Here is a 142,624-nt window from a genome sequence, read left to right on the forward strand (position 1 = left end):
GGGCATGGTGTACAATCCTTTTATATGTTGCTGAGTTCAATTTACTAGCATTTTGTTGAGGCTTTTGTATCCATATTCACACGAGATAATGGTCTGTAGTTTTCTTTCCTATGATGTCTTCATTTGGTTTTAGTATCATGATAATACTGGCCTCATAGAATGAGCTGGGAAGTGTTCCCCTTTCTTCTACTTTTTGGAAGAGTTTGTAGTCCTAATAATACAATTTATTTGCTTGTTATATGTGTATTCAGATTTATATTTCTTCTTGGGTCAGTTGTGGTAGTTTGTGTCTTTGTAGAAAATTTTTCCATTTCATCTGAATTATTTAATTTGTGGACATGCAGTTGTTCACAATATTCTCCTATAGTCTTATTTATTTCTGTAAAGTCAATAGAAATATCCCCTATTTCATTCTTAATTTTAGTAATTTGAGTTTTTCTTTTTTTGTTTGTTCAGTTTAACTAAACATTTGTCAACTTTATTATTCTTTTCAAAGAATCAACTTTTGATTTTCTTGATGTTTTTCATTATTTTCTTATTCTCCATTTCTTCAGTTTCTACTCTAATCCTTATGTTTTCCTTCCTTCTGCTTGCTTGTGGCTTCGTTTACTCTTTTTTTTCTAGTTCCATAAGGAAGTAGGTTAGGTTATTGACTTGAGATATTTATTATTTTTAACATAGGCATTTACAGCTATAAAATTTTCTCTAAGCACTGCTTTGGCTGCATTCTGTAAGTTTTGTTATGTTGTGTTTTTATTTATATTTATCTCAGAATATCTTCTAATTTCATTTGTGGCTTTCTTCTTTGACCCATTGGTTGTTTAGTATTGTGTTGTTTAATTTCTCTATATTTGGAAATTTTCTTAATTTTTTTGTTATCAATTTCTAATTTCACTCCAGCATGGTTGACAAAGATACTTTACATGATTTTGATTCTTTTAAATTTATTATGACTTGTTTTATGACTTAGCATATAGTCTATTCTGGAAAATGTCCCATGTGCACTTGAGAAGAGCTGTATTCTGCTGTTGTTGGGAGGACTATTCTATAAATACCCACTAGATCTAGTTGGTTTATAGTGTTATTCAAGTCCTGTATTTACTCATCTTCTGTCTGATACGGTGGTCCCCCTTTATCTATGATTTCCCTTCCTGCAATTTCAATACCCGAGGCCAACCATAGTCTGAAAATATTAAATGGAAAATTTCAGAAATAAACAATTTCTCAGTTTTAAATTGTATGCTGTTCTAAGTAGTATGACAAAGTTTTGTGCTGTCTGGCTCTGTCCTGCTTGGAATGTGACTTATCCCTTTGTCTATACACTACCTGCCTGTTAGTGACTTAGCAGCAGTCTTGGGTATCAGACCCATTGTTGTTGTATGGCCATGCTGGTGTTCAAGTAATCCTTATTTTACTTAATAATGGCCCCAAAGTACAACAGCGGTGATGCTGGTCATTTGGATATGCCAAAGAGAAGCTATGAAGTACTTCCTTTCAGTGAAGAGGTAAAAGCTCTCAATTTAATATGGAAATTTAAAAAATCATATGTTGAATTTGCTAATATCTATGGTAAAAACAAATCTTGTATCTGAGAAATTGTGAAGGAGGAAAAAGAAGTTTGTGCTAGTTTTGTTGTTGTACCTCAAGATACAAAAATTGAGGCCATAGTGTGTGATAAGTGCTTAGATAAGATGGAAAAGACATTAAATTTGTGGGTACAAGACATCAACAGAAAACGTGTTCTGATTGTTACAATTGTTTTATTTGATTATTAGTCGTTGTTAATCTCCTACTATGCCTGATTTATAAATTAAACTTTATCATATGTATGTATGTATAGAAAAAAATATGGTGTATATGGGGTTCAGTACTATCCATGGTTTCAGGCATCTACTGGGGGTCCTGGAACATATCCTCCATAGATAAGGGGTAGGCGGACTATAGTGGTGAAGTCTGCAACTATTCCTGTACTGTCTATTTCTCCATTCAAAGATCATTTTGCCTATATTACTGTAGCCATTCCAGCTTTTTTTGGTTGCTGTGTGTATGATATATCTTTTTCTATCTTTTTATTTTTAACCTATTTGTATCTTTGAACCTAAAGTCCATCTCCTATAGACAGCATATAGTTGGATATTGTTTTTTAACCAGCTTGACAATCTCTGCCTATTGATTTGATCATTTAAATCCATTCACATTGAATATTACTATGGATATAATTGGATGTGTGTCTGACATTTTACTTTTGACTTTCTCTTTTCCTTTAAGCTGTCTACCTTATTTGGGTATCACACTAAGCTGTAAGCCTTCACCAATTTCTGGCTGATTATTCTATTGTTTCAAGAATGTCTGGGGCATAATTTGCTGCACAGTCTACCGAATTAAATTCAAGCAGGAGTAATTTTTGAGGCCAGTCCTTGAGGTTTGTTCTGACACCAGAAGTGCCCTTCTTAGTTTCCTTTATCCCTGGTTCTCTCTGTTAAACTAGCTGGCCTATGATTTAGCTTATTACTCTTATAGAGCTACCACCAGCCTCCTTTTAATTATTTACCATCAGAATGCCCATTGTTTTTAAGAGCACCCTTATGCTTGAACTTCTCTACACCCTATTTACAATAAAGTCATTTCTTCTGGGGAGAACTTCGGAGCCCTCTGTTTTTTGTGGATTGCTTCTTCCCCTTAAAATTTCTGAGCTTTGGGTGCTGGGTAGAGGGTGGTATCCTCTTATCTTCTTGTCTTGCTTCCTCTGGTATAGAACCTCTGCCCTGTGAGCAATCTGGGGGGATGATAATTGGCTCCCTAGTATTCCTGGTCTGACATCTCTGGTATACAGCCTCTGCCCTATAAGTGGGGGCTGGGTAGAGGAAGGGAGCTCCCAACCTCTTGGCCACACTTACCAGGAATTTAGCCTTTCCAACCTGGACTTGGAGAGGATGAGAAACACTAGTATCCTGCCACTCCCAGTGAGATACTATATCCCTTAACAAGGGGCGTGGAGGGGAGGGAGCCTCACATTTTGGCCAGACCCACACAGAGTGGAGCCTCCCTAGAGTTGAGTTGAATTAGAGAGGGAGCTGGTGGGTCATGGCTTAAGTGCCCCAGCCGCACTGTTCTTACCAAGATTTAGCAGATTTTCTTGCATGGATGTTTCTTTATTTTCTGTTTATCCTTGGGACAATTTCTAGAAACTTTTTTTTTTTAATGGTCTTCATTAGTTATGATTGTTTCACCAGAGAATGGGTCCTCAGGGCTTCTTACGTTGCTGGAAGTGGAACATATAGCTACTTCTTTGCAATCTAAAAATGCTCTTAATTAGAATGCAATCTAAAAATGCCTTTCAATGTGAAAAAAACATTTTAGATTTTAGCTGTGTTTTGGAAAATTGAGACATACATAAAATTTTGACGTTGAAGGAAAAGATGTGTGTGGTGATTAAGGTCCCAATAGGAAAGAGAAAGTCCACTCAAAAGGTCAACTATAGAGGATATTTTAAAAAATATGTGGAAAGAGAAAGTCCACTCAAAAGGTCAACTAAAGAGGATACTTTAAAAAATATGTGGGAAGGTTTTAGGCAACCACCAAGGAATGGTGACAGGAACAGGCACCAGCAGGAAGCGGCACCACTCTCTGCATGGTCTGAAGGGGGGCAGGGAGTGGTTACCAGAAGCTTGTGCAAGCTGGAGCTCTCGGGAGAGAGAGATTCCATCAGATAGGAGCAGTGGCCTTGTGCCAGGATTACAGGCACTGTACAACTGAGCCAGGGAGGGAGGGAGGAGGAGACTGGAGTGGGGGGGAAATTTACTTCCAGAAGTGCTCTCTCCTCTCACCCTCTGATCTCTTGCCAATGCCTTGCATTGGAAAAACCTAATGAGAAGCAGAGCGCAAGTGATCTGGAGTGATGTGGTCCACAGAGTGCAGCCTGCCAGGGAACAGAATAGGGCAAAGTGGAGAGGAGATGTACAATACAAATGGGGAACACCCAGCCCCATGGGCTTCCCTGCATGGCATGGGCAATGCTATGACCTTCAATGCTTTGAAGATTGGATGCTGTCAGAGAAAAGTGGAAAGAAGGGATGGATTGAATGACATTGACCTGCTTATAGTCTCGTATCTCCCAACATATGTCTGCATCAGAGTCCACAATGCTTACCCTCAAGTTCTTCAGCAATCATATCAATACTGCATTAAAAAAGTCCAAAGCAGCTTTCAATGCCATTTGAAGCCAAGGAAGTGGATGCAAAGATATTAGCAAGGTGTATAGTGCTTTGGGAAACTAGTAGGGAAGATGCTTTCTGTTTAAGGTATAGAATGAACAGAGGAAATCTGCCTTTGTTTTGTGGATTGTATCAGCCATCAAATATATAGTCTAACAACTGCATGCACTTAGAAGGCAGAGAAAAGATAAAGTTTGCAAATGATCTCATTATACTTAGTGACAGTGGAATAATATTCTGCAGTAAATCACTCAATACCTCACCACTGGTGATACTCAAGTGCTTGAGTAACAGCTCATAAAATAAGCTAACTCATGCTGATGTTGTATGTGTGTAAATTGGTGATTAGGTAGGTTAGTGCCTTCAGGTTCCCTTTTCTATGAGCTTGGAGGGCAACCGCTGGGCTTCAGGGAAGGTTGAGAAATGACAGTACCTCCTGGTTAGCTTGATTCTGTGAGGGATTTGCTAGAGTTTCGCCAGAAATAACCCTGAGGCTTAGTGTTCCCATTTCCCCTCCTTACACTGTGTCTAGCTTATTTTCCCTTTAACTATTTCTTTTCTCTTTACTCTCTCTCAAGCTTCTATTCTGTGCATCCAAAGCCTCAACAAGGATGCTGTTGGCCCCTTTCTCTTCCCAGTGACCCATAAAACCTTATCCTGGTGTCCGGTGATACTTCCCTGGCAACCATTCATTCACCAGCATCACCTTTCCCCTGGTTCAGGAAGGCCCCTCTTGGCAGAAGAAACCCCCTCTTACCCTTTTATGGCTCAAAGTGGAGCTGCTTCCCCTTGCTGCAGAATGCCTCCAGCCCTACTCCTCTGGAATGTTTTCACGCTAACAGCAGTTTTAAGTAAGGCACAGAAAGGCCTTTTGCTCAGAAAGGCAGGGATGGGGTTGTGGTAGGGGATGTGTTAAGTGCAATTGCAATAAGGGCTTTGGAGCCTTTGGGCTCCAGGCAGCAGATCATATTTTAATACCCATGCCTGAAACTGAACTATAAAACTTGGAGAGGATTGTAAATACTTTGTTTTACAACACACAAATAACAGAGCCTGGGTATTGTTTAAAGCAAAATGTTCTGACACTTGTTAAAACAGTAAGAAAGACTTTGCTCAGGACAATTGCGATAGGTGTCAAGACTATTGCAATAGGAGAGAGACATCAGGTTCAACTCTGAATATCGCAAAGCAGCTGGGGATTCACAGTCAATGAATGGAATCAGGGGTCAGTGAGTGGGAAATTACTAAGAAGAGACTTCAAGAGTAGGGAGATTCCTGCTAAAAAGGCTAACAGGATTCTTGCTGAAGACAGGCCAGGGTGATCAGATATTAAGAGTGGAGGATTCTTGCTAAAATTGGGCTAGCGAGGCCAAAGACATGGCCCAAGGGTGAGGCCTAGTTGAAAACAGGGCACAAAGGAGCTTGTCTAAAGTTTGGTTAAAGAAAGAGTCCTTGTTGTTATCCATTATGGTGTTAACTTGCTCAGGTTGACTTGGGCTTTGCAGCCCTGTCCTTATGTCACTGTCTAAGTTGACCCCATACACAAGAACACACAGGCATCATTAGCAGAAAACAAACAATGGAAAAAACAAAACAAAACAAACAAACCCACCTCCTGTTGATTAAGCAAGCTGACTTATAGGAACTTCTAGTTTTAACCATCTCTCCTACCTCCTTCTCCTCGTTGCTTTGCTGAAAGTAAGTATGCTATTGCACTATAAGCTGCGGGATTCTGAGGCATGTACTGTTCTATGTCAAAATAATATTTGTTCTAGGGTTCTAAGTAGAATCCTTGGAGATGTGTGCTAGGCGACACAGAAAGAAGACCAGAGATTTTCTTGCAACCATAAACTCAGTGGTATAGTGTGACTTAGGTTTCCCATGCATGGTTTGGAGTGAAGCCAAACCACGATTGACGCTTTCACTCTGAACTCATCTGCTGCTCAGTCAATACCCAAACAGCAATCTCCACTAATCAGACGTCTTGGTTTCAACAGGAAGAAATGAGCATGTACATGTCTGTATATAAGCTGGTTTCCCCTCAGTCGCCTTTCTGAAGCCATAATGCACATAAAGAAAATAATTTAAATGGTAAATGCAATATAATTCATATGACAAAACAATTTTCATGGGAGTATTTGACTTTTTGGGTAAGTAGATATATTTATAGAAAAAGAAAGAAAGAAAGAAGGAAAAGGAAAGAAACTTTTGGGGGCTCAGAACATGATATCCCAAAATATGGCACCTTGGCCATTGAGAAAAATGCAGAAGCAAGAAGGTCGTTCTGAGCCTCTCCCACCTTTCTCTCCTAAAACACGGTCATAAAGGAATTCTCTGAACCACCTGGCCTGAACGTAGGTCATAAGACCCTCGTTCCAGAGGGTCCTACACTATACCTGGAGGCCAAGAAGAATCGGAACAAGCAGGCCTCACTAAGTTCCCCCAGTTTCTTACCCATTAGGTTGTAATTCCTTTTTGTCCAATCATACATATACATGACTATCCATTTTTCACTGACTATTAAAATCTTGAATCCTGTAAAACTCTGGTTAAATAAATTGGTTATGATTTTCTCTAGTTAATCTATCTTTTGTTGTAGTGGTATCAACCATGAACTTGGTGGTGCGGGAGGAAAAGATATTACTTTGTCTTTTTCCCATACAAAACACATTCATTTCAACAAACCTGGTTTAATATTTTAGCAAAAAAAAAAAAAAAAAAAAAGACCCAATTCTATTATAATTATGTTGGTATGATGAAAATATTTATCCTGAATGATTAAAAAAATTGATTTTAAGAGACTCTACCCAGAGCTTTTGAAGAAGTACTCTAGACTTTTATAGATTCAGAAATCATCAGAGTTAGAAGGCACCTTATATGTCATCTTGTGCACCTCTCATTTTTCAAGCGAACAAATTGAAAGTCAAGAAAAAAATTCTGGGCCGGGCGCAGTGGCCCACGCCTGTAATCTTAGCACTCTGGGAGGCCGAGGTGGGCGGATAGTTTGAGCTCAGGAGTTTGAGACCAGCCTGAGCAAGAGCGAGACCTCGTCTCTACTAAAAATAGAAAGAAATGATCTGGACAGCTAAAAATATCTAGAAAAAATTAGCTGGACATAGTGGTGCATGCCTGTAGTCCCAGCTACTCGGGAGGCTGAGGCAGGAGGATTGCTTGAGCCCAGGAGTTTGAGGTTGCTGTGAGCTAGACTGATGCCACAGCACTCTAACCCGGGCAACAGAGTGAGACTCTGTCTCAAAAAAAAAAAAAAAAAAAAAAAGAAAGAAAGAAAGAAAAAAATTCTGAATGGGCTTGCTCAATAAGAACTATCAGCCATATAGGTATTTTTTTCATGCTCTGAAAATTCTGATGCCAATATTGATAATGTAACATCGTATTTTACTGTAGTAATTCTTACTAGCATCACTGAAAAGAGGTTTCATCTAGGACAAAATGCCTAGATTTTGGTGCAAAAAGACCAGAAAAGTAGTATAGCAAAGGATGGATGCAAGACACTTGAGGTTAGGGTTCCCATAAGGAATTTCACCAAGAACCATCTGATATCTATGAATATTTGAATTTATTTATTTATTTATTTTTGTTTGCGTTTGGATATTTAATGAAACTGGAAATGTTCATAATATATTGTTGTTTTGTTTGTGTTTAGATATTTAATGAAACTGGAAATGTTCATAATATATTGTTGTTTTGTTTGTGTTTGAATATTTAATGAAACTGGAAATATTCCTAATATATTGTTTTTTTATTTCAGCATATTACTGGGCTACAAATGTTTAGGGTACATATGTTGTGTTTGCCCCACCTGTGTCAGAGCTACAAGCGTGTCCATCCCCCAGACAGTGCGCACCACACCCATTAGGTGTGAATATACCCATCTCCTCCTCCCCTCCAACGTTTGAATTTAATTATAAAAAGAGCTCTTATAAGCATAAGAAAAGGAGATACTCATCCATCCCATTTTACCTCAGATTGGTCCCAGGTCACATTAACAAGTGATCATTTCTCTTTGGAGATGAGCGGAGTATGGGATATGGTAAAAATGACAGGAGTTGGTGATTGCTTGTGGAAATGTGACATTTTGCTTATAATTTTTTTATTTTAATGAATGGTTTATGATATTCTTTTGGGACTTCTGTGCCCTGTGGGTGAGCATAAGCCCCAAACTCGAGTTTGTATACAACCAGGGGAGAGTCTCTTTAGCATAGATCTCTGTGAACAGGTGGAGGGAGAGACTTATCCAGGAATTGCTATAGATTGTGAGAAAAAAGAAAAGTGCTGTGGTCTCACTCCTAATTCTTCTGCTTTGTTCTTTAGTGAATGTAAACTTAACCCGAGGCAGTGGAGCAGCAGACGTGATAAAGCACCAAAGAAAACAGGAAGTCTTGAGAGGCTGGGAGCTGATTAGCACATATTTGTCTTTCAGGAGAGTTTGGGGTAAATAGAAGCCCTGGGCTTCCCACACATCACCTCCTCCTGTGCTCAGAGTAGAGTTGCTGGTGGGTGGGGGGTGGGCAGCACAGTGCTGAGAGTTTTTTCTTGCTGCATCTTGGACTTTTGTGCTCAGAAGAGACCCTGGAGTCAGCTAGGCTTCAGGTCAGGACTCAGGAACCCTCTGGGGTTATCTGGCTCTGCTCTGGGAACTTCTTGCGGAGTCTGCAATGCAGTTAATCTGACAGTGAGGCAGGCAGCAAAATTCCATTCACAGGGGTTCAGTGACTCACTGGCATGGGGGGAAGGCAAGGGATGAGTAGAGCAGGACGGACTGCGTGGGTCTGACACCACCTCTCTCTAGCTAATGGGGGCAAGTTGCTCAATCTCGTTCAACATCAGCTTTCTCCTCTGTAATAAACATGCTATTACCTTAGAGGGTTGTTGTGAGGATTAACCGAGCTCGTGCATGACAAGTGCTGGGGACTTTGACAGCCAATGCTGATCACCCAGACACAGTCTCTTTGTTCTGAGCTGCACAGTGGTCAGACCACCTGCCCTCATCTAGGAGATGACTCGTAGTCACTTACTCATTCAATACCCTTGAGGAGCACGTCTCCTCCGGTTCAAAGCTCCCTGCTGGCATATAAAATTTCAGATGGCTTAGAAGAAAATCAGTAGAAAACAAGTCCCTCATGGCTCCTGTTGGCATGTGGGCTAGTATTAAGTAGAGTCATCTCTATGAAAAGTTAAATGACTCCTTTCTGACACTAAGGACACACAATTAATTGGTTATAGAGCAAATGTTTCAAATCCATGGCAAGATCATTATTTGGAAGACAACTGAATGTCTCACTGTGGTTTTGTGTCTCATAATCAAAACAACAAACAAACAAAAAACCTAAAAACAAAAGAACAAAATCTAGCTCAGCCATCTTGAGGAGACAGCTCTGCTCTTAGGTTTCATGCCCTGCAAAAGTATTCTTTAAATCCATCTGCTGCAGGAAGTTAGGCAAAGCCATAGCTGTGGAAATTCAAAACAGCATGTTTTAACTAAGCAACATTCTTCATGGAAATGTGTGTATTTAAGCTGCTTCAGCAGAGCTGTCTCTGACCCCAGGGCAGCCCAGGAAAGCTCTGAGGAGTTGGGAAATGCACTTTGCTGCCCCTCATTTGGAGAGGGCGATTCTCACAGGTATGAAGTCCAACTTGTACTTTCAAATACCAGGCTAGGGCAGAGTCACCCTAGAGCAGGGACAGTGAGCATGTCTGAGCTCCCAACTGTTCTTTTGCTCATTTTGTTTTTTTTTTTTTTTTGGAGGTTGCATACATAGTGGAAACACCCTATATCCTTTACAGCTGGACAGATATGAGCTTAAATCCTGGCACTGATGCTTTCTGAGTGACCTAGGGAAGTTTCTTTCATCTAGAAAAGATGGTGATGCCTACCTTATGAGAGTTCTGTGAAGATGAGATGAGACAACATATGCACAGCACCATACACAGAATAGGTGCCCAGTCCCATGCTTTGGGAGATAGACTGCACACAAAAGCCTGTGCGTTGCATACTGTAAGGAAGCCATGCAGCGTCATTCGTCTTAGTGTGGGGAGCGAATGCCCAGGCATGATGCAGTCAGGGCTCCCTGGTTCTGGTTTAGCATAGACTGGGGACTGTATTTTTGGTATACAGTTCAGTTTGAGGAATACAGAGAGCTCAGGGCAACTGCGAGAACTCTCTTAATCATTGCAGATGTGTATTCTAATAATTTCTTGAGTTTTGAGAACTTTCATGGATCTCAGATTAAGGCTGTAACACTCTTTTGCTACAAAGAGAAGTTTGATGTAGGGATTCCAGAAGGTGCCTCAAGGAAGGTGAAGATATTCAGCTGACTACCAGTCTCTGATGGCGTTTGGACTCAAGATCCATGACCCCCCGTAAGCCACAGGCAAAGTGTCTGAAGAGCACTTTGGAGACCTGCAAAGATTTAAATTCCTTGGAACATTAAGATTAAGGAGCTTCCATTTCTTATTCCAGGAAACCACCTCTGACCTTATCAGAAACTTGAGCCGAGAAGCCAGGGTGAGGTTGGGTCAGTGGAGAGGCCTGCTACGTGGGCTCTATGTTATTGGGTGGATTTACTTCTTTGACAGCCTTCTGGAAACTCCTAGTTTCAGACTCTGTAGAAGCAAAGCTTGGTAAAACCACATTCTTGCCCTCAGTAGGATTGCATTCTTTACCTTATCCCCATGGCACCGCCTTAAATACAGACACATATTTCTCCTGATCTCAATCCTAGGTGAACCTCTTTTTCTTCTTCTGCTTCTTGAAAATATTTGATAATAACTTCCATGGGGGAAAAAGGATGGTGTGGGCGTATTGGAAACGGGAAAAGATCTGGTTCCAGGGCTTGGCTTTTCACTAAATCACATCTGTCTGACCTAAATTTCTTTCACTGGTGAACCCAATGTGTTGTTAGGGGTTCTCAACTCCAGTGTCACTTGGCAGTGATTTTTAAACACCTAAGTTTGGATTCCCGGCATCCAGACCTATTAATCTGACTCTCGGAGAGTAAGCCTCTCCTTCTGCAAGGGGTGCTGATGTACCTCTGGGTAGAGAGCCACAGGGCTTGTAAGCTTCAAGTCCAGAATTCATTAGAGATCTCAACACTAGAGTAGGAGAAAGAAAAAGCTCCTTTATAACACAAAAAAGTCTCATTTTAGTGTGGGAGGATGGCTTTGAGGACATTTTACGCTTCTCCAGAAGCCTTCAGGTAGCTGAGAAGAAACCATAAGAGCAGAGTGTCTCAACATGAAATACTACGAGCAAGACCCTCTAAGAACAGGAGGGGCAGCCTGTCACCTGAGTAGGCAAATTCCAGCCTTGCCTTTGTGCTACTTTCCCATTCTCTTCCACCCCAGCCCTGAAGGAGGAGACACACAAAGGGAAGGGATGCGTGTGCTCCAAGTACCTGAGGCGTGTTAGAAGGGGATGCACCAGTAGCCTAAGCCAGTGGCTGTTCAACTGGCCCGTGGGCATCAGATGTGCTGTGTGTCTGCCCCGTGGCCAGCACGTGGGTGGCCCCTACATTTGCACTACTCCTCATATCAACCCAGACTTCAGTGGTTCCCTAGCCCGAGAAAGCTTTCAGCTGTTGATTCAGGATGGACAGGTCAAGATCTTGGCTTTGCTCATTTATTCAACATATTTATTAAATGAATGACTTTGCCATGGCCATTGATAGAGCAGTTACCATTGGAAAACCCTAACAGAGCGACGATAGAAGCAAGTAACACACCCATATAGAAAAGAAAAAAAAAGCCACCTAGAATTGACATCTTAAAAATAGCAAAATTAATTTAATTCTAAATGGGCACTAAAAGGATCCTGATGGATGCATTATTTATGCAAATCTATGCAAATTCCGGTACCAATCACACAGAAGAGGATTGGGTGGCATTTCTAAAGACCAGCCATGCTCTGAGCTGTCACCTGCCAGCTTGCTTCTCTGTGGGGTCAGATTAAGACTAGATAGCAGGAATTAGAAAGGAAGAAACTTCCTTCCTTGAACCTTCACCTTAGAGTCTAATTTAAGCACCAGAGCTTTGCAGTGGTGAGCTTGCTTTGGGGAGCATTCGAGGGCCCTTTTCGGGATCGCAGCAGGACACTGGTTCAGGAAACAATAATACCTGACCATGCAGACTTTGTGAGCCTCTTGTATGGCCTGCTGAGGTAATGTCTGTAAGACGCTCTGACCTTCTCAGAGTAAGACAGCTTTATGGATTGCTAGAAAAACAGTGAAACAGAATACCTCGCAAAATAAGAGATTCCATTTCTTCTAAAAGGCTATAGTACAAATTGTACACCTCCCCCATGCCCCAAACCGACAGTCACCATCTTACAATGCAGCTAGTATAATTTCTCTATGGAAGCCCAGTTCTGCCCCGTTCAGGGCTAACAGCTGATCACTTGCACAATGTTGACTGCAGCTCTTTCCTCCATAAGAGTGTTCCCTCTAGACTACTGAGTCAGCTTCATTGTCCAAATAAACATCTGCTATATTTTGTCATTAGTAATGATAATGACTAGCTGGGGTGGCTAAGGATGGGCTTAACGCGTACCATCCAAATGGAAAATTTGAGAAAATTGGAAGCTGTAGAGAAGCTGCAATTGTGTTTTCCTATTTACTTTCAAAAACAAGACTCTGACTTTCTGTTTTGTTAAAACACTCAGGGCACCAGCCCGAGGATTTTGAGTCCAGCATACTACAAAGTGCTGTTGGATATGAGAGGAGGGTTAGAAGCCTGAACCATGGTCTTCTGAGGACCTTGCAGGGCCTGCAAGGAGTTGGAGGAATGCAAGGTCCAGCTGATAACCTTAGCACTGATAAAGGGTGGAGTGGCACCTTCTGGCAATCTGGGGAATAAGGTTTCCCCAAGAAAGCAATGCAGGAGGTCTGCGTGCTGGAAGGGAGGAGTCCAGATGCTCTGGGCTGTGTCTCACCATGGACCTGGCACAACCCAAAAGCTGTCCCTCACTAAGTCAATATTGGAAACTCCCCCACAGGAGGATCCTGTGGTGTGAGGTCTGAGCACACCGCTGAAATGTCCCTGGGGATGATGAATCCCATTATCTGATGGGAAGCAGAAGGTTCTCTGAAAACAATTCCTGCATTTTCTATTGCTGTGACCAGCAAGCTCAAAGCACTCCATATGTCTCCCAGGCAGATATTGGAGCTGTAAAAACTCTAGAGCAACTTTGGAAATACATCCTTTCTGGCTTAGTGTCTACTTCTGTGCACTGAATCTGCATAACCGTTCTCTGAAAGATGAGCTAATTTACTTGCCTGAACTCTTCTGAACAGTGAACATATGTAAAAGGCAATGTGCTCAGCCCCACCCATTAAATAGATGCTACAGTAAACTTAGGTTGGTGAGCTCAGAAAACAACCCTTGGAGTGGAGCGTGTGTGTGTCTCTATTTCTGTTTCCTAGTCTAGATAGCAAAGCAGGGAGGTGTCCTGCAGTAGGAAGAAGCAGCTACCCATTGCCTTTGGGCTTTTCTCAAGTTTCCGTTTGGAGGAGTACTTGACTTTTCTTCTGTCATCTGAAATTCCTGATGCCTTTCCAGATTTATTTTCTAAGGTCATGATTTCTTGGAAGAGACAAATGTCTCCATTTTCTACACTGCTAGGGGTTAACACTGAATTGGAATGCGTGTTAATCACCCATTGCAGTTGTGGAACGGAAGACCAGGAATGCTTTGTAGTCATTAACTGCTCCACCAGTTTTTAAGGATAATGCATTTTTCATGTCAGTTTTGTACACAAAATTTACGCCAATTAGTTACAAATATGCATCACTCTGAAATTCTCTGAGGCTTAGCCAGAACTGATGAGAACATAGAAATTATAATGAAAGACCAGAACACCTTCCTATAGGTTTTTTAATTCTATGTTTCCATGCTTCCTTCAGGTCCAGATCTGTTAATGCCATTCTGAATCTACACTACCTATCTCTGGAGGTGGTGTTTCAGTTAGAAATGCTTTTGCCTGTAAGTAACAAAAGAATCTAAAAAATGGCTTAAGCAAATAGGAATTAATTTTTCTTTTATCATCAAAAGTGAGGAGGTGGCACTGTTCTGATGGGTTTACTAGCTCAATATTGCCAGGACTGGTGTCTCTGTCATTCTTTTGGCTTTTCCCTGATGGTTGCAAAATGGCTGCTGCAGCTCCAGCCATCAGGTCCCCTACTTAAAAGAAAATGTTGATGATTATGTTGGTTTTAACACATGGCCTCAAATTCCTTGACACATCTCCCATCAAGAAGTGGGGTCTATTCCCTTTCCCTTTGACTCTGAGTGGGTTTGCGACTGTTTCAACCCATAGAGTATAGGTGAAATAATACTTAGAGATTTCTGAAGCTAGACCAAAAAATGCCGTGTCACTTCTCGCTGGTTCTCTTGGAACACTTACTCTCTGGACACTCCTCTGGGGATTCTCCCTCTCAAAGCCCAGATCAGACATCCACAGGAAGGATAGTGAGTGAGCCTGTTAGAAGAGTGTTACAAAATGGAAGACATTTGTAAAGTTTAGGAACACGAGTAAGCAACTGTGGATAATAGCTTTATATTAAAAGAGCAGCAGTACTCTGCTCACCACAAAGTACACACAGCAAGACATTCTTGAGCTTTGTGTTTACTCTCCAACTGTACATGTTTTTTTTTTTTTTTTTAATCAGTCTGCAAGGCTCAGCTCTGCTCCAAAGGCAGGCATTCTGCTTCCCAGAGAACAGCTGGACTTTCTCAGAGAGCATGCAGACAAGGCAGACACCCTTTTTCTTTGCCCTCAGCCATGTAAGAATGCATTGGCAGACTTGTTTCTTCTCACTGCGAAGGGTCTATTTTATAACTCCCTGCCTTCGAGAATGTCTTTCCTTGGGCTGTGTGTATGTGTGTGTGTTGGGAGCGCCCTTCTGTTCTAATCACCTTTGAAAGATGTTTCTTTCTCCCTCGAGCATATCTCTAGTCCTTTCTCTGGCAGCTACTATTCATTATTTAATGTCTTCCTGTATTTTTTCTTCTTTTCTCTTACAACTTTGTGAAAAATTTAGGGGGCGATCTTGCTGTGGACACTAAGCATGTTATGTCTTGTTTGCCCTTCATCTCCTGGTGCCAGCACGGTGTTGTACATAGGGGAGGCACTTGAAAATTGGATTCAGTGTGAGTGAGTGAATGAATGAATGAATGAAAGGATGATGAAATGTTTAGTGCATCACAGCAATTAAATGAGCGACTTCATACAACAGGTGAGCCTCACTTAAGAGGCTTTACTGCTCTTCCGTTGTGATAAATTGTATATTTGCACATTCGTTCATTTGCTTCACAACATGTACTGAGTGTCCACTTTGTTCCGGTCTCTATGCAGTCTACCACCATGTAATGAACACTGTGACAGAGCAGCCAGGTGGCATTGGGAGGACAGAGACGTACACAGACTTTGGGTGGATGAGGTTTTGCTCTCATCTTGCCTAGATCAGCTTAATGTCAGGGTATTCCAGAGGTAGTATAGCCAATGATTATGTTTTTAATGTGGATACTCATTTTTTTCTCTTCTTCCCTCCTAATTCTCTCCCCACTCCTCTGACCCTTAGAAATGAAAGTTTTTCCTTCCCATCCTGGGAGGGGAGATAGGGCACTGTGTTTCTGAACATTAAACCCTCCCTATATTGTAGGTTGCCAGTGTTTTGGCTCTAGACTAATGGGATCCTAAATTCTTTCCATTGAAGCATCTCATCAAAGGTTCAGTCTTAAGGGATAAAGAACGTATGGGAAGAGACCCTAGAACCAGCAGGAAAGGCTCTGGATCAGAAGTGTTTGTTGCCCAAACAATGAAGCCCGATTCTAGAGCATTGTCCAAGAAATGGGTCTGCTGCCATGTTGATGCTCCAGTCTTGGAGAAAACCTGCTGTGGTGGACACTGTTCGAGCACCCAAGAAACTGAGGGTTCCCCAGTTGCCTGTCTGGTCTTCATGTGTGTGGAAACTTTGCATGCCTGCACCGGAGCTCTTGCACACTGACCACACAGTTAATGGCTGAGCGGTCACAATACCAGCCCTGCCTCAAGCCACATCTTCTGGGACCCTTGGAGGATACTCCTCTGCAACGCTCAGAATGCTTGCAAACCTAAGACCAGTCCTGGATGCCCCTGGGTAGGAGCTTCCATATAGATATTTTGGGGCCAAATGGAACAATCCAAGTGACTCCTATCTGAGATAGTGGGAAAGGGACACTTCCATTACAATGAAAATATATTGTGAAATCCCAAAGCTTGCATTTCATCTTGTCTTCACCATTTCCTAGCTGTGTAACCTTAACCTTGGGCAAGTAACTTAACCTCTTTGGATCTTAATTCTTTCACCTGTAAGATGAGGTCCTAGTATCTATTACACTTAGTGGTTAGGAGGAATCAATAAACGTTCACATGGGAAGCAATTGTCACAGTGCCTGACACATAGTATGTGCTCAATACATGTGTTGTTATTATATTTTTGTTGTTGTTTTTATTATGACAATGATTAAGAAGGACTCAAACGATATTTTGGGAATATCAAGACTTTTCCTGAATCTGAAGAAAAGATTTGGATTCTGCTCATTTGCCCATTCCCAGCCCTTATTTGGGGGCCTAACTCTTCTCTGGGTCCCACTATAGGATTGGTCTGGAATCATGAAATGATGGAAAAGGGAAAATTTGTTTATTTTATTTTTTATCCAATGGGACCCTAAATTCTAGAGTATATTTTAGGTGAAAACAAAAGGTCTATGTATTCCCCAGTTTTGCCATGCCCATTTTGGCCCAGTCTTCTACAACTCGTGACATTATTGCCCCTTCTTGGCCATTCTGTTTATCCGTGCCCCGTACCCAGCTCCAGTGAGGGCAGGGGCTTCAGGCATCCTCAGGGTGGGATCAGGACCTTCCTTCTGCTTAAAGACTTTTGAAGTCACGATAACAGGAAGGGGAGTGTTATTTTATGTTCAGTCAGGTTCTTACTTAGAAATGGTTATTTCTTAGTTTTTCAACTCAATTTCTCATATTGTTGTTTTTAACCTTCTTATTGTTATGCCAGATTCAATAAACACTATTGATGGTTTACTCAGGGCCAAATGCTGTGCTTTCATGTACAATTACACTCTTTCCCTTCTCTACTTCCCTAGGCTATAATTCTCTTCTTTTTATTACTTGGGAAAATGCCCCAGATCACTAGTTATTCAATTAACAGAGCAAAAAGGAGACATCATATAGATGTCACTGACAGACTGAAGAAAGAAATTATTGAGAAATGATTTTACATTTTTTATTTTGCCCCAGAAAATTTTCTTGTTCCAATTCCAGAAGTCACTTATTTTAATCCAACATGCCTCAAGTTTTGATTTTTGAAAACGATACTGCTCTAAAATGATGGACAGTGACTGAAAAATCAAAAAGAGTTTCAGCCTTAGTGAATTGGTTGGCAATATGTGTTCACTAAAGTGTCCCTGGGCATCTTTTTTTCTAAGACAGCGACAGTATCCTGGGTGTGTTTTGCAGCCAGGAACATTTCTACTTCATTTTCATCTCTAATTGATCATGTGTGAGGACTTGGATATCTGAAAAGCTGCAATAACTTCAACATGGAATCATCTGGTAAATTACCAAAATGTATTGTTCTTCCAAAAACAGCTGCATAGCTTTCTTTCTAAGGGAACTATGAACCCGGAACCAAGGCCAGAAAAGTAAAGACTTGGATAAAAGTAAATTTTATATTGAGCACAGATAGCTTCAGAGCCACCAACTACTTCATTTGGATAAAATGAAAACTTTAAAAGCAAAGAGACACAAAAACGAGACATATTTGGACAGCATTAAGCTTGATGGAAATAAATTTTGGTTTGTGACTTAGAAGTCCTTTCAAGTCTGTTACGGTTTGAGTCTGTAAAAACAGCTGGGAAAAAACAGCATTTTCTAATTGAAGAGAGAAAATAATTGTACGTCTTCATGAAGGAATTCTGAACTAGAAATTGGCTTGTATGTAAAGAAGCAAATAATTTCATTCTTATAGTGAAATAAAGGGCAAAGGATTTGGGATCCCCAAGAGCCTGAATTTTAATGGAGTAAGATATCACAGTACCTGAAAGCTGGAAAGGGTGAGGAAGGAACTAAGCAGGGGTCAGTCAGTCAGGGCAGCAATGGGGAGGAGATGATTAGTGATGCAGATTTTACCAGCTTAGGTCCTGGTGAGCACATTGCTTACAAATCCTTGTCATTCTTACCTGTTTTCCAAAGTCAACTTTGTCCTGTCATGCTATTAAAGGGGAGGTCTTTCTCCCCCACCCCACCCCCACCCACCATTATGGCATCTTTCTCTTTCCACCTGGAATTCCAGCTCCCCACTCCTAGCCCTTGTCTTTCTCCTGGTCTTTCAGAGCCATTGAGCACCATCCAAGTCTCACTCTCCAAAGAGCATGTCAGCATCTTTTACTGTGTACAGAAGACAGAAGACAATAACTCCTGTTATTAGAAAATACTCCCTACGCCTTTTCCTTTTTTGTAATCTGACGTGCTGGGACTTCTGGGCCACTTCTCTGTATCGCTGGCATCGTTTCCTGCACAGACCAGGGGTCTCCCTGTATTTTGCTTCTCTCTTTTCTGCACCAACCCTCTCTTTGCAGTACAAAAAGTTAGGTTTTGACACCTTGAAGACACCAAGAGTCTTCTTCTTGCTACTCTGTATGTCCTTGGTTTAGCTGAAGGTTGCTAGGATTGGCAAGCACTGTGCTAGATAAGACAGCTTCTGTACCCCAGAAGGGGCTCTCCAGCTCCCAGCATACCCACGTGGACCCTGATACATAGAGCAATTCTCAGGGTCTACTGGGCACCTCTGCCTGAGGCATGGAATGTAGGGAACACAAACAGTGGCCTTGATCATGTTGTTCAGGTCCAGTGTGCTTGCTGTGAAAGAAAGAAAGGTCGTAGGATTTGGTGGTGGTGGTTGGTGGTCAAATGGGCCTGGTACCACTATGGAAAATTTCTCAGAGCATGTGGGACTTGAGCTGAGCAGCACCAAAGAGGCAGCAGCAATGAGGAATGAACTTCCCACGGGAGCAACCAAAACACTTTGGGAATAAATGTTGCTCATTTGAGGGCAGCGAGAAGAAAGTCTGACTGGAGCAGAAGGGGCAAGCCAGAAACTGGGGCAGTGTCTGTCTGCCCTTTGGCTTCCATTGTAACTGTTTTTCTGTCTTGCCCAATTTGAAGAAAAAACTAATGCTTGCACATGATAAGAAATCAAATAACATATGATGGTAAAGGGTGAAAGGTCTCTTTCCCACCTTAATTTTCCATTTGCCTTCTCAAAAGGCAATCATTGTTTCTAGTGTATCCTTCTAGAGACATTATGTCTAGGCATCTATATCTGTATGCTCCTATGTTTCTATATATCTACCTGCCTATGTGTCTGTCCATCCATCTCTTGATCTCTAGTCCCCTTCATTTTACACAAAATGAAGCAGTAGACATTACATACTGGTCTGTATCTTGCTTTTGTTCCCCCTAACCTAACCAAATATTCTGCAAATTGTTCATATTGTGACCACAGTTTGTTCCGTTGAAGTTGGGATGTGGGGTGTAGTATTCTTTCTGATTTGTAGATTCATTTTTATAAAAAGACCTGTAAAAGTACAATGGTTGTTTTGCATTTAATTAAGCATTAAACTGAATGTGTTTATGGTCTTATTAGCATAGTGTCCGGAAGATTAGCCTGGCAGGGGTGTACGTGTAGGAGAGGTGGCAGGCTGGCAAGTCTGGAAGCAGGAGATCTATCAAACGGCTACTTCAGTGACCCAGGTGTGGTGGCGGGGGGGGTGGGGTGGGGATGGAACGTAGCCACACACAGTCAAAGCTGGCTTGAGCCCTGTCCGCAACCATCAGGTCTTAAAAAGGCTGCCGCTTCATTAGATGTTATCAACTGTAGCTGGATGATATTTGGAGGAATTACAAAACTCTCATTACTATTGGTTTTTCATTATGCCACAGCTTCTCCAGCAGACTTTAGCAAATGTTGCTGGAGCTCACATCTCCTTGGCGCTGGCTGTCTCAGTGCAAGTGAATGGGAGCATCCCACTGCAAGCACTGGGACCCTGTTTTCGGGCTTTCTCTTGGCCTGCAGATGGGCAGGTAGGAATTGCCAGGGAGTCAGTGTACCTGGTGTAGCCATAATCAATGATGAAAGGGAGTTGGAGGATAAATACCCTTATTTTTTCATCCTTCGGGAGGATAATGCTGAGATTCTGAGATGCGATCCAGGCTGCATCCTACATGTACCCAGAGAGACTGAGCCTTAGATACCCACAGCATCCGTACTACATCCTCTGTTCTCTGTACTGGCTTCTCCCGTTGCTTATTTTCCCACTTTCCTCCTAGTACTTCCCAGGATTTTCTTTTACTTAAGTACTTGCATTCAGATCATTGTCTTAGGATCTTTTTCTGGGTACAACCCATCTTCCTAGGGATCCTCCCTGCCCCATTCTTACCCGACTCTAAAAAAGAGAATGTCATCGTATTTTTGGTAATGAATCATTTATTGCTCATGATGAATTCCATTTTGAAAGATGGAGCCTCATCTTATTGACTGTTTCAGAGTCAACTGGCTCTGTTTCCTCCTCTCCCCAACCCGCACCTGGCCATAGTCCTATTCTCATTTCCAGGGAGGGAACAATGGAAAGGGGAGCTGGCTGTGGCCTGTGCACTGTTTTCCATCTGAGCAGACCCCCGGGAGAGTTGGCTCACGCAGTTGACAGAAAGCAGCACCTTGCTGGGCCCATGTGAGGAAGCAAGAGTGATACGTCCAGCGCTGTATCCTGGCAATACTCACTCCGTGTACATCCTGTGGTCTCCCAGCCAAGGTCTCTGCCCTTGTGTCGTCATTTTATAGCTTTCTTGATTGCAGACATTTTGCCTTGTATTTGAGGGGCTTTTGAAAGTGTAAATTGGTAAGGAAGTCTGAAAATGCTGGCAGAATTTTGGATATAGAAATTAACTCCATCTTGGGGATCTCGAAGAGTTCTCTTTGTAGCCAAACAGAAAGCATGGTTTTGTGAGTCCTACAGGGTGGAAGAGGGGACTCAGCAAAACAAATCAAAGTGACTTGACTAGAGCTTTTCAATGCTTCTTTGGCCGTTCTTAGGGAAATTTATATCCCTGTGGTGCATATTACATATTCATGGACAGATTTCTACTAATAAACAAAAGGATGGAGGCATAATTGAGATTGAGGCGTTTACTATGTGCTGAGTCTCAATTCGTTCACATACCCATATGCTGTGACTTCTCTGTAAAGGCTGTTTCTCCTAGTAAATGTCTGGAATACTTCACAAAGCTCCCTTTCTGTTAGAAGGAAACGTAGCTGTTGGTCACAATCTAATTGTCACCAGTTACTCCGTGTGGCCTGGCTGTTGAGACCTGGCTTGGAAGCCTGTAACCTAGAAGAAAGATTGGATTTGTGCCCGAGGACTACGAGAGTTTTCACATATGCATAATTCTGCTCTGCTCGAAAAGAGAGGTGGGAGGGGCCAGAAAATAGCTTATTCCAAAGACATTGCCTTTAGCCAGAGAACTGTCATTTGGTGCTGATTAGGAGAATTGTAGAATTTACTGCCTCAAATGAATGTCTTAAGTCATCTTTTCCATTTTGAAGATGAGGAATTGGAACTTAAAAAGTTGAAGGGGCCTTGCTCAAGGTCATTCAGCTTAGAACTACAGCCCTAGACACTGTCTCCTTGGTCTTTGGACAAGTGGTTCTCAACCCTGTCTGAGAATAAGGGCCCCTCTTTAACACAAAAGGCAAGATTTGAACCTCTGAAGGACAGTAGTTGTGGTTTTTAATAGTCGCTGCTTGAGGAAACACACACATGCCCCAGGTTATGTGGATCCTTTGTGGTGACTCAGCTCCACCGTCCATCACAGTCCCCTGTAGAAGGCCAGGGTCAGTGGCTCTTTCCTGCCCTGTTCAGTGGCTACCTCAATAGCTCATTGTTTGCATCGGGGCGAAGAGAGGCAAGAAAGGAACAGAAAAATCACTTTGGACTCTGCCCCCTCCTTTCACACCTACCTTCGGCCAGTCACCAAGTGTCACTGATCCTCCCTTTGAACAGGGCAGGACTTATTCTCCTTTCATGTCACCTTCACTGCCTGCATCCCCTTCCCGCTGTCTTCTCTGCAAGGTGGAATTACTGAAACCACCTTCATGGCATCTCAGACTCTATTTCCTTCCTCCTTTAATTTGTCCTGAGCACCCTTGTTGAATTTATCTTCCTAAAACATCAGTTTCATGTCAGTCTCCTCCTGAGAACTCTCCAGTACTCAGAAATCTCTGCTGTCTCTAATATATATATATATGTATATATGTATCTCCCCCACAAAAACCAAAAAGCAAAACCCATGTTAGCTTTTAAAGTTCTACACAATTGATTTCAACTCTTCACTCTTATTCTGTGTGCATTTGTGTTTGTATGTACACTTTTCTTTTTCACTGGATCCCATGAGAAGTTCCTTAGTGTGAATAGCATGGGCTATGGACAAAATCTCCAATTTTTTGTAATTGGACAGACTTGGATTCATATCCCAACTTTGGTATATACTGGTTATGAGATCTTGGGTAAGTTTCTTAAGCTCCGCATATCTCAGTTTCCTGGTGTGTAAAATGATCACAGCAATGCCTATCTTTCAGAGTTATTACAAGAATTACAGAAAACATCTAATGCAGTACTTTCAGTCTTTATAATTTCATGCTGCCATTCATTTCCCAACATGAACTCTTCTCTCTAGTAAGACTGTTCTCTTCACTGACTTCTAAATGTGCCATGCTCATTCTGGACTCTAAATTTTGGTACATTCGTGTCTTCTTTCATAAGAAATCTTTTATTCTTTTTTTTCTGGGCCTATCCAAATTTTATTCTTATGTGAAGCTCCAGCCCAGAATTCAGTTTAAATTCAATCGTTTCTGGAAGTTCTCGAACATTCCACCGTGTCTCTGTCCTCTGAAGTTCCACATGAATAAAACAGACAATAAGCTATTGATCACTTAACCCAGGGTTTCTCTGAGTGTGATTGGTGATTGGTGATGCCCATCGAAAGAGGTTCACAGTCGAGTAGCACAAGTACTACATCTTGCATTCATGTCTTACAATGTGCAACTCACATTAGCCCAGTCAAGGTTATGAGAGAGCTTACAAGAAAGAAAACTATTTAACTTTGTTCAACCTTGCAGTTCTCAAATATATTTAGCAGTGGGAAATTTTTTTTTTCCATATAAAAGCTATTGAATCAAGGAGTGTGTGTTTCTACAAGGACACTATGGAAAAATTATAGTTTTGTGATTTTTCTCCCTATGGGATGTTTACTGGAAGTTGATGGCTGCCTCTTATATTTTTATTTTTCTATCACCATTTAGCCTTTTGATATGCATCTTCTCAGTGCTCCACAAATATTTGTTAAGAGAAATGAAGTTTGGAGTGTGGAGAGGCAAAGGAGTTTTAACATGGTACTCTTGTCATTAGGGACTCCAGTCCAAGCAAGGTAGCAATGTTTATGTAAACTGATGCCTGAAATGAGGTTTGGGAGCCTGTGGCTTTCAATTAAGTATGCCATCCTTTTGTTCCATTTGCTTAGAGGTGAGAGATTTTCGTTAAATTATACCTATATATTCTCATTTGTTTTCCTCTTTAAATGGACTTGAAATAAGCTTTTTAAATAGTTTCAAAAGGTTGTGAGGATGGAAGCACAGCTACGGGAATACACTTAGGTACATATCTTTTAGATAGGCACACGGTGTCTATTTATATAGCCCACACACATATTTTAAGCTGCATTTCTTTTAAAAGGAACTTATATATTATTTTGATTTAAAAATCAGATTTGGGGGGAAAGTCTAGATATAATAAGACCAAAATGATATAATGCCATGAAGTCACAACCTTCCAGTGGTGTTTTCCCTGGGTGTGCTAAATAAAATTTGATTTATTGAAATGACTTCTTAACCATCCTCTTAATTCACTGCACATTTGGGCCATAAGATTTGCATGATTCTTATGCTTGAGATAGAGCCCAAATGCCATATGTGTAGGCTTGCATGTATATGTTATTTTCTAGGGACAGGGCTTCCATTTAAAACTCCGAGAAGGTAAAGAGAAGAAGATAATCTTTGAAAGAAAAAAAAAAAAACAAAAAAACTGGGAGACATAATGTTACCTACCACATGCCAGAATTTCTAAGGGAGGTTGGATCTGTTGAAAGAAGCCTCTGTGTTCTTAAGATGGGTTGGCTGAGGCAATGAAGGTTTTTGATTTTGTGTTCCTTGGTCTTGCCTTTTAATAATGCAGCTCCTGTGAAGCAAAGGCCTGACATTGGCAGGGTTGAAGTTCATGACTTGTTCAGCCTGTAGACCCTGGGATGACCTTGTATTAGTCATGTCTCTCTGGGCCAGCACATTGTCTCATGCCCCGTGGGAGGGTGGTGCCCTCTCTGAGGTTCATGTTTGGATGAGTTACCAACCGCAATGAAGCACCCTCCTTAATCAGCCCTCTGGGTAGTGGAGCAAAATAAGAAAAGTATCCTTCATTCACATGTTTTTCCATTGGTCTTGCTGGCCTGGGTGTGGTGCTTTCATTTCCTCGGATGAGGAGCAAAGGATCTATCACTCTTGTTCAATATTTCAAAATAGAAGGCATTGAGGGGGTAAGCCCTCAAGCATAGAAACACTTAAAGAGCATTGCCATTCCTGTGTTTGATGTATAGTTAGCAGTGCACCAGTCTCTCAAGCCACCTGTCATTTTCATAATCATTTTGCATGATGGAGTTTGTAACTTACTCGTTGAACTGTGAGTATATTTTTTCATGTATTGGGCTGAACCACACAAAACTGCTGATGCTTGACCACTTTAGACTTACAAAAATATTTAATAGCAATTTCATATGGTTCCATCTAGGTAAGTGAAGAGCAAAATCTGCCCCAGTTTTCTTTCCATTTTCTTTCTTTCTTTTTTTTTTTTTTGAGATAGAGTCTTGCTCTGTTGCCCAGGCTGGAGTGCAGTGACATGATCATAGCTCACTGTAGCTTTGACCTTCTGGGCTTAAGTGATCTTGCTGCCTCAGCCTCCTGAGTAGCTAGGACTACAGGTGCACAGCACCATACCCAACTAATATTTCTTTTATTTTTTGTAGAGATGGGGTCTTGAGATGCTGTCCAGACTGTTTGCAAATTCCTGGCCCTGGCTTCTTTCTTTTAAATGTACCTTCATTATCCTGCTGGTACAGATTGCCTGAACCTCCAACTATAAATCAGGAGGAAGAACTCAGCCTTGGAGTTGTTGACTGGGTTGTCATAGCTGGCCTCAGCTCTGGAGTGAGGACAGTCAGTGTTGGGCACAATTAATTCATCCCTAAAAGGAAGATGACATTAAGCAAAATATCTCCATGAAGTAATGGATTTAGATGGTGTCAGGAACATCTAAACAGCACAGCAATTGCTTCTACATCAAACGTGACATTTGGCATTGAGGGTAAGTTTCCAGAGCTAAAGCTAAACTCAAGTCAGGATCTGACACTGTGTTAAACCATTTTGACACGTGGCTTATGTTTTTTGATGAGTCCAGCTGCACTTGAGAGTGAAAATATAAGAGAAATACAGATCCTTATGAAAAAAGATGCAAGTAGATTATCCTTACTGAGTGGGAAGATGGAGATGAAGGTCAGGGTCTGGGAGTAGGAAAGAAAGTTAAAAGATTAAAGTAACAGAAGAATGAGTATGGTTGCCAAGGAATTTAGCACTATAAAAGGTCAGTGTGTTCTTGGACGATGCTAGTGGCTGTAGCAAGAGGTAAGAATGATGAGAGGATCTCATGTCCTTTATGCAGAACTCCTCCAAGTTCAGTGAAGACTCTAATCAAACACCTGGCCTACCAGAAGAAATTGCGTGACATTAGGTAGCAAAATGACAAATTGCCCCACCTCTAAATCCAATTCATAGCCGATTTACAATCTTATACAAAAACCAACCTAACAAAGCATCTATCTACATATGTCTCCATTTCCTTTAATCGGGACTTAGTTTTTCTTAATCCTCAATCTATTTTCAATGTTGACTATAAACAAGACATTTTGCTAAATGGCCAGGGTGGTAACTAAGAAAAAAGTAGATAGTGCCCCGTTTCTTGTTGGTACTTTTCTTCAACTTATATTATTTTATAAACCCAGTATTAACTGTTGTGAATGTTCTATTTCTGCCAAAGAGACCTCATGGAGGAATATCGCTACTAGAGAGAAACTGACACATACTGGTTATGGAATGGAGGAGGGAGTGTTATGGTTAACTATGTTCCCTGTAAAAGTCAAGATAAGATATGCTCAGCAAGCTTGTGGATCCTGAATGCTGGGAATCCTTGGATTCCTGCAGAGTCATTGTGAGGTTTGCTTTATCGGCCTCTGTCTCCCATGCAATGGACAACTGTATAAACTCCATCTCCCTGCACCCACTTCCACCCCTATGTTGCCTTAATCCTCAGGCTGTTTCCTGCCTGCCCCACTGGGGAATGCTGGTCAGAGTTTCTCAGGATAGAATTTCCAGGGTCTTTATCTGTCTCTTTTCCCAGGCTGACCTTAAAACTTTCCTTTTGGATATGTCTCATTTGTAAGGCAAGTCCACCAGAGCGTAACATACAAGTCCTATACTTGCATAGACAACGCTGGATGATGAAGTGTTCAAGACTGATGCCAGTGTACTGGTTTTTTAAATCCTAGACACAAAACCTCAATCCAAAGGGGGCAAAATCTAAAGGTAGAAAGACTCTTTTTGGTCAGGAGTCTAAATCAGATTCCTTAAATCTCACCATACAGGCAAGTTTCCATTTTTGCTTAGGGCTGTAGAATAAATTTTACTGTGCCAGTGTGGAAAACAAATCAAAGTGTTAAAGGGGAGGGACGTGGCTTAAGTGTCTCACCTGCTCTGCTCCTTTTGTTTCTTCTGCTTTCCTGGGAAACATTGAACGATTTCACAGAGCCCCTGGGGTTGTACAATGCCCTGGGTGAAACACAATGTCTGGACCAAGATTCTCAAATGTAGTAACTCCAATGATTCCTTAAGATTTAAGACCTACATGATAATGTAGGTTGGCAGAGAGATTAGATAATAAGATAAGATAAATAAGGTGAGATGCATGGGATAACAGTCCTATTCGATGCACCCCTGGGGGAACAGAAAAGCTTTCTGACCCTCTAAAAGATGTTGAACATATACAAATGGTTTGTAAATGTAGGCTTTATAAAAAGAGAGATTGAGTAAATGAGAAGAAACAGTAACAAATTTGGGTCATTTCATCTCTAAAGGAAGAGGATGTTTGTTCACTCACTGGAGAAAGGACTAATGAACTGCAATTTTCAGCTCAAACCGTCTTGGAGATGGCTGGTCGCCTTTGTATCAGCCACAGAGTTCATTCTCCTCCAAAAACTCGCCATTGGTCTGGGAGACGAACCACGGACAGATGAAACGGCTGACTGGCGATACAGGGCAGTCCGTGGTAACACTGACGGGAGTGGCAGAGATGCTCGCTGTTGGAGGGTTACTTGGTGTTGAAATGGTCAAAGCAGCTTTTCTGATGAAAAAGTCCTATGAAAAGACACTGTTAGAAAGGGTCCATGTGCTAACTGTGTTCTCTTTGTTAAGAATAGGCCTTGGTTAGAGGACAAAGATGAAAATAAGGGAACCTAGCCATGCAGAGAGGCCTCTTATGTGCAGGAGAAGTGGAACAAGTAGGCTTTGTGGGTAGACCCAAAACCCCGGGCCAGCCAAGTCTTGTGGGGATCAGGAAGCTCACAGGACGGCTGTCTGTGGCCCTGCTGGCAGCAGTGGTTCATGAATGGTTATTCCAGGGCTCATCACAAATGTGACTCAGCCTTGTTGTGTTTGCACTTCTGGCTGATTGCCAGTTTCTGTCTGCACCTCACGTTTGTTTTAGAGGTTGGCTGGTCTTGACGAGGGGCGCATTCTGGCCCCGTCGGTTGTGGTCAGATAGGCAGATTCACAGAGTATAGGCATAGAAATTTGCCTGTCAGCAACTCTAAGGGCTACTTCCTTCCTCAGGGGACAGTGGCAGGGACCCCTTCAACAGGGCTGAGGTCGTGGCACCGGCTCCCCAGTCAGGCAATGTCTGTCATGTGGGATGTTTTGTACCCTAAATATCTACCTCATGCCGTACACATTTGGATCAGGAAGCACCAACTAATTAATTCTGTTTTACTTCTCATATTTGTCTTTTAGGATCTTCTTCCTGGAAATGCATATGCAAATAAACATACATATCAACACCATTTTTTAAATGATTGTCATGATTTATTATAAAAAGAGGATTGATTTTATTGGTATTCTAATATAATAAATCTGCCTGTCTTGCAAAATCTAAAAGTAGCACAAAAGAGGAAGCCTACCGTTTCTTCCCCAAATGATGGATCATTATTAAATTAATGTGAAATATTCTCTGAAGGTGTCAGAAAGACCTTGGAGACACATGAACATACTAATGCTACCAGGAGAATTGTAAGTTCTTAAAAATGGTCATGACCCCTTAAAGTCATCCTGCCCCAAACTAGGGAGGGGCTATAAAAATCATCAACTGCCACTTTGAAGCTTGATAAGGAGGTTGAGACTGATCAAAATCTCTTGGACAAAAATTTATGAGATGAATCTGAGCTTTTATTGGGAAGAGAGAGAGTGAGAAGAGAATTTTACTGATGAGAATCTCATGGTGGAAGATGCCTTATGGAATGTGGTAGCTAAGGAGAGATTACTTTACTATATGATAGTGACCAGGAGAGTAAAAGGAGGTGGTGGATAGAAGTCTGTGCTTTTGACCCGTCGGTATTAGCTACTCTGAATCTTGTTCCCTTAAGATCTTCTTTTCTTTTTATTTATTTATATATATTTTTATTTTTTTAGAGATGGTACCTTGCTATGTGGTCCAGGCTGGCCTTGAACTCCTAGGCTCAACTGATCCTCCTGCCTCAGCCTCCCTAGTAGCTGGGACTACAGGTGTGTGCCAACACACCTGACCCTCTTAGGATCTTAATTTCTTGTCAGAACTAGCTTTCTTATTCTGTGCAATATAGGCAGGCTGAAAATTTTCCAAATCTTTATGTTCTGGTTCCTTTTTGTTAATGATTCCATCTTCAATTTATCCTGCTCTTCTCACATTTTACTATAAGCAGTTGGGAGGAACCAAGCTGTTCTTTCAACACTTGGTTAGAAATCTCCTCAGCTAAATATCCAATTTTATCACTTAAAAGTTCTGCCTTCCACAAAACACTAAAAATTCAGCCAGATTCCTTGCCATTTTATCACAAGGAGGGTCTTTTCTCCGTTGCCCAATAATATATTTCTTCTTTCTTTTTTTTTTTGCTGATCATATGATCTTCTATCTAGAAATGTATTTCTTATTTCTGTCTGGGACCTCACCAGAATGGCCTTTACCATCCATATGTCTATCAATATTCTGTTCATGACTACTTATGTATTCTCCAGGAAGATGGAAGCTTTCTCCATAGCTCTCATCTTTTCTTTCTGCCCTCTCATCAGAATTGCCTTTAATAGCCCCTTCAGAGCAATCTTGGTTTTATTTTATAGCATATATCTCAAAACTCTTCCAGCCTCCTTTACTCATTACTCAGTTCCAAATATCTACATTTTTAGATATTTGTTACAGCAGCACCCTACTTCTTGGTACCAAATCTGTATTAGTCTGGGTTCTCCAGAGAGACAAAATGAATAAGGAAGATATCTATTTATATATAAATATATACCTATATAAAATATCTATTAATCTATATCTATATATCTTCTCTATTGGGTCTGTCTTATGTGTGCATATACATTTTATATATATATATAAAGAAGTGGGTCATGTGATTATGAGCCTGAGAATGCCAAGATCTGCAGTTGGCAAGCTGAAGACCCAAAATTGCTTGTGGTATAGTTGCAGTCTGAGTCTGAGTCTAAAGGCAGGAGAAGACCTATGTCCCAGCTCAAAGATAGGCAGAGAGACACTCTGGGACCCAGTCAAGTTGGCACATAGAATTAACCATCACACGCTAGTTCGATCAGTAGCGGGAGCGGAGAGCGGACCCCAGAGAGCCCTGTGCAGCCCTGACACCGCCGGCCTAGTTCCCATCACACATCAGGAGGAGCCGCAGCTGCCGCAGCAGCTCCAGTCACCATCACCGCAGCCAGGAGCCGCGAGGCCGACACCCAGCAGCCGCCCGCCGTCCCAGCCCTCAGCGCTGCCGACACCAAGTCCGGCATCACAAAAAATGATGGAGCCTGGATAAAAAACTCAAAGCCTGTGATATAACTACTGTGCTTTACTGCCTTTCCATGTAGGTCCTATTTATGGGGTACTTACTCTGTGCCAGGCAATTATAGATGCATTCTTTTGTAGGTTATCTAACAGCTCTATGAGGATTTAAAGACACACAACTTATTAGCTGTGTGATTGCCTAGTTAATGCCTGAGCCATGCTTACCTCATCTGTAATACAAGTATAATGTTTGTTCCACCTCTGTCCAACAGTTATTGTGACAATTTCATGAGACAATGCATATGAAAACAATTTTTAAACCATAAAGCATGATGTAATGTATGCATCACGAGTGTGGAAACTTTATTTACTTCATTAATGAGACAATTTTCCAAATGAGAAATCCTTGGAAGAAAGAGGAGGACGCAGATTCAGCCAGTGTTTGTCAAGCATCTACTGTGTGCCAGAGACCGTCTTCAGCATTTGCTAGAGTGATCTGCTCAAGGTCTCTGGGTTCATCAGGGGCAGCTGGAATTATAATTGGTGTGTTGGCTCCAGATGAATAAAAAAGTACTTTGCAAGACATTCCCTACCCCAGAGGTGAGAACTGAGCTGGAGACTAGCCAGAGTTGCTGCGGAATTCACTGATGGAATTTATTTCTTGCTGGCTTTCCTTCCTGGATTTTCGCACGATTCTCGTTGCCTTTTGTTGAGCTTTGTTATAGTCCTGTATTATAATATGCTTTTCCAGTATGATAGATGATATCCAGATTTCTTTAGTTCCTTTAGAAAATTCCTGCTATAGAGTGCTGGACCTGAAGCTTTTTAATGTTCATGTGTTGATTTACTTTTTAAGCAAATGGAGATAGAAGCAAGATGTTTGGTTTGAAATCATTCATGGTTAGACTGATGCTCATTCTGCGGGTGCCCAAATGCCACATATGTCTTCTTGGGGACACAGCCTCAACCCAAGCCAGGCTCAGGCCACCAGTTTTTAATCTGCTGACATGTACTCTATAGGAAGGAGGAAAGTCCCTTTCCTTCTCTCCCAGATAATGAGACAGGATGCCCCAAGGCATCAGTCAGGGACAAGGAGACACTGGATTATCTTCCCTGTTCTACCCCTGGCTCTTACTGTGTCCTCAGCTGGGGAAGGTTCGTTACATTTCATCAGACTGAATGAAGTTTGAAAGACTGCAGGCTGCAGTTTCTAAGTAAGAATGTATTCGAGATAATGAGGACCAGATTTCTACCAGAGAAATGAGGCTATTCGTAGCTGGCCTCTGCGGCTCTTGCCAAGCAAACTCAAGGCTGAGCTGATCACAGCCAATTTTTAAAATGGATATTCAGGTAACAATTTAAGAGAAAAGAAAGATTATTTTAGCAAAAAAAGCAATGTTTAGAATAGAGGTAAATGATTTCATGGGTTAATGCAAAGCTATTAACCAATAACATGAATGCTAATTCCTATTACAGAGTTATATTGCCAAGTTACAGAAAATTCATGGCTTTCCTAGAGGGAAAATTAGCACTTATTTTATTTATATTAAAAATAATCATATTTAAGATTCCCTTGCAGGTTGTGTGTATGTGTATGTGTGTAATATGGTTTAATTTATTCATTCATCCCAAATTACAGAAAAGTCTATAGCTAAGGTGGAATATGGTTTCAATCAGTCTTGATCTGTTTTTCAGATATTTTATTCTTTTGAGTGGATAAGAGGAGATGGCAATAATAATAATAAGAATAATGGAAATGATAATAATAATATTCATATAGGGCTCTGTAAAGTTCACTCAAAAAACTTACCTCCTTTGACCTCTAAAACCCTTAAGAGGGGGTTTTTGACCTGTGAGTCAGGATAAGCATTATTATTGCTATTTCTTAGGACAAATGAGCTATGTACTACTATAAGATATTAAGGGAAATTAAATATTTTTCTTATCATAGCCATATTCAAAACTCAGAGTGAAATACTGTTAAATTAATAAAGTGAGTAGGATTTTATTTCTAGAACATAACAAGTCTCTGGAAAAACACTGCTCTAGTCAGCAACATTTATTGTGTGAGAAAGTTATTTAACACTCAAAGCTATATAAAAAGCCTAGCACATGGTTGATGCTCAATGCACATCTATTTTCCTCCTTACTTGGACCTGGCTGTGTCATTAGTGCTGAGCACTGTGCCGAGTCATCTTGAGGACACAAGTGTGTTTGGGACATGCTACGTGCCCTCACGTTGTATATGGTCTACAGGAAAGGCAGAGGGAGCACGGCCATCCATCCCTGAGTCCGTCACTGTGGCCAGTACACCTGGGTCATGGCGACGTGTGTGGGGGGTAAGCCCAACCTAACCACATACACTGAGAGAGGGAGGAGGTACTTCCCCGAATAAAGTCAAAGTCTCATTTCCAGATGAAGAGTGATGCATGCTGGGCAACAGGGGTCCACCTCAGGTGCTTCCTCTGACATCCATTGAATGAAGAAGTCCCAGGCACCCCTGTCATCCAAAGCCCTCCCTCTTACCCTTAACTCTCTTCTCTCCCAGGCAATCCTCACATCTCTAGCTGCAAAATGGAATGCATTTCCCCGTATAAACAGAATTGTAAATGCTGGTTAAGCATAGTTAATATGGTACCATTTGTAGTATATATTCCAAATATATTAAATTTAAAGAGCCTTTGGAGGGCAGTTTTGAGGATTTAACCATAATTTCTGATACAGTGTCTATGGGAAAATGTGTGCTGAGAACTCAGACACTCAAACCAACAGACAAACTCTTGAAACATGAACTGGGGTTGTATGAGCACGATTGACTGCTAAATTGGGCAGTAGAATTTGGAAGGGCTGGGACTATTCAGAGAAAGGAGTCCCACAGGCACTCTCTGAGTCTGAGGAGCAGGCATGATACGATCAGTCATCAATCTCCTGATGGTATCAAAGTCAGACTTGTGCTCCCCAGATATTATCTTACAAATTGAGGGTGACCTGGGTCTTATGTCTCAGGGCGACTGGTCTAGGGCTGACTAGATAGTGCCTTTGTCTTTCCTCACTACTCCAAGTATGTCCCTCTAGAAACTTCATTCTTGCTTGAAAACAAGAGGAAGAATATACACATATTTCAATCAACCGTCCCATAACTAATGGGACCTGTAGGGTGCGATGCCACGCAGTGTACCCAGCACGAGATACGACCAGCTACCTTGGCAGAAATCGTCAACACCATCCCCAGGTGAGTCAGAGGCTCCTCTTAAGAATATCATGTCCAGACACCGTGTTGAGAAAGAGGAGAAGGAAGCCTGCTTGTAAAGGTAAAATTAGCTCCACCGGGGTGTTTGAACTTTGAATGGGTTGCTAATTTATCTGCTTTAAGCTGGAAGAGACTATAGCTTTAAAAAATTCTTAAAAAAAAATTTTATTAACAAGTTCGTACCTCTGAATCATCAGAACTAGGAGCTTGAGAACAATAGACCACTATAGAAATTAAAGAAAGCTGCTCTTTCTCCACCCTCCGCCCCCAGCACTACCCCTCAAATTTGTGTTGTAATGACTCTATTATATAGCTTATTTTGTTTTGTTTTGTTTTGTTTTATTTTATTTTAGAAAACAGAGTCTCACTGTGTCGCCCTGGGTAGAGTGCAGTGGCATTATCATAGCTCACAGCAACCTGAGACTTCTGAGCTCAAGTGATCCTCCTGCCTCAGCCTCCCGAGTAGCTGGGACTACAGGCATGAGCCACCACACCTGGCTAATTTTTTCTATTTTTAGTAGAGACAGGGGTCTCACTTTTGCTTGGGCTGGTCTTGAACTCCTGAGCTTGAGCAATCCTCCCACCTCAGCCTCCCAGAGTGCTAGGATTACAGGCATGAGCCACCACGCCTGACCTATATAGTTTATTTTAATCTCCCCTTACATTTCTCCTGGAATTTCCTTTTCTGGTTCAGAAGTGTTTTTTCATATTGACAGGCCCACATTTTTCCTTCCAGTTGTCAGATTGTATGTCAGGTGGGCTGGAACAGAATCAGGTAGTTTCCAGCAAAGCACATAGAGTATATTCCAGTGATTCATCAGTTTCCATGGGTGTTGGCCCAGCTTGCATTTGGGGCCCCTGGTCCAGTGCATGGTTACCTTGGGATTCTCTGTGGCTTACAAGATTCATTTAATCACTTACTGCTTCCATTAGGTGTTGGGAAGGAAATGATGGATAAGAGATAAGACCCTGGTTGAGGGATTTTTTTTTAAAAGCTTTTTTTTCCTAGTTGGGTTTTGAATTTAGTAGGAAGAAAAAATAAATAAATAACTTTAACAGAATTTTTAAATTGCTATAATAAGGTAGTATTAGTAAGAAATATAAGTCATGGGTTTAGTTGTGTTGTGCATTCTTAAGCCTCCTTCTGGCTCAGATCAGATGTCTTGAAAATGCCTGATGCTGATGACAAGTATAAATGAGATGGTCATAGACTGAACAAAAATAAACAAAATGGGCTGGTGTTGATCAGGGCAAATTGGGAAAATGATCCCAGTGTTGCCAGATTTTCTAATTTTTCAAGAGAAGCTAGAAATCTGTTATTTTTAAGAAGGCAAATGGTGCCAATATTTAAATGTTGGCAGAAAAACATTAATACAAAGTCATTAGCAGGACAAATCACACCTAGTAACAGGACATATCTGGCCGACTGTTCCCTGTTTGCAACTGTCGATATAAATGCAGTGGTTCATTGCAAATCCACACGTGTGAACAACAACAACACCTCACTGGTTTACATTTGAAATCTGTCTCTGAGGCTTCCTGAGCAGGGCTTCTCTTTTATATTTTATGACTGGGAACCTTGTCACTTGCTGATGATTACTGATTAATATTCTTTCAACAAGTCCCTTACTTGCCGCTCTCTGTGCTTTCCTGACTTCCCTCTCTGCGGACTGGCTTCCCCTCCTCACTTCCACCTGCTCCATGAAGATTAAGCACCGCCCCATCTGTTCCTGTTGTGTTTATTACTGTTTCCCACACCCTGCTTGGTACTGTGGTTCATATTTCTCTCCCTTCTCTTTGCAGCATTCAATGTAACTTACCCTCTGTAAACATTTCTTAAATTAAATGAGAGTCTGAATCTTGTACGGGGTTCACCTCTCCCGTTATCCTCTTTCCATTCCCCTTAATTAAACCTGAGGGGTTGTATTCTCGAGAATTTGCGGTACTCTGCCCTGATTTCTTCTCTGGGCATTTCCTTTCTATACTTATATATGTATCCTTAAAAAAAAAAAAAAAAAAAAAAAACCTAGTCACATGTATCCTGCCAATAATAACTAGGAAATTCATCTTTTTGTAGTTTTAATTAGCTTTTTTGGCTTTTTAAACCATAGGTCTACTTGTCAGTGGCAGATTGGATTGTTACCTTTATTATGACTAAATTGTTTAGCTAAAACTCATCTTTTTATTATGCGAATTATAAGATATGCATCTAGAATTCTCATAAATTATTTTGCTTCTCGTTAATGTTGGACTTTTCCCCCATGTCTATATTGTGCTTAAATTTACCAATTTTCTTTCCATTTGAAGGAAAGAATTCATAATAAATGTTTAAAAATTGAAACTAGTTCAGAACTGCACCAAACACATCTACTGTGATAGTTTTTTTCTTACCTTTTCAGGAGCTTCTGAGAGTTTCCCACGGATTTTTATAAGGCAGCTCTGAAAATTAGGGTAAAATGATGAAATCTAAAAGCACAGAAGGTAGTCCAGAAATATGAAAGCCCCATAGACCTGTCTGAGCCAATGGTCCCACCCTGTGTCTGCTGAGGACAGACTTGCTCTTCTTCCATTTTTTCTGGGCTCATCTGAGTGTGGCCTCTGGGGATCTTTTGAGTGATTACGTGGCTAACAGGAGGTAGACTTGGCCAGCAGACCACGTGGGTGGGCCAACTCACTGTCTGAGAGGTACTGTTCATTGTACAAAACTCTAAACTGTTTCCTTTCACTTAGATCAACTGGAACAAATAATTTCGGATGAAACTGGCTGTGACCATCAAAGTTATGTCAAAGTGCAGAAGAAAAATAAATCTACGTCTCAGAATATTATCTCTAATGAGGATCAGGTAGCACCTAATATTTGACTTATTCTACTTTATACCTGTTGGTTTTGCTGTATTGGTTAACCTCCCTATGAGGGATGTTAGCTTCTTGGAATAGACTATACCTTTTCAATCGTAGAAAAATGTGTAGATATCTCAGATGACAGAACTTGGCGTTGGTAGTATTAAGGCCTACCATTTATTTCTCCTGCTTTTCCTTCCGAAAAAGAATTATAATACATGTTTTCTAAAATGAACTTGGTAAATCACAAGTAAATATGGTATTGAAAATATCCCAGCACCACCACACCCTGATAAAAAGCCATACATGCGTCTCACATTCACTGGCTAACTTCAGCTATTTCTTAGATTAAGTCCAAAATATCACTTCCTACAATAGGGATTCACTGGTTCAAGTCTCTCTGCTCTATATTCCTATTGTATCCCTAATTTCCTCTATTAGGACATTTACAACACTATTTTAATTACTTCTTTTATTGCCTATATCCCAAGGCAAACTGAAACTTCTAAGAACAGGTACTATGTGTGTTTTGTTCACTATAGTATTCTTAGCAGTCAGCACAACTGACACATGCCTTCAACAAATATGTTCTTGAAAAATACCTGTTGAAGGAATAAATAAATATGCTCCATTTACAAATATATAGAAGATTCTTGATATTAAATTATTAACTCATTTTTGGTATTAATCTAAATGTCATTATATTAACATTTTTATACACACATACACTTAGGCTTGTGTGTGTGCATATATATCTAGTATAGTACTATAACTTATCAAATGTAAGATAGCATCAATTATATAACATACTATTTATCTGATTTACCACTAAGAGAAAACAATCTTGCCAATTACAGTGTTTTTATATAAAAACATCTCAGGTAGGGTAATAACTCATTTTACAATATATTAAAATCAATTATTTTCAATTAAATTAGAAAATGCTGTAACTGGAGCACATTAAACCAAATATGGGCACTGGTAAGTAATGAGATGGCTTCAAAAATTGAAGCCCAAATTATTTTAAACTTTGTTATGTATACATTACCAATTAAAGAATATATAAAATTAATTTTCTTGCCAGTGAGTTTTAGAAAAGTTATAATGCATTTTTTTACCATCTCAATGAATATATGCAACAACAATACAGTTACCACTTCAAATATATTCATTTTCTTATTTCATGATGAAAACATTGACCTCTTGTCTGAGATCCAACATAATTTTATACTTTAATTGTATATTGTGAAATGTTCTCTTCTGTTTCCTGGTCTTCCCCATAAGAAATGCAAAGTGGTACTAAATATTTTTCTCTAATTATATTCACAGAACTCTGAAGGGAGGAATTTTGGTTCAGGAGGAGAAAATAAAATGTCTAGAATAAGTATATTTTATGTTTAATTAGGTCACATTACCAAAGGTGAGCAGTCTTCAATTGACTAGTAGTGAGAATGGCTTGGGTGGCCATTGGTAAGCTTATGAAATTGGCAGGAGACACAAAAAATTGAAAGTGGAGAGAAAGAGGAAGAAGGCGAGGGAGAAGAAAGGGGCAAAAGAAAGAGAATGAGAAAATAAAGACTGTTAAGTTGGCTTTTTTTATTTTCCCTACACAAAAGTATTTCCAATGCAGCAATCATGTAACATAATGAAAGTCCATGCATCCTTTAGAATTTAAAAGTATTGTACAAGAAGGTATTGATATGAAATCCATGCTTTGGATATTGCAACTGAATTCTTCTTGGTCTCATCATTTTTTATTTATAAAAAATAAATAATTTATTGATCACATGATTTGCTGCAGTTACTCATTCTCAGAGAAGTCTTTTTGCATTTGGATCCCAAGTTTCCTTCCTACTCTGTAGGTAACTTAATATTTCCATTTGGATATCTATTTAGGCACCTAAAACTTATCACATCATATGCCTGATGTCTACTCTCCCCCCATCAGCCTGCTCGTCCCGCCATCTTGCCCGTGTCAGGGAAGATCAGCTCCACACTTAGATGAAAATGCTGAATCGTCCTTGTCTCCTCTTGCTCATCCCACATCCAATCCAAGAACAGATCTTGATAGTACTGTCTTCAAAATATATCGAGAACCTGACCTTTCTCACCATCTCCACTGACACCACCCAAGTCCAAGCTCACCTGGCTCACTGCAGTGGCCCCAACAGGTATCTCTGTTTCCACACTTGCCTCCATTCAACCTGCTCTCAAAACCCAAGTCAGGTTGTGTCCCTTCTGTGCTCAAAAAGTGCCTCCACTGGCTCCCATCTCACTGACAATGACTCACAAGACCTCCTGTGGTCTGGTCCGATCATCTCTCCCTTCTCCTTACTCACTTTGCTCACCTTCCACTGGCTCCTGTGCTGCTCACTGAAGAAGCTTTTTCCAGCTCCAAGCTCTCTACTCTCGCTGATTTCTCTGCTCATAACACTCTTCACCCAGATATTCATGGGGCTCTTTTCTGTACTTTCATGTCTCAGTAAGGTCTTCTGTGGCTATTCTCTTTAATGTTTGTAATGCCACTTAGTATTCTTTATTCCCCTTTCCTGCTATAGCATAGAGTTGAATTATTTATTTTGTTTATGTCTATCTTCCCCCAATTAGGATACCAGTTTCACAAGGGCAAGGATTTTGTCTGTTTTGTTCACAAGGTGTCCCCTGCACATAGTAATGTTGGATACATTGTGGGCATTCAATAAATGTTTGTGCTGTTATTGCTGTCCCTCTGTGCTAGGCACTGGGCTGGCCACAGAGCGCTGAGAGTGGCAGGATGGGAAGAGAGTTATCAGAGCAGAACAAAATGTTTTATAGAGAATCTAACATTTGAGCCAAGTAAGAATTTTTTAGTAATAAAGACAGTGCACTCCAGTCAGAGAAAGTCATGCCTCTAAAAGCATGAAAATTTAAAAAAACTCTCCAATTTAGAATGCACTGCTAATTCATTCATTCATTCATTCTTAGTATCTACTGTGTTTCAGCCACTAGTCTAGGCATTGGGGAAAAGGAATGAAGAAGAACAACAAAGTCTCTGCCCTTAAGAAACATTTGAGCAGCAGTTAAACAAGTAAAATAAATATTGCCATTTTGTGATAAGTTCTATGATAGAAATAAGCAATATGACACAATGGCCACAGGCAGGGAAAGTGTGAGAGCTATGTTAAATAAGTAGCCAAAGAAGGTATCTTTGTGGCAGTGACCTCTGGCCTAAGATCTGAAGGAAAAGCTGCCGCCACACCAAGATCCAGGGAGAGCCTGGTCAAGTCCCTGAGGAATCTGCATGGGGCCACTGTGACTGGAGTACAGCGGGTAGTGAGGTGTAAGATGCAGTTATGTAGGTAGAGCCAGATCCTGGAGGGTTTTACCTACCACATGTAGTCGACTCTGGATCTGCAGTGCCAGCCAGATCCACCTCCCAGCCCACTGCTTTTGCAAATGGAGCACTCATTCACCTAGCTGCCGAGAGTGTGGGCAATGCCAGCATGAAGCTGAAGTCCCTCTGGGTATTGCCCTTGGCTGAAGACAGCCTGGTGGGCCAAGGTCACCCTGCTTTCCCAAGGGCAGCCCATGTGGAATGGGGCCACACTGAGGTAAAAAGGCTCCTCTCCCTTTGCTTCCATTAGGGATGATTTGACACAGTCACGCCCACTTTGTCAGCAGAGGCTTTCGTTGTGACTGTACTGCAGCCCAATTTCTCTCTGTGTCCAATCCACCTCCTCCACGTCCTCCACAGGAGGTGATCCTGAGAGCACTCCCCAGTAAACTTTCTGTATACTAAACTCCATCTCAGGATCTGCTTCCTGGGGAAACTGACCTGTAACTCCATGGTTTATGTTGTAAATACAAACCAAATCCACAAAAAGTTTTTATGCAGAAAGGTGACATCTGATTTACAGTTTAGGAGGAAGACTCTGGTTTCTGATTGGAGAATGGATTGTAAGTGAACAATGGTGGAAGCCCTCCTTTCAAAAATTGTGGTGTGTTCAAGGGAGATGTGCTTATTCTCATTTAAGCTGTTTCTCAGGATACAGGGCCAAGATACATGGCTAGCCCTAACAATAGAGAAAAGATTGTTCAAAGGTGGAAGACTACGCTTCTGCTGGTCAGTCCAGGCAGGAATGTAGATGCCTTATATGGACTGCTCTCTAAGGCTAAATAATTGGATGTTGGAAAGTGTGCTAATGTAGAACCACTGTATTTTAATGGTATTGCTGTGTTGGGCCTAGAGGGAAAACCATGAAAGTGATTGGGTATAGTGGACATTCACACTAGTAATCATACAGGAAAGGAGGCACTTCCTGGGGAAGGAAAGAGGACCCCCTATGGAAAGTCTTAGACAAGGAATGGGTGGGCTTCCTTAGGGCAGTTCACGATGGAGAGGGTCACAGCCAGCCTGAGACAGCCTAGTCCCACTTTCCTCCCATCCCCTGAAGCAAGAGGTAGTGGAAGCCCTACTGATGTGGTCCATAGAGGACAGCATTCTGAGCAGAGAATGAATGAGGTGGAGAGGGTGGGAAGCGGATCTGGAGAGTTATGTGGTAGAGTCACGCATGCAGATGAAAGTTCCTCTGTGTTGAAGTTCATGTTTCTGGAACTTTAAAATGCATGAAATTTCTCGAGGATTTGATTAAAAAGCAGATCATGTTTTAGGAGGACTAGGATGGAACCTGAGGTTCTGAATTGCTATCATACTCCCAGTTGATGCTGATGCTACTGGTGTGTGGACCACAAAGGTTACCATTCCTCTCTGTTACCTTGGGCCCTTAAACTAAGTCTTGTCAGAGGTTATAGCCTGGTCTCAGCTTTGTAAAGGAAGCACCTCTTGCACACCGGACACACAAGGAGGGAGTGTATTCCTCTCTTCCCTTCCCTCCCCAACCAAGAGCAGTATGGAACAGCGGCAGTTGCCAGAGGCAGGCCAGCAGTTCTAAAAGAGTAAACAGCAACTGGCAGTTGGCCTAAGTGGCCTGTGGCCAGAGTGGAGATAGATGGCCCGAGCCCATGGAAACAGATTAACTGACTCAGAAAAGCACATGAAATACCACCACCTTTGAGATTCCCTGGGAGGAGGGCTGAGGCCTGGCTAATTTGATAAATGGAGTCTTGAAGTTGTTGTAAATAATAGGAAAATGACCTTTCTTATTTATATTTACAGGGTAGGGAAACCTGGACTTACAGGGCATGAATCAAGTTTGATGGTTCAGGCTCCAAATCCACTGCAGATACCTTTGTGCTGGGTTTGTACTTCCTTCGTTGTGAATGGCTGCCTTTCACAGTTGTTTGTATTTAGCTCATGATTATTGAGAACAGATAATCCTAAATGGGGCAGGGCCCCTCTAGTCGAGTCCTGTGGTCCCATGAATCAACAAAGCATAAAAACATGTTTTTGAGTGCATGTGGGCTGCCTCAGCTTCTGCTAGATGGCATTCCTGGAATTGTCATTGAAAGCAGAAGAATGGTAAGGAATGAATCATTTTTTCATCTCCTGTCACAGGACAGCCAGCCAGCATTTACCTTCTTTTTCCACCCACTGGTGTTCCTGAATCGGTAAGGTAAAACGTTGACAAGTTGACTTTGAGGCCAATGAATCAGCAGGGAAACTGTTGAATGAAGAAATCAATGAAGTGAAAAGTGAAATACAGGAGTTTGTCAGCACCATCAAGGCAGCAGATGGATGGAATTTAAGAGGGGACAGCAGTGAGGACTGCCTGTACATTTTTCTTTCGCTTAGTGTTAATAATTGAAAGTAGCTCAATCTTCAAGTTTCTTCTCTCCAAGAGCTATATACATTTTTTTTTTAACTTTCTCATCTGTAGAAACAATGATTTTAATCAAAGTACTTGGAATAAGTTTCTGTAGGCTCTAAGACCCTGGATAGTGATGAGTGTGAGGGTATCAGAGAAGGTAGGAGTTGGCTGATTATGGACAGGGAATTCTACATTAAAGGTACAAATGCAAACGCAAATGCTACTACTAATAGCAAATGCCCACACAGTCCTTGCTAGGTATGAGGCAATCTTCTAAGGGCATTACAAGAGGAAACCTAGGGTCAAAACCACAGACATACCTCCTAGGAACTTTGAAGGTGCAGTTTCCAATAATTTAGTAGCTCTGTCCCCACCCTGCCCTCTGCATAAAAATGCAAAGGGGCAGTGGGGGTGGAATAGGATGGGGTTGGGGGAGAATCGATTTGCAGTATTTTCTTTTCTGCTTCTGGCACCTCACAACTCTACCAAATACAGAATAGATTTCTAAAAATGAGTTTATGAAGTCCACACTCAGTAAAGGTAAATTAAAACAGGAAGAAGGGAGATGTTCCTATTTCTTTCGTGAAGTTTGGTGACAAACTCTTTTGAGCCTTACACTGCACTGCCTGATATGGTCTGATATGAATCCCCCCTGTTCTACAATTGCCTCCACCGTCTCTACCTGCTTCTTATCCAGGTTCTTCAAGCACAGTTGAAATCTGGGAATGAATGTATTGATACACCTAATCCTGGGCCCGCATATTAATATTCACTAAGAATAACCTTAGCCTTTGCCAGCTGCTAAGTTAACCAGTCTTGTCCCAGCCTTACCAGGTTCATTGATCACTGCTGAAGAGGAAGCCAATATGCTGACACAGCAGGAGTTACAGCAGGGAAAGAGTTCAATAGCTCAGGTGCCATGTGAGGATATGGGATGAGGTTCTCAAATCCGTCTTCCTGAGAATTTGGGAGAATGGATTTTTAAAGATAGTTTGGCAGGCAAAGGGCTAGCCACTAGGTTCTGCTATTTGGCTGGGTTTGGGGTGGAATCATAGGGGTATTGAAATTGTCTTCTTTGCTTGAGCTGGTTCTTGGGTGGGAGTTGTGAGACCAGTTGAGTCAGTTCCTTGGTATGGGCCACCGGTCTGGGTGGGTCAGCCATTCCACTGGAATGCAGGGCTGGAAGATATCTCAAAAACCAGCCTTAGGTTTTACAAGGGAGATGTTATCTATGAGAACAATGAAGAAAGCTAAGAATCTTTATGAACATCAGCTATGTGACACCAGAGGAATAAGCAATTTTAGGAAAGCAAGCTAGGGAACAATGCCCAGTTATATATCTATTTCCCCTGCCACAGTTCCCACCTTGTGGCCCTTTATTGATATTATAAAGGGCAGTCTTGTCTCATCAGATAATGTACACTGGAACCAGGTAGCTCCTAAAGGCCCTTGCAAATATATTTCAGAATGCATGACCAATTCTATCCTTCCACCCACAGATGAGCCAACCCATCTATGCCCTCCTTGCTGAACCTTGATTTCATGCCCCCCATAGAAATTGTAGCATTATCTTCAGTCCTGGAGCCCCCCAGTCCTGCTTCGTCACAAGAGTAAATAAGGAGTAGTGTGGGAGAGGGTATTAAAGAGAGGATAGAAGTGGAATAATCAATCTATCTATCATAATTTTTTTTTCTTTTTGTTACAGAGTCTCACTCTGTCACCCCAGCTAGAGTGCAGTGGCATCATCATAGGTCACTGCAACCTCAAACTCCTGGGCTCAAGGGATCTTCCTGCCTCAGTCTCCTGAGTAGCTGGGACTACAGGCATGCACCACCGTGACTGGATAATTTTTTCTATTTTTTGTAGAGACGGAATCTCACTGTGTTGCCGAGGCTGGTCTCGAACTCCTGGCCTCAAGTGATCCTCCTACCTTGGCTTCCCAAAATGCTGAGATTACAGACGTGAGCCACCGCACCTGGCCCTCTCATAAATTTTGACCAAGCATCTCCAGGTGTGCTTGGCTCATTTGTGCTTAGGAGACGTGAGGAGGATGAATATTGGGTTTCCAGTTGGATTATTTTAGAAAATCCTGAGCAATAGAACAAGCACCTCCTGGAAATCCTTGGGAGATCTTTCTACACGGAAGGGCACAGGGGAAACCGTGTTTGAGGACTGTAAGGTGTAACTTGAGATTCTGCCTACATCCGCCTACATCTAGTCTGTACACTTAGTAACCATTCTGAGTCAGGGTGTGAGGAAAGTTTTCCTGCACTTCATTTTTATCTGTATTTGGCTAAGTTTGTGAGTTGCCATGAGGAAATAAACAAACAAACACAGTTCTCCCTCTTCTCTGCCCCTACGCACTGCTCTGACGTTACAGCGGCTCCCTCTCCCTGACTTACTTTGTCCTTTCTTGGAGCCCCTTCTGCTGGGCAGCTCAGGGCTGAGCAAAGCCCCAGACGGCTTCAAGATCAGAGTGTGAGCACTGGACTCCCCTCCCCAGATCCCTGCTTGTTTATCCTTGACCGCTGCCTGTCCTCAGCCCTGCTGTGGACTCTAGGCCCTGTCCTTTGTTGGGAAATTCAGGAGTCCAGCAGTGCAGGTCATGCACCCATGAGTTGCCCCGCGCTGACCTTATGCTCCAATTCTGGTAACTGGCTTCTGCTTCGACCTGTGACCCAACTGGGTTGTCTTGTTGCCTGGACTTGTGTCCCTACCCTGAGTTTCAGTTCGTCTAAGTCTGAGGTCATTCGTCTGAACTTTAGCTGTTTAGCTAAACTGTGCTCATACTCGGCAGACCTTCCCCATTTTGGCCACTAGCTGGGCTGTTTAACACTTTGTGTTTTGCTTTCTCCTTGGTGCTGCTCTGCTTGTCCCTCAGGGCTCTGCTTCCCTGGGGTCAGCTCTCCCCAGACTCGGACCTGTGGGACCTGCCCTGATTCCTTGATGAGCGTACCCCTATTTTGCTTAGGATCCTCTGGAGCTGGCGCTGAATGGTAAGGCTACATATGGGGATGGCTTTCGAGCCTATGAGTTCTAATTCTTACACTCTACCCTTTGCCAAGACTGTTGCCATCCAGCGTTAAATAAGATTTGTTTGATTGAAGGGGGAGAAACAGACTTTGTCCAGTTTAAGTAAAAAGAAAGATGTATTGAGAAGATCAGAATTTAAAAGCTGAGCTTCGGAAGTGTAAGGAGTAGGGACGCTCCAAGGACCTTAACTGGGGGAACATCTGGATGTTCCCTTTAGGACACCCCTTGACCCAGCTCCGTGACCTGCATTGGCTGTTTCTCTTAATACGAATCTCCATGTTCCCAGAAGAGACGAGTGATTGGCCTGGCTTCATTTAGGCATCCATCCCTGAATAAATCAGCCCTGGTTCTTGTCACCAAGTAAAGACATGGCTGCTGACATTCACCTCAGTGCACCGGGGCCCGTCCTCAGAAAGGGCCAGGGACGTGAACGGAGAACTGACCGTGAGTTTTACACCAGGTGTTGTCACGCTGGCTTTGTGTGACATGCCTCTGCTACCATGCCAGTCTGGCATGTGCCTTAGTTCACTCCAGCACAGCTGGAGTATTCTTAAAGGCTGTCACGGAAGGCTAGATTTTCAACAAAAACATCAAGTAAAAGAGGAACGTGCAGCTAGAAATACACTTTGTAAAGTAAGATTTGTTTGTCCTCAGCTTAAGATGTCTAGCTGGCTGCGTCCTTGCCTTCCTCAGGGCCGGGCCCATGTGTCGAAAGCCGTCTTTAAGCCTTCTGCAAGAGTCGCCCCCAAGCCAACTGGGCCAACTCAAAGTTCAGAGGGGGATCGAAAGAAAGGCTAGCAGTTCTCTTTCGAATCTGACTAAAGCCCACATTCAGAGTGCCACTTCCTGACTCTTCCTTGGCTGTGGGATATGAGAACTAGCCTCTCTTTTCAGGAGTGACCCTCTTCCCTTCTTACGGGAGTGTAGTCTGGCTTCTTGGCCTCAATAATACAGTCTGTCAGGGCACTGCAGAGTTAGCCCGATGCTCATCCACAGGACCGGCATATCCAGCATCAGGAGGTTTATTCTCTTCCCCAAACACTAGGACAACTGTGATTTAGGTCCTGGACATCTGAATGTGGCTTATTGCCATGACTACTGTGTTATATTCTGATTCAGAGTCAACACACACTGATTACATGTGTGTGGTCTGCCAGGCTCCTGGGCAGGCATTTGTACTTGTATTATCTAATTCATCATTTAACACAAGTCCCAGAAAATTCTCTTGGAAAAAGTGTTGTGGACAAATATCTTTGGTTAACACTGCCTAAATATGTTTTCCTTTTGCAGACCCACCCCCAAGGTTACCTATAAACTCTTCTTCTCTTTCCTCTCCTGCTGCTTTCTCCATATACCTCCATTACCTCCATTCTCTATCCTAACTTGGCAGGCGATGACTGTGGTAGGCAGAATTCTAAGACGATTTGCAGTGATCCCACCTCCTGGGACCCACATCCTGTGTAATCGTCTCCCCTTGAGTGTGGGATGGACCTAGTGACTCACTCCTAACAAAGAGACTATGGCGAAATGGATGGGATGTCCCAAGACTGGGCTGTGTATTCTCTTCCAGAGAAATGGAACATATACTAATATATATGTATACAAAGAGATTTATTATAAGGAATTTGTTCACGTGATTATAGAGGAGGGAAGTCCCAAGATCTGCAGGGAGAGTTGACATATCAGAGACCCAGGAACTGATAGCGTAGCTTTCATCCAAAAGTTGGCATGCTTGAGACCCAGGAAGAGCCAGTGTTTCCATTTGAAACTAAAGGAAAACAAAAGCTAGTGTACCAGTTCAAAGGCAGTCAGACAGGAGGAGTTCCCTTTTACTCCGGCGAGGGTTAACCTTTTGTTCTATTCATGCCTTCAGCTGATTGGATGAGGCCCGCTCATATTAAAGGAGATAATCTGCTTGACTCAGTCTACCTATTTAAATGTCAGTCTCATCCAAAAACACCCTCACAGAAACACCCACAATACTGTTTGACCAAATACCTGGGCATCTTGTGGCCAAGTAAGTTGACACATAAAATTAACCATCACAGGTTACAAAAGTCTTCTGTGGCTTCTATATCTTGCTTGCCCTCTCTCTGGATCTTCTTGCCGGCTCTGAGGAAGCAAGCTGCTGTGTGTGAGCTGGCCTGGGGAGAGCCCCATGCAGCAGGAAACTGAGGCAGCTTCCAGCCAACAGCCAACAGACATGGAGGCCCTCAGTCCAACATCCTGCTGATAGCCATGTGAGTGAGTTTGGAGGTGGATCCCTCCCTGTCCATCAAGCCTTGAGATGACTGTGACCTTGAGATGACTGTGACCCTAGCTGACATTTTGACTATAACCTGTGGGATACCCTGAAGCAGAGAACCCAGCTAAGCTATGCCTGGGATTCCTGGTCTTTAGAAACCATGAGATAATAAATGTTATTTTAAGGCATTTCATTTTGGGATAAGTTTTTCTCAGCCATAGATAATGAACACTTCTCCAACCTTTTACTAGAAAGGATGTCCACATAGCTGGATAAGTTCTGCCTGTGGCAATTAGACAGTAGAGTTTAGGGAAGGGGACTTACAAAAAGAATGGGGCAAGTTCACGGGAAACAGAAACATAACCTTTCTGAATATTCTGTATCTGCCGTCTTGCCCCATGCCCTTCCCTTCTACCCATTGTCCCTGCCAACCAACTCCCAGGTCCTGGGTACCCACTACTGTGCCATATTCTTCCCACTCCCACACAGCATAGATCAGTCAACATCAGACCAGCATATCTAAAGACCCATTCTGTGATTCTTTGTTGGAAGTGAGGTAATAGTTGATTTGTTTCTGTCTAAGAATACAATAGAGGAAGCAAATATAGCTTTTTTTTTTTTTTTGGTTCCCTTGGGAATCTTGACTACATAATTTTATATTTTTCTGTGCCCACACAAAGGAGCAAAGCATGATCTTATAGCTATGGACACCTAGTTTTGAATTTTGGGTTTCTCATTGGCTATCCAAGTACCTACATGTCCTGGAGCCTCAGTTTCTTCATCTGTAAATTGGTGTGATAAGTCCTCATGGGAACATGAGATAATGTAGCAAAAGGACTAAATGAAATAACATGTGGGCGAGTGTATAGCAAAGTGCCTGGTACATGGTAGTTAATTTAAAAAAGACATTTCTTTCATCTTTCAGGTGTAGAATTGTTCTTTGTAGCATGATAGCAGAGGGCGAGTCTACCTTAATTTTTATGAATAGAAGTAAAAATTTTGTAGTTTAAAAATTTGCTTGTAAAAGTATTTGATGGCCAAAGTCAATGATTTGCTGTAAGTGATTCAGGTTAGAAAGGTTGCGTTGTTTATAAAAGTGGAGTCAAAGATGAAGAACCAGATACGTTAGAGAATAGTGGGCCAGGCAGTCACAGAGCTGGGCTACACCTCGGGGCCACAGACCTGCAAGGTCCAGGCAGTTCTCTAAGACTGGATTATGGCATTTTAATTTCTGCCTGGGACGCTGCTTGTCCAATGGGTCAAACATTGCTTTGCGGACAAATTTCCTTTGCCAGTAGCTGCAGGCCCCAGTCTGTATAATGCAAAGCCCTGAGCCTAGAGCACTACCTATGGATGAGTATTTTATTTGGGTCTATTTATCCATTGGAATTGTAGCACATTGATACTTCTGGGCTGTTTTTAAACCTAAGACACTGGGATGCCCATTTGGGGAAAGAACACATGTTCGCTATCTAAGAGCATGGAGCATCTGCCACGTGCTGGGCACTAGAGGACATGCACAGAGTCCTGAGACTTCCCAGGGTTGCAATGCAGGTTATCCAGAATCCTTTGGTCACTGTGCACTGTAGAGCCCAGTATTTGAGCACCTCTGCTATAAAAAGTAGAGTTATTAATTTCTGCACTCTCCACTTCCAGTTTGTCACTGCCATGCCAGGGGTGCCCACATTTTCAGATGATCTAAGAAGTAGACAAAGCCTCAGGTGGTACCACGGGTGACAGCCCTGCAGACACGGAGGGTAGGAGGCACTTCTGGGGAAGGCCAACCAGTTGACTGTAAAAAGCCCTCTCATAAGGTTGTTCAGCCTGATTCTTACAAGTATAGAACAAAACATTAGGATAGTCAGGAAAGATCAGCCTTCAGATAGATTTGCACAATTAAACGGCATGCAAGTAATGGAAAAGCAGAATGCTGATTTATTAATGTACAGGGGAGGATGTGTTCCTGACTCTGGTCAAGAGACCAGAGTATTTATTTGCACCTCAGTCCCTGGTGCATCTTGCCACGACCATCATCACTCTGTCCGTATCAAGATACCTGGGAAGCTGCATGAGTGAGCATAAGGTTCCTTGGCAATGAGACTGTCTTGAGTAAGGTCTCATCCAGACGATGGGGAGACCTCATGAAATACCCCTGCTTCTCAGCTGAGTTTACCTCTCTGAGTATACCAAGCACCTCTCAATGCCCCTGATTAAGAATCTCCATCTGTTTCCTGGATGCAACTAGACACTCATTGCTAAGTTTGCTTCTTAGCACCTGGGTTCTCTATGTTGGCATTGCCCTTCTGTGGGCACAGTCTACTGACAACACGCAATGATTTAATTAGTTTAACTCCAAGAGGACCCAGGGAAAGGAGTCAAGCGGAGTCATCCCAGATTTCAGGGCGATGGTGGGAGAGGAGGAGAGGAGGTGCAGGCTTTTGGTGAAGGACTTATTGAGAATTTGCAGGCCCTCAGGAAGGAGAATGACAACTCCGTGTTGGTGCAGGAGATGGCAGAAGGGCAGTGGGAAAGAGCGTGCTGCCACTCTGCACAGCGGGAAGGAGCAGCACCCCCGGAAGCTTTGGGAGTGAGCCTCAGGGGTGGCAGAGATTGCATGGGCTTGGGAGAGATGAAAGGCGACCTTTCTCAGTTTTCTTGAGTGACATAATCCTTGAAGCTTTTGATATAAGAATATGGTTGAGGGAGGATAGGCAGAGAGAGGTAGGGAAGGGTTGTATGAAAAAAGTGATTGAAGTTGGATTCTCCACCAACTCTGGCAGACGTGGGGTGGACCAATTTCATATTGAGAAAATGAAGAAATGTGATATGTCTTCACCTGAGCGCCAAGGAGAAAACTCTTCTGAGAATCTTTCCTGTTAATGCCAAAGACACACGTGGGTTGACCCAGGAAGTTAGTGCCCCACTCATCTACAAGGACTCCACCTTAGCCCTTAAGCCATCTTTCTCCTCCCATGTAAGCCAGCATCAAGTCCCGATGCATTCTGTTAGCTTTAAGGGAGAAGAAGGAAGCTGCCTATGGAGTGCCCACTGGGTGTTTTCTAAGCCAGAAGTTCTCAACTCTGACTGCATGTTAGAATCACCTGGAAAGATCTGGGGAAAATGATCATGCCTGGGCCCGACACCCAGCCAATGAGTCAGAGTCTCCAGGGGCAGAACCCAAGCATGAGAGTTTTCTGAAAGTTTTCTATATACTTTTAACACACAGCCAGTGAGAGCCCCTGGTCTGGGGCCCCATGGTAGACTCTAAAAATATAATTCAGAATGGGAGGCTCTGCTAAAATAGTGAGTGTGTTACTACATTGAGAAACAGACTCTCTTTTAAAGTATTGATATTAGCATTTTACGAACAAAAAGATGAGTGGAACAGGCTCTAACCGTGCAGAAGCAAGGCCAGCCAACGAGTGAGGGGCATTGTGTGTGGCTTTGCTCGGTGAGGGGAAATGCTGGGCGCTTTGGAGTCTTTTGGAATATGCTTACTGCTTGAGATAATGTCTGAGGGCTGAGACTGACATGAATTATTTAGATCTTTAGGGAGACTCTTTGCAATGGAATCCATTTTCCTTATCCTTTCTTTGCATAGTCAGATTGAAATGGTCAAACCTCTGGAGTAAAACTGACTTTACAAACAGCAGCAAACTTTTTCTGATGCTTGCTATCGTATTGCTGATAAAACCTAAAATTGATTGAGATGCCCCTTGGGAAGTTTCACGAAAACTTAAATCTTGTTGCTATGAAGTGTTATAATAATTTCCTTTGTATGTCATATTCATGGGATGTGTGATGTGCATTGAATGAGAACTCAGATCGGGGATAGAAGTTCGGTCTTTTCAAGGTGCTGCAGAATAAAGATGCAGAGCTTGTATTGCAAGTTCACATTTTCTTTTTTCCTGGGAGGTTTTGGCCTTCTGGTACAAAGAAGTGTGAGGTTCAAGAGCCTTTCTGCATTTGGTGTGACTGGAGTGACCCTGCGTCCTGATTTGCCCCAAAGAGTTTGTTTCCCCCTGTTGTCTTATGTTGATTATTAATAGCCCACCTTTTCACTTTCAAAAGTGTCGTGGTTTAGGTGATAAATCACATGGTTACTCTCATCATCATAGTACCTTTGCACTGGGAAGAAGAGACCTGTGTTCTTGTACTATTTCTTCTACTAACTAGCTCTATGCTCAGCAAATTAATTTTCTTTTAGGGATTTAGTTTTCTTCCCAGTCTAGTAAGGGGGTATCTAACACAGGGATCCAGCAACCAGCCTCCAGGCCAGTAAATCATATTACATACAGATTTTTGTATAAATTATATATATATATCTGCATATATATCTTTGTATGTGCCTTTTTTCTGGGGAGAGTTTTGATAGCTGTCATCATAGTTTCATGAACCGCAAATGGTAAAGAACCACATTGGATGGATTCTGTAGTCCTATTAATCTCCAGAATTCTGTACTGCGGTGGTTGTGATGCTTTTAAAACAGAATTTGAGAGTCAGTTAAAATATTGTCTGAGAGTATCTCCACAGTGAGAACTGTATCGTAATTGATTTTCCTTGTATCAAACAAATAAATAGAATCTTATTTTTAGAGACAGGCAGCCCACGCATTGCAATGATAAAAGGACTTTCCAACAAGGCAGACAGGAACCCTGCAGTTGGGAATACAGAGCTTTCCCCTTTGGGAAGAACACAGGAAGAGAAAAAGAAACCTCAGGGAGAGAGGAATCGGTCTTTGTGAAGTAAGGATGATTTACAAGACAACCAAAGAAGCCTCTTGGCCTTCTTGTCTAAAACTGATAGAAAAGAGAATGGGAGATAAGTAATTAAGGAAGTAATTATACTGTAGACTAAAAGAAAAGAAGGGACCTTGGAGTTTGCAGATCTCCTTTTCAGCTTTGCGGTTAAACTTGTGCATGACCTTGGGTGGGTCAGTGTCCTCAACTGCAAAACCAGAATCAAACTGCGTGATCTTTGTCATGACTGGAATCCCTGCACTTGCTCATTCTCACTCATTTCCGTCTTTCAATGACCTTGATGGAATCTTTCCGTCTCTTTTTTCAGAATCAATTCACTTGCCAAAGGCCTTCCTATACTGTATTTTTTCATAAATTATGCCTCATTAGGAGCATTTCATATTTTACACCTATTTATATTGTAGACAGAAAATATACTTTGAAATTATAGCCAGAATTTTCTTAGTGTTTTTTTTTTTTTCAAGAATGAATCACCTGAGCAAGATAACTTAGAGGCTGCTTTTTTGTTCAGAGTGACTGCTGAAACAATTATGGGAGTGGCTACAAACAGATCAAAAAGTGACTTGAGCAAAATTGTTCAGAGGATCAGACTGCAGCCTGGGAAGCCAGAGAGGCCTGGCTCTGATGATAATAGGAAACATTTGGTACTAACCCAAATTTCATTGGAATCTTCCATGAAGTAACTCATGGGAGATGGTGAAGAGTTCACTATTTACTTTGTGTGCATTGTTGAACAACTTTCAGTAAGAATTTCTGATATAATATTTATATTCAGGGACAACTCATATCACAAAAGTAATAACTTTTTGTTCATTATCCATTAAACTAGATCAACAATCTCTGGAGTGAAGTTTGAGCACCTCAGGGTAAATGCAAGATGGTTCGTTGGGTCATGGAGAAAATATTAAACTCCTATTTAAACTTCTGTTAGGGTGTGCTATCAAAAATGTTTGGAGGACCCAAGACTAAGCCATTGTCTATTCTTTGCAAAATGTTTGTCTTGGGAGATACATATATATTAATACAATGTGCTATGCTGCAGTGGGTGATAAGATTTCAACCCTTTGTGATACTGGGCTCTGGAGAAGGTGCACTAGGACATTTCTGACATAAGGTTGAGTCTGATACCATGCAGTGGCAGCCTGAAGATACTGAGACACAAAATGGATGACCAGTGAACAGTGAATTTGATACATGGTCCCTTGAAAGTCACGTTTGAGATGAAAGTCACACAGTCCAGACACCCAGGGATTCTGGCAGGTGTCACCACCATCAGCACCCCTTACCCCCAAAAGGATTGTGTTCTTCCTTCTCTGTTACTTCTTTTACAAAGTACAAGGAAAACAAAATCTTAGGTTCATTATAGCTCTAGTATCACTTATATGAATGTCCTTTCAAAAGAATAAAGAATGAAGAGGAAAAATGGATAAACCCTTACATGGAAAACAACTGAATACAATAAAAATATAATATCTGAGCTAACTCCTAATTCTTGGCTGTGGCCATTGGATATCAGTCTTTGCTCTTCATTAGAATAATGTGGGAAAATTTTAAAAAAAAATACTAAAGCCTGAGACCCACCCCCAGAAATTTCCCCAAGTGATTCTGGTTTAATTGTCTGGGGTGGAGCCTGGCACCAAGCCAACCTCCCAAGTCTCGCTGGTTTGAAGATAGGCAAGGAATGCCCTGTGGTCTGTTAATTTCTGTGACAAACATTAAACATTAAATATTCCAGCTCTCTTTCTGACTGTTAGGAGAAACCAGACTTCTTCCAACTCATTAAATATCCATGTCTTTGAGAACTGACAAAGATAGGAGCTGGCACCTACATAACTTAAAAGCTACATTTGAGAAGTCAACAAACTTGGCATTCAAATGAAGAACTTTAGGCCATTCTATCAGAAATTATTTTTCTCTTATCCTGATCCCCTGGAGACATACTTTCTGATTTAAAATTCCTCCTCTCTCTTTTTCATACTTGAGTGTGGACATTAACTTCTTCCTTGTCTGTCTGGTGGTGCAACTCAGTAAAGAAAAATGCTGATGAATCGTGTAATATTGGGAGAACTCTAGGAAGGAAAAAGGAATTGGCTACCTCAATTCATCCATCATTTTTCAAAGGAAATGAATGTCTGGATTTCTCTTTTAAGTTATTGGTTGCATTGGGGATGATGGGGGTGAGATATCTGCTCAGTCACACTCTTCAAATTGGAATCTGCAGACAGAACTCATCCATCATTGTGGTAATCCCTTTTGTGACATCTTTCTGTTGAATCCCTTCTGATGACATATGGAGCCACAGGAAATTTTGGGAACAGAAATGATTTCTGTATAAATCAGTAGCATAAACTTTTGCAGAAGATTCCTCTTTTTGTTTTATTCTTGGCGCTTTGGAGAGTAAAAAAGAGGGAAGTTAAAAGTACAATAATTGGCACAAAAATATGTGGGTGGGGAAAGAAATCTGATTACTCTCCACTGATTACTCTTCAACTGTCTCCACCCTTAGGTATGACCTATGTATCCATGGGGTCAGTCGGGGAGAGAGCCTGTGCCAGGGAGTTTAATAAAGGGTATGGGAAACCCATATGAGAAACTAGTTTAAAAAATGATGTTGGAAGAGACTGAAAAACCAAACGGGATAGCCAGGGTGGGTGCTTGGGGGGAACACAGGGTTAGGGTTAGTGGCAGAAGCAAGTCGGTACTGGAAGGGACCTGGGTAGGAGGTAGTGTTAGCAGAGGCAGGAAACCAGGCTGCTGGATACCGTCAGTAACCAAGGCGGATGCTACATGCAGGAGCTGGGTGGGACCACAGAGGGAAGAGCTTCTTTGCTAGACTGGAACCAGGAAAAGGAGGGAACAAATACCCTGACTTTTTCCTTCCTCTACCCCTCCAAAAATGTCTCTAGTGCCTTCCATTGGATAAATCTAACAGGAAGCCAATTGTTTCTAACTGCCATACCATTTTAGCAAAACAACACTAATTGTCACATTAAATTAATCTTGTTAATTTGAACCGTATTGGTTTGGTGGTTTTGTTTCTACTTTGTAAATTTGTTTTGGTATTATAGTTGTTTAGCATAATGAGTTTATATCTAGTTTTACATTTGTATATATATTTAAGTAACATTCTAATGAAAGTAATTTGTCAACATCAGGGGCTTGTGAGAATATATTTTTCTCCAAAAAGAGGGCATACATTACTCAAATTTGACAATAATGATATAAAATCTTGATAGCAGGAATCACTCAGGATTTAATAGGGGAAACTGGGAAAGAGGATCTGAGGATTGCCTAAGATTTGAGTCACAGAGAGTAGGGAGTTCTCAATTTTGCTTAGGATGACTATTTTAAATACACACTTCAAAAAGGGAGTCTGTTTACTAAAACTCCAACTCATAGGCAGATTTTGCTTTTATATCAGGAGTATTTACCAAAATATTTTAAGTGGGATCAATAGAAATGTGGTCAGCCATGAGGCTTGTCCCCAGGGTTGATTTCTACGTGGGTGATCTTTGCAATATGTTCTTTTTTGTAGCATTTTCTGGTCTTCAGCAGGAAGTATTTTAGTCAGACCTAAAGATGACCCTAGAGGCCAGGCTGGGAGCAGCTGGCCTTGAGCCTCTAGTGACAATGCGACACAGAGATTAGAGTCAAGTTGCCCCAGATTGGTGAAATCTTTTGTTCACTGATAGAAGCATTTTGTCTAAATTCCTGTCTATCCATACAGAAAACAGAGACAAGAACACACAAATCTTCACTAGTTTCTCCATTGGTTGAAATATAAATAGCAGTTGTATATAACAGAATAAGTAGCTTTATTTTTAAATTTAAAATAATTATGAAATATTTCAAGTATGTAGAAAATAATATAACAGGCATTTGTGTATATAGAATCCTGCTTTTAAAACTGTTAACGTTTTGTAATAGTCATTTCAGATCTCTCCCTCCCATTCTTAAAAACATAATAATGTTATAGATATAAGTAAAGCTTTAATGTTCATTATTAACCATTTCTTTACATTTTAATTTTCCATTAGAATTCTTATTTGACCCATGCATTATTTTGGAAATTAAAAATTTTCCAAATGCCAGGAATTTTTTTGGACTATCTTTTGGGTGGATGGTGGTTGGAGAATATAGTCCATGTGATATCCATTCTCTAATATTTCTTGAGATTTGTTTTGATGCATAATTTTTATAATTTTCTTTGTTCTTAAAAATAATGTTTAGAATCTAATTGTTGGGGCAAGATTTCATATGTTTCCTTTAGCTCAATCATATTTATTGTGTTATTCATACAATCTATGTACTAATTAATTTTTCATCTCTTTGATCTATCCATTTCTGAGAAATAGACATTAAAATATTCCTCTGTGGTTGTACATTTATCAATTTCTCCTTATATTTTAATTTTTGTTTTGTATGGTTTAGAGCTCTAATGTTGGGAAAAAACATGATAGGATTATGTTATTTTCCTGGAAAATTATTCTTTTTTAATATGAGGTAATAGCCTTTATTATTCCTCAAAATACTTGAAGTCTGTTTTATCTACTATGTATATCAATATACTAGCTTTCTTTAGTTTGGAGTTTGCCTGGTACACAGATGCCCCTTGACTTATGGTGGGGTTACATCTAGATAAACCCATCATTAGTTGAGAATATTGTAAACTGAAAATGCATTTTAAAGGAAGTCAAAATACTTTACGTCAAAATATATTTCCTTGATATATTTTGAGATGGCTGTCAGAGAGCCAGCAAAAGGAAGCAGTGCTAGAAAGCTGTGTTTTGTGGAGGAAATTTGTATTAATATCTGTAGAAAATCTGTATTAATGTCGTCAGACCTTCTACTGTCCAGATCTAGAAAAGATTAACTGAGAGTCAGTCTGATACCTTTAAGGGTCTAAAAGAAACATTTACCATCTATTTCCTCTGATGGTAAATAAACCTGCAAGGTTTTATTCACATAACAATACCGTCTTTGCTAGCCAAGTCTCTCCTATAACCCCTCTTGCCTCTAAAACCTGATTTACTGCCATTACCTGTTTTTGGTGATTCTCTGAGCCCACATTCTTTCTGTAACCTTAAGATGGCATATGCTTCTGCACCCTATTGGGGGATAGAGTCTTTATTCTACAGGCTCCCGTGTACACATTAATAATAAATTTTGTATGCCTTTTCTCCAATTAATCTGCCTTTTGTGAGATGGTTTGTCAGCAAACCTCCTGAGGGCAAAAGGAAAACTTCCCTTCCCTTACTACTTAATACACCTAACTACCAAACATCATAGCTTAGCCTAGCCTACCTTAAACGTGCTCGGAACCCTTATGTTAGCCTAGAGTGGGGCAAAATCATCTCACACAAAGACTATTTCGTAATAAAGTGTTGAATACCTCATGTAATTTAGTGAATACTGTGCTGAAAGTGCAGAACACAATGGTTGTCTGGGTATGATTTCTACTGAATGTGGTTTCTACTCAACGGGCATTGCTTTTGCACAGTGGTAAAGTCAAAAAACCGTTAAGTTGAACCATTGTTAAGTCAGGGACACTCTAAGTATTGTTGTTTATTTTCTGCCTTTCAGTGTCATTGTGTTCTAGGTGTATCTCCTGTAGGAAGCATTCACCTGGATTATTATTTTGTCTGTTCATTTTTAATCCAACTAGAAAGGGTCCATCTTTTAACAGGTGGTTAATTGTGAAAAATAAAAATAACATACTAAGCCCCCCAATAGACTGAATGGACCTCCTCTTGTCCAAGGGGACCCCAGAGAAACCTTAAAAAGTGAGTTCCCAGTCATGACGGGATGGGAGGTTGGACACACCTTATTATACCCCCTCCCTGAATAACCCCATTAGTCCTTCTTACCTAAAGATTAAACAGATACTGGCCCTTTAAAAACACTTGTTCCATATCTGATTTCAACTAACTGCCTAATGCTGCTCTTCCCTATTTGCAATTTTTACACCACTGACCAGCATCCCTCCTTGATAAAAGGCATTGACCATGGGGTGGTTCTGGCCAGTCTACAGAGGATGTGCAGTGAGGCTTTTTGTGTCCTTTGCTTCACCTTTTGACATCGGAGGACTGAAAACTCTACCCTTGGATCATGCTAATGCTGCCATTTTTTGCACATGCGAACAATGAAGGGGCATGAAGCTCACTTGTGCATGGGCATGTTTCTCCTTTCAAAAATATTTATGTCTCCTCGTATAGCTTATTAAATGTTTTTTTGGACTCCCCACTCAGCATAACATCCTATTCTTTAATCCATTGAAGTGCTTGCTATCAGTTTTCTGTTCCAGGCTATGCTTCTCAGCTTGCAAGATGGCCAGCCTGCAGGCTGCAACCCTTTGTGAGAAACAAAGCTCTCCTTTCCAAATTTATGAACCTCGCCATTTTTCCATTGACAATTGTATTACATTTTTTATGATTATTTACATAACATATTTCATGATGTTTTCAGTTTTTTCTGAAAATTGAAGTTATTTCTAATGTATAGATATGACTCTAAATAATACTTAGGATCTATTACATATTTGATTTTAAATGGATTTTATGTTTTTATTTTCTTTCCTCTGCTTTCTTTGATTGAATCAATCAAATTTTCTTTATTTTTAATTTTATCTTATACTGATTCAGAAGTTTTACACTGTTTTGCATTTTCTTTTTTCTTTTTTTTGTTTATTTAGTAGTTATTTGTACATTTCTGACATACACATTTGATTTACACAGTCTAAAGTTAATCCTTTTGAACAAGAAAAAGACCTTAGTACATTTTGACCATAAATAATCATATTTTTCACATCCAACATTTTAGCTCTACCTTGTTTTTAAACTCGCCACATGAAATATTATTAATTTTTTTATGTTAACAGGAAACAACAGACTCTGTAAAATAATTTAAAGAAGTTTATTCTGAGCTAAATGTGTGTGACCAGCCCAGAACCCATGGCCTGAAGAGGTCCTGAGAAAGTGTAGCCAGGGTAGCTGGGTTATAGTTTTTGGTTGTTTACATTCGTAGAGACAGGAATTATACTTATGACTCTAAGTCAGCATGTGGAGAGCAGAGCATGCATTGGTTTGGACTTCTCAAAGGGGAAGCAGTTTACAGGTTATAGGTGGGTTTAAAGATTCTTTGATTTGTAATTGGTTAAAGAGATGCAGCTTTGTCTAAAAGCTTGGAATGTTTTAACTTAAGATAAGGACGTCTGTTAAGCAGAGATAAGACACTGGACATTTGCTGAAACTCTAGTGATCTGTTAAGTAAATTGATGGCCTGCAGGTGTGGTTTAAGGTTTGTCTCGTACAGCAGCAGTCCCCAACCTCTTTGCCACCAGGGACAGGTTTCATGGAAGACCATGGAAGACAATTTTTCCAAGGACGGTGGCAGGGGGCGTTGGGGTGGAGCTCAGGCAGTGATGCCTGGCCCAGTGCCTAACAGTCTGTGGACCAGTACCCGGCTGCAGGGTGTGTGTGTGTGGGGGGGGCTTGGGGCCTGCAGTTGTGTAGCCTTAGGCCTGGTGATGATTTAGCGTCTTATTGTTACAAAGAATATCTCCTAAAAGGGAGGGGAGCATGACTAGGGCACCTCCCTTCTTATGGCCAGCAACTCAGCTGTAGGGTTTTTCTGGGGTCCCCTTGACCAAGAGGTCATCCATTCAGTCAGCTGGGGGGCTTAAGATTTTAATTGATTCACATTTATGTATAATGTTGGTTTAATTTACACACATATTTACCAACTTCTTTGCTTAACTGTCCTTTCGTTGCTATTCTCTCTTCAATTTAATTTCCCTTCATTCTGTGAGGGCCTTTGTGTGGTATTTCTCATTCTTTGTTGGCCAGAATATTTGTTTTTATATTACCTCCATTCTTGAATGATAGCTTAACTTCATAAGGAATTCTAGGTTGAAAATGATTTTTCCTCAGCACTTTGAAGATATTATTTCATTTTCTTCCGGCCTCTGTTATTGCTTTTGGGAAGTCCGCTGTAAGTCCAATTGTTCCTTTTAAAGAAATATGTCTTTTTTTCCACTGATTTTCTTGGGAGTTTCTTCTCTTTTGGGTGCTCCATGGTTTTGCCTTGATGCACATAAGTGTAGATTTATTTCTATTTTTCCCTCTCTGGCCAGTTTGTGCATCCTCTTCAATGTGAGAGTTTGTGTCATTTTTTCAATCCCAGTCATTACCTCCTGAATTTTCTTCATTTTTTCTATGAACCTTTCTAGAAATCCTATTAAATAGATGTATTTTGGATCTTTCACTTGAAGGAAATCAAATGTTTTGCCTTCTTTGATATAGTTCAAGATGACTCTTCAGAAGGGCTGAAAATATAAGAAGAGCTGAAAAGCTGTCTTTTGAGGGGAGATTTGCAGCTGTAGAGAAGATCCGCACTGATGCAGCTGGGCTTGTCCAAATCTGGGGAGATGAACGGAGAGCCTTTAAACATCTGAAAGAAACACTCCCCGTCTGTTCTCTCTGAGGGCTGCTGCCTGTGAGGTTTCATCTACACCACAAGACCACCTTTGCTAGCCAGGCCTCCCCCTCTCTCCCTCTCATAACCTGTCCTGCTGCTATAACCTGTTTTGAGCCATGCTCTGAGCCCCCATTTTTTTCTGTAACCTCAAAATGGTGATGGTGTAAAAGCATCAACCATCTTGCATCTGGGATCTTCGTAAGACTCTCCCGCACTCTAATAAATTCGTCTGCCTTTTTTCCTATTAATTTGCCTTTTGTTGGTTGATGTTCCAGTGAACCTTCAGAGAATGAAAAGGAAGTTTTCCCTTGGCCTCTACGCACTCTTTCATCTTGCTTACTTTCTATCTTCTATATTTTTACATTTAGAAAAGTCTCTTAATGCTACATTCAGAGCATAATATTTTCGGATTTTTCTTCCAGTTAGCTAATTTTTTCCTCATCAGAGATCAATATGTTATTTAACCCACTGAATTTTAAGATTTTTATCTTTTATTTTCAGAATTCCATTTGGTTCTTTTAAAAATTATGTGTGTGTGTTTTAGTCATAGTGTCTTATTCTTTGATCATGAATTTTATTCCTTCATAAATCTCTTTAGACATTTAAAATACTTTTTATGCTATCTTTTAGATAATATAGAATTAATTGACAGTGATATTTTCTTTTCTGTGGGACCTTTCCGAGATACCTTTGGACCCTCACGTTGGATCATTACTTCATGATCCAATATTATATGATATTTTTATTGTAACCTGAGCTTTAGCAGATTTTTTTCTTCCTCTGTGGGAACCCCTGTGGTCTTCCCTGTGAAGTATTCTTCTAGAGAAGTTTTGCATTTGCTTCTTCAAGAAGCCCTGGGCAACCAGCCCAGGAGCAATGTCTGTGTCAATCTCAAACTAGGGAAATCCCATATCACAAGGAAAGCATAAACTCAGTCTCCAAGGTTAGATTTGGCATGGGCTTGGGGCTTCATTTTCTCATGGGAAACTTTCCTTTTCCCACCCTGAGCTTAGGGCTGTGACCAGCCTCATTGCTGTTTCCCTGGGCTGGTAGGCGGACTTTGTCCAGTGCCTTTATCCTGAGGTCATCACCCTTTGGGGTCCCAGCTTCACGTATAGTCGCAGCTGCAACTGTCCTCCTCGCACAGCCCCACCCTCACATCTTGTCCTCGTGTGGATGCACAGGGCCTATTGCCCCGTCTGATCTGCATCCACCACCCTGCAGCTCCCATCCCGGGACCACGCTGCCTGCATTTGCACACTCTCTGCCTTTCGGCGCCTCTTCATTTCTGTGTGCTTGGACTTCCTCTTTATTTCTTATGAGCTTAGCTGGGCATTTAAAAAAGAGCTTTTTCTTATCTCTTTTTACCCAGCATTTCTAGATATTTGTAGTTGAAGTAATTCTACTTTAGCTCAGTTGTATATGTTGATAGAACTCATTTATTTTCTCTGGAAAAATACAACGTGTATGTCCTATAAGTTCCTTATTTAAAAAAAAAACCACATAGGTCCATATAGAGAGTTGAGATGTATTTGCTCAGTACTCAATATACTTGAGCAACTTGTATAAAAAATATCTGTTTAATGGAATGTTTGGCAACAAAGACCAAACTTTTTTTTTAATCCTTTCTCTTTTAAAAATTTGTTTTAAAAAATACTCTGCATTCTGTGAACATATTTAAATTATCTGACTAGTATAATGTGACTATTGACTTAATAAAGGGAAAAAAGCCAATTAGAATACATTTATATGTTGTGGTCAGAGACCACTCATTGTTATGCATGGAAGGGTAAGTAAATTGTTCAGTATGTAAAATGCATCACATAGAAACATCAACTAACCAATAAGTGTGTAGCTAAAAGTTTCTTCCATAAAGCAGATTCTAGAAGTTGCTACTGACCTCTTTAAAACAAAAAGGGTCAGGGAAGGGTGAAGAAGGAGAAAGGCAAAGCTCCCAGCTCAGTGGAAGCTTGTATGAATCGGGGCGGTAGGTCAGGACTGATCACAGACAGTATCCTGAGGGGTTAGACTGGATACTCCTTGTCTTCTGGTACTCAGCGTTTGTTCTACCCTCTTTGACACCACTACTGATTTCCTTAGAGGAAACCATTCTCCATGAACCCGTGTCACTCCATGGGACTGTCATGTAAGGTGCCTGGTTTTCTCTGGACAACTGATCCAGACCGGTTTTTCTATCCTGGGAGCTTGAAGCTTTAGCAGAGTGAAAAGGATCAGAAAAATGATCAACAAAGGCACTTTTCATCAGTTCTGTTTGGATTCCAGGAGCTGCCCTCTTTTTTGGGAAGCGAGATTGTTTTAGCTCCATTTATTTGGTATGCCATATGATATTCTTACGTGAATTTCTGTTAAGACTTAAGCCAGCCGGCTCAGTCCCTGTTGCCGGCTGCCAAACCCCCTTAAGTTGCTTTGCTTTACACACAAAATATATTCCTATATGAAAATAGTTTTTGGTAAATTAAGCTTCATTTTAAAACTCACTATTTAAGTAAAACCAGTGGTGAAATGAATGTAAAACAATTCTCTCTGAATATATCCATTTTCTAAAAATTTTTTACATTTTGAGTTTTCTTCGAGTGAATTTCACCTGCATTGTGCTTTTAACAAATGTAGTTGATTATGCCTTGGCAGGTATAATTTGACTTGGGGTCAGTCTGAATCGGTGTAGTCCATTATGGTATGCATGTGAAGATTCACTTTAAGTATGAAGCAGAGATATTTGTATCTTGTTGTTAAGCTTATACAAACAAGATGGAATAGAAATTGTGTTCAGAGTGCTCAAGTACCTTTTGTGGTCACATATTTGCTGAGTAGAAAGAGTAGATTTGGTTTAGGTTCCCCTTTTTTTTTAACTTTCATAATTAAGAAAGGGTTCTCAGTGTTTTATCGTTTTGAAATTGCAATGTGTAATAGGAACTAATGAATCACTTTGTCATTATGAAAACCAAAGTAAAATTAGAATGTTGTTTTGCAAAAAAACATTGGCAGTTGTTCTGTTCAGAGTTGTGTAAGTTGCTCTACGTGCAGGAGTTCCATGAGCCTTTAAATATATCTACACCCTGACTTCAGTCCTCTGTGGCTTGGATCAGGATGTCCTTCCCGTCTGAAGTGCCCCTCCACTGCCCCTTTGCCTGTTGAAGTTCTACTCATCTCCCAAGGGCCAACCCAAACATTACCTTCCCCTGGAACCTTGCTCAATTCCACCCAGCAGAATTAGTCACTCCATCCTCGGTCTCCCTAATCCTTTCTTCGTGCCACTGGAGATCCTATCTCCTCATCTAATAGTAACAAACTGTAGAAATAATCCCTGAAAGCATAGTCCTCATCTAATAGACTGTGAGCAAGCCAGGAAGGGCGGGAGGCACTGGCTCCAAGCTCTATGCAAACTCCACGCAGAGCAACTACTTTCAATACCTGTAATCAAATTAGCTTATCTGCTAGGAACTGAATCCCCTGCTTCTTCAATTACAGGAAATCCCTTTAATACGTTTCTTAGACTATATAACATCTGAAGTATTGTCAAAAGACCACAATTAACAATTATCTGCAGAAGGATTTTAATAATGCACATCGTGGAAACCAATATATCCCCCTTGCCTTAGTCTTTGTTTCGATTTAAATGTTACCATATGCTTCACACTTTGAATACTCTAATTTTGGGAGATCCATCATGCCTTTTGGGAATGAATCCCGATTTTTGAGGCAAAAGAACTTCAATTAATTAGTTAGATAAGGAGCTTGAAGAGAGAAGTGTTTAATTTTTTTTTTTTCCCTGACTTAAAAACAAATCTGTTCTAATTTGGAGTTGACCAAGCCCCTGCATATTTGGTAAATGGAAGTTTGAACAGTGGCCTTCCTAGGTCCCTGTGGCTCACGTGATAACAGTCTAGGGCACCATGTGGCCCAAATGTCTGTCAGCACCACCCCATCCACTCCTGACTCGGACTTCATGTTTTACGCACACACTGTCTTTCTCTGACCACGGTGCCCTTCCTATTCCTGCCTCCGCCGCTCAGAGGAGTCTTCCTTTAGTCTTTGGCCAAATCCTACTCATCCTTCAAGACTCTGCTGTTACTGCTCTGCCATCGATTTTTTTTTTTTTTTTTTTGAGACAGAGTCTTGCTCCGCATTGCCCTGGCTGGAGTACAGTGGTGTCATCATAGCTCACAGCAACCTCAAACTCCTGGGCTCAGGTGATCCTCCTGCCTCAGCCTCCCAAGTAGCTGGGACTACAGGTATGTGCCACTGCATCAGGCTAATTTTTCTATTTTTAGTAGAGATGGGGTCTCGATCCTGTTCAGGTTAGTCTTGAACTCCTGACCTCAAGTGGCCCTCCCTCCTCAGCCTCCCAGAGTGCTAGGATTACAGGTGTGAGCCACCATGCCTGGCTCTACCACTGATTTTTTAAAAAATATTTTCTGAGTGCCCGTTATTAGTCAGGAAGAGAAGACAGATAAGAACCATGTCATCCATGGGTTTATATTCTAGTAAGGGAGACAGATAAACAAATAAAAGTAAGATAATTATCAAGTGTGACAAATTTTCTGAAAGAAATGAGCAGTGTAGGATGATAGGGTATACCTGAGAGTGGGGCTTTCTCTGAGGCCAGGAGTCTGGGCAATATATTGAGAGTCCCCCAACTCCTGAATCTCTACCAATAAAAAAAAAAAAAAAAAAGCCAGATGTGGTGGCATGCACCTGTAGTCCTAATTACCCCAAAGACTGAGGGAGGAGGATCTCTTGAGCCCAGGAGTTTGAGGTTGCTGTGAGCTATGATCACACCACTGCACTTCAGCCTGGGCAATAGAGTGAGATCGTATCTCTAAGAAAAAAAAAAAAAAAGCATTAGGAGATTAAAGATGGCTTCAACTTCTTTACTATTTCTCTCCTTGAGAGGTGGACTCAGTGGTTACACATGAATAAAAACTGGAACAGAGAGACATTTTTCCTCCCTTCCTTCCTTCTTCCCCTCCTTTTTTCTTCTTTCCCTTCCTCTCTCCCCCAACCTTTCTTTCTTTTGCTTTTTCTTTCTTTTTCCCTTTCTTCTTGTGGTAGTCTGAATAAATGGCCCCAAAGATGTTCATGTCCTAATGCCTGGAACCTGTAAATATGATACCTTACATGGTAAAAGGGATTTTGCAGGCGTGATTAAGTTAAAGATCTTGAGATGAGGAGATTATCCTGGATTATCCGGGGGCCTAATGTAACCAGAGGAGTCTTATAAGAACAGGCTGGAGTGTCAGAAGACAGAGAAGGTGTAAGAACAGAAGCAGAGTTCAGAGAGGAGAAAAAGATGTCACATTGCTGGATTTGAGATGGAGGAAGGGACCATGAGTTAAGAAACATAGGCAGCCTCTGTCAACTTAGAAAGGTGAAGAAACCATTCTCCCCTGGAGTCTCCAAACAGAAGGAATGCAGCTTTGTCAACGTATCTTAGACTTCTGACCTCTAGGACTGTAAGATAATAAATGTGTTGTTCCAAGTCACTAAGTTTTTGTGAATTTGTTAAAGCAGCAATAGAAAACTAACATACTTTCTTCCTTTCCTTTTTTTTTTCTTTTACATTTTTTTCAAGAGGTAGTATAATGTAGTGACTAAGATCATAAACTCCAGAGCCAAAACGTCTGAGGTTTGAATTCTGGTTTCACCTGCTGTCTTACTCTGTAACCTGCAGGTTATTCAACATCTCTGTGCCTCTTTTAAGTCAGGTGTAAATGAGAAAATTAGAAAAATCCATCTCAGAGGGTTGCAACTTAATGCATGCCAAGTGCTTAAAACAATGCCCACATTATACACACATTAGCTATTATTATTTTGTATCTTCATAAATGCCAAATTTAATAATTTTATGAAAATAATTTATAGTTAGAGATGAATATTTTCTATTTTATTAATTAGTAGCAACTTAATGGAGATTAGCATATGGGCCACAGTTTATTTTCTTCTGAAATAATTTACCTCATTTTTCTGTTTGTTAAGATAATGTGTGCTAATTTTTAAGAATTTTGAAAAGATTTTCAAAGTGTAAGAGAAAAGAGAAGGTGTTAATAATTCTACTATTCTAGACTTTGTAACGGGTAAGTAATATTTGGACACATTTCTATCTAGATTATTCTATTTTTGAAGAAATGGCTGAGGTAATATTGTTGTATATGTGTTTTCACATCCTGTTCCTGTTTTTGTTTTTAACTTAAGTGTGTATCACAAGCATTTTCTAAAAACACCATAGTGTAGCAATGACTCTGATGCTGGGCATTCAGCAGCTTTAAATTTTTATCATAAATAATAATGAGATGAATTTTCTTACATCTTTTTTTTACTATGGTAAGATACACAACAAAATTTTTTATTGTAATTGTTTAAAACTATACAATTCAGTGGCATTAAGTTTTAATACATTCACAATGTTGTGCAACTATCACCACTATTGAGTTCTAGAATTGTGCATAAATCTTTGCTTGAATTTCAGATTGTTTCTGCAAAATAGATTCATAGAGAGTAAAGTATTGCATTAACGGAAAGAATATTTTAAAGTACATCCAGAAAAGTTTTACTTGTTAGCTTTCCATTGTACAAGAATGTTGGCCTTATCATCCTCATTTACACTGAGTGTCATTCAAAATACCTTTGCTAATTTACAAGTAAAAAAATAAGATCTTATTGTATTTGCATTGGTTTAATTATTATGAGGCTGAACATTTTATAATAGGTTAATTAACTCTTTTATTTTATCTTGTGAGATGTCTGTATGGCACCAGGGGACATGAGGAAGTGAGGCTGCAACTCTACCCTCTGTTCCACTGTCCTGATTTAACTAGAGGACACTATTCTTATCTGCTTTTTATCTTAGTTTCTATGCAGGATTTTATTGGAAAAAAGGATCCCTTGACTAACCAATGTTTCAAAACAACAAATCTGGACTAAAGGTTTTCAAATATTTGTGTGTATAACTAATACCTGGCCAGCTTGTGAAAAATGCAGGTTCCTAAGACCTATCTCAGAAGTCTGTGTGGGTGGAGCCAGGGATTTGTATGTTAATCGGGTGCTAGGTTAGCTCACACAGACCATCCAAACAGCACAGTTGGAGAAACGCTGTCGTACCCTGTTTCTCATACAGTAGGATTTGCAAGGTGATTCTAAGTCAGACGCAAGATCATCCTGAGTGAGGTTAAATAAAATCCAGGTGGCATTAAATAAAAGGGAAGCACACGGGATGAGAGATTTTCCTTTGCCATTCTCTTTCCATCCTTCTGAATAGATTAAAGGAAGTCTCAGTTTGGTGCGAGTGAGTCTTTTGTAACTTTCTAACACATATTAACCTCCCTTTTAACAAAGATAGTATAGGCCTTAGGCGCAGAGCTTTTAGCAGATAATAGTATCTAGTTAAATTTTAATAGCATTATTTTTTTAATTAGGCTTATTTGTGTGATTACCTTCTAATTATGAAAAATTATATTGGAATTTAATTATGGTACTGGTATTAAGATCTTAGGAAATGACAGTAGAGGTGTTATGGGTAAAAATTGTGAAGGTTGAAATCAAATGCATCAAATCTATGAATCAGTAATTTGGAATATGAGTTGCTGTCCAGAAAGATCAGACTCAAATCCAGAACTGCGTAGGGGGTGGTTTGGGGAACCCCAAGGGAGACAGGAGTGGAAGTGGCTAAGAAGCTTTGGAAACAGCATTGGACGCTATGTTCTTGATAGAGGGACAAAGAGGGACATTCGCCTTCTTCACAACTTTTACCTGTGGCTCACACTGCCAGCTACCTTAAGGGGAGTGATGCACTTTGCTGTTTATTCCTGCAGATGATTCAGGTTAAAACAGAAGAACTTATGTCTATCTTCAGTGCCACATACGTGATTCTTTGCAGGACTAAAGTGTGCAAGTCCTTGCCAGCTGGCAGCCCAGTATTTGGCAGAAGGCTAACGATGCTGCCTTGAGAAGTTACAGACAGTTTCCCTTCGCCTCTTCTCCCAGGCTTTGGAAGAAAAGAAAACATCCCTGACTCACCACGCCATGTAAGGCCTAAGGAGGACTCTAAGAGAGCTTTGTAATGGGTTCCCTTTTAAAGCATGATAGAGGCTGGATTATTATTGACTAAGAACGTTTCAGGTTAGAAAAAAAGTTACTCAAATATTATGAATTTGAAAAAGCTGATTCTAGACCAACAACCATCCTGATGTTTTCTGATTGAGTGTTTAGTATCCCCACAGGAAGTGTTATTTACATGTGAGCAGTTTCCCTAAGACAACCATTTATCATACTAGCTGCAGTTTACCCTATTATCTCATTTTATGAACAGATCTTGGTTTTTAAAATGTTAAATCATTTTCTTTAGTAATACAAATTTTAAATGGAGAATGTCTGTCACTACATCTTAATAATGGAAGTATTCTACTATTCTTAATTTTCTGTCTGTATAGATAAGAACTAGAAGGAATGGCCGGGTGCGGTGGCTCACGCCTGTAATCCTAGCACTCTGGGAGGCCGAGGCGGGTGGATCGCTCGAGGTCAGGAGTTCAAGACCAGCCTGAGCAAGAGCGAGACCCCGTCTCTACTAAAAATAGAAAGAAATGATCTGGCCAAATAAAAATATATATAGAAAAAATTAGCCTGGCATGGTGGTGCATGCCTGTAGTCCCAGCTACTCGGGAGGCTGAGGCAGTAGGATTGCTTGAGCCCAGGCGTTTGAGGTTGCTGTGAGCTAGGCTGACGCCACGGCACTCACTCTAGCCCAGGCAACAGAGCGAGACTCTGTCTCAAAAAAAAAAAAAAAAAAAAAAAAAGAACTAGAAGGAAAAAACTAACTATTATAGTCCTACAATAACTTCATTTATAACCAGGGCTGGAAGTAAAGCTACAGAAATGCATCTTCAATGCAAACTTGCTCCTGGTGTCTATATCCTCTGTAGATCTCTTTTAAGCCTTGAGAATAACGTGTCAGGAACATAAGAGCACATCCTCACCTCACGCCCCTTTCTCCTCCAGTGCGGGCTTAGTTAGCTGTGCCAACTAATAAATAGATGGGCAGTGCAGATTCTCCAGCTTGCTCTGTTGGAGATGGGGAATCTTAGTGCCTCAGGGCCTCTGAGGGCACAGCCTTAATCTCCAGAGACCTTGCCTTCAGGATTTGAGGTGGTGGAAGAAGCGAGAGAAGGCCTTTACGTACTCAGTGTTGTCATCAAAAGCAATTACCATAGACCTTGTCGAACCTGGCACTGTGTTGGGACGTGCATCAGCAGTACTGAACAGTCTTTCTAGGGGAGAGTGTTCACGCCATGTTAACACTGGTGTCCATGTGGTGGAAAAACTCCCATCCATGGCATGGCAAAGACATTTCCCCTTTCACCAAATTTATGGATGGAATAAAAGGTAGTCTTAAATTTAATTGGCTTCTTTGCTCATCCATCTGAGGGGCTTGAAAGCTTTCAGAAATAGGAATCCTGTGGCATTTGCTAAGGGTGATTGGAAGCAAGAGTGGACGTGGCAGCATCTTTGGATGTAGCACCACAATTGCTACAAAATGCTTTTAGCTGCTGTTGGAGGAGGAATCACGGAGGAATCACCCCTGAACCCGTGTATGTGGTTCTCCTATTGCAATCGCTCTTCTAACTGTGACTTTGGGTAGACAGGCTGAAGCCGATGGATTCATTAGGTTTCCCCTGAATTCATCCAGTAGGATTTCTCTTCCCCCAGGGGTGTGGACGCAGCTTTGGTTCTCCCTCCTGCACTCGCTCCACTGCCTCTCCTGTACTTCCCATTAGGGCACAGAAGATTACTCAGCAGGTGAAGGCGTCGCACACTGTTTGATTTTTAATAGGAGAAACCCTCCAGTCAGAGGTAAATCTTACTTGGAGTGTAGGTGGTTGTAAGTCTGAAGTGAAATGTCAGTATGGCATTTCAGCACTTTCAGCCGGAGCCCCCGGGGGCCACATAAATCATACAAGGCTGTACGACACTGACTTTCACTTGAAGTATAAGCTGAGCAGATGATTCTGCTTTTTCACACCGGAGGCCAAGTTCCTTCTGAAGCAGCCATAGGCAAGATGAGGGTGGCCTTCTGGAGGAGTAAGGTTTGAGTCAACTCTATTGAGAGTCAAGGAGAGAAAGAGCCTAGTTCCCAGCTGGTCTCTGCCCAGAAGCAAGGGCTCTAGGGGTTGGTGCATGAGCTCTCTTCTCTTAATAACTAGGCCAACACTAAACAGCAGGGGCTGTGGAGAACCCAGGTTATGAAAATGATAGTCATGTGCCTGTCAGGCACACACCAGAATGCGTAGCTCCATGGTCCAAGAATCCCTACTGTGTATGGAATTATGATGCGTAGAAGTCAATTTCAATTTCTTAGGTAATGTCCAATAGTGCATAGTCTTCATTGTCCCTGGAGAATGGGGCACATCATGTAAGGTAACAGTCTGCTTAGATTTCTGCTTTAAGGAAGAGATGCTGTTGCAAAAGAAATGTTGAAGTTAAAAACAATTGACAATGATGAATTGATTGAGCTTGGACACAGACCCTAGAACGTGAGTACCTCACCACTCTTTAACTTGCAGTCCACCTTTGATCAGGCTTTTCCTGTGATTGTGCAGCCAGGAAATAACAATTCTCTCGGTTTAGCTCTTAGGTGGCATTTGGGAAATGGCTGCCCTTTAGAACTTGGCTCTGATCTTCTTGGTATTGGACTGTGCTCCATTCTTCTGAGCACATGTCTCAGATTCTTTTTGCAGTTGGGAGCACTATCAATCCCCTAAACCTGCTCCTTACACTCTAGCAACTGATATTATATTAAGTTCAAAGGAAAATATTAAGCAACTCTTTAGGGTCTTCATGTGAAACTGTGTTTTGATCAGTATGCCAGATATAATTTTTAAAAGTCATATAAATTCTACCAGCTTAAAAGCAAAGAGAGTAAAAATGATTTGCATTATGTTTCTAGGATTTCTTAAAAAATTTATTTTCTGGCCAGCCAAGAACTCCAGCTGATTTCATCTGCTGATATTTGGTGTTGTGCAACAAAAAAAAAAAAAAAAAAAATTTTCCAAAGAATTTTGTTATCAGTAATGCTGCTGTGCAGCCTGGCATAACATGCTTGACAGTATCAAAAGAGATGGTATCATATAAATGTAACAGGGAGCAGAATACAGTTTTGTTTCATGATTTGGCCAGAAAAAACAAATTACCCTGAGTGACCCAAGGCAACCTGACTTCGTTAGACCCCTGGTCCTTATCCACATTATAATTTTGCCCCCTAGTAAACAGATTATAAAAGAAAGGTTACCGGGGCTTTCAGAAAGGAGACTCTATCCTTTTCAATGACGTCTGATTTATGAACTGTTTAAACTATTTCCCAAAGTCTGCCTTTACGGCCTCCCCCCAGTCTGATAAACACTGCACAAAATTTCTGCTGGTTTGCAGAATCTGACTCTTATGTGTCTGAAGTCCTCTTTTGGATCCTGGGAGGAAGAAACACTGAAGTCTCCAAAGAGCTGCTGGTGACAAATGTCTACTACATTTCCTGATGGCAGAGAACAAAAGTGAGACTTGAAAGAGAAAACATACGTGCACTAGAATCCTCTCCCTTCAGCTCTTTTGGAGCCAAATGCTGACCTATAAGATTTTTACTCCCCTACCCCCACCCCCTCGGCAATTCTCTCTCTGTCTCACATTGTGGTCTGTTCTCCAAAAATATATCCTTCTTGGTTTCAAACTAGATGGAGTTACAGAAAACAAACTCTAAGTTCCCGGGCTCACATTTTTCTCACAGCCAGGAAGGGAGTGGGTGAGAGCCTGTGGATTGCCCTCTCCCTCCCAAAGCAAATTCTTTTAAAAATATAGAGAGAACATAACTCAGCAGTCATCTGGCAATGGGTGAGCATGATTATCTTTCAAAATAATACTGATGCCAAACTTTGTAGAAAGAGGAAACTGCTCTCTTTGTTCCAAAGACCCTACAATGTAGATAAATATCTCTCAAGGCCTTTTTTAGAACTGGTTCATTTGCTAGTCTAGACTTATAGGAAGGCATCATAAAACTGTTCTTTTCAATGGGCCAAATTCTCTTCCAATGCAACCTTATCTGCCCCAGAACTGAAATGAATCCCAGTTTTCAAAAGAATTTGGCAAGCCCAGGCCAGTTCTTTTCCCATTCATCTGATCTAGATCTTGATCAACATCATATTAACAAGGGTTTTGAAGGTTTTTTTATTTGTGGGCTTTATTTTTAACAAGGGAAGCATCTTCTACCTGAGTTGGCCAAGGAGATGATTTCTTGGGCTCTGCCGAGAGAGGACTCTGAGTGTGAGATAGTTAGGTATTTGGTTGGAAGGCAGGTTTGCTCCCCTTGGATCTAACATCTCGATCTTTGCAAGGACATTTGTGGGCCCCCTTTGTCCCCTACACAAGGCAGCAGTGAGTAGCATTTGCAGTGTTAGGGTGTTGGCTCAAAAGAGACAGCATATTATTCCATAGAAAGTATGAGAGCATCTGGGAATTATGAGGGTGTTTGTGAATAACATTCCTGGTAGACACATGAGATCAGCCTTCTTCCCGTCCTCACCCCCACTGGAGAGCGGGGGTGGATGGACAGAGGTGAGGTGGTGTGACATGAGAGCTGGAACACAAGTGGGAACAGTCAGCTTGGCCGTATTGAAACCCTATTTGCCATCTCCGAGTGGGGCCATTCCAGTATTTGGTGTCCAAGGGAACTTAGTCCTGGCCAAACTTGTCTTCTTATTTTTAAGGGGAGTAGGCTTCAGAAACTTATTTAAGAAAAACTCAAAAATTTCCTTTTGTATCAAGCAATTGTGACGTAAGCAACACATTGATGGAACTTTAGAATGTATGAGTGAGAACTATATGGCATTAATTTTGCTAGAATAATCCACGAACTTTGAATATGAAGGAGCAAAATCTTGGACATTTGGTCTTTGTTTTATTATGATATCTTCCAATTCAGAACAGGACAAGGTTTTTACATCTTTTTTGGATCAGTAATGAGGCTGTCGGGTTTTCATATTTTCTGAAAAAACTACAAGCTAAATTACTTCTTTTAACTGTCCAAGACGGGCCCAGTGTTGGGAGCCTACCGTTTTGCTATGGCCTCTGTCAGTGATTTAGAGTGATGAAATTTAACTCCATACCTGTTGGGGCCTGTCTTTCTTTCTGGAAGGAGGGACTTTAGTGGGGTTGGCATTTATTGTCCTCACTGAGGTCTCAAAGTGTGATGACACTCTGGGCATAGAGTGGATTGTAACAGAATGAAGTGATTTTCCTGCTCTCTGAATGTTATGTGTAAAGTGTGAGCAGAAGCAGGAGCAATGGAATGTGTGCGTGTGAGTGTGTGTGTGTGTGTGTTTGGAGCTAAAAGTGGCCAGAGGCAGTTGAACTGCTGCAAGTTTCATTTCCTGTTGCCAAGCCCGGCAAGGAGGGAGCTAAGGCTTTCTCCAAGACACAGGCAAGTGTTCTTTCCAGCTACCATGATAGATTTTTGACCAGGAGAGAGGTTCTCTCAGATGCATGTGATGATTGTCCTGTGATGATGTGTCTCCAACAGGAGGTAAGAAGTGGTACCGATGCTGAAACGACGTGGTGAAGGAACGGCTTGAGACAGGGAGGGCAAACTACATAACTCTGAGCCACCTGCAGAGGCTATTGGGGAGCTGCTGAGAAGGGTTCTGCAGGTGAACACAGACTAGCTCCCTAGAGAATTGTCATAATGACTTGAATGCCCATCTCAGGCGTGAGAGGGCAAGTGGTAGCCTTGTGCCATGCTGTTGTCATTGCCACAGTAGAACATAACAGAGACAACAGAATCTGATGGATCTGGCTTTTAATCAGATCCATGCTGGGAAAGCTGTGTGACTTTGGGCAAGTGACTTAAACTCTCTGAGTTCAGTGTCCTTCTGAAGAAACAGATATCTTTTTTATGGAGTTTTTGTGAAGCTGAAGCAAGGTAATACACGTTTACTCTTGTTCTTCTAATTGTGGTTAGTAAAAGGTGACTAGTGTCAAGTGAGAAGCCTTTGGATTAGAGAGATGTGGTCTGGGCTTGCACCACTGATTTTTCACAAATGTGGGGAGACTTTATCAGGAAACCCAAGTTGTGGAGGGGTTCAGTTCTGACTCAGCATAATAAGGTAAAGATTATCATTTCCCCAAAACAGGGTTGAAGTCATGTTGGATAGGAGGAACACAGATTTCTCAGATGAAGCTAGTGGCATGGTCTTAGTAGGAAATGACTCCTACTGGGGATGAACTGTGGATGGTTGTAGGTCTGGTGGGCAAAATCACACCCTGTCACGGGGCATTGGCGTTGTTGGCTCTCCCGTCCCCAGAACCCAAGCTCACCCTCTGGATCCCCTTCCTTTCTGTGAGGAGCAGACGTGAAAGCTGTTGGCTTTTAGCCTGAGCCTCTAGAATTTGCAATATACATGAAAAGAACCAGCTGCAGGCACCAGGGGAAGAGTAGACTTAGGAATGCTAAATGAGGTGGGGCTCCAAGGGTGAAGAATAGGGAAAGAGAGAGAAGGGGTGGAGTTAGGGTGCAGGGAGAGGACCGTGTGGTCACTCAGAGGGCTCCCTTCTTGTGACACAGAGTGTTCAAGTTGCATCTCCCTATTCCCTGATGGCTTTGGAACAATTTCCTGAATGCTTGAAAGCTCACCAGGGTCCAGTGTGTCATCTGTTCAGGGAGGGAGGGAAAATGCTCCTTAAAAAGGGTGGTGGGGAGATAGGTACCTTGTGCATCCAACAGACTTTGGAAAGTACCATCATTGTGTGCCAACTTGTGTTTGTCTACCCAGGTGGAGAAACAGTACAAAACAGTACAGGTGATCCACTCTGAGGTCAGATAGAACAGATTATGTGGGATAGAGAAAAAGGTTCAGGTTTGTTCTTCTTCTTCTTCATCCTCATCATCAGCATCATCGTTTCTAGACTAAGATGTCCTCTCCAGTGGCTAAAGGGACACACTGATTAGGGCCCATCACTCTGGAGTTCCCTTTATATGTAAATGATGCTCACTGGGGACATCTGAAACTGTGCATGAGGACATCAGAATTTCCCATTATCCATTCTATTGTTTCTCCCAGATGGATTCCCCCAGGACAAAGTGACAACAGGCACTTTATTTGTTTCCAGAAGAGGACAAAGGCTTATCATGAACCTTATAACTAGAAATTCTTAAGAGTTCTGTACCTACTTAGGAAAATGACTATGTGACTTCAAAGCTTATGTTAACAACATAAGTCTGCATATTTGTTATTCCCAGCCTGCTTATCTATAGTTATCAATAAAATCCTAAGGAGGAACAAGGGTGAGGGGTATGGAAGGGACAGAAGAAAAGAGGGAAATCTGGAGGCCTGGTCCATTTCAAGGCTGTCTGGGACAATAGAAAAATCACGATGCAAAGTCCATGAGGCTGAAGGATGGCAAGGTACGTGTGTCTCGTGGCAAGAGAGTAAGGGGTGCCATCTTGGGGCAGAGAAGATGGGGACCCACAGTGATCCCCCAAAAGTTTGACATATCTGCAGAGGACATACTTTTTAAAAAGTTCTGAGTATAGACTCACTCTAGCAATCACATACAAGGATTTGCCAACCTTCTAAATTTCCACTTTCTATCCCTGTCCTCACTGACCAATCTCTTTTGTTGCTGTTGTTTTAAGGACTTTCAGTTGCACAACTTTCTTTCTTTTTTTTTTTTTTATTTCATCTTGTTATGGGGGATACAGAATTGCAGGTTACATACGTTGCTCCTGTGCCGCCTTTCCCCCCAAGTCAGAGCTCCAGGAGTGTCTGTTCCCCAGGTCGTGCACATTGCACCCATCATGAGGTATATATCCCTCCCTTCCCCACCCCCCTTTCCCGAGTCAGCACCTTCAAGTGTTACCACTCCCCAAACGGTGCGCAATGCACTCATTGTGTAGGCATACCCCCATCCCCTGCCCCACCCCCCACCTCAGTCTGATATCCAATTGGTGTCGTTCCCAGATTTGTATTTAGGTGATGATCAGGGAAACCAATTTTCTGGTGAGTACATGTGATGCTTGTTTTTCCATTCTTGGGATACTTCACTTAATATAATGGGTTCCAACTCTCTCCAGGAGAGCCATAGAGATGTCGTATCTTCATCATTCCTTATAGCTGAGTAATATTCCATGGTATACATATACCACAGCTTACTAATCCAATCATGTATTGATGGGCATTTGGGTTGTTTCCACATCTTTGCTATTGTGAATTGACAGTTGCACAACTTTCTGCACATGGTGTAATTTGAACATACACAGTGAAAATCTTTGGAGTGCTTCACTTTCAAATATTTGTGGTTGACAAATATCTTTTCAAGTAACATTTTTCCACTTAAAATGTAGTAAACTAATTGTTTAACACTAATCCAAAGTAAGAAGGAGCTTCTTTTTCTCTTGTTTTTCCCTTAATCCTCTTCCTCCTCTTCCTCCCCTGCTCCTCCTCCTCCTCCTTCTTCTCCTTGCCTTTCCCCTTTGATCTATAAGATGGTTGATTAGCTTATCATGGCAGTGTGGCATTCAATTTTTTTCTCTTTGCAAATACATTTGGAGCAAATCCTATGATAGGAATTGAGAGATCACATTTAGAAAAGCTTCCTAAAATCTTAAACCCTTCAGTTAATAAATATGGCAAGCACTGTAATTTATAGATGGGATTATAGCATTCCAACGTCTATCTGGGCTCTGCTTTCCCAACTCTCAGGGGTAATGAGATGATGAATGAGTTAATATTTGTTCAAGGATTTGAAGAAAAGCAATGTCTTAAATGCTTATGCATTTCAACCTCAAATTGCACTTCTACAGAATTCCCTTTAAGTAAGAAAAAGGAAGGAAAACAGTGGCAGAAACAACACAAAGCAACTCTCTCTACTTCTTCCCAAACGTCCAGAACTCCGCGGAGGGAGAGCAGAAGTGTCTGTGGATGACAATACTTGTTCAAGTGTCATTTCTTGTCACACGTAAGTGAAGGGGGCATTGTTGACAGATCTCTCCTTCATGACCTCTAGTACTTTCTGGGCCCCAACACCCAGAACCTTCCTAAAGTCCAAATGGCTGTTATCCTTCACCAGAATTTCCCAGCATGGTATGGCTCCTCCCCAGTATACACCACACTGCCAAAAATTTGCAGTCTTTTGTCCTTTAGAGCCCAGACAGTTGACTTAGCAGCGACTCTGCTAAAGTAATTTGACCCAGAAAGTTAATCACTGCTAATATCTCAGGAAAGATTTTTCAACAGTCATTAAAGTAACAAGAATAAATGCAAAAACCAGAACAATAAAAACAGTATTAATAGTATCACTCATCAAGTCCTGACAATGGGTAACAGTCTGTGCAAAGTCCAGACATTACCTAATCAATCCACACAGCAGTCCTGCGAGTGGGGATTAGTGTTATCCTCATCTTACATGTTGGGGAGACAGGCTCAGAGAGGTTCACTAACTTGCCTGAAGTCACACAGCTAGTAAGCAGCTGAGTTGCGGTATACACCACTAAGCGTCAGAAACCTCGTATTAATACATGCCTAGCAAATAGAAGAAGATCAATGAATATTTATTAACTAAACTAAATGGAATTTTTCTCTGTGTGATTTAGGAAAGTCTCAACTGTCCACGGAAAACATTTTACATTAAAGATAAGAAAGGAGTGAATATTATTTGTAATTTAAGTCCTACAGTTGGGTAAAGGGGAAGAAAGGTAGTTTGGGGGTTGAGGATTTTCTTACTTACCAACTGAGAATTGTTGGACAATCTTTTTCCCCTCTCTGGCCTTTGAAGTCAGATCACATAAACAAGTACCTGACTGCATGAAAGGCTATGTCTGCTTGACACAATCTTAGAAAGTCTTAGCAGCACCATCTAAATGATCAAACATTTACCAAGCACACAGACTTAGGCAGAAACTTGGATCCTGTCTTCTAGGAATTAGTAATCTAATGGAAAAAAAAGCAGGACCTCAGAGAACTTCCCGTGTCTGATTTCATTTCTAGAACGCCCTTGGCCACCACACGGGGAAACTCTGGAAGTGAATTCTAAGGGGATTTAGAACTCCTTGATGATAGTTTTAGGACATGTGAGTTTCTGCTCTGCTAGGTGAATTTGCCATTTCCCCCTATGTCAAGAAAGTGAGGCAATTCCAAAGGAATGTGGCATTGTAATACATCTAACAGGAAACCCATATAGGCAGTTCCTTTTCCGTCTGGAGTTAGAAGATGAAAGGAAAAGCTGAAATGGTCACATTACAAAGCACAAAGCCTGTGCTTTTACAAACAAAGGCTGAATCATAATTTTGACTTGGTGTGGTCTCACGGTACATAGACACATCCCGAAGGTCTGCGCATAAGAAGCTCCATCCCCACCTATCCCATCCCAGCTCTACTCTCTTTATCTCCTAGTGGGCCTCCTTAAAATCACTTCAACTCAAAGAGTATTTTACTGGGGAAGGCCCTGCAACCCAGGATCTACGTGGATATGGGGAATGCAAGGATGAAAAAGATAAGATGTGTCAGCTCTACAGTGCTTCACTCCTACTGATGCCAGAGAATGCTCCCTAGAGGATGAAGCCAGGAAGTCCTGTTGGTTCGTGATTCTTTGAGTGTGACATGTGGACTCACTTTGAAATTCACAATGGGATAGACTACGGGGCCACCTCAGCCCAACTTTGCAGACGCCCTGTACGTTGGTCAGGCCATGTCCTGGAAAAACTTGTCCTGTTCATCTGTACTGTGCATTTCTTGCATCCTTCCTTAAACCAGAAACAAAGTGAACTAATAGGAAGATTCATGCAGTTCTTTCTCTTAAAGCTTAGGTAGATACCATGGAGCAATGCAGATCAGGGCTGGGAATTGTGATCTCAGCTGATCATCCCCTTGTATCATACACGAGGAAGGCCTCACAGTCCAAAGGGTTTAGAACGTATCCTATTTCTGACTTTTCCCTCTTTCCACCCTTCCTCTTGCAGTTCTGTGTCCTATCTCCCTCTCTCTCCTCCCATTTCTCACCAAGAATGAAATTCTGTCCCTTGTTTTGTAAACCTCCAGATTCAGATTTGAGTTAAAAGCTAGTTGGTGCTACCTTAGTTTTGCTGACTCCAAGGGGCTGGTGGATGAGCTGAGATCTCCTGGTGGGGTGAGGGAGATGACAGTTAAGTTTTTTCATCACTGAGATGGAAAATTAGGATTCATCTAATTTCCTGATGAATTACAGAAGAACATGCATACCTCACCATGGTTGAGTATTTGTTTCCTTCTGAGGATAATAGAGGTTAGTTGCCAGTGAGCAAAGCTTTTTCTTCCTCTTAAGATGACTTCAAACTTATTCCTAATAAAATAATATTTCTGGTACTATTTTTCTCATTCTCATCTTGCTCCTTCCCACCCCCGTTATAAGGATGAGCCTGTTATCAGGGGATGGTCTTCGCGGCTGTTTGGACCAGTGGCATCAGCTTCATACGGACCCTTCATGATCCCTACATCTCATTGCATAGAAAGTTTGTGGGTGTATATGTGAAAGTCTATTCATGCTGCCACTGCTTGGTAGAATCTTGTAAGTGCCACAATAAGATTAGGAAAGTTTTCTTAACTTTTGAGGGCAGCATTGGAATGGGTCCTTATTGAAGAAGTAGAATTGTATAAGAAAGAGATGAGAAGGTAAGCAGTTAGCAGGGGTGGGAGTGGTAAGGAAACCAAGTAGGAAAATACTCAGAGACGTTAACCACCACCACCATTTATATTTACAGAGAACTAACCATATGCTAGGGACTGATGCAGGCAATTCATATGTTTAAACTTATTTAACTGTCTTCATAAATAGTGGTGAAATCTTATGTGTAGTTAGAGAAGACACTAATTGGATTGAAGTATCAAGAGAGGCAGAGGGAGGTATTAAAAAGTAAGGCTAGAAAGATGGTCTGGAGACATAGCCAAGAGAAACTTGCCCTGTTAAATAATCTGTACTTTTTTCTCCTTATGAGAGCCCATGGACTGTTTGTGTTTTGGGTTTTGTTTTGTTAACAATGTACTGACATGATTGGTCTATGATGGAGAACAACAGCACTGGTCACTATGTGAAGGGTGGATCAGAGGGGGGAGAAACTAGTACAGATCACATGGAAGTGAGCAGTAGGGAGAAGGAAGGAGAGGAGATGAGAACTGTAACCCATCCCCTCACTCATGTACTCACTCAATACGCACTTATTAGGAGATTACTCTGTGCTAGGAGTTGAGCACTGTGCAAAGAGCCTGAAAATTAGATTATGAGGATTTTAAGCATGGAGTAGGAATTATTGAGGAGTTGAAGATGATTTAGTTTTGGGTCCCAAAGCATGAAAAGGAGATGATACCATTATCCAAGAGTGGAAATACAAGAAAAGGAAAAGATCTGAAAAATATGACTTATGCATCTTCATTCCACTGTAGCTTTCCTGTACACAATGCCTTCGTTTTTTTTATCATGTTCCTCCCTTCACTTCCTCCACAAAAAAAAAAAAAAAAAAAAAAAAGAAAGAAAGAAAGGAAGGAAAGAAAAAAGAAAAAAGTGGAGGGACACGATTCCTAATTGTTTACTTTTGATTTGGCCTTCAAGGCTCCATGCTCTGGCTTCAACCTGCTTTTTTATCCTACCCATTTTTCTCTACTGGACTGCAAGAGCCCTTCATTCTAGCCAGGCCAGTTTATTTATCCCCCTCCTGACACGAACTTTAGGCTTTTGTGTGTACTGGTTCTTCTCTCTACCTAAAAATGATCCACACTGAGATCCCAGATTACAATTCCATTCCATCCTTATAAAAGAAGCTCAGGGCAGCTCGTCTGTGCTTTCTGCCACATGAGGACACAGCAAGAAGATGCCATCTATAAAGCAGAAAACGAACCCTCCCCAGGCACGAATCTGCTGGTGCCTTGATCTTGGACTTTCCAGTCTTCAGAACTGTGGGCAATTACATTTTTGTTCTTTATAAATCACCTGATCTAAGGTATTTTGTTATAGTAGCAGGAATGGATTAAGATAGATTCAAAACCCAAACCCTCGCTTGACCATTTCAAGACTCAGAGATGGCTCCCTCCTTCATAGCTGCCTTGATTCCTCTAATGGCCCTGTGAGTGTCTTAAGGAAAAGTGATGCCTGCTTAATACATCTGTGGTTCTTAGGATCCCAAGCTCAGTACTGCATGTTCTGTAGTCCCGTAAGTATGCACTGGTTTACTAACTGGGGTAAGTTTGTAAGACTTCTGAAGGCCACCATGTTGCAGCAGAGACAGCCAGAGTGAAGTTCCCTTTCCGTTTGAAGCTTGTCTCCTGAGGTTTCTTTGGATACACTGATACCTTATGGATGCATATGGCTCTGACTTTGAAAATCACCTTTAGAAACAGCACTGTGTTTATCAGCAATCATGTAATACAAGTCCCTTAGATAAGAACATAGCTTATTTCCTGCTTCGGTGTTTAAAGAGATATATTTCAATGGTTGCTAGTATTATCATCTTTTAAAAGAAAGAGAATTAAGTGTTTTTTTCCTAAGCACACTGGAAAACTGGAAAATTTATGAATTTTGAATATTTCCTCCTTTTAGTAGAATATTCTATTTTTCTTTTCTCTAGCCAAAGAATATTCTAATTTTTTTTTTTTTTTTAAGACAGAGTCTCACTCTGTTGCCCTGGCTAGAGTGCTGTGGTGTCAGCCTAGCTCACAGCAACCTCAAACTCCTGGGCTCAAGCAATCCTTCTGCCTCAGTCTCCCAAGTAGCTGGGACTACAGGCATGTGCCACCATGCCCAGCTCATTTTTTCTATATATATTTTTAGTTGCCCAGCTAATTTCTTTCTATTTTTAGTAGAGACAGGGTCTCACTCTTGCTCAGGCTGGTTTCGAACTCCTGAGCTCAAGCAATCCTCCTGCCTCGGCCTCCCAGCATGCTAGGATTACAGGTGTGAGCCACCACGCGCAGCCGGAATATTCTAAATGTGATACCTGCTAATAAAAGCATTCAATGTTCACAAAGAAAAATGGTGCTTTGGATTACCTCAAATAATGGATCATGGTGCCTATGCAATTAGTTGATATCTGAGAGATTTGAGAAAAACATATCCTTATAAACATGAGTTTCAAAATTAATTGCAACTGAGCAGAAAACCCAAAGCAATTTGAACTTTTAATTTTAAATGCTGTAATTGGTTGTCTAGTGCCAAAAGGAAAATTGGTGTAGTGGCTTTCAGGGAAATCACAGAGTATATTACATATTTAAATTTTTTTAAGCTCCAAGAAGACTGTTTTTTTTTTCTTTTTTATGCATGTATTGATTTGTGTTTATTTGTTGAAATGAAATATAGTTGAATAAACCTCAAATGGCTGAGGAACAAATATTGAAGATATTTATGTATATTTTATTTATAACTATAGTGTTTTTTATGCATAAATGCTTATGTAAAGGTGTGTGTGTATGTGTGTGTGTAAATGTGTTGGTGTATATTTATTGAGTATCTGATTCTCCGTTATATACCAAGTGTCTCCAGAGCACTGGTGAGGCATAAATTATGTATTTATAACCCGCATGTCAGAATTGACTTTCTCCTTTAGAGGTAGACAAGATTGAACTGAACTTCATTTTGCTATCTGTGGAAATTCCAATGCCTTTGGTGATGACAAACATCAAAGTGAAGATGGGGGTTATATCTAGAGTGGAGTGGGAGGGAAATGTTATTGGAGAAGATACACAGGGAGCTTTAAATATATTGATAGTGTGTCTCTTAGGCTAGCTGGGGTATATGTGCATATTCGTTGTATTCATCTTTATACTTCTTTTGGTGCATGTTTTTTTAAAATGTTTTGTGAGAGAACTTTTGAAATGCCCAATTCCTTCTTCAAAATTTGTGTGAATTCTGGGGTGCCTTATGCATGTGTCCTTACCCTTGGTTCCAATATTCTGCATCTGCTGCATGTGTTCTATGTAGGAAAACATTCCACCATGCTCACTGGGTTATTCCCCTTCCACAGTGACCCAGTGCAGGCATGAAATTCAGCCCCCTTCCTTGATTTACACACATGCTGACCCCACAGATGCAGGAGTCTTAACTAAAGTTTCAGAGATGCAGGCATTTACTTCTTAAGAATGTAAGCAACTAAAAAGTCAATGCTACTGCTCGGGAAGAGCTGCTGGCTGTTCTGCCACTAGGAATTTTATCCCCAGCACTCCAGCCTAGGCAGCATCCTAAACTTTCCCACCCCATGTAGCTCCTTTTTACTTACTCATTCTTTCCCTCCCAAGCAGCCTTCAAGAACTCCAAATCCTTCTTGCTCTGTTATAAAGAACAGTTTTAGTCTTTCCTGTCTCAATGCCCAACCTCACATTTTAGGCATTGAATAAACATTTATTGAAAGATGAATAAAACTCAGTTCCTGGCCCACTTTCTCATGTTCAAAACCCATCAATAGGCTCAAAATTTCTTTCTTTTTTTCCTCAGCATATTATGGGAGTACAAATGTTTAGGTTACATATATTTGCCCAATGTCCATACAAGGGGAGAAGTCAGATTGGAAAGTGCCTTCTTCTCACGTAAGACCACCCACACCCAAGAAGCACTTTTTGTTAAAGGATGAACTAAACCAAAAGAGAACAATGCAAAAAAGCAAAAACCAAACAATCAAAACTTGTACTGCTAATGGAAACAGAAAGTCTTATCTGAGAATTCCTAATCAATAGCCAACTCTTGTATAAATTTGTGTGCTGAATTTATACTATATGTGTGGTCCCCAAGTCTCCAACTTTAAAGTGGTCTTAGATTTAGATTGGTACTACCCTATAGAAGATGGAAATAAAAATCTTCTCTAGAAAATTTGCTTTAAACCCAATCCTTAAGGAAGTTCCATAGATAAAGTTTCAATGAACATAAATTCACAAAAAAGACATTGATTTGCTTTAAAATTTGAAGTTAAATATGCCTGCTCAGATTTATATAGTAACCAGTAGGAGAATATAAATAGAATATATAACTTCAAAATGAGTGGAGAGGAAAATTTGGAATGTAGGAAAAAATAATTTCAAAAGGGGGCAAGAAAGGAGAGAAAGAAAGAAAGAAAGACCGAAAATGTGAAGAAAAACAGAACATACAAGATAAAATGGTAAAAGTGAATCCTAATTTATTAGTAATCAACAAATAATATAAATAATAACATTGTCTAGTTAAAAGATAAAAGTTATCAAATTGGAATATAATTGCAGCTATATTCATTTATAAGAGGCATACCTAAAACATAAGAACACAATAAGGTAGAAAGTAAAAGAATAATAAAAGACCAGTTGTAGTGGTTGTAAAACACATCTGCAAATTATTTGACACTCTCCCCTTCGAAAGGTAGAGTCTAGCTCCTCTCGCCTTGAATCTGGGCTGGGCTGATAGAAAGTGGTGGAACTGGTGCAATGCAATGTCTTTAAAAAACGTCCCTTTCCACTTGACCTTCTGTCTTGGATCACTTGCCTGGGGCCACCACGTCTGGAGAACACTGAAGCTGCCCATGGAGCAGATCGCTGTGGGCAGGAACTGAAACCTCTTGCCAACAGCTAACACCAGCTTGCCCGCAATGTGAGTGAGTCACATTGGAAACACACCCTCTGGCTCCAATCAGGCATTTGAATGACTCTATTCTCATCTGAACTTCAACTCCAAGCCTGAACTGCCCAGCTAAGTCTCTCCAGAATTATTGACTCACAGTATCTGAGAGGATAATAAATGCAAACTGTTGTTTTAAGCCATTACTTTTTAGTGGTAATTTGTTATACAGCAATAAACAATGGATATATTAGGCAGCTACTATGAAAATGTAGCTGGCATAGCTATATTATTATCAGACAAACTAGTATCACTACAAATAAATAAGAAAATCTCTTAACAGTAAGAGATTTTTCTACATTCACATGAAAGAAATGGTAGATATAAACTGATAAGCACTTAATATAATTTCAAGATATATAATATAAAGCAAGAATTGACAGAAATATAAGGAGAAATTTAAAAATCCATTATGGTAGGAAATTTTTACCATACCTCCATCCATAATTATATACATATCAAAGAGCAAAAAGTTCAGGAGATATAGAAGATTTGAAAACAGAATTAATGTACTTCATTTAAGCAACACTGCACCCCACAATTGGGGAAATACTCATTCTTTTTAAGCAAGCGTGGAATAGTTATAAAAATTTGCCTATATACCAAGGACCAAGCAAATCTACACATTTCAAAGAATTGTTAGAATAAAATCTATAGGGGAATACTGAAGAATATGAAGTAATTCAATACTTCCATGTAGCTGGGAGGAGTATATCCCCCAGAAAAGAGAGAGATGGGGAGATAGAGATATATAGAGAAAGACAGACAGAAACGGAGGGAGGGAAAGAAAGAGAGAGAGACAGAAAGAGAGAGGGAGAGAGAGAGAGAGAGAATGCACAGAACAGACCTGCAAATTAGGAAACAATTTACATGGCTTCATTTGAGAAGTACAAGCATCTAATAAGCAAATGTTTTGAAAAACAACTATTGCATTCACCCTGCCAGTGCCTAACAACTTTCCCACATATTCGCTGCTTAGCACCAAAAGCATTTATTAAAATGTCAGTGCTATCTAGGAGGACTAACCCACAGGGATATCAGTCTTTAGACTCTTATTTCTTTTCTTTCTGTTTTTTTTTTTTTTCCTAGCCAGGCCTCTGGCAAGACTGTGAGGGAATGTAATGTGGAATAAAGAGAGAATGTTTTAATTGGGACAAAGAAGAGGTAACTGACAAAGACCCAGAACAGGGGATATTGCCAAGTGGGACTGCAGGTCTGCAAAAAGGGCTGTGCACAGCGATGTGGACGCATGGCATGTGGGCAGGAGGAGGGAGACACAGTACAGCGTAGTGTCCACATGTCCCCACCTACTTGCCACGCCAACCCAAACTAGGTCTGAAAAGATGTAAGTAGCCTCACCTATACAAAGAGGTAGAATGACCGAATGGCAGGCTTCTCCCCAATCACCAGCATATTTGCCAGTCCTCGTGGATGGATTTTACCACATCCCTTCTTTCTGCTCCTGCTAAGATAAAACTCTTCACTGAACTGCTTTTCTTCTGCAGACGCTTCCTTTTTCCATTCTTGCCAGGTCCCTGGAGCTCTAACTTGTTGCTTCTTCTCCATGCATTGGCTGGAGGTTAGTGCCAGTCCAGATGTACTTCAGAACTGCTGGAAAATTCAGTCATTGTGTTTCAGATTGACATGATCTTTCATTGACTCCATGGTTTTCAGGACCCCATAGTGAGTTCAATTTGGACTGTTGGTCACTGTACCAGGAAACGAGACTCAGCGGTCAGTAAATTCCCTCAGGCTTGGTTTATTTGTTCTATAGTTTTCCAATTTCCATGATGGCCATTGTTGAGACTGTAATACCTTGAAGCTTATCTACCCATACAGTAATTTAAAAAAAAAAAAAAAGGAGAAAAAAACAAATTTACCTCTCTTAATTTTTCCAGATAAAACCGAAACAATCACAAGGTCCCATGTGGCCAAACCTCAGATCAACCTAACAATCAAAGTAATATTATCTAGCAAGCAAAAAACAATAAAAATAGTTTCAGTAGAATTTATACTTCTTTAAGACTGCTAAGAATTCAACTCTCATCCCACAGAGACCCTTCTTTCAAAGACCCTTCTTAATTCTCTCCGTTCCTTTTCTTTCACATTCCATACTGTTTCTGAGCTTTTCCATTCTCCTTCATGAATGAAATGATTTTCCACCTCACTGGTGAAGTGGCTGCTGGGACTTGCATTGCCCCACCATAGCAGCACCCGGATACTCAGGACCTATGGGACACCCAGTCTCTCCTGCCCTCACAATGCCATAATCTCCCCAGAAAGAAGTTTGGGCAGCATCTGGGGAAGTATAGTCCTCCCTCTTTGGCTGATTTACTCTTAAGAAATTCTTCCATGACTCTGGCAGCAAGTACTAGCATTTTTTCACATTTATCATGAACTGGGAACCACAGGCAAAAATTAATGTAAGACAATAATGTTTCAAGTCATGGGAAGCAGGCTGTGGCAGAGAGCCTAGGATTTGGAGTGACTTTGAGAAGGGGAAGGTCTGGAGGGAGGGGAAGCAGTACGTCCATCCAACCCACAAGTGCTCCTGAGTAGAAGTAGGACACAGATACTTAATAAGTGCAGAAGAGAACTTTAAATTAGGAGATTTGGAATTGAGGGTCCAAAACAGGGATCAGTATGTGATATAGCCATGCTAAACCCCATTTAGCTCAAATCAGTCTCTAAAGATGCAAAAATTTTTTATATTGGAAAGATAATGTGTAATGTAGGGCTAAAAAGATGCAGTAAGACAAGAAGCCAACCTGTTTAAGGCCAACCCCTTCCTCTGCCTCCCTTATCACTCTTTTATTCTTTATCTTTAACCACTTTTTTATGATGCGTTCTTCTTCTCAGTCTATAAACATGCTCATGTCTCTTTCATCCTAAGGAAAACATCCTTTGGTTCTCTTCTTTCTATTAAAACTAAGGTGCTTTAAAGAGTAGATTATACTCTCTTTTTTGTTAAGTTAATTTTATTTTTAATTGACAAATCATAATTGTATACATCTATGGGGCATATTGACATATGTAAACAATGTGGAATGATTAAATCAGGCTGATTAACATAGCCATCACCTCCCTTATCATTTGTTTGTGGTGAGACATTTGAAATTTATTGTTTTAGTTATTTTGAAATATACATTATTAACTATAGTCACCTTGCTGTGCAATAGATCCCACAATTATTCCTCCTGTCTATCTGAAACTTGGTATCCTTTCACCAACAACTCCCCATTCTCTCCCTCCCTCCCCACCCCAACCTCTGGTAACCACCATTCTACTCTCTACTTCTTTGAGTTCAATTTTTTTAGATTCCTCATATAAGTGAGATCATGTGGTATTTGTCTTTCTGTGCTTGACTTATTTTGCTCAGCATAAAGCTCTCCAGGGTCATCCATGTTGTCATAAATGACAGGATTTCCTTTTTTTTCTTCTTCTTAAAGCTGAACAGTATTCTACTGTGTGTACATACCACATTTTCATTATTCATCCATTGATGGACACTTAGGCTGATTTCATATCTTGGTTATTGCGAACAATGCTACAATGGACTTGGATGTATACTCAGAGGCAGGATTGCTGGACCAATAGATTGCTGGATCTATCTTTAGTTTTTTTGAGGAATCTCCATACTGTTTTCCATAATGGCTGTACTAATTTACACTCCCACCATCAATTACAGGAATTACCTTTCCTTTATATCCTCACCAACACTTATTTTTCTTCTTTTTGATAAAATCCATTCTAGCAGGTATGAGGTGCTATCTCACTGTGGTTTTAATGTGCATTTTTCTTATTCACAGTTCATTCCTTCATTCAATGCAGCTTGGAAAAAGTCACCAAGGAAATCTTTATCATTAGGCACTGTGGGCACAACTCAGCATTTATTTTACCATGCTTCTCACTTCCATTTATTTGATTTGTTAACTTCTTCGTCCTTCTTGGTACCCTACTCCCTAGATGTCCATGGTATCACCACCTCTCTTAATCTTTCTGGCTCGGTCTCCTCTGTGGACTTTCCTCTGCCTATTCCTTAAGTTGATGTTAATGATCCTGAAATTCCCTCCTAGAGTTGCTTCTCAGATTATTCTATGCAATTTTCCTAGTCTATGTTCTCCATAACCTATAACTCCATATATTTTAAAAATGTGAGTTTGAGCTTATTCTCTTTTGCTTAATCTTATCATTCAGTCCTTGCTAACTACAGGAAAAGTTGAAATTCCTTATCATGACTTATAAGGTCCTCCTTGCTCTTGAAGCTACAAGCCATGTTTTTTTTTTTCAATGAATGTTTGTTCCGTGAGTGAATGGATGACTCACAAATCTGTGTCTCTAGCCCTGACCTTTTCCTTGAGTTTTAAATTTGTGGACCCAGAGCTTTCTGAACAGCTCCAGTTGGATGTTTTGCAGACTCCCTCAAACGCACAATACCCCAAACTGAACTCATTTCACTTCCACCTGCTTCTTTTATTGTATTATCCAAGTCACCACTGTCAGAAACCTGACAACTATTCTTTACATTTGCTCATTCCCTGTATCACTAAGTGATTCACCTCCCAAATGTTCCTTGGATTTGTTCCCACCTCTCTGGTGTCATAATTTCTGTCTTTGTATTCTTTTGCCATAGTCCCCAGCTGATCTCCTTAATTCCAGTCTTGCCTCCTCCCAACTTCACATCCTCCACACTACCATCAAAGGAATCTATCTAAAAACATTTTTATTTCTTCAGCTTAAAAATCTTTCAGTGGCTTCTTATCTCTAGGGTAAAATGCAAGCTTCATTGCACAACATAAGAGTTGAGTATGCTATGACTCTTTTCCATAAATCCAAACTCATCTATTTTCTATCTCAAAGTTCAATAGTGTATAACACCTTGTGTGCATGGTGACTCCTTATTTGGAGTTACCATGGTGTTTCATAGCTTGGAGTATTTTCTCGAATTATTCTCTATTCTGGGCCAGGCCTCCTCTTCATCAATTGAACTGGATACAATCGTATCCTACAAGATTTGTATTGGAGGCTTCACCTCCACCAGGAAGACTTCCCTTCTCCGGTCTTCTGGGTTTGACCATATTAACCATGTTTCAGGAGGCAGAATGCCTAAGCAGTTGATGTCTCAAACTGATTAGGTCCTTAGCCCAGAATCACAGCTTACCAGCAATATGACTTCAGGCAAGTTATATAACCAATCCCTCTCTCTGCCTGAGAAATTACTCACTAAAAGTTAGCTACTACTGTTATTATCATCAGTACCTTTGCTCTCCAGTGTACGTGCACAGCCCACTCCCTCTCCCAGGAATCTCTGAAAAGAGTTTAGAAGGACTTCACTTGTTCTGGATTGATTCCTATCTTCAAAAGCCAATAAAAAAGTATTTGAATGAGGAAGCAATGTGAGTTACTCTTTGTTTATTCTTGCAACCGCTTTCCTAGCTAAGTTTTCGATGGCTGGGGGAAAGTGGGTGTGGGAACTCATTCTTCCCTTCTTTTTGCTTTCTTTTCCTTCAGTGTGTTTATCCAAGCAAGGTCTCCTGCTTTTCTCGGTGGGGAGAGCTGATGACTTCATATGTTTATGTGACCTAAAATGTCATTCATCCTATATAACATCATTATTTGGACTTTTTATTAAAAATGACCAGAGGAACAAGTGGAAACATAGAATCCATTTATGTTGAGCCCAAAGACTTAAAAAAAAAATCTATGTGACAACTACATAAATTTGATTTGTTTTAGCAATGAAATTCAAGGTAATTCTTTTTTCTGAAGTGTCTTTCATCTTCCATGTTTCAAATCCTCCCCAAAATAAATTCTTTAGTAGAAATGACTTAAACAAATCTGAGGTTTTATTTATAAGCCATAAGAAAGCCAGAGCCATTGGCGATTGAACCCAGAAACTAAAACACCCATTCTGTCATTACATCCTGCCCTTCCCCATGTAAAATTAGTGTGCAGAGAGCATTTTCCAGCTCTGACTCCAGATCCTTTTTCTTTTTTTTTCAGATCCAGTTTTAATGACTCAAATTATGGGATTTGGATAAATTCCTTTGGCTGCTCTTTTCAGAATATAGTTGACTTCACCATTAGGCAATATCTCCTGATATTTAAACTAATTGTTTTGTTTTGTCAGCTTCATCTCACTTTTCTGGGTCACATTGTACTGATTTAATTCTAGCCAGATATTTGAGTTCTTAAGTCTGAAAACTCCTCAATCACTTTCTAAGTCCATGCATAAACTCTCTTGTTTTAAGTCTGCTGGTGCCATGTTAAACTATGGCAATTTGAAATGTTAGGAATGAGTGGTTTTGTATAGCTGGCCCTGCTAGCACAAATCTTTCTATATTTGTATATTTATGCCAAACATTTTATATAAAAGTCATTGTAAAGTGCGGGAGGTACATGCTTCCCTAACTCATATTTTTCTAATCCAGGTAAAATGCACATAGCATAGAATTAACCATACCAAAATGTACAATTCAGTGACATTCAGTACATTCACAATATTGCACTATCATCACCCTATCTAGTTCCAAATCATTGCATCACCCCAGAAAGAAACCTCGTATCCATTAACTAGGCACATCCCATTCTTCTCTTCCCTCAGCCTCTGCCACCCTCTAATCTGCTTTCCGTCTGTTTGGGTTTACCTGTTCTGTATATTTCATATTTCTCTAACATTAATTATCACCTCAAACCATCGTAACATCTTATTTTTGGCTAGTGCTACGTAGATTTTTAGGATTTTCATGTGCATCACCTCATTCTTTATGAATATTTGAGATATTGCTATCATTAGATAAATCCATGTTCTAATTCTTTATTAAGAAGGTGAGTTCAGATTTTATTACCTTGGTCGTTAAAGATCTGATTTCTCAAAAAATATCATTTATCCATCTACAAAAACAGAGGTCCAGCCATTTTGGGTAACTAATCAGGTTAACCTGCCCCTTTCTCTGCACCTCGCTGTGATCAGTAGATGTTTGTGACTTTTAGTTGCTGGAAGATCCAAGTGTGTCTCCAGATTGTAACCAAGAATGTTGCCTCCCTACACTAAGTAGGTATCTTGATTCTGATTCTTCATTCTACCACAAAATGCTGGAACCCTTTCGCCACTCCTCAAGGCCAAGAGAATCTTAGAGTAAAGATTTTTTTTTTTTTTTTTTAAATTTCTGTTCATTTTCTTGGAAGGGTTATATGCAGAAAAAGCTAATTGTTATTCTGGGCTTATTCTCCTTTTCGATATCCGTAATGGAACCCCTCATTTTTAGCTGAATACATGACCACTTTGAACAAAGATTATATTTGCCATTCTCCCTTCCAGTTAGCTGTGGCCAGTTACTAAGTGCTGACCAGTCTGGCCAATGAGATGTCTATGGAAATGTCATATTCAATGTATGAAAAGGGTCTTTAAAGGGGAGAACATGTTCCTTTTTTGTTCTTTGCTCTGGCTGGAGGGTGGGCACTAAGGCAGGAGCTCCAGCAGTCATTTGAATACAAGGTGACCTGTGGAATGGGAAGCTGGATTCCCACCTAGACAGAGTCTTGACCCCTGACACTCAGAGCTACCTTCCATATCTAGACTTTCATATGAGAAAGATAAATACAGTTCTCATTATAGGCAAATTCCACTAAAACCTTGAAGTCTTTCTCTCATTCCATGGCGAGTTACCTCCATTCTCAGAGGGAAGGAAGGATCTTGTAACATGAGAACACTGCCATACAGTGCACTCAGTGTCCATCTCCTATTTCCATTAAAATATTTGTGTTTTATTATTGTTGTTATTATTAATGGAATTAATAGTATGTTCTAGAAATGGGCTCCTAGAGAAAAGAATCACACAATTTCAAAAAGACTTTAGAAGTTATCCAGTTTAGTTGTCAACTTATATGGAAGTTTGGACCTAGTACTGTCTCAAAATTTCTTCTGTCTCTATTATTATTGCCATCAGAATTGTTCGCAGAGTAATTAAATGTCAGAGAAATTTGCTTTTAATAATAATACTGGTATCTCATGTTGAATAAAAACTCTGAAAAGAAGAAAATGACTTATTATTATAATGAATGCAGTTGTTTTTTAAGACAAATATTTCAAAGCACAAGGCATATGTGGGAGACCATTTTGAGAGCTAATAAGTTGTAAACTGCAGATCTAAAGTCCCTCGGGAATTTTAACCACTTATGTGATTTTTGAAAGCCATTATAACAATAGTATCAAATAGAGGTTGGCATCTTACTGATGCTCTTAGAGCGAACAGAAGGCAGAGCTGATTGAATTGAATGAGATGAAAGAATTGAATGGAATTGGATGGAAGAGCAGCTGCTCTGATTCTCACCTTCACGTTACTTCATCTTGGTACAGTCACAAAAGCTTGGAAGGAACATATTTTAGCCAAGCCATTCACTGTAAAGGCAATGAAAATTATCTTCATTTTTGATAAAAGTTTCATATAACTATTTCACTCTGGAAATAGTTCCATATTATTCTATAAACCAGCCAACACTCTCAATTTGTTTTATGACAGGGATGGGTTACGTGCACACACACGCGTAATATACATATTTACATGAGTATTCATAGCTTCTGTCCTTCCTAAATGATAGAGATTCTGTATTTCCCTACTTGATGGGCACCTGAGACTGTATTACGAGGTTAGGAAATCATAGCTGGGTAGACAGTGAAAGGATGGAGAACTACCGTGAGAAGAAAACAAATACATTTGCAGGGTGGAGGGGATGAGACAAATACGAGAAGATATAAGGTCTGAGTTGGAGGCAGTGTTCTAGGGGAGTTTCACAGAGAGGACAGAACTGTTGGGGGACCTTGCTACATGTGGGGAGCAGTGCTACTGGTAAACGGGCAAAAGAGCTTTCTAGTGCATCGTAAACATAGTTTTTCTTCTGACATTCCTAAGAAAAGTGAGGGAAAAATTTACATTGTTTTCAGTTACTCTTGGATATTAGGCTGATGTTTTTTGAATGTAATGCCAAGTTCACACGGAACCATTTTATACATTTTAATGTATAAAAATGTTTTATATTTGCCTCAAGTACTTATTGGTGGTATTTTGGGATCAGAGTTACATTTTACTGGTTGGAATTAAGTTTGAGTTCTTTTTCCTCCTTATCAGTTTCCCAAGTTAGCTTTATTGACACCAGTCTGGGCACTAATGAAATTGATTTCAATTATTTTGTTGTGACTAGAAGGAAATGTGAGTTTTTGTCAAAAGGAATAAAAATAGATGAGTAAGATAATAACGGAGGTGCTCTCTAACAAAGACCCAGAGGTAAATAAATACTAAAATCAATTTTTATGAAGAGAATGAATGCATGTTTCTAGTTCCTTTTTTTCTTTTTCTCTTTTTCTCCCTCCAACAAAATCCATTTCAGAAGTGAGCATTGAAAAGAGTGGTTGGGCTTTAAATTAACTCACATATTATATGTAACAAAGAATCACAGGCCACTAACCATCTAATGGGATTTTCCTTTCTTCTTTTTAAAGAAAAAGCTTTTTAGAGAAAACTTCCAGATTTCAGTTACTTTGCTTTAAGCTAAAGAAATTGAAATTGTTGTAGCCTACAGGAAAAGAAGAACTGGTCTCCAGATTAAGTGATAGAGAATTCTTGTACAATCAAGTGTCTTTCCCTTTTTTTTCCTTCCTCCCTCCCTCCTTTTTTCTTCCTTCCCTCCTCTCTCCTTGTCTTCCATTCTTTCTCCTTTTTGTTTTCTTGTTTTACTTTTTCCCCCCAAATTATAACTAAATTACCTATTCAAAATTAGATTTTTTAAAAGGAAATAGTTTCTAATTGAATCTTTGGGCAATGTTTTGGACAATTCCATTGATAGAGAAAATCTGCTTAAGACATGAGCTTTCAATTGTTGGATATTCCAGAGTGGTAGATCTCATCAGGGACAGTTTGCCTCTGTCCCTTCCCTCATTCTCCCAGAGAACATTTGGCTATGTCTGAAGACATTCCAGATTGTCATGACTGGGCTGGGGGGTGGTGCTACTGGCACTTGGTAAATAGAGGCCAGGGACGCTGCTAAACATCCTGCAATGCACAGAAAAGCCCCCGCAACAAAGAGTTATTTGGCCCAAAATATCAATTGTGCTGAGGTTAAGAAACTGTTTTCGAAGTTTAAATAAACATCACAGCTAATATTAATTGGCTTATTGCTATGTTGCAGGTATTGTTCTAAATACTTTTAATTCTCATAATATTTCTATGAAGTAGAAACAATCAGCTCTGTTTTACATATGAGAAAACTGAAGAAATAAGAAGATAAGGAACTTGCCCAAGGAACATATAGGCATTAAAAATTGCAGCCTTGATTCTTGATTCTTGAGAGGGGAACACAGAGGAGGATTTGCAGAGTAGAGTTTCTCTGAATCGCCACCTCTACTCCTGAAATTCATTGACTTAGATGGACAAAATTACCTTCTTAACCATTGTATTCGTGGAAATATTCAAAGTTACATAGTCCGATGTTTGTACTGAACATGCAATTCTTCTGATTACTATTAATTTAGTGTTATACAACACTTATGCTTGTTTGAAGAAGGATAGTTTAGGCTACATGAAAAAAATCAATGCAAATATTTTTTCCCAGACCCTGAAATTTTCAACATGAAAGATGGAAATGACTATGAATTATGAATTCTTTTCTATTGTTATAAGTAATAGTTTTGATATTTATGCTAAAACCACAGTGCATTTTCATACTGCTCTCATTAACTTTAAGACCCATGAGAAAAAAGCAAAAAAAAAAACCCTCAAGTTGAAGGGGTTTTTGTTTTCATCATGTCTCTCTAAGAGGCCAATAGGATTATTGCTCAGTGGTTATGTGGGCAGCTTAGGTCACAGGGCAAGGTCCCACACAAGGAAAGGCAAGCCCTTGATTTTTGGCTCGGTGTCTAAGAATATGGATCTTGAAGAGCTCAACATAAGAGAAACACTCTTTATTTAGTAGTGAAGCAGAGGGATACAGGGTCCAGTCTTCAGAAAGACTGCTTTGACTGTTTTGATGTTTCTGAGTCGAGTCCATTGTTTTTCCGTGTGGTTATTGTGGTTGGAGCAGAGGCGGGGAGTGGAGAGCGGGTGGGGGGTGTGGAAATGATGTCCATGGAGATGGAAAAGTTGGGAACGTGGGTGAAGGGTGGGGAAATGGGATTGGATGTGAACATCACAGAAGCACATCTGGTTATAATTACTTCCTGAGGATTCTAGAAAGCAGCTCCAGTTATCATCGGTATGAAATTCTGGACAAAAACATCTGACACCAGATTCTCCTCTGTTTCTTTTAAAAAAAGTCAATTCTCATTTCTCTGATTCTCTTTGATTCATTACTGCTGAAAAGGACCCAGAATTTAATGTAAAACAAGACACTTGTTCCTGAATCAGCACTTTGAAACCTGAACAAATACAAAATGTAGCTGAGTCATTTTGTCTTAGTCACATTAAAAAAAGAAAAGAAAAAGAAGCAAAAAAAGAAAGATCCAAATCATGTGCTCTCCCACCCAAAGGTGTCATATTCATTCAATTCTTAAACTGAAAGGTGAAAAATATAATTCAAAGTCCGTCAGATTTCTCAATCATACCCTCCTTTAGCACGGATATAAAAACTGATAAAAGCCAACAACCAGGAAACTATCTGCCGCTGTTTAACGTCATTGTCTTCAAAGCAGTCATCTCACAATAAGGTCAGATTGTGCACATTTTTATCTATTTCTAGTTCCCTACCTTGCCACAGCATCTCTAGGTTTTCTTGGGAAGAGCAATAAAGATATGTCCCTGACACTAGGAGGATGAACATAGTCACCTTTCTGAGAGCTGATTATCACCAGCTTAACGTCAGGAAAGATTACAACAGATTTCACTCATTTCGGCTCTCTTTCTCTCAACTTAATTGTTAACATGTTCATGCTTCTAGTGTTGGGGCTTGGAAACTGATACCCCCCAATATGGCGCTTGGACATATTGAACTGAAGAAGCAGGCTCAACGCCTCTCTGACCTTCCCGGCCCTCCTGTCTCTTAATTCTCTGTCCCTCCCAAAGCACAGGATGAAGTTGTTCTCTGAAGTTCCCTTATCTGCTGAAGGCTGGACCTGCCACAGAAGAAAACAATTACTTCTGGTCCCTTCCCCGAGTGTTCATTAAAGGATCTCATGTCACAGGAAGAAAGATTGAAGTCTGTCAACACACCTGGACAGACATCTGACTCAAACCATTGTCTGCTCTTTGGGCCTAGCAGACTTTGTCCCAGGCCATTGTATATTCTTCAAGCCCATTGAATGCCCCTAAAAATCATTTACTACTCCCTGAAAATCATCCACACTTCCCCATCTTCCTTTCCCCTAGGAAGTAGGATGTATGAGCATCAGTGCCCCGTTGGGATATTGGGCAATCACTCTGTGATTCTCTCCTACGCATGCTAATAAATTTCTATTCCATTTCTTCTGTTCAGCTGCCTTTTGTCAGTTGATTTTCAGTGAATCTTCAGAGGGTGAAGGGGAAGTTTTCCTTTGTCCCCTATACTATGCATACTAAAAAATTGCAAAGAATTCAGCGAGTCATTATTCTGGAGCACTAAACTCAGCAGACATGGAAGGCCTGGAGTGGAAGATAAAGAATTTGAAAAAGAGTGTAAAACACTCCTGCATTTAATATGTCTGTTCATTAATTTAAGGAGCTATTGAACAGTATAACTGCATCATTCTTATCATCATCTCTTCTGTAAGTGTCATAGACTACTGCCTAGGTAAGGTTCTCTAATCATATAAAAAAAAGTCAAACTATATTTTTGTTTTATTCATTAACATATTTTGAGGTTTATATATGCCCAACCCCTTTTTTAAAAAAAACATTAACTCACCCCACAAATGAACTTTTTGTGCCTAAGATTCTCTTAAAGGTAGATAAAATATTGAGCAACAGTGACTGGTTAGAACAGTAATGTTATTATGCTGCGAAAGGGAAGAATCAGGGGGTGATAGAGGAGCATCTATTGATTTTTTAATATTTAGGGATTTTAAACTAAAGGCACATTGTTTGAGGTTTGCAAATAGATTTGGAATATATTACATTTATCCAGGAGCCCTTTGAACACAGGTGATGTTTGATCATTCAGCAAGGGTCTGGAAACCCTGCTTCCTATGACTGCCAGTCTAGAGGACAGGTTTGGCTGGGTTCTGCACAGTCCTCTCTGCTCTCCACCTGACAGGCCACAGACGGTCTAGCTCGGAGCTGGGTTACTGGATCAGTTCTGAGATTGTTAAGGGGTACCTGGAGAGTTTCACAAACAACTGGACCTTGCCTTCCACCCGTGAATGATTCAGCTGAGTCCCATAGGACCTTTCTGGGCTCCAAAAAAAGAAGACAAAGGAAGGAAAAGGGCAAGGCTCTAAGGCACCTCGTAGAGGCAGTGACTTTATATGTTTTGTTAATTATTATAGGCTCAGTAGCAAGGACAGTGCCTTTTACACCACAGGCACATCATAAATATTTGCTAAATAAAATAAATATAATCCTTACAATAATACTGGGAAGAATGAATTAACCCCAACTTACTGAGGAAGTTCAGAAAGGTTCGTGGAAGAAATGGCATGTGAACCTACGTCTATATCTTCCCACTACATGACTTACTAGAAACCCCTCTCTCTACCTACCCAGCCCCCCTATCAAATTCAAGTCATTTCAAGAGACTTCTTGGGGTGTACAGTCTTTCTTTGCCATAGAAAGTGAACTCTAGACAAAAATACACAAATGGTCTACCATACACAAATAATCTGGGTTTTAAAGACACTTTAGAAAACACCCAGCTCAACTTGCACCCAGTGAGGAAGCAAATGTATTTTAGGACTTTGCACAATGCCTCTCATACAGTAAGTGCTTAATAAATCTTAATTCCTCACAATACAAGAAGCTCATGTTGGGCTGTGGTCCAGCCTTGGTCAGAGCACTTTCACTTGCTATGTTACAACTTCATGTGATGTTCTTCTATTCTAATAAGGAAGAGTTCCCCACTGAAATGTAAACATCATGAAATCAGTGATTTTTTTCTATTCAATGCTGTATTTCTAGTGCTAGAAGAGGCTGTTAAACATGGCAGGTGCTAAAAAAAAAAAAATCTCCATTTTGTCTGTGTGGATGAATGCATGAATAATTGTTGGAAAGCTGTTAGAAACAGTAGTTGCTCAAGAAATGGGCTGGGAATTCAGAGGAAGAGCTCATACCCCAGCACAGCAGGTGGCCCCAAGAGGATTCATTTGAAGCTGTGTGACATGTGGTAGATGAATGGTTCTCAGGCTGTGGTCTGAGCCCTTTGTGAGAATGTCCATGGCCTGGTCCAAATGACAAGCACAGGATGAGCTCAGATCTGGATGAAATTTATGGACAGCAAAGAAAGATTAGTAAACACTGGAAACTCACCAACCACATTTTGAAAAGATAAGATGGGCTGTGGTCTTCCTCTCCCTATCTTCTTCCTCTTCCTCTGTCTCCAGTCCCCACTCTACAGAGATCCCTGCTTCGTAGCCAATCAACCTTTTTTCTGCAGCATGAAATGGTATGAAATCACGTTATCAAGGAATCTATAAGATGAAAATCGAGAAGAAAAATCTATTCCAACTGGCTGTGTGCCCAGGTGGGGTTTGGTGTTTTGGGCAGCTAATTCTTAAGTGAGAAAACAAAATGGGGAAATATAAAAAAATTTAATACCTTTGATCTTGTAAAAGAGATTAAATAGCTTTGTGTTATCTCCTAGAACCTTTATGAATCCTTCATGGGGGGCAAGTTCCCTGCAGAATCTCCAAAGAACATTATATCACACAGAAATGCACCAGGTTTCATACTTAAAGAAGAAAAGCATCCTTGTAGGGCTAGCGCACTCCAAGCCCACCCCTACCTCACTACTACTTGCTCACAAAAGATTGGTTGTGCCCTTGGGTGTTTGTTGATCAAAGTTCCAGTCATGCTGACCAAAAGGGTGTTCTGTTTTCAAAGTGATTATTAAGCCACTTTAAAAACACTTTAACTTGTGGGTTTGCCTCACTCTATTTGAGTCCAAATTTCACAATAATATAATGAAGCAAGCCCTGTGGTACTGCCTGTGTCATCTTAATTTATCAGGAAACCACAACCTTGCACATCTTTTCCAAGTGATTTTTTTTTTTTGCCACTATAGCCATGTCCAGTGCTGTCTGGCTTCTTTCTGCCCTTGTGCTTGGCCTGGGATCCAGGCCTGAAAACCCACCGCATCAGCTCTCCAAGACTCGAGTGTCCCTGGACACCGTTAGAACTGCCTGCCCCCTGTGCCTGCTGACAAGTCCCAACACTCCTGCGCCCTTTCAGTAATTAAGGTTTTATTGTAAAAACCTATTTGAATCCCCAAAGAGCTCTGAAATATTTGTTTCATTTTTCTGTCTGCTTCAGTGGGTATTGTATATGAATTGTGAACTTGGGAAACATAAAAAGAAAGAAAATTAAAAAGAAAGATGTAGACTTGATAAGAATCAGTAAGAAAACCACAAACAATGTTTCAGTGAGTCAACTATGAATGTAGAATGCGTTTAACCAATTTGGTATATTCTTTACATTTTTTTAATGATTTGTTCCTGTTGGGATGACTGAACATTTATTTAAGATGTTAGGTATGAACCTCACATTGGTTAAGCACTTGACTATTTTACTTTAGAATTGTTTGATCAATTAAAAAATGTACTAAGCTATATTAAAAGTGTATTTTTAAAGATATCAATAATCATTTCTTTTAGAAACATTAATTTCTAAAAATTTGCTGTATATTTATGGCCCACAAAATGTAAAGGGCCTGAATATTAATATTTTGTAAGAACTGCATTTTTTCGTATTTTTAAATGCTATAGTTCCAGATATTTAATGTTTCTGATTACTTTATAAAACTGAATTAAGAAATTTACAGCTTAGTGTTCTTACCTAATTTCTATTAAGGATAAGAGAATCCGAATGCCAACATTGTGATGACTGAGGACAAAAATAATATCTACCCTACACAATATTTTAAAGAACAATTGTTAAGCACATAATGCAATAGAAAGAGAACCAGACTGAATTGCTGATGAGTAGTGTCTTCTGTGTGACCCTGAAAGTCACTTGATCTCTCTGGGCTTTGATAAGATCAGGGAGCTTAGACTTAAAAAACTCCAGTCATTCACATTATTTCACTTTTTGCCATACCTGCATAAAAAGGTTTACTTATTTTTTTTAAAACCAACTTTGGGAAACACCTAGATGCATGAATTCATTTTATTTAACTTTTTTATAATTTATAAATTTATTTAATTGGCAAATTAAAAATGGACATATTTATGGTATACAAATGATGTTTTGACATATGTATACATTGTAGAATGAGTAAATCAAATTCATTGACATATCCATCACTTCACATACTCATCATTTTTTTTGAGGTGAGAACATTTAAAATATACTCTATGGGCAATTTTTCAGTATACAATATGCTGTTACTAACTCTAGTTACTGTGCTATGCAATAGAGCTCCAGAATTTATTCCTTCTGTCTAACAGATTTGTACCCTTTAACCAACATCTCCCCATTTTCCTTCCAACCCCCACCATCATGTCACCCCAGGTAACCACATTTTACTTTCTGCTTTTATGTATTCTACCCTTTTAGATTCCACACACAAGTGAAGTCATTCACTAGTTTTCTTTCTTTGCCTGACTTATGTCATTTAGCATAATGTCTTCCAAGTTCATCTATGTTGTCACAGATGAAATGATTTCCTTCTTTTTCAAACCTGAATAGTGTTCCATTGTGTGCATATAAATATATGTGTGTGTATCATACACACACACACACACACACACACACATACACACCACATTTCTTTATCTATTCATCCGTTGATGGACACTTAGGTTGATTCCATATCTTGGCTGTTGTGAATAATGCTACAATGAACATGGAAGTACAGAGATCTCTTTGACATATTGATTTCATTTCCTTTGGATATACACCCAGAAGTGGAATTCCTGGATCATATGGTAGTTCTATTTTTAATTTTTTGAAGAACCTCCATACTGTTTTTCATAATGGCTGTACTAATTTACATTCCCACTGATAGTGTACAGAGGTTCCCTTTTCTCCACATTCTCACCAATACTTGTTATCTTTGATCTTTTTGATAATAGCCTAACAGGTGTGAGATAATATCTCACTGTAGTTTTAATTTGCATTCCCCTGATGATTTATGATGTTGAGCATTTTGTCATATACCTCTCAGGCATTCATATATATTCTTCTGAAAAATGTCTATTCATGTCCTTTTGGGCTAGATGAACTTTAATGTTCAGATTTCCTTAAATCTTTGGTTTTCTTCTTCATAAAATCACTTTCTATGGAGTTGTGGGGTACATAGTGAAGCAGCAGTTCCTCTTCCTAGTTTTGACCCAATTAGATAAGCAAGCTGCTCTTGCATAATCAAAAAACATTTTTTCATAGCACATATCTCATACTCAGAGATAATAAAGTGTTCAAATGAAACAAGCTGTATACCAAATTGCAAATCTTTGTTCTTTTGTCTGTTCAGGAAAACCATGTATCTTTAGCTTCTTGAGTTCTCTCTAAGAATTCAGATTAATTGTGTTGCTATCTTCATGTTTGGTTTAATCTTAGTTTATAAATGCAGTTCCTCATCCCTATCTTTTCTTGATATTATTTGTGGCCCACAGTCCTTCAAGTTTCTTATGATGTCTCAAACTCTTAAGATTTTTAAACACTTTTTTAAATCTTTGACTTTGAATGTTGACTTGTTTCTGTGAAGAAAGGAAGTAGTCACTGCAAGCCATCATATATATATTTTAAAAAGAAAGCCGAAAGTTGCCAGAGGAAATTATGAGAGTGCTGAAAAGCCAGTGAAATATCCTGCAGGAAACCAAAATTTAAAAGGAGGAAGGGATAAGAAAACCTCAGACATTCCAGAAGTTTTGCATGACACGTGAGAGTTACATATTTATTTTTTTATTTTGGCTAACTCGTCTATTATTTTGATTTATTAAATTTTTGGGGCAATGCTGTGACATATTGTCTTTCATATAAATTTATAGCTTTTACCCTTTTTGGAAAGAAGCTCCTTCTAATTTCCCTCACTAGATGGAGGCAGAGCAGGATGGGAGAGGGGAGAAGAAGGAGATGGGAAGGACAAGGTGGACCATGCAGATGGGCGCATGGTTCTACTGAGGTCGCTTCACCTCTATTACTGCAGGCTCTATTACTTGCAGTTCTTTGATGTAAATAAGTGAAGCCACATGTTTTTCTAGGTATAGATTTGTCCTAAGTTACACACATTCTCTTGTCTGGACTCCATTGGGCAAAGGGCTACACTCTAAATAAGCCCCTTGGTCAATTATTAGTAAAGCAATCTTTTCACAGTTGAGTTTAAGGGTGATTTTAGGAGTGGAAAAAGAAAGAAGTGGTGCTATCAAGACACTGTATGAACAGAGTTTAGTATGCGATGTGTGTGTGCACATGTACACGTGGGAAAGAGAAGGAGAGGGAGAAAGAGAGAAGGGCAGAGAATCCGACAATGGAACCTACCTTAGGGCTAACTTAAGTAGATTAGAGTAAGGCCATGCATGGCCTGGATATTTAGTGTATAGCTAGGAAACACAGATAAAAAATTACGGCTGATTCTTAGCTGTTTTAATTTGCATTTTAACCATAGTTATTAAAGTATAGGTTTTTAAGTAAGTTGGGTGCTATGCCAATATTCCTTTAACTATTTTCAACTTGTTTTGCAAACAACAGGCTATAATGGCTTTTAAATCATTATTAATATTTTATCAATAAACAAACCTGTGCTACCCCATCCTCTAATTCCGTCAAATCCTGTGTGCTGTTTTTGTCCTCTAAATAAGTTTAGCATTCTGGGCTGATAGTAAATAAGAGAAAAATAAACCTATTTATAAGCCTGTGGAGAGATAATTAGTATTAATACAAACAAAATGAAAATAACATTTTATACTCTGACTAAAATTAATTAATTAAGTATGGCTAAGTTTCTTACTAATGAAGAGTATCTCTCCAATGCATATGTAATGTTTAATAATAAAATATAATAAAAATAAATCTTTAAATTCAGAAATAAGACAAGGATGCCTGCTATCAATGCTTCCATTCAACGTTGTTGAGCGGGCAAAGTCATTAGACTAAGGCAAGAAAAACAAGTTATAAGTAATGGAAAGACCAGTATTCATAAATGATATAAACAGAAAACCCATGAGGATCTACTGATGAATTATTAGAATTAACTGTGGAACACAACATGGTTACAGGATATAATACCGAAATAGATATTTAAAAAAACATTGCTTTCCTCTATACCAGTAAACATTTAATTTTTAAAAATTGACATTTACAGTAATTGCAAAAAATAAAAAAACTTAGCAACAAACCTAACAAAATTTGGGATAGAAATTTGTGAATAAACTTACAAAACTCTATTTAAAGACAGCTACAAATTTCTCAGTAAATGGATAAAAAATATTGACAGGAACACATCATATTATACAAATATGTATATGTTGTATTTTCCTAAATTAATCTATAAATTCAATGTAATCTCAATTAAAAATTCTGTAGAGAGGCCGGGCACGGTGGCTCACGCCTGTAATCCTAGCACTCTGGGAGGCCGAGGCGGGTGGATAGCTCGAGGTCAGGAGTTCGAGACCAGCCTGAGCAAGAGCGAGACCCTATCTCTACTAAAAATAGAAAGAAATTATCTGGCCAACTAAAATATATATATATAAAAAAAAAATTAGCCAGGCATGGTGGCTCATGCCTGTAGTCCCAGCTACTTGGGAGGCTGAGGCAGTAGGATCGCTTAAGCCTAGGAGTTTGAGGTTGCTGTGAGCTAGGCTGACGCCACGGCACTCACTCTAGCCCGGGCAACAAAGCAAGACTCTGTCTCAATTAATTATTTAAAAAAAAAAAAATTCTGTAGAGATTATGTAATAATCCAATTCTAAAATACATACAAAATAATAAAGGCAAAAGCAAAGTCAGGCCAATTTTGAAGGAGATAATATTATAAGGATTTCTCCTGGCATAAATAAAAATTTATTATAAAGTTTCAGTAATTAAAATAGTACAGTAATAGCAGAGAAAAGATACATATATTAATAGAATAGACTAGAAATATATAACAAAGGTGGAAACCAGTGGTAAAGAATGTACTATTAAATATTGAATGCAGGACAATTGGTTGCCTATATAGAATAAAATAAAATTCAATCCTTACCATTCATAGAATTCTATTGCAAGTAGAATAAAATTTAAAAACAAAGCTTTAAAATTTCTAGAAGAAACTATAAAAAAATATTTTTATAACCTTAGGGAAAGGAGTGAATTTTTAAACAAAACATTAACAAACTCAAACAATCAAGGAAAAAATTGATAACATGAAAATTTATTTAAGTTTCTGTACATTGAAAGACAATATAAACAAAGGATAAAAACAACCCATAGACTTTGAAAGTATATTTGCAATGTATATAATTCCCAAAACATTAGTATCCAGAATATATAAAGAACTACCCTCAGTAAGAAAAAAAAATAGGAAAAGGATATGGACAGGTAATTTGCAGAATAAGGAAATCAAATGGGCAGTAAACGTACAGAAAATATTCTCAACTTACTAAAAATCAGGAAAATACAAATGAGATTCTACTTCATGCCCATCAGATTGGCAGGAATTACATTTGACAATACAAAATATAGTATGTAGCTGGAGTAATGGACGCTCCTATTCTGCTGGGCAAAGTATAATTAGTACAATCATTTTGGAAAGAAATGTGGTACTCTCTACCAAAGCGAAAGATATACATTCTTTATGGCCCAGCAATTTTATTCTGAAGTATATACTCTATAACAGAAATTCTCATGTGTTCATACATTTTATACATATGAATATATGTGTGTGTGTATATATATGAATATTTATAGCAGGATTGCCTGCAATAGGAAAATTTTTAACAAACAATATTCCCCCCAACAAAAGAAAGTTAAAATGCAAAAACTACAGCAAGGATTAATATAATAAAAGTAAAGAAAATTTATCAAATTTTTTCTGTGATGAATTGTGCTTTTGGGATTGTAGTTAAGAACTTTTCACCTAACCCAAAGTTTCTTATATTTACTTTTAAACATCTTAGTTTTACATTTTACCATTTCATTATTTACTAATTTCCAGTGAAGCTTCCATTTTGACTCATGGATTTAATTTCCAAATACTCAGGGATTTTACAGATATCTTTCTATTTTATTTCTTGTTTACTTTGATTGTGGTCAAAGAACATACTTTAAATGATTTAAAATCTTTTAAATTTTTAAGTTTTTTTTAAGGGCCAGGATATGGTTTAACTTAATGAACAATTCATGTATAAAAAATGGATACCTTGCTGTTGCTAGGCAGAATGCTAGGTTAAATGTGATTTAGGTCAAGCAGGTAGATAGTGTCGGGTCTTCTGTACATCAGTATTTACTGATTTTATGTCTATTTGTTCTGAAACAGACTGATTGATTGCTGAGAGAAGAGTGTTGAAGTCTCCAAGTATAATTGTGGTTATGCCTATTTCTCCTCGTAGTTCTATCCATCGTGCTTTATGTATTTTGAATCTGTGTTAGTAGGTGTGTATACATTTAGGATTGTTACATCTTTTTGGTGAATTGACCATTTTGTTATTATTTAGTTCCTCTTTATCTCTGGAAATATCCCTTATTCTATAATTTACTTTGATATTAACATAGCCTCTCAGCTTTCTTTTGATTGATATTCGCATTGTATATACTTGATACTTGTCTATCCTTTTACTTTTAACTTGTTTGAATCATTGTTTTAAAAATGGGTTTCTGATAGACAGTATGTGTGTGTGTGTATATATATATATATTTTATCCAATAAGACAATCTGTGTCTTTTAATTGATGTTTAAATCATTCACATTTAATGTATTTATTGATAAGGTTGAATTTAAGACTAAGCTATGATTATTTGTGTTTTGCTTGTCCCCTTTGTTTTCTTTTCTTCTGTTCCATTCTTCCTTTCTTTTAAATCACATGAATATTTTTTAGTATTCCATTTCAATTTATTAATTGGCCTTTTGACTATGTCTCTTGGTGTTACTTTTCACTAGTCTTTCAAAGAATTACAATATACATACCTAACTTTCCAAAGCCTACTTAGAATTAGTATTTTATCACTTCAAGTAAAATGTAGAAAACTTGCAACTGTATGAAGTCCTTTAACCAACCTTCTTTACATTATCGTTTTCACATATCTTACATCTACATACGTTGAGAACCCTAATAAATACTGTTACAATTTTTGTTTTCAGTAATCACACATGTTTAAATACTTAAGAGCAGAAAACTAGTGTATTATATTTCCCAAGACATTTACCCTTTATGATGCTTTTATTTCATTCCTGAAGTTCCAAGCCTCCCTCTGTTATCACTTCTTTCCAGCCTGAAATACTTCGTTTAGCTTTTTTTAAAAACATGCCTGCTGGTTATGAAGTCAGTTAGTTTTCCTTCATCTGAGAAGGCTTTTATTTTGTTTTTATTTCTGAAAGAGGTTTTCAGAATTGATAATTCTTTTCTTTTAACACTTTAGAGATATTGTTGTGTTCTCTTCTGGCCTCCAAGGTGTCTAATGAGAAATGAGTCATCTTTCAAATTGTTTTTCCTTATTTTTTTCTCCTCTGGCTGCCTTCACATTTTTTTCTTTATCTTAATTTTCCAAAAGTTTGAATTTGATGGGTCTGGGCATGGTTTTCTATGAATATATCTTGTTTGGGGTTTGCCATTCTTCTCGAATCTGTGAATGTATGCCTTTCACCATATTTGGGAAGTTTTTAGTCATTGTTTATTCATTCAGTATTTGTTCTACATCAATATCTTTTTCTCATCTAATCAGGACTCTACTGACACAAATGTTAGATTTTTTTCCCAATAGTTCCTGAGACTGTGCTTAATTTTTAAAGTGTTTTTTTTTTTCTCTCCATTGCTGGATAATTTGGATAAAGCAGATAATTTATATTGATTTTGTCTGCTGGTTCATTGACTCCTCCATCATCCCTACTATGCTAGTGAGCAGTCGAGTGAATTGCTTATTTCAGATATTATAGTTTTTCAGTTCTAAAATTTTAATTTGTTTCTTTTTTAAAGTTTCTGTTTTTCTTCTGTGAACTTGTATTTTTCCATACGTTTCCTTAGTGTTCAGTTTTATCTTATGGGGGTTAATTATAGTAGTTGCTTAAAGTCTTTGTTTGAAGCTTCCATTTCTGAATCACGGATTATGCTATGTTTTGAAAGTTTTCTGAAACTCTTTTCACTTCTCTGGTCCAGCTAGTGTCTGAAAAAATTATTTCTCCATGACATTCTTGGACATTCTGGAGTCAGCAATGCCCAGTAAAAAGACAGAATAATGGTCAAGACTTCTATATAGTTCCCAAATTATAGACTCAGACCTGTACATGAATCTGTTTTTCCATACTGGGACAGCCCAGCAGAGCCCCAGCTGTTTTGCACTATCAGCATGAACCTCCGTAATAGAACTATTTATTTCTTCTTTTTTTTCTTACTGTTCAGTTCTTTTTTTTTTTATTTCAGCATATTATGGGGGTAGAAAAGTTTAGGTTACGTATATTGCCCTCACCCACTCCCCTCCCCCCACCCCCGAATCAGAGCTTCAGGTGTGTCCATCCCCTAGTGTTCAGTTCTTTTTGTTTGTTTTTTTGAGACAGGGTCTTGCTCTGTTGCCCTGGCTAGAGTGCAGTGGCGTCATCATAGCTCACTGCAGCCTTAAACTCCTGGGCTCCTGCCTCAGCCTCTCGAGCAGCTGGGACTACAGGCACAGGCTACCATGCCCAGCTGATTTTTCTATTTTTTGTAGAGATGGGATCTCACTATGTTGCCCAGGCTGGTCTCAAACTCCTCCCGCCTTGGCATCCGAAAGTGCTGGGATTACAGTTGTGAGCTGCCACTCCCAGCCTTTTTGCTTACTGTTCAGTTCTTGGCTCAGAATATTTACTACTCACTTATAATTATCCCCATTTCTCTCAGCTCCTCTCCGCCTTCCACTCTCATTCCCTAATGGTTCCTTGAGTAGTACAGGATTCCTTATTTGGGTCAGTTCTAGTCAAAATGACCAGTAGCATCAGTATCACCTGGGAGCTTGTTAAAAAGGCAAATTCTCAGGCACCCTCCCTAGACCTACTGAATCAGAAACTCTGGGAATGGGGCCTGGAGGTCACCTCGAACAAGATTTCCCTGTCATTATTTTGTGTGCTAAAGTTTTAGAAGCACTTATCTAGATGACTAATTCATTAAACTCATTTGACTGGGGCGATAATGAGCGGGAAGGTAGAATTTAGCAAGTGAAACAGGGGGGCAAAGTTGGTGTCCACTGACAGAGAGAGGGTGGTCAGACACAACTTTCAGACTACAAGGGATGGGCGTGGCAGGCACTGAAAAGTCACAAGGGATAGTGAAGTGTGGGCCGTCAGATCTTTTGATGGTGTCAGGTGTGGACATAAGGGGAAAAGAACATTTTTGTGTACAGATTATTTCAGGAAGTTATATGAATACATGCATTATCGTTTCCACATTGTTTTTGTAGAGTAAGAAAGTGGAGAGTACTTTTATCTGAATCTTCTTGATGAATAGGCAAAATCTCTTAAGCAACCTGGTCAAAGTGTCACGTTAGTAGCAGAGGCTGAACCTATAGTTAGAGTTGGGGCCTTTCACGCCATTCTGTGATTTCAGTAATTGATAGGCAAGCCTAGACAATGCATACTGTGAGCAATTCATCACCAGCGCTAATAACTCAAAAGACTGGGTAATAGAATCTTGCTGTATTCATCCGGTAATACCTCCCTTGTCACCAAACTCTCAGAAACGATGACCGAGCAAATGGTATTTGCAGAGACTGATTACTTGTTCAGAGGATGTGAGTCCTGGGGGAGGTGAGTCTTCAAAAACTCCCCTTATGCATTCAGCACTTGAAAAAGTGCCTATTTTCTAGAAACAAAGTTTTACTGTTTTCAGAAACTGGCTCACAGTAAAATTGAAAATGCAGTTGTTAATCAATCCCAAATCCCTATAGAAATCTTAGGATGGCATTTAGAGTGATTTGTCATCCCTTCACATTGCCAACCAGCGGAATAGACTTTGACCCGAGGGGCTTGGGTGTAGCCATGTTTATAGAACAATTAAGGCTAGGATTTGAGCTTCAGTGTTGATAGGTAGTGTTAAGGTGGAGATAACAGAATCTCTAAAGCCAAATTTTGCAGTTGAATATAGCCTCATTTATCTTATTTTAATAGCTCCATTCATTTTGCTTCAGGAAGCATTTCCATTTGGTTTTCTCATCGTGGTGTGCTGTGATATGCCAGCTTAAAAGGTAGAAAAGTGAGAAGACTGAAAGAGGGATTTTAGATCTTGAAGTAGAGACTTCCTAAAGCTGTTTACGTGGCAACACAGTTCCCACCCCACGTGTCAGAAATGAGAAAGCTCCTCTTGCCGCAAGAGATGGAAAAGGGCCTGGAGAGAAAAGTTGAGGGAGATGACCGGTTCCTTTGAGTGGGTCCCATGACTAACATGGAGTAGATCAGGGAGTCTCTTTTCTGAGTCCAGAATGGGTAAGTAAGAAGATATCCCATCAGTTCCATGAAGCATGGTTATGGGAGGCCAGGCACATGGGCCAGTTATTCTGGGAGATGCTCTCTGTGTGTTCTAGTTCGTAGTCAATGTATTGACTAAAACAGGAGAGCAACTTGCAGACCTGGAGGAAGAGCCGGCCCTGCTAAGGAGGCTGGTAGGCTTCTTCCTGTCTCCAGGATTCCTAGGTAGGGTGAATGGTCAGAACTGAGAAGGGAGACTTGGGTAGAAGCACAAGGCTAATGGCAGGGCATTGGGAGTTCTGTGTTTTGGTGACAATGACCAGGACTTGGAAGTGAAGCACCATCCCAGGGAGGCCACATTCAGGCCCTCAAATTCTGACTGTATTCAGGTGAGAAACCTGGATACAGAGCCTCCCTTTTGTGTCAAATAACCCACTTTTCTTCTTTTTTGGAGTCTCTTTCTCTTTTTTTTTAAAATGCAGGATTTACTACTGGCTGAGAGAACAGAACCGGGCTGAGTGTCATTCCTCCCGGCTGATGGTTTGTAAGGCCCCCCGTGTTTCCACCCTGCCTGCTTATCCAGGGCTCCTGTCAAGCACTGAGGCTTGCACAGTGCTCCAGGGTCTGTGCGCAGCTGAGCTCGCTCTTCCCTCCTGCGCGAAGGCGCCCTGCCCTTGCCACCCGCCCCCAGCCCCCGGAAGAAAGAACAGGCAATAAGCAGAGACGGTCAAGCAAGCTTAAGCCAGGGCTAGAAGGTCCCAATACCATACCAGTTTATGCCTTTGGATTTACCTTGTGTGCATTTTTACCCTCGAAAAGTAAGTGCATCATTTTATGCCTTGTGTGAACAAGCTGGTAGAAAATTGTGGGGGGAAAAAGTGCTTCCTAATTTTTCACTCCGGCTGTCTTCACAGCCAAGCCCCATTATTCTGTTGTGGCTGACTAGTACAGGATTCTGGAGTCATAAATAATTTGTTTCAGCCCCTTTTACATTTTCTGACAAATTCTCTGTCAGACTTTGCTGCCCCTGTTAAGGCATTAATCTGAAGTGTCACCTGCTTATGCTAGCAACTGTTGGTGTAACCTGTCACCACTTAGAGAAAAATGCAAGGGAAAAGACATCGGATTCAGTGGCTTCCCCCTCACCCCAACTTCTTTTTGCATTGCCAGTGCCAAAACGGCTTGTAGCGCAAGTTGGCTGCAAAGAGAAAATTGTACAGGGACTAGATTTCACTATTACTAAATAAAAGAGCCATCCGGGAAATCTTGGTGTCCTTAGCAGGGTGTCATTGACTCCTCTCCAGCCTTCTCTTCCAAAGCCAAGGCTTCCTTGGGATTGTTATCACGTGTAAAAACAGCTGGTTTTCCTCCTATGAGCATGATGTGTGTGCCAGGCACAGGGAGAGCCCGGAAGGCAGCCACGTACCAAGCTGGCTCGCTGTGGGTGCACACGGACATTTACCAGGTGTTTAATCAGTTCCCACACAGCTCCCAGAGAAGTGCTGGAAGCATTTTCATCCACTGGAGTAGACAATGAGGAAGAGTTTTCATGGCCTGTTGCACAAATCTCAAATTCTTCATCGCCATCCAAAGGTCTTCATTTATATTAATACCTTTACACATCTGGTGCTTTGTAGCAACAGTGTAGGGAGAAAACAGCAGGGGGAAAACACTTTTTGGGCGTGAAAACAAGAGAATTTCCTTGGATCACATGGTTTTCCATATCCTTTTAAAGCTGCTACTTGGAATGTCACATATCCGAGAGGGGTTTACGTATTCCCGGAGATTAATTTACCAGATGTGATTTTAAAGTATAATATAAAAATAACCTGACATCAGCATTACATCTATGACAGGAATGCTGTCGGAGAGAACAGTATGTTAGAAACGCTCTCTTTAAATGTTTCTCTGTGACTAGTCACTACCGTTGGCAGTGATTTCCTGTGCAGTGTAGGATTTCTCAGTTTTTTTGCCTTTAATTCTAAGATCAGTTTCTCAAATAATGTCACTTGTGGGTGAATGTGGGCTGCTGCTGTAGAATTAAATGCCCTTCTGTTCTTTTCAGGGAATCTGCAATACAATCACCTATGAACATTAGACCAAATCTCCCCGGACTGTTGAGATTTATTAGGGACAGCTCCTTATGGTGCCAGCAAATCTTGAATCTCTGGCACAAGAACCATGTGCAAGCTGAGAAATATCACCGCCACAAGTTCACACATTCACAGAAGCTTTTGTCTAATTATCATTTAAGTCTTTGGGGATGACTGTTTCTTTCCAATGCTCATAGGTCAGACTACCCTTATGAACTATAGTATTAAGCGAGAGTCTTTAAAAAATTAGCCTTTAAGAAATGCTCCCCCCTCTTATAACCTGCATCAATTGCTTGTTTTGTCTCCCTTTGTCCAACTAGTTAAGTTGAAATACACAATAATTTTGGGGGAAATTACAGTGTCTTCTAAATCAGTTGGAACAATTGGTGTTCTCTGCTTCCCTACTACTCAAAAACCAGAAAGAGGGCAGTTCCTAGTGTTTTCATTTTCTCCTGCAAACTTAGGCAATTGAATTGGGAAAAGATTCAGAAGAAAGAGATGATAGAAGCAACTCAGTGCAGACAGAAAATAAGAGGTTAAGATGAAGAGGAAAACTCTATGAGAGTGAAAATAGGAAATGTCTTGAATTATATTCCGTGATATGCCCTATTCAGTGAGTGCATCTTGGCACCTTAGTTAAGTCAAAGGAAAATGGCAGGTTCGACATTTTTGTCCACTGTGTCAGGCTCTCCTAACCCTGATACATTTCCATTATCAGTTTTCAAAGTGTCAGAAACTCCCTAGAATACTTATACTTCAGGACATGTCTTCTTTTCTTCGAAAATACAATGTGGAGAATATTGGTTTAAGATAATGAGAATTTCTGTTGGAATGCAAATATATCATCTATAAGGAGTAATTTATCAAACCAGTATTGTCTTAGAAAACAATAGTTTATCAGATTGCATTACTTAGTTACCAGAATTCTGGGAGAAGGGAATAAAGGAAAGGTCAACTGTGAAGAATTGTTCAGGGTTCTATTTCTAATCTGGTTACCCTGTGGGTTATCATTTTGGAAAGATGGAAGAGAGGAAGGGTGATACTTGGGAGAAGAAGAAAGAAGGAAAGAAGAACATACAAGAGACACCTATTTACTAAAAATTTTGCTGAGCGCCTACCCTTGTCTTGGTTTTTCATTCATAAGTGAAGACATAAATGGGAGTCTTAAATAATTCAGCATATATGGCATCTGAAAATATAGAACTAAAAATACCAATTTCATTTTGCTAAACTGCTCATGCTTTTATTCTAAATTACAAATAGGCAGAAAGGGCCATCCTTGACTCTCAACCCATGGAATTGTATGTAAACTATCTGCAGAGACACCAGGGATAGCTTCAATGATGACATTTGCCTATGAACTTGAAGAAGGAAATTTTATCCCAAAATATGACTCCCTGGTATAAAGAGTATTTTGAATTAAGGGTTCTTAGAAGAGCTCTTTGAATTAACAGGCCCTTGGAAGAGGCTTGCCCTCTATCTACATAAACCTAAAGAACAATGGAGTTCCCTTCCTCTCCCTATTATCTCAGTATATGGCAGGGGAAAAAAAAAACATCAATAATGCAACCAGACCTGACCCAAAATCATTTAAAATATAATACAATATGTATCTCTCAGGTTAATTTACAAGTCAGTCTGTTTCCCCTATCCATTCATCCTCCCTAGCAGCCATACTGCTCATCGACCTCTCCCCTCTAAAAGGCATGTATGAAAATATTTGGATCCCACTGTGATATTGAGTAATCACTTTGTGATTCTCCCCATGTGCATGGTAAATAAATCTTTCTCTTATTAATCTGTCTTAATTGTGAGTTGATCTTTCAGCAAACATTTGGGAGAAAGGGCAAGTTTCCCCTCAACCCCACAAACTGAAAGATAAAAATCTGCTTTCCTATTTATAACTGAAGAAACACATTGGAGAAATCCTTGCTATGAATATTGTGCATTATTTAGCTCATAAGCAACCATCTGAAGCAATGGTAGCTTTTAGTTCTTATTTAATATACTTATGCTAATGAGATAAAGCAAATATGATATCTGTGGTTGTTTGTTGGCCTAATCTGAAAGATTGCATGCCTTCACCATTTCATTGTTTACAGTGACTCTGCAAACAAAAGGAGAGAGGAAAGGTGGAAAAAAAGATCCATTTTCACATGTTGTCACCAGGTTCCGTGGGAAAGAGTGTTAAAAATCTCAGCAAAGGTGTAATCTGGGATAACAGCAGATTCAATTTAACCATGCTTTCACTTTCCCTGATAGCAAAGATAATGAAGTGTTGGCTGTTTGACATTAGTCAATAGATAGCAGTTATTATTACTGTGCAGTGAAGTGTTTCATGGGGAAATACTGAACAGGTAAACAAAGGAAATGAAATGTCCTTTGATGAAAAGTCTAACACAATCCAATCAACAGTAGTAATGGATAAGTTTAAGATCAGTCTTCCCACTAAAAGCAATACAAGAAGAACGGCATAATATTTTCTTTTATACTTTGTCTAGATCATCTGGTTAAGTCTGGAGTTATGGTGGAAAGACTATACCTAGGAAGTTAATTTTTTTGGTTAGAAATGGCAGTACTGTGGTTGTATTGGCCATGGGAATTTTGTAGAAGGCAAGAAAGGCTGGACCACTATTCCTTCAATGAATTATAGAACTTGTTGAAAGCATGCAGTTTTTCTTCATGAAAAAAAATTTTCAATGAAATCCATATGAAACTCATAAGATGTGTCAAATTGAAAAGTTTCTTTGTCAGTTTGGTTTCAGATGGTGGCCTTAACAGTGAATTGAAAAAGAATCTTGTTAATTGTACTCTATTTGACCAAACAGACAAAAGCAAACTGTAAGTCCTAATGTAACTGAGGCTTCATTTCTTTTATCTAGTAAGTTTGAGCTTTCGTTTTTTTCATGTCAAAATTGAAATGACTTTCACCAGTTAATTTTGTTGTGTGCCTTATAATCACACCCTCCATCCCCTACTTAGAAACTGAGGCACTTCCAAACTTAATAGCAACATTTAGGCACATGAGTGAGCAACATTTCCTGGGACTCAAGAATTTCAAAGTACCTTGTCACAATTCTTCAGTGTCTCCTTCCAATAGTAAACATGAAGCTAATTTCCTGTTCTCTCCCGAGTGTGAAATATTAGTCACTCACTTAGGTGTACCCTTTGGGCCAGGGGACCCAGTCTCATTTATATGAGTCATTTTGTGAAGCTCTGAAGCAAGGTGCTGGTGAAAGAAACTATTCTAAAAGGGATTTTGTCAGCATGGTTTGCACAGTTAATTGATGATGGCAAGTCTTAGTGCCTTAGGAGGAGTATACTTCAGTTTTAAAGAGAGCAAAAGGGAGCTTTCAAACCCACTGTTTTCATAATAATTTTCCAAAATGTTTTCTGTATTAACTAATTTTTTAAAAGACACCATGAAGATTCTATTTAAAAACAAAATGTTTTCTGATTTTTGACTTAACTCTCTGATATATTCTGAAATATCTAGAATAGCATGGTAAGTTTAATTTAAGTAGGTCTGATTGGACCTCTGGCTAGACAGCCAGGCCATCTATCCATAAATATTTTATGGCAAATTTTACTATAGCTTTTAAATACTTAAAAGGATTTTAAGATTGCAAATGTGTCAGCAGAGGATCCTCCTAGCCAGGTAGAAAACGGTGGTAACATGCAGTTCATGGTGAGGAAAGAGAGAGTTTGCTTCCAAGTATTGTCACATAGACACACACACACACACACACACACGATGGATTAAATAAGACTAGAGTATAGAATTTGCTTTTTCCAAAGTGTGTAGAATCCCTTCTGATAGCCCCAACTCCTCTTTCCTTTTTTAATAGCCCCCTTTTATAGCCTCTCTGTGGTACTAACCAAGGCCAAACTGATGGCTAGGTAAGATTTGTCTTTGGCACTCCCATTCCTATCCCCTTTAGCACCATATTTTCCACCATATTTTTTCCAGGCTTTCTTTCTGTCTTCACTGGCAAGATCTCCTTTTCTTTGCAGCCTTTTCTCAAGCCTGACATTTTCATCTCAGGCAATATTCTACTCTTGTAACTTCCATCAAAGATTATTTGTTCTTACCTAGGGATACTTTTAACCAAGGAAGTCAAAGATTCCTACAAGAAGAACTACAAAACACTGATGAAAGAAATTGTAGATAACATATGGGACCAAAATAGAGCCCAAATAGCCAAAGCTAAAAGAACAAAGCTGGAGGCACCACAATACCTGACTTCTAATTATACTACAAGGTTATAATAACCAAAATAGCATGGTACTGGTATAAAAATAGGCACATAGATCAATGGAACAGAATATAGAGCCCAGAAATAAAGCCACATACCTACAACCAACTGATCTTTACACTGGGGAAAGGACATCCTATTCAGTAAATGGTGCTGGCAGAATTGGATAGTCAGTCATATGCAGAAGAATGAAACTGGACCCATGTTTTGTCATATGTAAAAATTAATTCAAGATGAATTAAAGACTTAAATGTAAGACCTGAAAATGTAAGAATTCTAGAAGAAAACCTAAGAAAAACTCTTCTGGACATTGGTCCAGGCAAAGAATTTATGACTAAGCCTCAAAAGCAAATTCAACACAAAGAAAAATAGACAAATGGGACCTAATTAAACTAAAAACTTTCTGCACAGAAAAAGAAATGATCAACAGAGTAAACAGAAAACCTACAGAATGGGAGAAAATATTTTCAAACTATGAATCTGGCAAAGGACTAATATCCAGAATCTTACAAGAAACTCAAACATCTCAACAACAACAACAACAACAACAAAATGTTAAAAAATTGGCAAAGGACTTGAAAAGACATTTTTCAAAAGAAGACATATATGCACCCAACAAACATGAAAAAATGCTTAAGATCACTATTCATCAGGGAAATATAAATGAAAAACACAACGTAAGATGGCATACCATCTTACACCAGTCAGAATGGCCATTATGAAAGTCAAAAATCATCCAAGGTTAGTAAGGATGCAGAGAAAGTGGAATACTTATGCACTTTTCATGGGAATGTAAATTAATACAATCTCTATGGAAAACAGTATGGAGATTTCTCAAAGAACTAAATAGAACCACCGTCCAATCCAGCAATCCTACTACTAGATATCTACCCAAAGGAAAAGAAATTATTGTATAAAAAAGACACCTGCACTTGTATGTTTATTGAAGCATTATTCACAATAGCTAAATCATGGGATCAACCTTAGGGTCCATCAATGGATGATTGATTAAAGAAAATGTGGTGTGTACACATACACACACACACCAAGATACACATACTACGGAATACAACTCAGCCACACAAAAAAAGAATGAAATCATGTCTTTTGCAGCAATAGGGATGGAAGTGGGGGGCATTATCCTAAATAAAATAACTCAAAAACAGAAAGTCAAATACTGCATGTTCTCACTTATAAGTGGGAGCCAAACAATGGGTACACGTGGGCATACAGAGTAGAATAATAGTCACTGGAAACTCCAAAACACAGGAGATTGGGAAAAGGATGAGGGATGAAAAATTATCTATTGGATACAATGTTCACTACTTGGGTGATGGATACACCAAAAGCCTAGACTTCACCACTATGCAATATATTCATGTAACAAAACTGCACCTGTACCCCCTAAGTCTATAAAAACCAAACCAAACCAAAACAAAACAAAAAACCAACATACATTCACTAAAAAAAGATCATTTATTCTGTGCGTTGTCTCAAAGTCTTGATGGTTGACTGAGTAGGAGATATACTTAAATGCTTGATGCTAAGATTTCAAAAGACAATTATGTCACAGTGTGTTTCCATGCTTCTCATTTAAAAGGCTAGTTTGGGCTAATATTTTTTAATCCAAAGGATGGATGCCAGTGGTGAAAAGTGAATTGGACAGGCTCATGGGAGAGGGATTGGTAGGCTGATGGGTCTTTGTTTCCCTAAAACGTGCCTTTGTGTCAGGCAGGCCACCCCTCCTCCCACCCAATCCTGTAGCTCACAGGAGACCCTGCTACCAGAGTTGGAACACGTCTTCAGTGCAGCAGGGTGGACTGCCCATGGGTTCTCTATAGTGGGAGCTCTGTTCCGGGATCCTCAACAAGCATGACTCAGTGCTAACTCTAATTAGAAGCCATCACTGACTTTATAAAATTTGCAGACACTTGACAGCTGCAGTTTCCCCCTATGTCTTAACTTCTTTACTCTTCCTTCCTTTCGTGTTGTTTCACAGTGAACGCACCATTAGAAGCTGCTAAAGTGACAAACAAGTATTGAGTTAGCCAGACAATTTCACGTTAAAACCTCTACTTTTCCTTCTTTATACTAGACACCTTTCATAGTGTGAAGTTGCCATCCATGGGTTAGATGATCTTTTAAAATCTTGGAGAGAAACATCTTTCAACTGCTTTTGGGGGGGAATAAATATGACAGAAAAAGAAAATCTGGGAATCCCTTTTTTCTAATGCATTTGGCTGTCTGGCTGTCTGACTTCCAAAACAGTTGGAGCTATAACTGTTAAATTTGGCTTAAAGAAGTCCTCAGTGAGAAATTCTACCCCAAGTTTTGAGAAGGGGGGGGAGTCAAAACATGTATTAAAAGTTAATAGTGGCTAAATTTACAAGTCTGGGCATGTGGAAATTCAGCACTTCAATCTGCTAATTTGCCAAGGCGTGATTTACCCACACAGTTCATAAACACATTTAGATTCTCAGAAAGAAATGCGTGGTCTTCTCAAAATTTATAGAAAATGGAAATGTCAATTCCTTCCTTCCTTTACAATCTAGGAGGGGAAGAGATCATGATACATAATTTGTAAGCGGACATTGGTGAAAGGGAGCTGGCGAATACTGAGGGGCTTATTAGGAAGGGTGCCTTGCATGGTGGGGTTCCTTGTGGTCAGAGGTGGGCATCAGAATTATTACTTTAAACATGGGAAGGATTTGGCACCTTTAGTGGAGGAGCTGACAGCTGTTTCCATGACTTGAGCTGTTTAGAAAGGTTTAGGTGCTTAGAGCCTATGGATTAACATAGAAGAATAAAACTGAAGTGGGTTTTATGAGGGTGGCTCGGAGGAGATGTAGAGAATGTGGATATCAGGACGTAGCAGTTGGTAACTGACACCAACCCAGAGTTAAAAGACCTGACTTTGCTCAAGGGAGAGTTTAAAGACACGTAGAGTGAGAAACTTTTCCAGTATTGCTAAGGCAATGTGTATTTATTGTAGAAAGCTTGGAAACTGTAAAAAATAAAAAATTAGAATAAAAGTTGCTTCTAATCCCCCCACTCAAACACGACTAGTATTAATATGTTCATAAATGTCTCATGTCTTTTTTTCGGTATATAATTACTTCATTTTTCTTTAATAAGAATGGCATTGATCCTATTAAATATGCTTTTGAACCTGCTTCTTTCATTTAATAATATATCCTGAACATCTGGAAAGAGAGTTCTGGGAAAAAAGGATTTCAGATTGGCTGAAGCAGGGAAGTAACTGGAGACAGGGAAACCAGTGACAGAGAAACAGCAAAGCAAAGACTTCTCATAGGATCCTCAGTCCAAGAGGAATTTGAATGCCAGGCTGGACCTTGTTTTTTTTAATGCCTTAAATAGATGACGTTCTAGAGGCCAGCAAAAGAATTCAGAATCGAAGACCTTGTTCAGGGTTCAGTTCCTTCATTTATACGCCAAGTACTCTTGACCAGTTCCACACATCTCTGAGCCTCAGAGTCAAGAGAATTGAGCATTATGTTATGGATCAGAGCTATAGATGCTTTCATATACACACTGTTATTATCCTAATGATAACCTTGTTGGGAAGGAATTGTTAACTATATTTTATAGGTGGGTAAGTAGAAGCTCCTAAAGTCTAATTCTCCCAACACATGGCAGAGCCAGCACCCATTTCTCTTCCCACAGCGTGATGGTGCCTCTCTCTTCTTTTCTGTGTAAAACAGGGCTAAGGTTACCTCTCTCACTGTGTGTTATGAGATGTATGAACTATTATATATAAAACTTTTTGTACATTGTTAAGCATAGCAGACTGATTTGGGTTCTTACTATCTCAAACAAATCCAATTTTAAATCCTTTGCTTGAATGCCCACTCTGATCTCTAATGGACTTTCAGGCACAGTGACTTGGGTGTTCCTAGAGAGGTGCATTCAGGTTACATGAGTGTGAGCCTCGTCTGGCACCGCAGCGTGCAGGGGCCCTTTCAAGTCTCCTGTTTTCACAACAGCTCTCCATTGCTGCGCAGTGAAAGCCGGTGTCAGCCTGCCTACTGATGGCAGACCAAAAATCTCGGCGAGTTACGACGTAGAGTCTGCTGCTATGTGGACAAAATAAACCACATTCCACACCATGTCCAGACACTGTGAAGAAATGTAAAAAGATTTTTAAAAGATGTATTTAGATAAATAAAACTTGAGCTGGCAAGGGAGGCCCTTTCCAGATGTCCAGCCACCAAACCCCAGGTGCAAGTGAATCAGCAGACGGTGTCCTCTCATCTGAGACGGTGCAGGGGCCACGTGTCCACAGTCAGCCAGGCAGTGGCTGAGCTCACAGCCATGCCTTCCTTCTGATGTGGCCACGCCGGGGCTGATTCAGGAAGAAACACTGCCTCTCATTGAGTCACGAGCCTGTCCTGGAACTGTGCTGGGCTTTGCTTGGATGACTTGCCCAGCGTCCCCAGTCCAGACCCTCCCCAGCAGGCAGCTGAGTCCAATGTGGCAGGATAGGTGGTCTGCCAGGGATGATGGTGGGTGGTAGTCACGGGGGGGAGTAAGTTATTTTCAAAAGGTTCAGTCAATGCAGGAAAGTTTTAGAGAATTTAAAATTCATCATACTGACCTAAGAGCAGATACAAATCTAAGAGAGATTTATTAAAGGTCCTTTGTCTCTACTCTCACCTGATCCCTTTTATCAGGTAGGACAGTGACTTAGAAAGTAACCAGCCAGGCTCATTCAAGCTGGCTGATGTAGCCTCATGATATTTTTCTTTAACGTTTGATGTGTATTCACCGACTCACAATCTACTGAACCTGTCCATTAATTCAGGACAATCAGTCTGTCTTTTGGTAAATACTTAGTGAGCTTTTCCACATCAGAGGATGTGGTATGCAGTTGGCACACAGTGCATGAGAGACATAGACCCTGCTCTCTTGTAGAGGAGAGACATTGTTTTAATTTTCTATTGTGGTGTCTAAATTACCACAACTTTAGCGTCTTAGACCAACACACATTTACAATCTCACAGCTCTATAGATCAGAAGTCTGGGCAGGGCTTAGTCCAGGCAAGGTCCTCTGGTCAGGCAATCAAGACATTGTCCAGGGCTGCTGTCTCATCGGCAGTGTTGGGTCCTCCCCAAGCCTCCGGGTTGTTGGCAGAAATCAGTTCCTTGCACCTGTAAAACTCCTGTCCGCTTGCTTTTTCAAGGTTGGCATCAGAGTGTCTCTGCTACAGGGAACATCTAGGCTCTCTTTCAAAGGGTTCACCTGCTTAGGCCAGACCCACCCGGATGATAGCCCTTTCATTAACTCAGGGTCAGCCAAGGACATCTGCAAAGTCCCTTCACTTTTGCCACATACTAGTGCGTAATCACAGGAGAGTTATCCCACCATATTCACAGGCTGTGCCCATACTCAAGGGAAGGGGATTTTACAGCGCTTGTGTACCAGGGGAATCTTGGGGCCATCTTAGAGTTCTTTCTGGCACCGACACGAAATGAGTAATTACAGAAAAAATTATTGAACAAGTAGAACTGTGCAAAACTCTGTGCAGGAGAATTGCAGGATCCCACAGGCTCTACTTCCTCTGAGAGGTTGGGGGAGACTGCCTGAGACCTGCCAGTAGGCTTGCACGGGCAAGCTGCTACGATGGGCCTGGGTGTGGGGAAAGAGGGAGCAGAGCCAGAGTGAGTAACAAAAAGGGGGTTAACTAACGTAGCCCTAAAATGAAAAAAATAACGTTGCTCTCTGGCCAACCCTACTGCACCCAAATATTTGATATCTGAAAGTGAAGTTGCACATTTTGCAGGTGAAAGGAAGCAGGCAACAGCCCCAAAGGTCCCCTTTCCACTTCCTTTACTGGAGAACTCAGGGGCGTCTGTAGCAGGGTCTGAGTTTCTTCTATAACAGGGAGATGAGGAGCAACAAAGGGTCAAGACCAGTGCTAAAAGGAGGTAGCACTGGGTGGCTTTCGCATATATTTTGCAAGCTGGCAAAAATATCCATAAGCCTGAAGTTGCGGGTAGTTCCATTGCCTACAACTCCAAATTAGAAAATTCAAGCATCGTCTTCCGTCTGTCTTTGAGCACTAAGACTTCTTTCTGGTCAGAGTAAATGGAGAAAAGAAATTTTTTTAAAAAAGTGTTCAAGCTGGAAGTAGGAATGCTCTTGTCAGCACTTTCAGAAAACTAACAGATGGGGAGCTTCATGTCCACCCTTAATAAATATGTGCTGATTTCGGCAAAGAGTTGTGACATCCTGCATCGTCTCTGATGTACCCCTTCTCCTCTCATCCCAGCAGCCAAATTCAACTTGGTTGCTAAAATGGGGAGAAAAATAATGAAATAATTCAAAATGACCCAAAACATGTGAGTGTCTAAAATGTATGCCAAATTTAAAAATGGAGAGAGTTTTCATTTAACCAAATTATAGGTCTCTTTCTCACCAAATTTCCTTTTTGTGCTTTGCCGTAAGTTTTAATTAGATGTCTTCTGTTGGAAAGATTCTGGAATGATGACTTGGAATACAAATGTTTGAGAGCTGAAATACAAACATCGCATCTACTGACTGGCTTTCCCCGGCAACTTCAATGGAATACAGACGTGCTATGGAGGTAGTTAAATCCCCCTTCGCCTTGAATAAGTACTACATTTTAAAGGCTATAGTTGGAATGTTGATATACGTGTCACTCTCTGGTAGGACACGTTAAATAGATGAATCACCTTTACCAGGTGACCCCCATATAAAGAAAGGCTTCTATGTTGGGAGAAAGATAAAATAGTCCTGGAAGAATAAAAGAATTTCTTCACAAACCCACATGGCCCATTTTTCTCTCCTTGTGTTTCACAATGTTTCTCTTCCCTTTTGCTGAAAAGCCCAGACCTTTCCTTGCCACTATCTGCTTCATACACCCATGAGAAATAAGCAGGACCTGAGGAACTGCTGAGGACGGGTGGGCAGGCAGCCTGCCTTCTGCTCTGTTCACTGTGACTAATTCATAAACACAGGGCTATGAGTCACCCCAAATTCCCTAAGACCCTGATGACCATGTTAGGCAGGCAAGAGGAGAGCCTCTGACACCCAATTCAAATGCAGGAGGCAGTTCTGCCGTCTTCCAGCTATTCTGCCATGATTTTAAACACAGTTTACAGCAGGCACTGTTTCCTCCTGCGGACGGTGCAGGACTCTATTGTTTTTTTTTCTAATTCCCTTAATCATAGAAACTCCTGGGGTTTGTTCTCAGGATTTTCTCCCAGAAATTCTGATGAGAGATTAGGTCCAGCCATCAGTATTTTTAAGACTCTCTTGAGAGATTCTTATCATAAGGCAAATATAAGAAACACTCTTTAAGGGTATGTTCAGCTGAGCAAATTTCCATTCTTTCACTCCCCATGAAGATTTTTTTTTTTTTTTTTTTTTTGAGACAGAGTCTCACTCTGTTGCCCAGGCTAGAGTGAGTGCCGTGGCGTCAGCCTAGCTCACAGCAACCTCAAACTCCTGAGCTCAAGCGATCCTCCTGCCTCAGCCTCCCGAGTAGCTGGGACTACAGGCATGCGCCACCATGCCCGGCTAATTTTTTCTATATATATTTTTAGCTGTCCATATAATTTCTTTCTATTTTTAGTAGAGGTGGGGTCTAGCTCTTGCTCAGGCTGGTCTCGAACTCCTGAGCGCAAACGATCCGCCCACCTCGGCCTCCCAGAGTGCTAGGATTACAGGCGTGAGCCATCGCGCCCGGCCCCCATGAAGATTTTATAGGAAAGTTGTTACGAGGAAAAGATATCCAACAGGGTATTTATTTAGGCCCAAGGGGTACATTTAGAAATAGGGAGTACCAGCTGCCTCCTTTGTCTCATGGGCATGCCGGAATCACAAATCTTTGAACCAACTTAACTTCCAATATCATGAACTTCCACATTATGGAGTAAGATTCTCAGTAAATCTCTGTTTATTCATTCATTCATTCATTCATTTGACAAACATTTACTGAGCACCTGCTATGAGCCAGGCACTGTTCTTGGCACTAAGGTTAGTGGTGAAAAGACAGAGCTGGTCCCTTCCCATAGGCATTGAACTTTAGTCCTTTTTCAAATCATAGTCATCATACATTACCAATCAAAATATTATATGGTTTTTTTGGATAATGCCCTGCAAAGCATAATATGAAATCACAAATGTACACAATTCACCTCTCCTAGATATTAACTGAATGCCTACCATGTATCAGATCCTTTTGTAGGTGTCGGGGATACATCAGTGAACACATCAGGCAAAGATCTCCATCCTCATGGAGCTAATATCCTAGTGGGGTGAGACACTAGACAATACATCTAACAAGGGCATCATAAGGGTATTGGTACCATGAAAGAAAAAAAAATGCAAGCAAGAAAACAGCAATTGAGTGTATGAGGAGGGCAGTCGTGGTAAGCCTCATTGTTAAGGTAAGATTTTAGCAGAGACTCAAAGTAGGTAAAGGATTTTGCCAAGTGGAGTCTGAAAGAAGAGCATGTTAGGTAGAGCAAAGAGCTGGAACAAAGACCCGAAGTGGGGAAGATGCCTGGTGTGTTTTAGAAGCAGCAAGAGAGAGAGGGAGGACCACAGAGCCAACAAGGACAGGTAGGGCCTTATAGGCTGTTTTGAGTGAAATGGGGAGGGACTACAGGATTCTGAGCAAAGGTTGACATGACGTGACATGTTTTAAGAGGGTCCCTATGGCTGCTGTGCTGAGAGTAACTGTAAGAAGCTAAGTATGGAGAACAACAGAGAGCCACTGTGGACGGCATTTGGCAGTTCCTAGATCTATGTGCATGCCCTAGTAGGAGAGAATCCCTCTCAACGTACACAAGGATGTACCTGCAGGGTGTTCACTGTGGCATTGTTAGCAGCAACAAAAAGTCAAAACAGTCTGAATGTCCATCAACAGGAGAATGAATCAAGAAATTATAGTTCATGCGCACCATGAAACACTACCCAGCAATGAAAAGGTATGAACTAGAGTTACATTACCGAGGTGGATAAATCCCTCAAATATAAAAATGGAGCAATAAAACTCAAGCTGCAGAAGAATAGTAAAAATATGACATCAAGTTTAAAACACCACAATAATGTTATTTATTTTATGGCTATGTACATATTTTTTAAAAATTAAAATATCAAATGAAGAATACCCATTTCATGATAATAATCACATCGAAGGAGAGAGAGAGGGAAAAGGGTTTGGGGAAGGGTATAAAAAGATCCCCAACTGTGCCTGCAATGTGTTTGTTTCCTCTCTCTCTCTCTCTCTCTCACGCACATACACACACATGCATATACACATATACACACACAAAGACATACACCTTTAAAAATACCCAAATCAAATTCTGCAAAATATCAAAATTTTAAAGTTTCTATGTTTTTCATTGAAATGAAATCAATAAAATAAATGACAAATAAAAATATTTCTTTGAAATTAATAATAGAAGAAAAAGGAGTAATTCTGTATTGCAATACATCTGGTGATTCTTAAGTTGATTTCTATCTCCACCTGCAAAATAACAAATACAGTATTTATGTATTCCATGTAGTTTTGTTTGGCTGAAATTTCCAGTTGAATCATAAATATAAATGTCCTGTGTTGGGGCTCAGAACATGATACCCCAAAGCATGGTGCTTTGCCATCTTGAGTGCTGGAAGGCCTCAGAAGCAAGATCTCTCTGACCTTCTCCCACCCTCCTCTCTCCCACCCCTGTGTCTTCCCAGAAGCAAGTCACAGAAACTAGAAATCCTCTTCCCCAAAGCAAGTCATAAAAAAACCTAGAAAGGTCACTTTGTTCCTTTGTCCTTAAAGCTCCTCATTCCAGAGGGGTCCCGTTCCATACCCAGGAGGAAGGGATGAGACATAGAGAGGCCAAGAAGAATCGGGACAGTCAGGCCTTCCTGGGTTTCCCTGTTTGGTCTATTCCCATTAGATTATACCCCTTTCTCCAATCACATTTCTACACAGCTGTCCATTCTTGACTGAACTTAAGCATAAAAAATAGACAGTTTTCCCTGAGTCTTTGAATCTTTGTTTCTGAAGGCTCTTGTGGCACGTAAAACTTAGATTAAATAAATTTGTTATGCTTTTCTCTTGTTAATCTATTTTTTGTCATAGTAGTATGGTAGTGACCCTTATGATGGGTGAGGAAAGGGGTCACACCTGTCCATCCCTACATCTGTAAATATTCTTTTTTAAACCTTTCTGCCTACTACTTTCTGTATTAGTTTTGTCAACTTTCAACAGTGCTTACATTGTCGGCAGTGCCTACCAGACACCCGAGTTCGAAACAATGCTTGCTGATGTTATTGCCTGGCTGCAGCAGAAGGTGCCTTCAGCCAGGCTCCCTCGGTTCATGAACTTGTGTTCACCGGTGGGATTGGCAGTTAGTGGCCTCAGTCCTACGGGCTCAGGTGGCCTTCCTCCTCTGCTGTTTGCAAAAGCAGGCTGGGTGGTTCAGGAACCTTCACTACTATTTGGATGGCTATAACGTTGTTAGCGGAAGGACAACCTGAGCAAAGTTGTATTTTAACAAGTGACAAGTGTGTTTGCTGTAGTATATTGATGATCATTTTCCCCCCTCTCTCTCTTCTTCTTCTCTGTTTGCATAAGAGGCTTCTTTTAAAACAAGTGTTTTCAGATTGGAGTGTGCTATGGCAAAGAGCCCGGAAGAGGTGGATTTAGTGCACCGAAGTTCTGTTTTCAATTATCTAGAATCCACGAAACCACAGCCTTAGGTTTTAGATGGGCCAATTTAAACGTTTGCCTTTCCAATGTAAATGTATAAAATATAAGCTGTTCAACAGTACTGGGGTCTTTCTCGGTGCCATGGGTCCCATCTCTCCAGCAGAGTGCCTGCTGCACAGGCTTGTCACAAAAACAGGTTTACAGGATCTTCATTAATATGTCTGCACACTGACTAGACGCAAGGATAAGCAATTCATTTTTCTCTAAGCTATTATCCACCATACATATTCAATTCAATATATTTCATTATGCTAATTTTAAAAAGAAGATGGATTTTTTTCTTCTTACCAGTTCACATTTTCCTGAGACAAAGAAAACCTGTTACTGTTACCAATGCTTTATTAGATTGTTACATAAGAATTACCATTTTAATATAGGAAAGTTTCTGACTTGAGATCACATGACACAGAGAAAGAGAGTGGCAGAGACAATTCAAAGCAGAGAGAGAGAAAGAGAGAGAAGCAGAAAAAAGAAAAAATATCTATGGCTTGCTGAGCACTGACAGAAGCAGCAATGTGTGGGTCTTATACTGGGCAACACCTATGTCACAAATTTATTAAGTTGGCTTTGGTAGTAGTAGAACGTGTTTGGGCATAAATTAGCCTAGCTCTTTGTTTTTTGTTTTTTTTTTTTTTGAGACAGAGTCTCACTCTGTTGCTCAGGCTAGAGTGAGTGCTGTGGCGTCAGCCTAGCTCACAGCAACCTCAAACTCCTGAGCTCAAGCGATCCTCCTGTCTCAGCCTCCCGAGTAGCTGGGACTACAGGCATGCACCACCATGCCCGGCTAATTTTTTCTATATATATTTTTAGCTGTCCATATAATTTCTTTCTATTTTTAGTAGAGATGGGGTCTCGCTCTTGCTCAGGCTGGTCTCGAACTCCTGAGCTCAAACGATCCACCCACCTCGGCCTCTCAGAGTGCTAGGATTACAGGTGTGAGCCACCGCGCCCAGCCTAGCCAAGCTCTTTATTTGGAACAACGTCCAGTGTTGGCTTGTAGTTTTATATTTTCTCTGTCTGTCTGTCTGTCTCTCTCTCTGTCTTTCCTTGACCCTACCACATTTATCAAAGTCTATTTCAGATCAGCTTACTGGTAAACACCATGAAAGTCACAATATTCTTTTTGTGTTTTCTCTTGAAGCTTGATAAAAAGAACAAAGAGTTTGAGTCACAGGTCATTTAAATCATCTAATATGTCTTAGAGGGTAAGTTTCTTCCTATGTCGTGGGGTTGATAATACTTATCACATTGACCTGAGTATTGCCTGGAGAAGCCGATGGTAGTAGTGAAATTGTCTAAATACAACTGTGATATTTACATTCTCAGTTATGTTACTACTATTAATAAAATAATGACGTAGACCTAATTTATTTCAGTTAGCATGCGACATATGGTCCCAAGTTGCTCTGTCTCATATGGTAGCCACTAGCCAATGTGGCTACTAAAATTAAAATTACATTAAATTAAAATTAAATAATGTAAAAGAATCAGTTCCTGAGTCACACTGGCTACATTCTAAGTGTTAAAAGTGACGTGTGTGTAGTAGCTACGTTATCGGATAGCATAGCTATATTAGAATATTTCCATCATTTCAGAAAATTCTACTAAACAGAATTGGTCTAAAGTTTTAAGGGATGGACTTTCAGTTTCCTTGAATAGAGTACTATAAACAAATGCCTTTCCTAACTAGCAGCCTGTACCTGTGCATTCAAGGGGATTCAAATTTTTTTTCCTAAGTTAGAAACTCAGCTACGGCCCATGTAAGAGCAACAAAGAGCTATACAATTATATCTTTAAAAAGGTGAGATTTCTGTAGCTCATTGCAACAAATCCTGAAGTAATAAAATGTTCTATACACCATTAAAATTATTCTCTAGATTTGTACAGTGGAAACTCATTTAAATCTAATTTACTGTGACTCGGAATTTAAGACTTAGGATGAAATTAATGAGCTGCTTTTGGTTACATCATCTTCATGGATTGTCAAATGGAGCCTACGCTGAAGTCACTCAGGACAGGTCAGCTTTATTCCCTTGTTAGCATAGCGGAATGCTCGCCGTTTCCAAGTAACTTGCTAGATAACAGATAGATCACATGAGGCATGCAGTTGGCATTTCTCACCCGCTGCCTAGGCCAGCTTGCGTGACTGTTTAGTTGGAGTGTTTTACACAACACAGAGAATTTAAAGAGAATTTAAGAAAAACCAACATGAAGCAGGCTCAGGTCACAAGGCTGACATGCAGAGTTACCTTTGTCTCATGCTCATGTGCTATTCAACACTTCCTTATTACCTTTCTAGATTGCAAATATATGAGAAGCCAGTCACTTGTGAACATCATTTACAGTTACAAATTAATGTATTTGGTAAGAACATATGCTTTCATGTTTCCTATTTACACATAGTTTTAGAAATTCATAAATACCAAGGTAAGATTTCTGACCTTTATGCTTTGATTGTAAAACAGAAAACTGACTTCTACCAGAAGAGAAACACAAAGAATGTCCTGATCCATTTGTTGATCCTCACATGAGAGGTCCCACTCCATTGAGTCCATGATCTGAGAGAGTAAAGTGAAGTCTATGCAGAATACTGTGTTCAGAAGGTGGGATATAAAAGGGACTTTATGTTGACTCATAACAGGTGGCCCTGCTCTTAAAAGAGGGCCAGGATGCCAAAGAATTTAATCAGGTAGCTAAGGAGATATTTGAATCAAAAAGGGTATAGTGAAGAAACACAGATAAAGGGGTACTATAGAAGAATCTACCTACAGAGTAAGGAAAAGGAAAGAGAGAAAATAGTGTGAGGAGATTATGCAGTCCATGATGATGCTCTTGGTTGTCACCTTTTGGTAAAGAAGAAAGAGGTATGAGAAAGGTATAGACAAAGCAGAGAAACCTGGCAAGACTTCATGAGAACCTGATGGTATTTTCACAGCTGGAAAAAGAAACCAGCACAGAGAAAGAAATTTGAGGTTGCCAAACCTTGAGGCCAAAGAAGAGAATTAGGAAGATGTCATTTCTGAAAACTCGCCAATATCAAAGATGGTTTGCACTGGGTATTGATGAGGAAAAGTCAAAAGTTAAAATTAGAGATGATTTTAGCTTGCTTACCTGTTTTCTTTCTTTCTTTCTGCACTTAAGTCTCCTGGATATCATGCGTCTTAGAGATACAATGATATGAAAGTTATTAGAAAGGATAATACCTGTCTTTTGGCCTACGTGTTAATGAGGTTATTTGGATTTTTCTTGCTGATTTGTTTGTGTTCCTTGTAGATTCTGGATAATAGTCCTTTGTTAGATATATAGTTTGCGAATATTTTGTCCCATTGTGTAGATTATTTATTTAATTGTTTCCTTTGTTGTGCAGAAGGTTCTTAGTTTAATTGAGTCTCATTTTTTAGTTAGTTAGTTGCATTTGCTTTTAGGGTCTTAGTCATGAATTCTTTGCCTAGGCCAATGTCCAGAAGAGTTTTTCCTAGGTTTTCTTCTAGAATTTTTATGGTTTCAGGTCTTACATTTAAGTGTTTAATTTATTTTGAGTTAATTTTGGTATATGGCAAGAGATATGGGTAGAGTTTCATTCTTCTACATATGGCTATCCAATTTTCCCAATACCTTATTTATTAAATAGGGTATCCTTTCCCCAGTGTATATTTTTGTCTGCTTTATCAAAGAACAGTTGGGTTTAGGTATGAGGCTTTATTTCCAGGTTCTTTATTCTGTCCCATTGATCTATGTGTCTACCTTTATACCAGTACCATGCTGTTTTAGTTATTATTGCTTTGTAGTATAATTTGAAGTTGGGTAATGTGATGCCTATAGAGTTGTTCTTTGAGCAGACATTTTTCAAAAGAACAGATACAAATAGCCAACAAATATATGAAAACAATGCTCAACATCACTAATCATCATGGAAATGCAATAGGATACCACCTCACCCCAGTCAATATGGCCATTATTAAAAAGTCAAAAAACAATAGATGTTGACATGGATGGGGTGAAAAGGGAATGCTTATACACTGCTGGTGGGAATGTAAATTAGTACAACATCTGTGGAAAACAGTATGGAGATTTTTCAAAGAACTAAAAGTAGATCTATCATTCAATCCAGCAGTCCCACTACTGGGTATCTACCAAAAGGAAAAGAAGTCATTATATCAAAAAGACATCTGAAATCCTAAGTTTATTGAAGCATAATTCACAATTGCAAAGATATGGAATCAACCTAAGTGCCTATCAACCAAGGAGTGGATAAAGAAAATGTGGTGTATATGCCCCATGGAATACTACTTTGCCATAAAAAAGAACGGCAACTTGGATGGAATTGGAGGCCATTATCCTAAGTGAAGTAACACAGAAATGGAAAACCAAATACCACACGTTCTCACTTTTAAGTGGGAGCTAAGCTGTGGGTACACAGGGGCATATGAAGAGGTACAATGGACACTGGCAACTCAGAAGGATGGAGGATGGGAGAGGGGTGAGGGAATAAAAACTACCTATTGGATACACTATCAGGTATCAGGTATACCTTTGTTTGCTAAGCAGTTTTTAAAATTATAAACAAATCCTTTATGTTATCAAATGATTTTGTTCCCTCCCATTGAGATAACCAAGAATTTTTTTCCCATTGATCTATTGCTGTGGTTGATTTATACCTAGATTTTCTGATATTAACCTATTTTTCCATTTCTAGAATAAACACCCCTTTTTCACCATGATATTTAATTAAACAAATACACTGATGAATTTATTTTGCTAACGTGATATTTAGAGTTTTTAAAATATCTATGTTTATATATGAAATTGTTCTATAGTCTTTTTTTTATGCTGCATGTGATTAATTTTTACAAGAAAGTTCCTATAGACATAAAATCAGTTGGGTAGCTTCTTGCAGGAGTTATCTGTTTATTAAGAGATCTTTTAAAACTTGCCTCCAGAACAACCTGGGCCTAGTTTCATTTGATATGGATGAGGAAAAGGATATTGATTACTTATTTAATTTTGTTTAATGGTGTAATAGATTCCTAGGGCCACTGTAACAGAGCACCACAAATTCAGTAGTGTAAAGCAGAAATCTATTGTCCTATAGTTCTGGAGTCAAGAAAGAAGTTTGAAATCAAGATGTCCATAGGGCCATGCTCTCTCTGAGGGCTCTAAGGGCGAATCCTTCCTTTCTCTGGTTTCTGTGTCTGCCGGCATCCTTGGTGGTCTTGGACCTGTAGCTGCATCACTCTAGTCGCATGGCTGTCTTCTCCCTGTGTATCTTCACGTGGTCTTCGCCCTCATGTGTCTGCCCTCAGTGTACAAATTCCTCCATTTTATCAGGACCCCAGTCATATTATATAAATAGAGCTCATCCTAATAATTTCACTGTACCTTGATTACCTCTATAAAGATACCATTTGCAAATAAGGTTACATTCTGAGGTACTGGGGATTTGGACTTCAATATATCTTTTTGGGGAGATACAATTCAACCCATAACAAATGGTTACTGCTTTACTCTTATTTTCTACTTCCTCTTTAATCAATTTGATAGTTTATCTTTTTCTGGATATGGGTTCTTTTCATCTACCTTTTCATATTATTGGCATAAAATTTTAATTTTTAAGCTCTTGAATTCGAATATTAGATTTTATTTGTTCTTTCTTTGGCTTGTCTTGAGTGATCTTGCCAGAAGTCTATTTAATTTGTCTTCCCAAAGAATCACCTTTCGGTATTCTTGATTTCCTTTAGTATTTCTTGATTTTCTTTTCCTTTTTTTAAGAAAAAGACTTATTCAAATTACATTATTATTGTAGAACTGGCATGTAATAAATTGCACGTGTTTCAACTGTACAGGTGGATAAATTTTGCAATACACATTTGTGAATCTGTGAAACCATCACCACAATCAAGATCATAAGCCTATCTATCACTCCCAAAAGTTGCTTCAAGTTCTTTTATAATCCTGCCCCACCCCATTCCACTATCCCCAGCAGCCACTCACCGATTTGCTTTCTGTCATATTAGAATACTATATTATAAATGGAATCATATAATATGTACTCTTTTTGTGTAGCAGACTTCAATCAGCATAGTAATTTTCAAATTCATCATGTTAAATCTCCACATCTTTAACTTCTCTTTCATAATTTTAATCTGTTTGTTTTTCATACTTCATCCCTGGTGAGTTCCTCTGGACAAACTTCCAAGTCACAGAATCTTCACTTATGTGTAGACCTATTTGCCCAATCTACGGAAGTGCTTTAACTCTTAACTATATTTTTCATTTTCAAGATTTCTATTAGGTTGGTGCAAAAGTAACTGCGGTTTTAGTATTGTTGAAATTTGCCGTTTGATATTGCAATATTAATAATTGGCTCTTTTTCTCATCCACCTATTATTGTTTTATTTCTGCCTGTTTTGTTTCATTATTTATCATTATTTTTGAATTTTTTCTCATAATTTATCACTTTGAAGAGCCTAAGCACACTAATTTTCAGATCTTTTCTCAATATTTCTCTACTATTTTAAACTTTCCTGGATTGAATTAATCTCCAAATGGTTGATTTTGTTGACTGTCTTTCTCAGCATTTTATTTCTTTGTGTATTTGAGCACTCTGGCTGGTAAATTTTTCTCACATTCCAAGTGCTCTCTCTCTCTTGTTCCCACCCCCACCATCCTCTTCCTATTTAGGAATTTTGTGCCTGTCTCATATGGGCATCTGGGACCTTTTAATCCAGAACCAGTTTAAGGAATGTTGAAGATTTAGTCATCCAGCCAATGGGTGGCTTTCCTCAATTTCTGTTTGCTAGACTGTATCTGTGTGTATGCAAAAGGAAATTTCAAGGCATATTATTAAAATGCCGTATTGACTGAAATTGATTTTTTTGTGAAATCAGTGGCCACTTTGAAGAGAACTCTTTTGGAGAGTAATGCTCTAATTATTTTCAGAATCAAGTCAATATTAGAATTTTGAAAATAAATGATTTCTAGAATTCTATGAAAGTAATTTTATTTTGCTCGTGAACTATCTCCAGAGATTTTCATATTTCCATTTGCCTCTGTCATAATAAGATTTCCAATTTCAGTCTTGGTAATTTTGTTTTAAAAACCATGGACTAGAAGCCTTATTTATTTCAAGGCAATTCTCAAACTCATGCTATCCAGAGGCATCTAGGTTAGCCTAGCAAGGTTAATTACAAGCATGTGTAAAGTCCACTGGAAGTCTGTTTATTGTGAGGATTTCCACTGGAGGATGGGACTGGGCACTTTTCAGTTGTTGGCTATTTTTTATTTTCCCAGTTATCCTAGAATGAAAGCGAATGTGTGACAGATATCCCAACAGAGATCTGAAATGACAGCGCCATACAGGGGAATAGCGCTGTTTGGGAGCTGGAGCATGGTGGTAGAATTCCCTGGAAGAGAGGAGGGGCAGCCTGTTTAATTCAATTGCTTCCTTAGAAAAGCAGATTGCCCAGAATCCAGTATTGCATTCCTGATTGGAGAGTCCAGGGCGTTTTCATTGATTCCACAGCTGGAAATCTCCCAAGTACAGGCTTGGGGCCGCTGAAATGCACAATTACACTTACAATTTGATGGAGCATGCTCAGGAATAATTCCCTCCAGAGAAGAAGAGTAGGAGGAAAACTGTTACTAAATCACCCCAAGATGGGTCCAAAGAAATACAGAAATTTGATTTTTGAACATTTTAATCTGAACTAAAACCTCTTGGGTGATACATTGGAAAACAACATTTCTTTACAGTGAAAATGTATTTGGCAATCCCTTTATAGACAAAGTTCAACTTTAGGGCAAAGAAAAAGAAACATTCATTAAGTAATGAGATCAAATTATTGGTTAAGGAGAAGAGTTCCTGGTTTGGACCTCATTTGTTATATGAAATAGATATTAGATCTTTTATACTGCCAGCACCATTCTAATCACAGCAATTCTTTATTTTAAATATTTTCAACTTGCAGACCTTTCCCCATGGATTCTGTTTACTTAGATATTGTTATGTAAGATATGCAATAGCATAAGTGTAGGTGGGGTTGATCCCTTTTTACTTTTCAAAGGATTTGAAAATAAATAAATGAAATGAGTTCTATAAATATACAGAGGTATTTTTCTAATTCTTGGGTAAAGAGGGGTAGGGGTGAGAAGCAGAGAGGTGGGGCAGGGATCCCTCCAAATTAGAATGTAGGTGAGATGGACACAGAGATTCCATTTTTCTTCTCTTTTGTCTTTCTCTCTCCATTTGACTGGACCTTTGTAAATCTCAAAACACGTACTTTCTACCTAAAGCAAAAGGCATAGACTGATACCATGTTTGCTGCGTGTAAATTGCCTATGGTTTGGAAAACTTTTGAACCACCTGAAAAAGTCAGAACTTCCATTTAAAAATCAAGATTTTTAACTTCTCATGAGAAATCAGAAGATCTGGCTGTCTGGGTCCATGGTTCATCAAGGCAACAGCTGGCAGGCCTTGGTAGTGGCAAAAGCTCTCCAAAGTAGACCAAGTTCTAACCTTGATTGCTTCCCTCGTTGTATTCACAGGCATTTGCACTTGTAATTCCTTGTGTAAAGCATAGCATTTTCTCCATTCTTTGTGTCCATTCAATAAATATTTATTAAGAATCTCTGTTCTAAGATCCAAGGGTACAGCAGTGAGCAAATAGACAAGTTCCCTGCCCTCACAATGCTTATATTCTAGAAAGGAGAAACAAATAATAACAAAGAATGGATTTTATATGATGTTAGGCGAAAAATGTTATAAAGAAAAGTGAAGCTGAAGTTCCAGATGTCACTATATTCACTAGAACACATAGGAGGATGGTACTTCCCTGTCCACTTGCAGTTTAGTGGCACTTTGGCCAGGGAAGTGTGAGAGGAAGTGATCTGTGTCATCTTTGGGTGGAAGTACTGATTTCCTGGCCTTGACTCTCCACTTTCACTTGCTGTGGCAAGTGTGTTGGCTTTATTAATAATAAGGACTTATGAAGGAGGAGTGCCTGGCAGAGTTGCTCAGACTCAGTGGGTTTTTCATGTTGAAAACTTTTTTGTGTATTTAAGCCACTGAGACGTGAGGATTGGTTATTAGGGCACCATAACATAGATCATTCTGACTGGAAGCATAGTGAAGAGTCAGGGGCAGTAGGAATGGGTGCTGGAATTATAGACACGGTGGGCTGAGAATTCCTCTCTGAAGAAGTGACATCTGAGAGGAGACTTGATTAAAGTAAGTGCACGAGCTGACAGACTCTGTAGGGGAAGACTGTTCCAGATAGAGGGCACAGTATAGAGCTGTTTATGTTCTTATTTATGTAGACTTGAAAGCTCAGTGACGTCCAAGTTGTACTCTTCTCCCAAAGGTTTTATTAAAGTGACCACACTAAAGTAAGTGGGATGGTTGGTAATTAGTATTGTCAGCATTTTGTTCCCTACCTAGAATTTTGTGTTAGTTGTCACCTACTTTCCATCTGATTTCAGCGCACGATCAGATACTGCAGAATCCATCAACACGTTTATGTTGATCCTCAGAAGCAACAAGGGCCAGACGCCTTTCATCACTATGTTCAAATCTGAGCTTGTTCCCGAAGGGAAAAAAGGCAGAATACCACGCTCTATTTTATTTTGTTTTCATTGGCCTGTTATGACTCTGTTTTAGAGGAATATAGAAAGTAAATCAGCTCAAAGACAAAGACAATTTAATGTGTTTTTCAGCCATGAAAATTGTCTTGGCTGTACGCAATTACTGTTTCTTTCAGCTGATGTCATACTGATGCCTAAATGATACCACGAATAGGCACTCTTTATGTTCTTATTTATCAATGACATTCAGCTATTCAGTATATAATAATTTAAGTTCTAACTTGTTTCATTTAAGCACACAAGTGTGTGCTATGTTCTGTTATGCAACTCACTGTGATAAATTCAATGCTTTTGCATACTTCAGCCGCCAAATTAAATATGAACTGATGATCATGATTAAAATAAAATGAGTAAATCTTTTTTAACCTTTTCTATTATTTACTTCTTTCTCTGTTCCTGAAAAGACCTGAATCTAGTCATTTCTCAATTCTACATTTTTAGTATTTTATTTGCATTCTTGGAGCACAGGAACTATATCCTCTGCTAACTTTTCTCCTGAGTATCATGTACACGAACACAGGAAATGTTCAGGAAATATCAGCTAGATGAAAGAATGTGGAATTTTTTCACTGACTAGATTTGGAGTTTGATACTTGAAATGTCATTTTTGTTATTCTGTCCTGCTTTGTACTCACTGGATGTTTTGGGGTTTCCATTTTGGAAAACTATTCAGAAAATTACAAGCAAGAAGTGAGCCTCTAAGCTACCCCAGGAGCACTGAGTACTCTCCATGGGGCTCTCGTCCTTCATGTAAAGAATTTAACCCGTAAGGCCACTCAGTTTTTGCTATGTGCCTGGAACCACATGACGTGTTAAGATTTATAGGATAATGATCTCATCTCTGAGAACTCATGGTCTCACTGGAGAAGCAGTATTTACACACAGAGCAAGTTGAGAATGCTTGAATGTAGCTTATAAAGTGTGTGATACTAACAATAAGTATTATGAAAGATCAGGAAGAGGAAAAGCATGTTGGTGTTGGTTTTCTGGAGGTGTAAGGATAGAAATGGATTTTCGGGGGGTGGTAGATTTTAGTGAACAGGGAGAAGGACAGATACATTCCAAGGATTATAAACAATCTACATAATCATGGTGGGAAATGATGGAAGTTGCCCTTCACTTAACTTTTGCTTAGCTCTTGCACAATTACATGGATTTAAATCTTAAACTGGACCAGAATAGGAGCAAAGTTAAGGCCCTTTTGACTTGCTTTATGTATTTCTTATTAGTGATCAAAGAAGTGAAAATAGGGTGAAAATAGCCCCAAATAGAGAAAAATGGGAGTAAGGCAGCCAAGTTGTTAAAATAGCATATATATAGGAAGCAGATGGAGAAAAGGTGGACCTACACATGCTTATCAATAATGTTTCGCTCAAGAGAGGAAAGCAGGGATATAAGAATGATGAAGGTATGTAGACCTGTCTGGGTAGCTTTTCCATATGTAAAATAAGAATACAATGATCTCATTGTCTTATATTTGGATTTTATCCTGGAATGTTAAACAATATTTCATGAAGCAGAATACACTAAAATGAATAGCAAAGGTTAGTGCTAATTTATTTTAGTATTATAATACCACAGACTAAAATGAAAAATGGGCTTTTTCTTCCCCTTTTGTCGCATGGCCTAGAGGCTCACGTGTATATAAGAGATCTTTAAAAAATTCTCAGGGTGAGGCCAAAATTGAATAATTACACTATTATTTGAATTAGGTCAAAATTAACCTATTTTTCTTCTAACTCCTCACTAAGGCTAGGAATAGTATGGAACTTGGAGTTTTCAAAAATGAGAGGATATAGGAAGGAGGGAAAAAGAATGGAGGGCAGAGAATCTGGAGGACACCAGATTAGGACATTAGGCAGTTTGAGGACAGTAAGATGGCACTTGGATAATAGGTCCCCAACTGTGGGAATGTGTTGAAGAATGGGGCATGAGAAGGAACAAAAAATACCCTCATCTGCTTCACAATTTGGTTTAGGGTAGGACTGATTCCAGGACCATTAGAAGAAGGACCATTAATGAATGAAAACTTGAGTATAAGCATAGGAATAAGGCAAACCACTCCAGTGGTATCTGTCACAGCTAAATGCGTAAGTGGTCCCTCGATTGGATAACTTCCATGGGAGGGAGACAGGGAGGGAGGGATAGGTAAAGCAGAAAGGTTGGCCTCTTGGTTTTTGCTATTAGTTTTATCTTTTTCATGGGTTCATAGTGGTGAATTCAGAGCATCAAAAAGTCAAGGAATGTAGAGAAGGAAGGGTAAGTGGTAATGTGTATAGCAACTAAAAAACAGTCACATACCAGCCTGCCAATCTGCAGAGCAAAGCAGGTGCACCTTTGTCTGGCCTGAAGCTTGGGGACTGCTGGCTTTTGGCCTTGGACCTGTGCTCAGAGATGGGAGGCTGGACCAAAAGACTTCTTGACAAACTGTTTTACAAATCCCTGACTCTGCTGTGGTTTACATATACTTCTCTTGCTAACAGCTTGGATGTGTTTAAAATTTTCCAATAAATCATGTAGCATATGGTGAAAACAAGTCACGTAAAAACCATATATTTTTGAGGATAGGCACTGTAATTTTCATAAAAGGAGAGACTTGCATTTTAAATTGCTTGTCATCCATCTCTACCTACATGGTCTCACCTACATTTTAGACTTGGTAAGACTATAAATAAATTCATCATTTTCTTCCCATGGTAGTTCTGTCTATAACATTCCCTATTTCTTTCATGATAACATCAACTTCTTTATCATCCAACCTCCAAAAATTGGAAGTGCTATTTAACATCACTGTTATTTTCTCTGTACCAGTTTCCGAGTCCTATGGTTTCTTCCTTAATACATCTATTATGTTGCTCCTTCTGATCTGTCCTGTGTCTTGCTGCTGGATGATGCTTCTAAAGGCACAGTTTAAATTGTGTCACTTTGTTGTCCATCTCCCTTTTCAAAAATCTGCCAAGACTCTCCATCAACTATTATTAGTAGTTCATTTACACTCCTCTCCTTACTGTTACATGATATTGTTGCCATACTTCTAAAAATATTATAAACCTCAAAATATATTGTTGTTATTTTTCTTTAAACATTTGATTGACTTTTGACAAATTGAAAAAAAGAAAAATAGTCATTTATATGTACCCATATTTTTACTATTTTCATCTCCTTATTCCTTTCTGTAGACTCAAATTTCTACCTAGTTTGCTCCTCAGTCCTACGGTAAATTCCTGAGTTCTGGAACATAGCCTTTACTCCTAAGACATAGCTCTTCTGGGGTTTATTGAAAGATCAAAATTTTTGCTAAGTCCCTTTAACTCCAAACTCTATCTCCTGCATTGGGCAGCTGCTAAAATATTTTTTTAGATCTTTCAGAATTTTAGGTGCTCTTTGTTTGTTTGTTTTTCCTGCTAAGTTACCTGGAGCCTCACCTCTCACAGGCATAGTTCAGCTGTCAGCCAAGGATTAAGTAAAGTTTATATGCAGATTCTGGGGTTCCCCCTTTATGACTCCCTTTTCTTTGGGATTTTGTTCTTCAATTTTCAGCCACTAAAACAGTCCCAAACTATGTTCTGACTCCTACAATAAGAATATGGTTTAACTTCTAGCTCAGTGGTGCTGGGGACTGATCCAGTGGAAAAGCCAAGGGTAGATCTCACTCTTTTTGTTTTTGTTTTTTCCAAGGATTGATTGGAATCTTCTCCAGTTCAGCCTGTTTTTGATTACTCTCCAGCCCCTTCAAGCAGTTGTTTTTAATATTTACTCTGAGTTTATAATTGTTCTCTTTGGGAGTGTTAGTCCAATATCAGATACTCTGCAATTATAGGGATCCAGAACCTCTCTGTTGACTATGAATGAATTCTAAAGCCCTGGCCTGGTTTTCAGGATTTTTCAGGAATAGTCCTTGTGAGACTTAATTTTACATGTCAACTTGACTGGGCTAAGGGATGCCCAGATAGCTGGTAAAACATTATTTCTGGATGTGTCTGAGGTGCTTCTGGAAGAGATTAGTATTGGAATCAGTGGGCGAGTAGATGATTGATGATGATGATGCCCAATGCGAACAGGCATCATCCAGTCCATTGAGAGCCTGAATAGAACAAAAAGGCAAAGGAAGAACAAATTCGCTCTCTTTGCTTGAGCTGAGACATCCATCTTCTCCTGAGCTCAGAAAGCAGAGCTTTTGGGTCTTAGGCCTTTGGATTCAAACTGAGACTTACACCATTTGTTTCCCTGGTTCTCAGGCCTTTGGGTTTGAACTAGAACTACACCATCAGCTTTCCTGGGCCTCCTGCTTGCAGACAGCAGGTTGTGGGATGCCTCAGCCTCCCTAATGGCACGAGCCAATCCCTTATAGTAAATTTCTTTCTATATCTCTCTCTATATAGCCTATTGGTTCCATTTTTCTGGAGAACCTTGATTAATACAGTCCCTAGTCTCCCTGTTTTACTTCATCTTCCTCTTCTCTCTTCATTCACACTCAATTCCTGCCAATTTGACATATTCAATGTTCCTCCAAACTTTGTATCTGTTCCTTGGCTTATCTTTTCCCCTCACTTTTTCTATCTCAAAGTCTATTATTAGAACTTTTATTAGCTAATAACAAATACCATTCTTCCTCTTCTGTAATAGACTCAGGAGACAGGCAGAGATTAATTAGTCACCTTTATTATTGATAA

The 142,624-nt window shown here is 39.9% G+C and overlaps 1 long non-coding RNA gene across 1 annotated transcript; it reads left to right on the forward strand.

Annotated features, from left to right (window-relative positions):
- The first annotated feature begins 45,191 nt into the window (after positions 1-45,191).
- LOC138382809 (uncharacterized) lies at positions 45,192-98,114 on the forward strand. Its single transcript, XR_011233474.1, has 3 exons — positions 45,192-45,364; positions 65,015-65,134; positions 97,585-98,114. It is a non-coding gene; the product is annotated as an uncharacterized lncRNA (long non-coding RNA).
- The last annotated feature ends 44,510 nt before the right edge of the window (positions 98,115-142,624 follow it).

Source organism: Eulemur rufifrons, chromosome 1, assembly GCF_041146395.1.
Source record: "Eulemur rufifrons isolate Redbay chromosome 1, OSU_ERuf_1, whole genome shotgun sequence".
Lineage (NCBI taxonomy): Eukaryota > Metazoa > Chordata > Mammalia > Primates > Lemuridae > Eulemur > Eulemur rufifrons.